Raw genomic sequence first — 144,179 nt, forward strand, 5'->3', positions numbered from 1 at the left:
CCTGGATCAGGGATTATAAAAGTGCAACCCCACGGGCCAAATCTGCCTTGTAAATGTGTTTTGTCTGATTCACATTGTTTTTGTTTTCGTTTTTCTTTGTTGTCAGTATTTTAAAATTGAAATCTTTTATATAAACTTTCTGGATTCCCAGCTTTTATTTAAAAATCAGATGATCTGGGGGCATGTGAGTGGCTCAGTCAGTTAAGCATAAACTTGATTTCAGCTCATGAGACTGAATCCCAAGTTTGGCTCTACACAGAGCATGGAGCCTGCTTAGGATTCTCTCTCCCTCTCTCTCTGCCCCTACCCATCCCCACTCCTGCTTTAAAGTGCTCTCTTAAAAAAACAAAAAAAAAAGATGATCTGGCTATACTGAGTCCCTGTTTCTATATGTGAATAATCCACTAGATCTGTGTGTCAGTGACTCTTTCACATAAGCTATTTGCCACATTCCCTAACACCCCCTCTTATGTTATAATTTATAACCTTAAATTGTTTCTTACCTGGCCCTGGCAGCAGTTGACGTTGTGATCGCCAACCAAACTGCTAATAAAAATGATGCTGCCAAGAAGCTGATTGACCTTCAGCAAGTTATTGAGTCTTTTTGGGATTCAGTGTGTGCACTTAACCCTGGGAAGGGGAGCTCAGGGCACATGATATCTTCATTCAGTGTGTGCACTTAACCCTGGGAAGGGGAGCTCAGGGCACATGATATCTTCATCTCTAAAGGTAATTATAACTCTTCTATAACTGACAGAAATGGGCTTCCTGCTATAACTTCTATCAGTGAAATAATGTCTTGACTATCATTAAACTAATTTTAACATAGTCTGTTTTATTAGTGCATTTAATCACAAGAAAACAGTTCACTGTTAAGAGCACTGAAAAGAAATACACTTCAACAGTAAAGCCCTTCAAAGGGCTTATCCCAAGAAGGGCTTGATTTGGAAAACTGTGACTGAATGAGCAGCCTCTCTGAACACCTGGGACTGCTGACTTCAATTAGATTACAGCTGGTATTGTTCATTGTCTAGTTAAAGCCTAACAAACAAAAGAGAAAGGGATATAGTCATTCTCTACAATTAAATCATCTACACAACTGATTTCAAAAGTGATTTTACCCAGGATTTACCCAAAATTTCTTTGCCATAATTACTCTACATTATCTAATTTGGATTTGTTTTCAATCTATTATTTCAAAAAATTAAGTCACTTAAAAAGCACTGAGTAATTTTCTTGCTAGTATCTGCCACTTTAGATCACATTCTCAAAAGTGCATTTGCTGGATCAGACTACACCAAGTGTATACAAAACCATTATCTTCTGGGATCATCAAAAAATCAATGTCAGATTTTCTAGGAAATAAAATAATAAGCAAACTGATAGACTGATAACTTGTCATTACAAAAGATTATTTTTATGTCACCAAGTGAGAAGAGTTTAAGACCTTGCCACTCAAGGTGTAGTTGGTAAATAAGCAGCAGCATCTCTTACAGGGAGCCTGTAAGAGAAGCACAATCTCAGGCTCCGCCCCAGACCTGCTGCATTAGAACCCACAGGTTAGCCAGATCCTCAGATGACTGATGTGCAGATTAGTTTGGAAAGTACTGGTCTGGACACAAAGGAAGAGTACTCTTGTTAGAATGGATAGGCTGAGTTCTAATCCTGATACTTCCTCTTATTAGCCACACTTAATTTCTACAGTTTCTTCACCTGTAAAATAAGACTACTGTATCAACTACCTCAATCGATTCTCCCTGATTATATCTACCTATTACATCTGATGACCATGACACAGAATATGTCTAGAGTAAACACTTGCCAAATCTAGCTACCAAAAAAAAGTTAGAATCATATTGTAACCCCTATAAAAATTTGACTCTACTTTGAAGCTAAAACTCAAATGTATTTTTACAAATCAAATTTTTTACCAGGAGCTGAATCTGTTCATTTTGATTAAAATATAGAATTATTTTCTTTGATGTTTTTTCTTAAAGCTTTAAATGGAGATTAAAAGAGAACTGGTTTCCTTCCTCTTCTCTCTTGCTTCTCTCCCAACTCATCCTTCCTCCAAATACAAATGAAGGGAGATGCCTAAAGAGAAAAAACTGATTGAGCACTGCAGTGATTTTTCAGGACGCCCAAATAAATCTAAATTAAACTCCTTCAAAGCCCCATATCCAGCCCCAAAGAATCATGCTGTTAAATAGATAAAAGATAAGATAGCAACACAAAGCAAACTTATCCACAGCACAGATGCAATGTTTGTTTAAAAGCCTTGGTCTGTTCAGAGAGAAGGCAGCAAGATAACAATAACAAAGGTTTGCTAAACTAAATGAGGAAAATCAAAACAGACAACGGGACTAAATATAACAAAGACACCATAACAGATACCTCTGAGTTACATGGATAACATATTGGATGTGGGGGATGAACAATCCCAGGCAGCACCTTATAAGAATCCTTTGACTAACTTGGGACCCCAGCTTTTGAACTATGGGCCAAACCTATAAACTATAAGATACTCTACCGTATTTGTAATACAAAAGAAATTGCTCTTCCAATTTTGGTTAATAATGGGTTTTCTATATAAATTATTATCTTAACTTAGATTTTAAATTTTTATTTTATAAAATCCATTTTAAGTCATATAACTCTCTAGTTACCATTTGCTTATGGAGCTTACACATGAGCACTTTAATGTTTTTCCCAGTGCTACTAGAATAATAGTCCCCACTTGTCAAACAGCAGCCTTTCCATCATCCCTGGTGTCTCTCGGATATCCCAAAGCTAGGGAATATCTCACATTGAATTTACACAGCTTCCTATCTACTGCCCACATACTCTGGCTCCTAACATTCCTCTTGGCTAATACAATTTCTCCTGTTATGCTTGGCAAGAAGCTGCATGGTGGTTATAACCTTTGACATTCCTCCACGGTGCCTATTCTCTCAACTTCTGGGGCCTGGAACACCGTCCTGCCTGCCTCCACGTTCCTGGCATAAACACCATCTACAGCCCAATTTTGGTCACCAATACACTGATGTTAACCCAGTCCTGACATTCAGTCCTCACCTGGAACAAAAGGTTTTCACGTTTTCAACTCCACATACAAAAAAGTAGAAGGAATCAACAGCAGAAATGCTTGGGCTCGTAGTGATAAAGTGCTTTCAACTTTACCACCTGACCATCTCTTTTCCAGAGTCATAAGCACCCACAAGATTCTAAGCAGGAAGAAATTTTAGCCTCACATCTGTATCCTATACTAATTCTCCCTTCCCATTGTGATAGACACCTTCATTTGTTGTGATGATTCCTTTCTCTCAGGAGCCCTTTAATCACTTACTTCATTCTGACCTCAAGGACTCTTATGGACCCACTGTCTATCCTTCAAAAATGTCATAAATGCTTGGATCTCAGGCAAATCAAGAGATGAAGTTAGAAATAAGGGTAGGGCTGAGAGGAAAGTGTTTCTCATACCTCCACATACTCAGTACTGATCTCGCTAGCCCACATCAGCACCAGAGTTTCAATTGCTCCATAAATTTGCCAACATTTGATATGGTCAGAGATTTTTTTTTGTTATTGTTTTTGTTTAATTGTAACTGCTCTAAGGATATGCAATCCCAGTTGTTATTATATTATTTTCATTCCTTGGATTTCCTTGACATAGCTTATACTATTCTACCAATTGAGGGGGAAAAAAATGACACATATAATTATGTGATATGTAACAAAAGGATAGGGTATATTTTTTTCTTAAGTTATTTTTTCCACAATGGCAAATATCTTAATATCTGTACTTATCAATAATTTAAAAATGCCTTAAGATGTATATTATCTAAGTATAATGTATATTATCTTTAAGTATATTTTTTTCTTTAAGTATATTTTTAAGTTTAGTTTATTCTAGCCTTTTTAACTTCTTTTCCTAGAAAGAATACAGAAAATAATCAAATTATTGAAAACACAAGTGCCCAAATTACAAAATCATAAAGTCACTCAAGAAATCAAAGAACTATTTATCACATACCAAATTGGTAAAGGTTTTTGAAATGATATCTCTAGGGTTGAAAAGGGTGGGTAAGGTAAAATACACATTCTCATATGTTACTCATGGAACAGACTTTTTAGAAAGCAATTTGGCAGGCAGCCTCGGTAGCTCAGCGGTTTAGCGCCACCTTCAGTCCAGGGCGTGATCCTGGAGACCTGGGATTGAGTCCCACGTCGGGCTCCCTGCATGAAGCCGGCTTATCCATCTGCCTGTGTCTCTGCCTCTCTCTCTCTCTCTCTCTCATGAATAAATAAAAAAAATCTTTTTTAAAAAAAAGAAAGCAATTTGGCTGTTTATGGTGAGAGCCTTAATTAACACTGCTCATATCATTTGACTCAATAATATCACTCCAAGAAATGTATTAACTCTAAATAAATAGTCAAAGATATCGACAAGTATTTTACTTCAAGGATTTCAGCATTATTTATAAAGCTAGAAAAATGGAAATAACCTAATTATCCAAAAGTAAAGGAATGGCTAAATCAATTATGGCTTACACATATGATATTATGCTGCCAATAAAAATCAAAGAATATTTGTCACATAAATAAGTGCTACTCAAATAACATTTTAAAGAATGAGACATAAAGATTACCAAAATTTTATACAGGAAAACAATGTACCTTAAAATGCAAAAAGGAAAAATACTAAAAGTTTAACAGTGGAATATGTCCCTGAAGAGTTTACACTTGAGTTGGTTGTTACATTGAGTTGATAGATGTGTTCCTTATACCTATTTAGCAATATACAAATAGTATATCAAAGCACAGAGGTTTGACCAACTAATTATTATCTGTGTACAAGGAATATCCTTTGAACTGAATCTGGAAGAATGAGTTGCTTTCCAGATGGAGAACTAGTAGAAAGGCATTCTTGGAGGAAGAAATAATGTATGCAAAGCCAGCGAGTTGTGTATCCCTGGTATCTAGGTTAAGGGCCAAATACTCAATGTTTGTTGAATACACTAATGAATGAGTTGTAAAGAAACATAATTTCATTCTCTCTGACTCTTCCTTGTCTCCTGTTTCAGCCACTAAAAGCTTACAATTATAACATAAGGATATATTACAAATATCTAAATTAATCTTATATCAGTTATATCTTAGAATGTTGCTCCTTAAAATCATCTTGCAATTTCTTTATTTCATCAGTAGTTGATGAGTAATTTATTGAATAGTTAATGTAAGAGGAAGACCCCCTGAGAAATTATTTGAGGGTTTTAACTCTTTACCTTATATCTTAAGGAACAGCTGACATTTAGACCAAGAGCCCTTTGTCTACCTACCGACTATAAATCAAAAGAAAGAATGCAATTGAGTTTGGGCACTTTTATTTTTTTTAAAAAATAGACCTACTACAAGGGGATCTCTGATACAATTTAGGCTTCTTTTAAAAAAGATTTGTTTGCTGTTGTTTATTCTTCCTAAAATAACAAAGTGATATCTTGGCAATGTTGATTGCAATGTTGATATTAAAATCCCTGAACATTAATACTTAATTCCTGAGTCATTATTTATTTTCACATCTATAAAGACTTAAGTCCATCTTCTTTGTCAGCAATTAGGAGATGGAAGCCTTGGATGGAAACTTGGTAATGTTTTTCTAATCTAATGATAGATGACAGAAAAAATGTCTACTGAAAGGAAAAGCAGAGGGATATAATCTCACCCAGGACAAGATTTAATTCATAGATAGGAACTTAAATTCAATGAGATATTTATTATTAAAATAATAGCAACTGAAAACTCTTTTCTTATCATTTTAAATACTAACTACTCTATATTAAGACTAGCAAAATGTTATAGATAAGATAGCGTTCCCCACAGGTGTGAAATCTACCAGAAGATCCCTACATATGGGTGCCTGGGTGGCTCAGTCAGATAAGTATCTGACTCTTGATTTGAACTCAGGTCATGATCTCAGGATTATGAGATCAAACCCTACACTGGGCTCCATGTTCAGCATGGCATCTGCTTGGGATTTTCTCCCTCTGCTCCTCCCCAACTCTCTCTCCATAATAAATAAATAAATTACTTAATTAATTAATTAAATCTTTAAAAAAAAGAAGAGCTCCACATGTCACCAAAGAGCCTCAATAAGGGTGAATAGAAACAAAGAGCTCTAGCACCAAAGAGTACCTTTTAATTGTGAAATGTACTTTTAATTGTGAAATGCCAAACTTCTACCCAAAAGAGCAGAGTTGGTCATATCTACAGCAAGAGAACCAAATGGATCACACTTTGTTGTACAAATGAAGGTTTTGCAGTAGAAATAAATACTGAGAAAACTGAGTGATCACATGCGTATGGATAGTTACTCATGCAGATGCATAAGACTCTTCACTGTTGAAATCTGCACCATTGCAATAATGCAAATCATGATTTAGGGGGTGAAAAACACGGTCATTAAATCAGTGTGGTTCATTTAAATTGGCTTTGTACTTGTTGGTATTTGATTTGCAATGTTTTTTTCATTGTTATATAAGCCTTAGTTTCATGTTTGTACGTATTTTAAGGTTATTTTTTAACAATCTTTTTTTCCTTCAAAAGAGATATACACATTCTTTGGTGGAATATAAGGTATAACTTGGCTAAGAACTGACTTATCATTTGACTCCCCGCACAAATCCACCTATAGGGTAGAACTGTTACTCTGGCCAGAGTGTGCCAGTAGCTGTTTCCTGTGGCAGTTTTACAAGTTGTGAAAGTAGTACTTTACCCTATATATCAATCAATCTCTATGAACCTGGTTGAAATAGTTCGGGGCAGGAATCCAATTCAGGTGATTAGGTTGAACTATGTGAAACTGCCAGTTTGGTAAGTCTTAAAATGAGTTAAATTATTACCATTTTCTTATCATGCAACATAATACATACTCAAGCCTCTTTTTCTTCAAGGAGAGCCTGACCTAAAACAGTATGAGACCTCTTAAAAAATACAGACCTCTTAACAGGCAACTAACCTCTGATACCATCCTGATATTCACGAATGCCATTCATTCAAAGTAGCATTAAAAAATAAAGGCCTTTTTTGTCTCTTCCTAGTGCTGCCTGAGAGGTGGCAGCCATCTTCTATTCATCATCCTGGCCACCCTTAGACCTCTTGTGAAGCCCAAGATCATTAAAAAGAGGACCAAGAAGTTCATCCGGCATCAATCAGACTGATATGTCAAAATTAAGTGCAACTGTTGGAAACGCAGAGACATTGACAATAGGGTGCACAGAAGATTCAAGGGCCAGATCTTGATGCCCAGCATTGGTTACAGGAGCACCAAGAAAACAAAGCACATACTGCTCAGTGGCTTCCGGAAGTTGTTGTCTACAACATCAAGGAGCTTGAAGTGCTGCTAATATGCAACAAATCTTACTGTGCAGAGATGGCTCACAGTGTCTTCTCCAAAAACCAAAAACCAGTGTGGAAAGAGCAGCTCAGCTGGCCATCGGAGTCACCAATCCCAATGCCAAGCTGCACAGTGAAGAAAATGAATAAACAGATGGCTTATGTACACATTGTATTTGTGTTAACAGAACCATAAAATTACCAAAAAAGGGCTTTTTTATATATAAAAACAATATAATGGAAAAAGCAACTATGTAATACACTTAAATTCAAAAAATAAATTCAATATGAAAAAGATAGAAATCATGAAATATATAATTAGACAATAAAAGTGGGACATTGGAGTTTTGAGAAGATGGTGGAATAGGAGGATCCTGAGCTCACCTCAACCTACAGACACACCAAGATAACAGCTAAGTCTATGCAACTAACTGAAAACAACCTGATGACTGGCAGAACAGACTTTCCACAGTTAACCACAGTAGGAGGGGCAGAAACACAGTTGGGAACAAAATCCCCACCACCATCATGCAACCTACCACAAATGGAAGGGACATCACAAGCATGGAGAAGTGAGAAGATCAGGTACTCCTGACACTGGGGACCCCTACTGGGAAGACAATCCCCATAACACCTGGTTTGAAAACCAGTGGGACTTAAACTCATGGACAGCCAGATGGCAATAGAAAACTGAGTCTCCATCCTTAAAGAGCCAGCATACTAATAACTTGGCCCAGAGATAGCACAGAAGCAGTAGTTTGAAAAGCGCTTGGGGTATATGTGAAGAAGATTTCTGAATAATCATAGAACATATGCAGAAGGGGAAGGGATCTGCAGGAGATTTCTCTGGGAACAAAAGTGCTCAGAGGCACCATTTCTCTTCTCCTTTCCACCTCACTTCCCAATCTAAATGGCTGGAAACTTGGGGGAATAGTGCTAACACTCTTCGTCTTCCTTGCTAGCACTTCATGCCCCATCGTGGCATTCCTCTGAAAACTCACCCTGTCAAACTTACCTGCTTTGGCAGGCATCTTTCCAAAGTGGCTCCTGCACTGCCACACCAAGCAGGCAGCCCCACCAGAACCAGTGCCACCCAATGGTGAAAAACTGAGTTTTTTCATCAAAGATCAGGAAAAAGAAAAGGATGTCCACTCTCACCACTCTTATTCAATATAGTACTGGAAGTCCTAGCTTCAATGATCATAGAAGAGAAAAAAATACAAGCATCCAAACTGTTAAGAAAGAAATAAAATTCTATTTGCAGATGACATGATACTGTATACAGAAAACCCAAAAGAAACAACCAAAAAACTTTAAAACTGTTAAATGAATTCCATAAAGTTGCAGGATACAAAATTAATATGCAGAAATCTGTAGCATTTCTATACACTAATAATTAAGTAGTAGAAAGAAAAATTAAGAAAACAAACCTACTTACAATTGCACCAAAAAGAATAAAATATCTAGGAATAAATTTTATCAAGGAAGTGAAAGACCTATACTCTCTCTGAAAACTACAAGACATTGATGAAAGAAACTGAAGACAATAAAAACAAATGAAAAGACTACCATGCTCATGGATTGGAAGAACAAGTATCATTAAAATGTCCATACTACCTAAAGCAAGATTCAATGAAATACATATCAAAATACCAACAGCATTTTTCACAGAACTAGAACAAGCAATCCTAAAATTTGTTTGGAACAAAAGACCCTGAAGAGCCAAAGCAATCCTGAGAAGGAACAACAAAGCTGGAGGTATCACAATCCTAGATTTTAAGATGAACTACAAAGCTATACTAATCAAAACAGTATGGTACTGGCACAGAAAACAGACATATAGATCAACAGGACAGAAGAGAAAGCCCAGAAATAAACCCACACTTACATGTCAACTAATCTATCACAAAGGAGGCAAGAATATATAATGGGGAAAAAGTATCTTCAATAAACGGTGCTGGGAAAACTGGACAGCTACATGCAAAAGAATGAAACTGGACCACTTTTCTACATCATATGCAAAAATAAACTGAAAATGGATTAAAGACCTAAATGGGAGACCTAAAACCATAAAACTCCTGAAAGAATGTAGACAATAATCTCTTTGACCCTGGCCTTAGCAACATATTATAGATATGTCTCCTATAGCAAGAGAAACAAAAGCAAAAATAAACTGTTGAGAATACACCAAAATAAAAAGTTGTACAGTGAAGGAAATCATCAGCAAAACAAAGAAGCAACCTACTGAATGGGAGAAGATATTTGTAAATGAAATATACAAATTAAGGGGTTAATATCCAAAATATGTAAAAAAAAAAAAAAAACTTATACAACTCAGCACACATAATAATAACCTGATTAAAAAATGGGTAGAGGACCTGAATAGACATTTTTCTAAAAAATATATACAGATGGAAAACAGATGCATGAAAAGATGCTCAGCATTACTAATCATTAGGGAAGTGAAAGCCAAAACTACAATGAGATACTACCTCATTCCAGTCAGAATGGCTAGTATCAAAAAGATAAGAAATAACAAGGATTGGCAAAGATGTGGAGAAAAGGGAACACTTGTACACTTTTGGCAGGAATGTAAATTGGCAAAACAGCAAACTTTCAAAACATTATGGAGGTTCTTCAAAAAATTAAAAATAGAAATACCATATGATCAAGTAATTCTACTACTCCACTACTAGGTATATACCCAAAGAAAACAAAAATACTAATTTGAAAAGACATATGTACCCCTATGTTTACTACAGCATTATTCTCAATAGCCAAGATATGGAAGCAACACAAGTGTCCATCAATAAATGATGTGGTATATGCATATATTTATATATTTATATATATAACACATATGCACACACACATACATGCATACATATACACACACAACAGAATATTATTCAGCCATAAAAAAGAATGCGATCTTGCCACTTGTGACAACATGGTTTGACCTAGTATTATGCCAAGTGAAATAAGTCAAATGAAAAAGATAAACACCATATGACTTCATTTACATGTAAATTCTAAAAAAAAACAAAACAAAAAAAAACACTCTTTTTTTCCCAAAGATTTATTTATTTTGAAAGAGAGAGAGCACACACAAGCCGGGGGAGGGACAGAGGGAGAAGGAGAGAAAGAATCTTAAGTAGACTTCCCGCTGAATGCAGAGCCCAGTACAGGGCTTGATCTCATGACCTCAAGATCGTAACTCCCAGATTATGACCCGAGCTGAAACCAAGAGTCAGACATTCAACCAACTGAGCCACTCAGGTATCCCTAAACAAACTCTTAAATACAGGAAACAAACTGGTAGTTGCCAGAGGGGAGGATACCTGGTCGGGTATGTGAAATAGATAAGGCAATTAAGAGGTACAATGTTCCAGTTATAAAATAAATAAGTCACAGAGATGAAAAGTACAACATAAGAATACAGTCAATAATATTTTGTGTACGGTGACAGACTGTGACAGCCCCTATTGTGGTGAGCACTGAGTAATGCACAGAATTATCTAATCAATGCTATACATCTGAAAAAATATACCATTATATGCTAATTATACTTGAATAATTTTTAAAGTAATAAATAAATAAAAGTGGGACACTGTCTTGAGGAACTTCTTGACTACTGATTAGGGAGCCCTCCTCTTTAGGTCAGAAATTAGTCAATCATTTTTTGTATGAAGCAGTGCAGAAAAATTTCAAAACTCCCAGAAACAGATATGAGTCAGAATCGTTTTTCAATAAAATTCTTTTTATTTCCCAATCAAAATAAAATTAAAAAGCCATTAAATATTACCCACAGTGTTTGCTCAGCCTTTTTTGTGAGGCATCTTTCCTTTTATTGTTTCAAATCTCCTAACAGTGATGAATTCCTACCCACATCCAACCATAGGAGAGAGGACAAATAAAGGTTTGTCCAGTTATTGCTTCATTGGAACTGAGGTGATCTGCTTCCTGGTTTCACACCAAACATGATTGTTAGTGTCAATATCCAAGCACAACTTTTCTGGTCTCATTTGGGGCCCTGAAATGCATATTCCACTTTCTTCCAACAAATATTTCAAAATAGCCAAGCATGGCAAAACCCTCATGATACAGGGCAAGAGATGAAGAAATCTGAAGAACACGTCAAGTTCTTGTTACTTTTCATGTTTAATGTTCATAACTTACCCCTTAGGAAGGAAAAAACCCATATCTTGTATATAGTAGCTCCATATCCACTTGGTTCCCAGATAAAGAAAGGAGTACCCCCTTGACAAATGGCCAATAAACCCTGGCTTCAGAAACATGCATGATATTTTACTATTTCCCTGGCATGACACCAAAGAGCTGAGGTTAAGGTTCTGTGATGTATTCACAGAAGAAAAAAATGTGATTTGTTGGATCTATAAAAAGAACTGAGTAAAATTATAATAAATGACAAAATATTCCTGAAGTTCTGTGATAGTAAAGTTATTAGTCACTTGTTTAGTCATTCAACAAATGTTTACAAGAATCTATTATATGTAAGGTACTGTATTAATACAAATAATTAACATTTATTATTTAATTGTTCCAGACACTACACTAGATATTTTATGCATATTGTTTCAAAATTATTATGAATTAGGTATTATCCCAATTTTACAGAAGAAAAATTAAAAGTTAGAAAGGTTAAATAGCTTGCTCAAGTTCATAAGCGGCAGTGTTGGGATTTAAATTTATACCTGTTTTCTTTTTATCATCAGAACTACTTGAAAGGGGGCACCTGGGTGGCTCAGTGGTTGAATGTCTGCCTTTGGCTCAGGTCATAATCCCAGGGTCCTGGAATCAAGTTGGGCATCGGGCTCCCCACAGGGAGCCTGCTTCTGCCTCTTCCTATGTCTCTGCTTCTCTCTCTGTGACTCTCATGAATAAATAAATAAAATCTTAAAAAGAAACACTTGAAAGCACTTGAAGATTGAAGGAATATAAATATTCAGAGTGTCTAACAGTGCACAAATCAATACTATGTTTAAGTAAATAGGAATCATTTTGAAGTTAGCCATCTAAATTTCATTTGAGGCCAGAAGCATAAATATTGAAGTCCTTTTTCTGTTGACAGTAACGTTTCCCAATCTCATCTGTAGCACTTGCCAACAGCCAACATCGAGATGAATTTTACAGGTATAACTGAAAATTATCATTGTATTAGCCAGTGTGGAAATTTTCTGCTGGTTCCCCTGTGGCAGTGTAGTTGCCCTTTAAGTCTAAAAAGCCTGGAGGCTGTGGAATGCTCAAAACTGGGTTCTTCCCTATATATTTGCCAAACAATAACCAGGAGTGGCAGCTGTTCAGTTCTTCTATTTTGAGTTACATGGTAGGACTAGACCACGATTATTTCACAAAAACATGTGATTATTATTTTAAGTATATAATAAACTTACTGATGCATTACTTAATAATGCAATCTATATGACAGAGATTTGTATTCATTTCTCTTAGAATAGTCCCATATAACCAAGGAAAATGTAACAAAATAATAATTTGCATATGTACCTTGAGCAAATATAGCACATTTAGGACCATTTCTATTACTAAATTTGCATAATACTCTAAGGGAGACATGTTGAAAAGAATCTGTAACTACTTCCCAGTCCTCTAAATACCTCAGATCTTATCAGGAAGAATATGTGCCTTTTTCACTATTTTTATCCTAAGCCCCATGGATATGCCTTGCATGGCTATTTTATGTTAAAATAGTAAGTTTGTTAAATAAATGAGCTCTATATCCTTTCAAATTCTTTGGCAGCATTCCTTTAAAAAAAAAAGTAATAGTAGCCTGTGGGTCAGAGGCTCTGGATTTAGTCCTGAGAATACGCTGAACCCACCATTTGACTTTTTAAACAAGCCACAGTAACAGACTGCTTCCATGAGAGTCAGTGGAACTAAATGGGTGGATAGAGTGTTAAGGAATGATACCAGATGCTCCTTAGTATAGCGCTAATGGCTTTTAGCTCTTTCTGAAAGAATGAGCCATGTAGATGAGGCCTTCCATCAGAGAGCACATGATGAGTAAGCAGCCTTTTGGAGGTGACAGTGGTAAATACTTTTGAGTGGTCCAAACCCTGCAGACCTAGAAACCATGGGCAAGATGACAAACTTTGGACCCTGCTGTCAGAATGGGGTCAGGTGTTCTAGCAAAAATGGCATAGTTCAAGGACTAGATGGCCCTCCTAATGGGTCAACACTAGGAGACAAAACTGACTCTGGGCAGTAAAAGGAAATAAAATCATCAAGATGTACCAGGTATCCTGGAAAGCCAAATAGGTGAGCCTGGTGGCATCTTCCAGAAGAAGAGAGAGTCTGACACCAGTGTACCTCATGTAAGTCTGCAAACAAGTAAAGTGTGCAGGTGGGGTTTGAGAGAAGAATGCCAGACTGTAGAGGCAGTAACCACAAATGGCACACAAGGTCAGGGCAAGACACAGCAAGGTTGGACTAATGTTGTCTGACAATCACAAAATTTCCCAGGGAGAGCCTCTTAAGATCACCCTGCTACTCACTCTCATTAGATCAGTATTCAGAGTCTGTGAAACTGACAATTGCTTTATGTGGGAAAAATCTATTTATTTGACTCTTATTTGTAAATTTTCCCTCAACTCCTGAGCTATCTGCAGCCAATATTTTTCAAATGTTTCTATGGATGACGCCTTTGACTAAGACTTAATGAAGACAATTAAAAATGGTTACAAGATCACTTAGATCTTACATCACTAGCGTGATGTAGTAATAATCAATGACATCATAGAACTCTTCAAGTGGCTTTATTGATGGGATATTAAAGCTTATAGAATAGGAGAAACTAAGAAATTCAAATGAAGATAAAGGCAGAGACCTAAAAATGCAGTGAAAATTATCGAAATAAGCATCTCAGTTCTGTTAACCAATTAATTCTGTGATCTCAGTGAACTCACCTTCACCTCAGGTTAAAAATCAAGTAATTGAAGGGGAGGAGGGCGGGGGGTGGGAGTGAATGGGTGACGGGCACTGGGGGTTATTCTGTATGTTAGTAAATTGAACACCAATAAAAAATAAATTTAAAAAAAAATAATAAAATAAAATAAAATAAAATAAAATAAAATAAAATAAAATAAAATCAAGTAATTCTTGATTTTTTGCCTTTCACTCCAAAACCTCCTAGCATGTTTCTCACCACTCTACTGCTTATCACTTGGTGCATCTTCATCTACAACCTCACCTGAAATACTGTAATTATCTCCTCATTGGCCTCCCTTGCTTTTACATTTGCCCTTCTTCAGTCTAAACTCCACATAACATATGAGTAATCATTTTTAAAACATGAAACAGATCACATCAAGTCCCTACTCAAAACCTTCCTATGGCTTCCCAACATATTTAGAATGAAATCTAAACTCCTTACTAAGGCCTACGATCTGGCCCCAACTACCTCTCCCATCTCATCTTTGCCCACCCTCCCTAACTAACTTCATTAACTTTCTGGCTGGTTTCTCAAATATGCCAACTCATTCCCACCACAGACTCTTCAATGGTATTTCCCTTTGTCTGGAATGCTCTTCCCAAAGACATTTATATGGTTGGCACTTTCACATCATTCAAATCCCTAACTCTATCTTCCACAAAGAGCAATTCCTGATCATCCAATCTAAAACAACTCAGCCCTTCATTCACTATCCCTTTATCCTGCTCTTCATTTCTCCTCATAGCATTTGCTATTACCCAAAATCACACTTGTAATTTAGCTGATGATAAGCTTTTTAAGGACAGAGACCTAGGATGTCTTATTAACTGATGTATCTTCAGTGCTTAGACAGCACCAGCTAAAATAGTAAATTCTCAATAAATATTAAACCAAATTAATTATCCTTCAAGCTCTATCATTTTATGATACTACGATACTCACAGGATCAGTGGAGTGGACTGACATGCTGACTGTCAGATTCTAAATAGACTGGTAACTTCCCAACCCATCTATCTTAGGGCAGATTCCTTGGACTGGCTGCCCATATGGCATTTTTTCTTTTCATATGCAGGTAGATGCTCCTATATGTCCTCCATTGGTGCTGCCCTTGTCCTATATCCTCTTTTTCCCAGTGATGGTCAGAGAAGGTTTTCACTGCTTTCTTTTTCCTTTGAGATGGGCATACTCCTTCAAGGACTTAAACATTTTGCAATCTCAATAAAACTTCCTCAAGTCTTTGAACTTCTATTATGATGTTCTGTATTTTTTTCCTACCAAAATATAACTGCTATATATTTGCTGGATGAGAGCTAATTAATTAGCATCAAATGCTAAAATATTTACTGCATTAAAATTCCATGCCATGTGAAGATGTAGAAATAAAAACTTCCTGCTTTTCCTGCTCTTGACAGTCTCTGGAAATTTCCTAGACTGCCCTGAGAATTCTTTTTTTTTTTCTTTATGTGACAAAGGCTACTTGCTCAACAGTCTTTTATTCTTCAAATATCATCTATTCATCATTACAAATGATATGTTGCTGGCTAAGACTGATGTTTGTCAGTCCAGATGGAAACATTGGATTAATACTATCACTTATTTTTAAAACCTGTGTTAGGTGGCATGCATACACAATGTATTAAAAGGAAAAGCTGCTGCTTCCTGGAACTGATTTCCTTATCATATGAGATCAAATAGGTCAAAGATAGCTAACACACAAAAGCTGAAAAAGAAGCCCTTATTTCCAGGGACAGTTCAAGAAAGTGCCCTAGAAGATCCCATTCACATGTTCCAAAAGCTTTAATTCCTCACTTAAACATCTATAGAAGTATTCAGTGATTTAAAAGATCATAAAATAGATATAGCCCATTTTCTTTTCATTAAATACTCTACTGAAAATTCTACGATTTCACTTCCATATGTTCAGGAAACCATAAAACTAAAAATTTCTAAACTGGCTGATTTCTTAGCTCAACCATAGAAGTTGAAACAAGTTAGTTCTCAATACCCAAAATAGTATTAAGAGCAACAGTTTTTTTCTATGTGCTAACTAGAACTGTGCATTTAATTCTCTAGAAAGAGATCTGAAGTTGTGCCCTCTGCAAACCTTCTACTGAGACTAGATCTATACATTTTAAATTCTATTTGGACAATAGATTACAGTTTCTGTGACTCTGTCATTGAAATCAACAAACCCAAAGTAAAATGTAATCACAATGAACTAAGGAATTAAGGTAAGATATTAAGTTAGTAAATTCATATAAAGGACAAGTTAGACTCCCTGCTGTCAACCTCAAAGGTTATAAGTAATAAACTAAAAACTATAAGCAAATTGAGACAAAGGAAGAGAACATAACTAACTCTTAAGACTTAAAGATATAACTCTTAAATGATAAAATAGAGACTAAAATGTTGCTATCCTAACCAGATATAACACTTAAAATATTTTACAACCAATATGATACCAGTACTGGCCCTAGTAAAATAGACTGGAACTTGCCAAAGAAGTAGGAATCTTTTGATCTTTGAGGACCTTTTTGTGGCAGGCATCAACCATTTAGTGGCTGATTTAGGGGAAGTCTCATTGGGTTCTGGGGGAGGATCTAGGGCCAAAGCAGTGGAGATGAGGGTAAGGCCACTCAAAATGTTTGAAGTAGAAGCTCTTTACCAATCAATAAAAAAGTATTTCAGTACTTTTAACACCTGGAAGAGCCATACAATGCATTCCAAATGAACATTACCCTTCACACTGTCATGAGTTTTAAGTGACTGAGAAAAGGAGAAAGGGAGGGGAGGGAAGAGCAAGGAATATATCTGTCACTCTATAATATTTTTTACTTTGCTATTTCACCTCCCTTAATGAGATCCTATTCATCTATCAGAATTCAAATGTCACTTATAAAGTCAAATTCCTCACTCCCAATACAAGTTCCACTCCTTCCTGTTCTTATTCTCCCCTCACTGTAATTTGATGTGTAATTTTATGCGTATGATTTTTTCAATGGGAATTTGTTCAATGTCTCTTCCTTCTTTAGACTCTAGGTCCCAAAAGGTTTTAGGCCTTGTATTTTGGCTCACCATTTTCTTTCTAACAACCAGAAAAAAATACTTGATGCACATTAAATATTTTTTGAAAGAAACAGACTAATGGCAATATTAAAAATGCTACATACCAAATAAGGCAAAATGAAACAGCAATTATTGTCTCCTCATAGTAATGGAGTAAATCATACATATAAGAGAAAAAGATAATGATAACAATATCTAACATTTACTGAGTTCTTAATACAAAATATTCAGTGTGCTAAGTGTTTCAAATACTACCTTATTTAATTTTTCCAAAACCCTATGAGGTAAGCACTCTTCACTATCCCTATTTTGTAGATGAGGAAACCAAGGCTTAGAAGAATAAGTTGCTAAAATTCCAGAGATAGTAAGTGGTAGAACAAAAGTCTGAAGCTAGGCCTGTTGAACACCAGAAGCTGAATTCAATATCTACATTCTGCTTCTTCATGTTTAATCCATTTCACATATGCCCCCTTCCTTTAGGGTGGATGAGCTGGCAGATATTTTGTGCTTCTATACAGGATTGGATTAAGTATGCATAAGAACCAAAGCAATACATTATAAGAGGAAAGATAACAAGAAAAAACTGCTGCAGACATATTCTGGTATCTATTCTCTGAGCAGATGGTGTACTTCTGAGAAATATCAGGATATATGAAAGAAAACAGTTAGGCAACTGATGTTTATGTGGGTGTAGATTTCTGGTTACAGCAGATGCCTGTTGCTTCCTGACATCTGCCATATTGCACTCTAAGTACCAAAAAACATACAGCTGACAAAGTTGCATAGATGATAGATTTGCATATTGTATTTATTGGTCCCAAAGGTATCATCCAACCAAGAAGTCAGAAGCTGAAATTATCTCTCAGATGCCATGACACAATAGAAAAAAATAGACTTTAGAATCAAACAAGCCTGATTTTAACTCAACACCAAAACAAATAAACAAACACAGAAACAAAACAACCAAAAACAAAAACAAAAACAAAAAAAAAACCAAATAATCCAATTAAAAATGGGCAGAAGACCTGAATAGATATTTTTCCAAAGGAGACATACAGATGGCTAACAGATACATGAAAAAGATACTCAACATCACTAATCATCAGGGAAATACAAATCAAATCCACAACAAGATGTCACTATATGCCTGTCAGAATGGCTAGAATCAAAAAGATAAGAAATAACAAGTGTCGGTGAGGATGTGGAGAAAAAGGGACTTCTTGCACTGTTGGTGGAAATGTACATTGGTGCAGCCACTGTGGAAAACAGTATGGAGGTTCCTCAAAAAATTAAAAATAGAAATATTGTATGATCTAGCAATCCCCACTATTGGGCATTTACCCAAAGAAAATTACAACACCGATTTGAAAGGATATATGCACCCGTATGTTTATTAGAGCATTAATTACAATAGTCAAGATATGGAAGCAACCTAAATATCCATTGACAGATAAATGGATAAAGAAGAGGTAGTAAGATATACAATGGAATATTACTCAACCATAAAAAAGAATGAGATCTTGCCATTTGCAGCAAGATGGATGGATCTAGAAGATATTATGCTAAGTGAAATAAGTCAGAGAAAGACAGATACCATATAATTATATGTGGAATCTACAAAACAAAACAAATGAACTTATATGTGGAATCTACAAAACAAAATAAATGAACAAACAAAAGCAGAAACAGATCCATAAACACAAAGAACAAACTGGTGGTTGCCAGAGGGGAGGGGATGGAGGAATGGGCAAAACTGGTAAAGTGAAGTAAGGGCCCAGGCTTCCAGTTACAAATAAGGTATGGGAATAAAAGGCACAGCATAAGGACTATGGTCAATGATACTGGAATAGTGTTGTAGGATGACAGATAGTAGCTATGCTTGTTTTGAGCATAGCATAACTTAGAGAGTTGTCCAATCACTCTATTATACACCTAAAATTAATGTAACATCATGTGTCAACTATATTTCAATTAAAATTTTTTTAATTAAAAAAAGCCTGAGTTTATAATCTTGAGCCTGCCATTTACATTCTGTGTAATCTTGAACAATGTTTCTAACCTCACAGAGCTTAAGTTTCTTTTTCAGTAAAATGATGCAGTATTGCCTAACCTGCTGGTTGTTATAAGATTCAAATAGAAATAAAGTGCCTTACAAACAGTAGGTACTTAATAAATGCTGGCTAAATATCCCAACCAAACCAAAGTTTGGCATAGTGGATATGATGGTTAATTTAATGTGCCAAATTAGAAGGTGGTTTTGGATGAGATTAACATTTAAATGGGTCAGTTTTGAGTAAACAGATTACTCATGAGGGTGGCTCTCATACAATCAGTTGAAGGGCTGAACCGAATAAAAAGAGCAATCGCCCTGAGCAACAGAGAATTCTCTAGCAGACTGCCTTCAGATTTCATCTGCACCACAGGCTCTCCTGGGTTTCCAGCCTGCTAGCCCAAACTGCAAAAGTCAATTCCTTGTTCTTTTTCTCTCTCTCTGTATATGTATACACACATATACATACATATTTATGTATGTATACACATATCCTATTACATATACATCCCATCCCTCCCATTTATACATATATGTGTATATAAACATACACACATATCATATTGGTTCTATTTCTCTGGAGAATCCTGACTAAATGTTCTTCAATCATCTGATAAAACAGAACAATAAATTTTAAATCTAAATAAATTTTAGATCTGGAGAGATGGAAGATAGGATTGTCCCTTGGATAAAGCAGGTCTTAAAACTAAAGGAGAAAGACCAAGTCAGGCCTAAAATATCCATCGGCCTAAAGACAACCTCCATTTGGGGCAATCACTCAGGAAAAGGCACAGAGAAATTGGATAAAAGTGTGGGGATTGGGGCTGCCAACAGAGAAGCTGAAAAGCAAATTTCAGAAACAGGTAATAGGATACATCTAATGATTATTCCTTTTGTAGTATAAGAGTTCCATATATCAATTTGCATTTAATTAAGGCTCAGAAAAGAAAGAGGATGCCTGAAACAATGGCCTCATTGAGTGGTAAAACCAAAGGGTTAATCTAGGGCAGGGTTCTCTAATTAACAAAATTTGGAGGTTTCCTTATAGGTAAACTCTCAGAGAAAGTCTAGAAACTCAGAGACACCCCACCATGCAGGCTCACCTAGCCAGGGATTATAGGCCTGAGTATGTTTATGATAAAGCAACAGGTCCCAAGTCTCCTAAATAAACAAAATCTGAGAGGAGGCTTCCCGATGTCTTGAGTAAAGTCCCAGAGAAAATCTAGTAAAATTCAGATCACTGAGATGATGCCTCTGCCAAAATCTTTGCTTACTTCAGAACTATACATTTTGCTGCAATTGACTGATGAACACAGTCAAATTTGTTCCATTCACAAATCAGCATATTAAAATTTTTTAAGTCACTCTTACTTTGGCCCAACACTAATTGATTAGTATTGGCCTTACTGCGTACACCAACTTGTAAACAAGAATATATAGTCAAGGTTTCCAGAGAAACAGAATCAACTGTGTGTGTGTGTGTGTGTGTGTGTGTGTGTGTGTGTGTCTGCACGCAGAGAGGTGGTGGGAAGAAGGGAAGGAGGGACATGCTCATGTGATTATGGAAGCTGAGAAGTCCCATTATCTACCATAGTCCCATTATCTACCATCTGCAAGCTGGAGATCTGGGACAGCTAGAGATGTAGTTCAGTCCAAAACCAAAGGCCTAAGAAGCAAGGGAGCCAATGGGATAAGTCTCAGTCCAAGGGCATGAAAGATCAGTGTCTCAACTCAAGTAGTCAGCAGAAAGGACAAATTCTCCCTTTCTCTGCCTTTTTGTTGATTCAGACCCTCAACAGATTGAGGCACATGGGTGGCTCAGTCGGTTAAGCATCTGACTCTTGATTTTGGCTCAGGTCCTAATCTCAGGGTCATGTGATCAAGCCCGTTGTCAGACTCCATGCTGGGTGCAGAACCTGCTTAAGATTTTCTCTCTCCATCTCCCTCTGCCTCTCTCCCTCCACCAGCCCATGTGCTCACTTCCTCTCTCTCTGTCTAAAAAAATAATAATAGATGGATGATGCCATCTACATTGGGGAGGGCAAACTGATTCACTCAGTGAGCAATTCAAATGCTAATCTCATCCAGAAACATCCCCACAGACACATCCAGAAATAATGCTTAGTCAAATGCCCAGACACTTCATGATCCAATTAAGCTGGCACATAAAATGAACTATCATGAAAAGTTTGGGTCATTATTCTGGGGATCTTATTTCTAAGACCTTTTGAGAAAAGTTGTAAAATTGAGGACTGGTGATGCTGCTAAGAGGGGGTTATTCAAATTGTTACAGTCTGGGCCAGGGGCTGGCAAACTTCTTCTATAAAGGGCCAGATTGGTAACATTTTAGGCTTTGCACATCATAAGGTCTCAACTACTAAACTCTTGCCTTTGTAGCACAAAAGCAGCCATGGATAATACATATAAATGAAAGAGTGTGGTTGTGTTCCACTAACTTTTATTATGAACTCTGAAAATTGAATATAACTGTCACATATCACAAAAGATTATTTTTCTGTATATTTATTTTTCAACCTTTTAAAAATACTAAACAGGTTACAATTTTCTAACTCTTGGTCTAGGCTGATAGTTCTTAAAATGTGGTCTTTGGTATCTTGGGAGATTCCTTCCTCCTAATGGTATCTAATGAGTCAAAATTGTGAGTTCCTTCCTTAGTTGTTACGGACTGGATAAACAACATGAAATGCCCTAAACATTTTGCTATATACATGTAAGGCTACTTACTAGTAACCTACTACAGGATTTGTTAAGCATTATTTAAATTCAGTTATTAAAAAACCAAAACTGAATCAGGGACACCTGGTTGGCTCAGTACATTAAGCCTCTGCCTTTGGCTTGTGGAGGCCGAGAAAATTAAGGCCATTCCACTTTAAGTTCAGCATTAGCACAAGTACAGCCATCCCAGGCCCCTGTGAATAAGAGCTGAAATTTACATTACTTCAGTTACAGGGAAAAAAAAAACAGTTTACAGCTTAACGTCCTAGAAAGCCCCATATTAGAATGAGAACAGAGCCCAAGCCAGTGGCAGGAAGCCCCATATTAGAATGAGAACAGAGCTCAATGCCTTTGAAAGCCCCATATCAGAATGTAAACAGAACTTGAGAAATTCCTACCCCCCTTCTGGAGGTCCCCTAGACCAGCCCTTTAAAACTAAGCTGAAACCCACCTTGGGGTCCAAGTCCCTGCTCGGCTGTGTCGGATATACTTGGACCCAAGCTCGAGCTTGTAAATAAACCCTCGTGTGTTTGCATCGGTGTCGGCTCCTTGGTGGTTTCTCCGATTCGCGATCTTGGGCACAACAGGCTCAGGTCATGATCCTAGAGTTCTGGGATCAAGTCCTGATGTCTGCTCAGAGGGGAATCTGCTTCTCCCTTTCCTTCTCCCTCTGCCTCTACTTCTCACCACCACTTGTGGGCATTCTCCTCTCTCTCTCAAATAAATAAAACTTTAAAAAATATTATCAATCCAGTTTGTTGATGGTTGGTTGTTTACTATTTATAATGATTTCATATATCTTAGACAATAATTTTGCACTGACAGGCCTTTAAGATTAGCATGAAATGTAGTTCCACTATGAGTCATTCTATTCTATTATTAAAAATTATACGAAATTCACTCCTGGGGTGAAAGTTGGAGGATAGAGGGGGAAGGTTAATGCTTTATTTTTACCTCCAAATTCTTATTTCACTGGAAAGTGATCAAGAGGTTTGAGAGCCATTGTATTTGCAAGAGATATGCTTTGTGAAGCCTACAGACATGTATCTTTTAATGGATACCCTTTGGTCTGGGGGTCATGGACATTTAATTCATGCTTCTTCTCTACTTTAAGATGAGCCTTTAAGAACATTTCTGCTAAGCCTCACCTCAGCTCCACTTGGGGTGATTAACTTGTACTACCTATTTCTAAGACAAGATATGAGAAAGAATCCTCCCAACTCAAAATAATGATTCCAAGCCATTAGTTCTCTGCGTATTTTGTTTTTACAGACATGCAGGGACAAACTGAGCTCCAGGGATGATTGTGCAAACCTCCATGTCTTAAATGCAGGCTAATGTGAGACATAAGCAAGACTTCTTTAAAAATGTCAGGACCACTGATCTGTACTCAACAGCTTCAGATACAGTTTTGGTCTAATTAACCTCAGTATTTCTAGCCCTTAATCAAGAAAGATCCAATTCCAATGACTCTTATTTTAAACTATTTCACTAAGGGCAACATTAAGGTAATTTAGGTAAAAACAAAATTTAAACAAAGCAAGGAAAAGGAATGTTAATTACTTTAGGGAAATGTGTAAACTCCCTCTTCATTGAATGCTCAATGGTTATTTGTTCTAATTGCTCTTTAGTGAGTATTTATTGTGCACATTCACAAGCTGCTCATTAGAATTGCTGATTTGATGATAAGAGGAAAACTGCAAAACTACGAATAAGTTCACCAAATATAGAGAATCTTGTAATCCTTTATGTCCTTAGCTGCTTTGGCAACCCCTGCACAAAGTTTTCAAAGAACCTAAGGACATAGTTCTGTCAGACCCCACCCTGATACTCTGATATGTATTCAGAATTTAACCTGCAAGTTTTACACAGATTGACCCAATTTGCAAAACAGAAAGAGGTGGCTAAATTGTTCCTGACACTATAACAAGTCTTTGAAAAGAGATAATCTTGTCAAGCTGTGATGTCTAGTTATCTCAAAAAAAACTTCAGGAAAGGAAGCTGTTTTTATAAGTGTGGAAGTGTCTGTAGAGGAAGAGAGCTGCTTGGATTTAAACTGTCGCTTGTTCTTTCTTTTGAGAAAGAATATTATAGTACTGACAAAGGCAAAAGTCTGTTTTGCCTTCCATCTTTGACCTAATTGATACAAGTTAACATCAAGTCACCATCTATCCAGATCCTACCTGTTCTTTGATTCAAGCTGAAGCCCTTCCCCAGCCCACTTCTGCCTAAGTCAGCTTCCAAATGCATCAGCTCTTACATATTCCCTTTTCCTCTAAAGCAGCGGTGTCTCTGATACTCATTATATCTCTTATTTCTTGGTTCTTTCGCTTTTATTGAACCGTTCTCTTCTCCATAATCAAGAGGGCTAGAAGAGTGCTTTATTTCCTTTCAAACCAGGAGAAAGGTGCTATGAAGAGCTACTCATAGGGTACTGTGAGAACACCAAAACAAATGGGGGGAAGGCCGCCCAGAGAAGGTACCCCAAAGCAACATTCTCTCATTCCTAGGCTACTGCTTAACCCAGTGATTCAGCAAAGGCTCCGGCCCTCTTCATTTTCTTTCCTCCTATCCTTACACCTTTTTTTTGGAAGTATATCCATTTTATACTCAATCCTTTTGGTTCTTCTTCACTGATAAGACTTTCTTTTTGTAGGGGCAGAAAGTTAAGCTAGAAACAAGTCTACTACAGGTTTAAAGGGTACTCTGATATATTTTTATTTTTCTCTTACACCTCTGTATTATGTAGGCTGTGGTTGGGTTCCAGGTCACTGGTTGGCAAACCTGTACTCCAGTTCTGGAGTGATATTTTACTGTCTGTTGAGCAAGTATGTTATTTGTGTCAGAACAGATGATAAATAAATAATAATACAGCAGAAGTTCTACCCAGGGATTTTTGTGTTTTGTAACCTAGTGTAATAGTATACCCACTTTATGAGTAGGTGTCTGAGGATGGAGAGACTTTACATATCAAAAAAAGAACAGAAATGAACTTTCAGAAATGAACAAATTTTATCTTCCAAGGGAAACTCGGATTTTAAAAAGGCGCTGTTCTTATATAGTCAGTCAGAGGCGCAGCATTCTTTATTTGGTGGTAAAGTATTAAACATAGACATACAGGCAGAAAAGACAGAATGAAAGCACAGTATAGACACGAAGAGTTGAAAAGAAGAGACATGAGCCTTATCACTCAAACCACATTGACTATGAAGTATATTGCTGTCAGAATGTTCTGAAATCCTCTTTATAGGATACATACTGGGGCTGTGAAAAAGGCTGTGTGAACACTAAGGCTTTTGCATCAGTGAAAGTATTTTTAACTATTTAATATTTTGTTACTTTGGGGGCGCCTGCCTGGCTCAGTTGGTTATGTGTCTACCTTCAGCTCAGGCCATGGTCTCGGAGTTCTGAGATCAAGACCCAGTTTCTCTCTGCTGAGCAGGGAGTCTGCTTCTCCCTCTCCCACTTCCCCTTGCCCCACTGCTTGTGTGCATACTCTATCTCATAAATAAATAATAAATAAATAATTCTTTTTAAAAAGTGTTTTTACTATTTGTTACTTTGGATTTTAAGTCCTTCTCCTCTCTTTTTTTCTTTTGTATAGAAAAGTAGTTCCTAGAGAGACAAAAACTACTTTATGCATTCTTTTAATTGTTTGGAACCTCCTATGGTTTTGCCCAAGATTGCGAATCCGAGAAACCACCAATTGCCGACACCGATGCAAACACACGAGGGTTTATTTACAAGCCCAAGCTTGGGTCCAAGTATATCCGACACAGCCGAGCAGGGACTTGGACCCCCAAGGTGAGTTTCAGCTTAGTTTTAAGGGCTGGTCTAGGGGACCTCCAGAAGGGGGGTTGGAATTTCTCAAGTTCTGTTTACATTTTGATATGGGGCTTTCAAGGGCATTGAGCTCTGTTCTCATTCTGATATGGGCTTCCTGCCACTGGCTTGGGCTCTGTTCTCATTCTAATATGGGGCTTTCTAGGACGTTAAGCTGTAAGCTGTTTTTTTTTTTTCCTGTAACTGAAGTAATGTAAATTTCAGCTCTTATTCACAGGGGCCTGGGATGGCTGTACTTGTGTTAATGCTGAACTTAAAGTGGAATGGCCTTAATTTTCTCAGCCTCCACACTATAAGATATTTTTTGGCCACAAAAAGATAATTACACAATTCTCAAAGATGTAAGATGGAAAACTGCAGGGAAGTAAAGCATAAAGATCTCTGAGTGGCTCTAGATACACGTTACTTAGACAATTCAAATAGAATTTGAATATATACAGACACAGAGACAGAGAAGGGGAGGGAGAATGTAATACAAAGTCATTTTGAGTTTGGGAAGGCTGGTCAAAGATAAAATGCCTTGTTCCTGTTCCTGCCACTGACACATGACACACTATGCTTTCCCTTCAATTCCTACAAAACACCTTATAAAGACAGGCTGTTCCCTTTGATGTCCCCCCCACCCCCCTGAATGTTTTTGCTATTTAGTTTTCTTATTTAAATTGTTTAGTTTTGTTATTTAAATTGTTTAGTTTTGTTATTTAAACATAATTCTGATGTTGTCTGCCTTAAAGGATCAGTAACTACAGGGCTAGGCTTGGTAAAGACATGTTATAATTTAGATTTCCATATATCTAGTCTCCTGTTTCTTTCCTGTGATTATATTCCCATCTGATCATCTTTTCTCATCTTTCTGAGAGATACTCCTCATACTGGAATCATTTATATCTACTGGTTCTCAAACTTCAGTGTCCATAAATACAATTTGGAGAAGCTAATTTGAAATGCAGGTTACAAGTCAATCCCAAAGATGCTGATTCAGTAGGTCTGGCATAAGAATTTTAGTAGGATCTCTAGTTATTGTGATGAAGAAGGTTTGTAAGATCATACTGTGAGCAAAACTGGCTCAGTGAATTTAAGAAAATATGTTCTTTTTCCTAAATTTTGTGTGCATATTAATTCCTATTTTCTGTTGTGGAATAGAATTTTGATGTCCCTATACATGGAATTTCAGATATCAAAGGTATGGGAAATATTTAGGAGCAAAGTAAAAAATTACCTGGTATATGAAGGTTAAAGTGATTTAATCTATAGTTTTAAAGTTTTTAAATGATGTTAAAATATGTATTTCTTCTAGAAAGCATTTTTTAACACCTTAAATAGAAAATAATCAGGGGTCAGTCTTTAATGCTGCCTCTGACTGTGACTATATAAGAACAGTGCCTTTTTATTTTTATTTTATTTTTTATTTTTATTTTTTTTAATTTTTTTAAATTTATTTATGATAGTCACAGAGAGAGAGAGAGAGAGGCAGAGACACAGGCAGAGGGAGAAGCAGGCTCCATGCGCCGGGAGCCCGACGTGGGATTCGATCCCGGGTCTGCAGGATCGCGCCCCGGGCCAAAGGCAGGCGCCAAACCGCTGCGCCACCCAGGGATCCCATGCCTTTTTAAATCTTAGTTTCCTTTGTGAGATAAAATGATATCTGTTAGTAACTAAAAAGAAATACTGTGAATAAAATCACTTTGGAACAATTATCTAGGAAATGGCCATTACCACTCCCCACCCCATCCCTTTTGTGTCACAGTCATGCCCTATACCCACCCAGGTACTCTGGGTTCAGAAAGCACAGCTGTGTGAGCAACATCCATCTGTGAGGCACCAGAGAGAAAAAACGGATATGAGGGACATTACAAAGGAAGAATTGATTTTCAAGGAAGAACCTTCAGTTCTTCCTGATTGCAAGGATTAGGAGAGGTTTAGGAGAGTTTTAAGAGTCCTACTTAAATCAGAGGTTTCAAACTGGGTAATAAAGAGAATCATGACACCATCAACAGAAATAGAAAAGAGAACTGATTTTGAAAGCAAAATGATGTGTTTCAAAGGATAATGAAATTTTCAATTTGATGACAGGATGAGATGCCCAAACAGAAATGTCTAGCAGACAACCACAGATATAATATTGCAGCTAAAAAGAGGCCACAGCCCTAGAGATTTGATTATTTTCATTTATGCAATGATTATGGTAATATATTGGATGAAACAACTGAAGAGAAAGAGTGAAGAAAGACAATTAGAACATATGGCTCTGGACCTTTAAGATATAAAGAAAAGAAGGCAAAGAAAGGAACAGGAGAACAGTAATGGGAGAAACTGGATAAGAACAGTAGTATCTCTGAGTAGAGGTCACGGGATGAAGAGAATAAAAAAAAAAAAATAGAATCTCAATTGCATAAAGCACAAGAAAAAAGACCAATGAAAATGGAAATGAAGAAAAAAATTAGGCTTATAAATTTGGAAGCTCTTAATATTCTTCAGTAGAGCCAGATTTCAAGATAATGAGGAACTCAGAAAGAATAGGGATACCAGCATTAGCCGATAGAAATATTATGTGCACCACATATGTAATTTAAAATTTTCTAGTAGCTACATTAAAAACTAAAAATAATGAACTTGGGATCCCTGGGTGGCACAGCGGTTTGGCACCTGCCTTTGGCCCGGGGCGCGATCCTGGAGACCCGGGATCGAATCCCACGTCAGGCTCCCTGCATGGAGCCTGCTTCTCCCTCTACCTGTGTCTCTGCCTCTCTGTCTCTCTCTGTGTGACTATCATGAATAAATAAATAAATAAAAAATCTTAAAAAAAAAAAAATGAACTTAATTTTAACAATATTTTGTTTAACCCAAACTTTCAACTTGCAATTAATAGAAAAAAAAATTTTTTTAATGTCAATTTTATTTATTTATTTTTTAATAATAAATTTATTTTTTATTGGTGTTCAATTTGCCAACATACAGAATAACACCCAGTGCTCATCCTGTCAAGTGCCCTCCTCAGTGCCTGTCACCCATTCACCCCCACCTCCTGCCCTCCTCCCCTTCCACCACCCCTAGTTCGTTTCCCAGAGTTAGGAGTCTTTATGTTCTGTCTCCCTTTCTGATATTTCCTACCCATTTCTTCTCCCTTCCCTTCTATTCCCTTTCACTATTATTTATATTCCGCAAAGGAATGAGAACATTGAGAATTTTACATTTTTATTTTTATTTTTTTTAAAGATTTATTTATTTATTTATGATAAACATAGAGAGAGAGAGAGAGAAAGGCAGAGACACAGGCAGAGGGAGAAGCAGGCTCCATGCCGGGAGCCTGACGTGGGACTCGATCCTGGGACTCCAGGATCGCACCCTGGGCCAAAGGCAGGTGCTAAACCGCTGAGCCACCCAGGGATCCCAGAATTTTACATTTTTAAAAATCTTTTGTCATCTACAATATTTAATGTATATTTTACATTTGCAGCATATCTCAGTTTGGTGTTACATTTCAAGTGTTTAAGAGCCACACACAAATAGTGGCTTTGTCATTAGACAACTCAGAGAAGAGAAAGTAAACATGTCCCATGCAACATAGTGAAGACAAGAATGGGCCATGGAAGCCAGTAACCAACGTTAAGAGGTGGGGATAAAGTAGCCTAAATGGATTTCTGAACTTTGGATGAGAAATGAGAGGACAGTGGCAGATACAGGCCTTAGGACTGACATTAGGGATCAATGAGCAGACCTCTGTTGGCAGTTCAATGCACTAGGAAGAGAATGAGAAATGAGGATAAGGCCACTGTAAATGGGTTAAGGGGAAGGCAGTCCTATCAGAGAGAGTCATATCTGAGTTATATTGAAGGAAATATTTCATTATGAGTAACAGCAGTGTGAAAATAAATGAAGACCAACTAAATGTAACCAGCAAAGGCTATTTATTTAGAGCTTGCTATAGCAAAGAAGTTAGCGACTACTGCATTTTGGCAGATACTCAAAGACAGGCAGAGGAATGGGAAAGTTTTATAGTGGAAACAAGGAAAGGTTTCACATATGCCTTGAATGGAGATTGTTGGCAGGGGGAAGCCATATGCTACCTAATTGCAAGTGGGACATTCTATGTGATTGGTTAGGAGTATATATTTAGCTTTCTCTGGTTAGTCCTAAATTGGAAATAGGGAAAAAATTAGGAAATTCGTTATTAGTCATTAATCAAATCCTGGCCATTTGGGGCAGATTGTGAGAGGGGTTATTTCTAGTTTCCTTGATTGTTACCAGAGACAGCAACCTTGACTTTCTATAGTCTGATTTATAGCAAGCTGGCTTCCTGGGGTGCTTATTGTAGATAATGGGTTAGTTTCCTGACCAGGTTGCAACAGAGTATGGATCAGAATTCTATTCATATATATGGTTTGGCCATTGTCCATTTGTATATTCAGTTTTCTCAATAGCTTTGCTTCTATTATTCATTAGAACACTGTCCTTTTGAATTTAGTATAGCTCAGGAAGATCGTATGTTGGAAGTCAAAAGACCTGGATAATAATCTCTATTCTTTCATTAATTAGTAATGTTCCCAAACTCATCATAAAACTTACCTGTACCTCAAATATACTCATCCAAAAATTAAAAGAAATCAAAGTTTTAGAAATTACAAAAGGCAGAGACAGATAGAAAAAAGATGTCAAACACAAGACAGAGAAAATTAATAATACTTTACCATAAATTAAATGTAATTAAACAAGAAATTATAGATATAAAAAATTTTTTAACTCAGTCTAAAAGTGAATGAGCAACAGAAAGATACAAAGTAGTTAACTAAAGAATGGGAGAAATATTTTTAAAAGAAAGACAAAGGAGCACCTGGATGGTGCCATCAGGTAAGTGTCTGACTCTTGATTTCAGCTCAGGTCATGACCTCATGACCTTGTGAGATCAAGAGCTCCATGTCAGGCTCTATGCTCAGTGTGGAATCTGCTTGAGATTCTCTCTTCCTCTCCTTACTCCTCCCACTTGTGCTCACTCTCTCATATGAATAAATCTTTAAAAAAAGAAAAGAAAGACTAAATTACATCAAAAATTAAGACAAAATTATAAAATGTCTATGTATCAACACAGGCAAAAGATGAGAGTTAAAGAATATCATCTGAAACTCATGAGCTAAACAGAAGCCTAAGTAAGGAATAGTGGTAATAGGGCATTATATTAAAAAGAATTATAATTAATAAAGGTAACCACATGAACAAAGAACATAAGCCTTCTTAAATACCAAGAGCAATATTTAAAAAAGATGAAGGAAACATGATAAATGTGGATGAGAGAATCCAAAATTACCAATGATATTCACAAATTCAAATGGTTACTTAACTAATAAAATAAGTGAAAAAGTTACTTCAGCTTATAGAACAAAATCCAACTCTATGCTGTATGTAAGAGAAAATCTTCAAATGAAATAATCCAAAACTTTAAATATAAACAAGTGGGCAAAGGTATGCCAAAAAAATGCAAGCAAACAAACAAAAAAGGAAGGAGTTGTGATTGTAATATCTCACAAGCTAAAGCTCAATACCTAAAGCATTAAAGAAGACAAAAAATGGTAAGTCATTATGCAAAAAGCCATGGATATATAACAGCTTTGAATATTCATATACCACATTCCATAGCAATTACTTTATAAAGCAAATACTATAAGGGCTGCAAGTAGAAATAACCAGAAACACAATAATACACAAAGTTAATATACCACTCTCAGTCCAAGACAGGTCAAGTGGACAAAAAAACAGAGGCCCTGAACAATATACCCAATAAAATAAATATATGAATATATATCAAATTTTGCACCCCTCAAATAAAAAATATATCTTCTTTTCAAGAGTAGATAAGCTTTCATGAAGATAGACCATATATTATTGTCCAAAGAAAATCTCAAAGAGCTGGATAAAGTAGAGATGATAGAAAGATAATTCTCTCATATTAAAAGTATAAATAGTAATAACAAAAACAAAACATAAATAGGTCTTTCTACTTCAAGTTAACTATTAACTTGAACCGAAGGAAAACTGAAATTTCAGAAATAATGGTAATGAAGACATTACACATTAGAATCAAAGTTAAAGCAAAGACCAGAGAAAAGAACCATAGCCTTATATGATTATACACACCAAAAAATGAAAGAATTAAAGTAAATATCTATTTGAATTAATAAACATTCTTTGTTCTTGAATAGTATTTATTTAATATCACAACAATGTCAATTCCTCAAAAGTAATATAAAATTTAACTCTAGAGCAGCTAATAAGAAACAGAACACAGAAAGAAGGAAATATATAAAATAATGGCAAAAAATTGGTTATAAACAAAGAAAGTAGAATAAATACATAAAAATGCTGGCTTTTTTGAAAAGAACAAAATACAGCATCCACTAGCTAATTAATCAAGCAAAATGTAAGCACAAACATAGAAAGTAAAAAAAAAAAAAAAAGTAAATAACTAAAAAAAGAAAATCTTAAAAAAAAAAGAAAATCTTTATAAATCAAAAGACATTGTATGGCACAACTCTGCACATAAACTGTAACACCTAGATGAAATATACACACCAACAATTGGCCCTAGTAGATATAAAATGTCAAACTAATTTTATTGAACAAATAGAGATAGTTTATCAATACACTAACCCACAAAAAGTACAAGGCCAAAACAGTGCCACAAGGGAATCCTAGCAAACTTCCAAAGATCAGATTATTCCAAAATTCCTATGTTTCAAAACACGGAGGGTTGGGGGCGGGGGATCCGCTTATTCTCCTAAATGCCTCTTTTTTACCTGGTCCTGTGCTCTATTACCACTACCACAGCCTAAACTCAGATTCTCATAATCTCTTACCTGACCTCTCTTCTAATTTTTTCTACAAGCTGATGCTGGGGTGCTGCTTTTTTGAAAAAGAAAATATGACCATCTATCTTTTAACTTTCCCAATCTAAATGTACTGCTAAGTAGGGATGCCTGGGTGGCTCAGTGGTTGAGCATCGGCCTTTGGTTCAGGGTGTGATCCCTGAGTCCTAGGGTCAAGTTCCATATTGGGCTCCCCACAAGAAGACTGCTTCTCCCTGTCTCTGCCTCTCTCTCTCTGTGTCTCTCATAGATAAATAAATAAAATCTTTTAAAAATGAAAATAAAAATGTACTGCTAAGTAAGTTATAGGTGTGAAAATTACAATTGGGAAAACTCTGTATCATCTTAAACATACTCGGTCTAATAAGTATGATTATCAATTCAGACTTTGGACGTGTGGGGCTTTAGGGGACCTTTGGTACATCCAGGAAGCTTCTTTGGGAGACATTATAGAATTGAAAAGATGGCTAAGGATGGAATCCTAGAAAAAATATCAGAGGAAACTGAAGGGAAAAAAGAGACTTAAATGGGGAAAAGTTGAGGATATGAGACAGATCTTCCTAACGATTTTGTGGGGCAGTCATATAAATATCTATCTTTATTTTGAGACCCTTCTCTCAGAACTCTTAGCCAACGTCACACACCTAACATGTGATATAGGCAGGACTAAAGCCCAGATGATAGATAACCATGGCTGACATTCTACACATACTGCCTCTTTCTTCATCTAACAGTCCTCAGTACTCCTGTCCTCCGAAATGCCATGGCTTCTAATGCTGCCTCATGTTGATAGCCCATTCCTCTTAGATTACATTGTGTTCTCCTTAAGAGCAGGAACCATACTTTACTATACTTTTTAGTCAACAAAGTTACCTAGTATAGTGAAAAACTAATTTCTATTACAGAACACTTACATTAACAGTATTATTGTAATAATATATATTTTCTTAAATCTATTAGATTTTTCTGAAGACTGGCACATTATTTTTTATGCTATTTTGCTGTTGAAAGAGATTGAGAGGAAGTGTGCTACACACGTAACATGCTACACATACAATCTTATAGCTTAGATTTTTTTTTTCTTAGGTCAAGGACAATTTCAAATATTTTGTTGCATGATAACCATCAATAGACGATATGGTTTGAAAAATGGCAAATATATTCTTATTATTAGTTTGAATCATTGTCCAAATGTGAAAGTCATGCTTTAGTGAAGAGCCAAGAAAATCAGAGGAGGTAAGAAAGTACCTTGATTAATTTAGTAAAGTATTCTCAACTTGAAATCATTGTGCTTCATCTTGACTACTTAATATAGTCTATGCCTTTAGGCTAATATTGAATAACCACGTATTGTTAATCTCATATGTTCAATATAGTTAATTTAAATATTGTATCACTAAAAAAGTTCATCAGTGTTCATCATTCAGATTAATTAGAGAAAGGGTAACCACAGTAAAAAATTTGAATGATAAGTAACGTTAAAGTAATCTTACTAAATATACAAACTATTTACATAATAACTGGTTGAGTTCTTCAGAAACTGCTTCAATGAATAAATTTGAAATTAGCTTATTGTAGTTGTGTCCTTCCAATTATATAAAGACCCAGGGAAAGTTTTTAACATATTTGCAATTTTGTTAATACTGTCAATTTTTTCTGTAGATGGTACAAGAGAAATTTCTGACCAAGTAATCACAGGATGTAAACTCACTGAGTGTAAATGAATGCTTTACTTGCATATAAATTGCTGCCATTTAATTTGGTGTGCATTTCTAGATTATTTCTTTATTCACTTATTCACAGAAATGCAACTGGTCCTCCATCTAGGACCTTGAGAGATGAACATGTACATTTGTGAGAGCACTGTGATGCTTACATACAGTTACCATGGATATAAGGAAGAAGGATTCCACCATGGTTGCATTAAAGGGTTGTTTCTGGAAGTAACAGGCTGGAAAAGAATCCAAAATCTAAAAATAAGTCCCAGCTAATACAAATACCAACAACCATAACTTCTCTTCACCAAAGACTTACTAGAATTCCATGTACTGAAAAAATTTGAACTCTTATCTTGATATTCAATTGAGCAGTCACTATGAAGAAATAAATATTAAAATGGCAAAGATAATTATGTCTTTTAAAACTACTACATTTTCCATTATTTTAAGTATCAAGATAAATAGGGTACATAGTATCACTCAGGTCCTACTAGGAAGAGATGGCTCACTCAAACTGGATAATTGAGAAAATTTTAATAGACTACAAAAGGATGGGAAGTGTTGTAGGAAAATCAATTAGGAACAATGCATTACCACAAGGCTAGCAATTATGAGGAAGTATTACTATCCTACATCTGATGGTGTGAAGGGAGAGACTGGCTACTCAAATCTGGAAAGAGAAGAGCACTAGAAAGGATCTACAGCCATTGTAAGAGGGACCAGACTACCCAACTAATTATGATCTAACAGAGCCCCCAGGGAAGAAATGCCCTGGATTTATTCTGCAGGGATATTTCCATTGGCTGAACATAACCAGAAGCCAGAGGGCAAAAGAACTCTTTGATGTAGTTCAGCTAGGTCAGTACCTAGGGGCACAGAGAGCAGAGTACATAGTGAATCTGAAGGGCAAATGGACAATACCCTAAGTAGTACTCTTTTGCTTCAGGAAACAGAAAATCTAATTCAAGCCTGTGTCAGCAAACAAGGTAATTTGTTGATTTATTTATGTATCTGAAAACTATAGGTGTAGCCCTATCTTTAGGCCCAGCTTCGCCCAACATCTCAAAGGATGCCACTGGGGCTCAGTATCTTCCCATCTCTCAGCTCTGCTCTCTTCCATGTAGATCTTATTCAAAGTTTCCATGGGGTAGGAAAATATATCTGATAGCATTTTAAGATTCAAGTCAAGAAAAAAATAGTGAAAGAATAATAATAAAGTAAAAACTATGAGGTTCTTTCAACAATTTAATCAGAGTTCCTTGGCTTCACTCTCATGGGCCAAGTCACTGCCCATTCCTAAGACAATCACATTTACAGAATGAAACATGATGACTGGCCTATAGTAAGTCATATGACTATCCTTAGACACAAGAGAATAAAACAGCCAAAACTCAAGGACAGAAAGTGGGAGAAAGGTGGGTACTGTTATCAAAATTAGGAAAAATGGATGCTATGGCAGCTAAAAGATAACAAATGAACACAAAGGCCTATGTAGTAACCCAATTTTCTTTTCAGCTCTCAATTATGATGTTCAGGAATATACGAACAGTTTGCGCTGATAAAGTAGCATCAGAAAAATGTGGTAACAACTTCCACCTTTTTTCTAATTTCCACATTATGCCAATGATGCCATGACACATTTATTTATATGCATATGCTTTATATATATTAATACCTATATAAGTATGCATATAAAACTCCCCATCATGCAATAATTTAATTTGTTGTGCAACTGAACTGTTATATTAACTTTCTATATCTATAAGTATATTCTCCTTAGGTTGCTAATTCCTGAAAAGGAGGAGCCATTTCTGTTTCAGTTGGGTTTTTTTTAATTTCTTAAATTTATTTATGATAGTCACACAGAGAGAGAGAAAGAGAGAGAGGCAGAGACATAGGCAGAGGGAGAAGCAGGCTCCATGCACCGGGAGCCCAGCGTGGGATTCGATCCCAGGTCTCCAGGATCGCGCCCTGGGCCAAAGGCAGGCACTAAACCGCTGCACCACCCAGGGATCCCTGTTTCAGTTGTTAATTCAATTTTCTTCCCAAACAACTGGCATAGAGGATGAATTAATAAGTCAATTTGATGTTAATAATGATAACATTACACTTTGGGGTATCTTTCTCTGAAGAAGTATCAAGTTTTTTTTCCAACTTAAATTTTTCTTTTTTTAAGATTTTATTTGTTTATTAATGAGAGACACAGAGAGAGAGGGGGGCAGAGACACAGCCAGAGGGAGAAGCAGGCTCCATGCAGGGAGCCTGATGTGGGATTCCGGGATCACACCCTGGGCTGAAGGTGGCACTAAACCACTGAGCCACCAGGGCTGCCCCTTAAATGGTTTTAAAACCCAAATTATCACACTGTCACAGAAATTTTAAGATGCAAAGACCTAGATTATTTAGGAACTGAGAATCAACAAAGTTCAAGGGATCTAAATCTAGACAGCAGTTTTTTTCTTTCTTAAAGATTTATTTATTTATTTATGAGGCAGAGACATAGGCAGAGAGAGAAGCAGGGTCCACTCAGGGAGGATGTGGGACTCGATCCCCGGACCCAGGATCACGCCCTGAGCCAAAGGCAGATGCACAACCGCTAAGCCATCCAGGCATACCAACTAGACAACATTTTAAAATCAGTCTTGAAGAAATGAAAGTCTATGTCCCAGAGAAATAAGGTAATGAGTAGAGCTGTTATATTTTAACCAGAGACACTAAACAAACTTGCAGACCATAGTGAATTTTATTATGTAAGTGACAAGGGACTATCAAGGCTAAGCCTAGGGGATTCCCTGGGTGGCTCAGCGGTTTAGCACCTGCCTTCAGCCCAGGGTGTGATCCTGGAGTCCCGGGATCGAGTCCCACATCAGGCTCCCTGCATTGAGCCTGCTTCTCCCTCTGCCTGTGTCTCTACCTCTCTCTGTCTCTCTCATTAATAAATAAATAAAATCTTTGGAAAAAAAAAAAGGCTGTGCCTAGATATGTATCTGCTTTACATCATCCTGTTTAGGGAAGAAAAGCATGAGCCAGGTATATACAGGAGTCAGTGCTCTCAAATCACTCTGACAGAGTAAGTAGAGTTTTTTTTTTTTTTTTTTTTTTTATGATAGTCACAGAGAGAGAGAGACGGGCAGAGACACAGGCAGAGGGAGAAGCAGGCTCCATGCAGGGAGCCCGACATGGGATTCGATCCTGGGTCTCCAGGATCGCGCCCTGGGCCAAAGGCAGGCGCCAAACCGCTGCGCCACCCAGGGATCCCAGTAAGTAGAGTTTTTTATTACAGCTGTGTATTTGCTGATAAGACAAAGTGAAGAAAGCAAGTACTTAATCACCACATCTCTAAAATGATACAGAAGACTATTTTTAGATGTCTACTGTGTTTTTTACCTTTCCTCTCAATAATGTACCTATGTATTAGTTTTTAACTTGCTTATCTACACAAGGTTCATTAGCTTCTCATAGGCTTGTAGGCTGGCTTCATGTTTATTCCTCTACAGAATGCGCACATCTCTAAAATTATCCCCAAATGAATCTAAAGCTAGATGCTTAGGAAAGCAACTGGGGAGCAGGAAATCATTTTCTTTTAGTCTGTTTAACAAGAAACAAACTGAGACCAAAATGAAAACCTCAATACAGTAGTCCCCTCTTATCTGCAGGGACATGTTCAAGACCCCTAGTGGATGCCTAAAACTGTAGAGAATACTGAACACTATATGTACTATGTTTCTTCCTATATATACATAACTATGATTAAGTTTAATGTATAAATTAGGCACAGTAAGAGGTTAACAATAACTAATAATAAAAATAGAACAATTATAATAATATATTGTAATTAAAGCTATGTCAATATGATCTGTCCCTCTCAAAATATCTTATCGTACTATACTTGTCCTTCTTGAGATGTTAGGAGATTTAAAATGCCTACATGATAAGATGAATGATATAGATATTGTAACTAGCATTAAGCTACTATTAACCTTCTGGTCATACATCAGGAGAAGGATCATCTGATTCCTGACTGCAGTTGACCATGAGTAACTGAAACTAAAGAAAGTGAAACCATAGATAAGGCAGGGAACTAATGTACTTACTATTTAAGATCACTTTCTTTTTGTCCCTTCTCCTCCCTGGTTGGTATTGGGCAGGGGACTTAAATAATGCCACTATCCAGGTAGAAGGGCTGTCCACTTTGGATTTTAACGGGTCTCATTTTTGAAGCTGGTAAATTTGGATATCATGTTTCCCCAATATATTGTTAATCTACTGAGATGTCCCAGTATCCTCTTTTGCTCTCTCTCTATTCTTCCCCACGGGTCTTTTCACTCTGGCTGAGAGATTGGCAAACCCTTGAAAGTCTCCTGAGTCCTTTCTCACCTTTCTCTTTTGTCGACACAGAGAACTGCTCACTGCTTTTCATATACCTTTTAGACCTAGGATTGTCAGCAGGCATTCTCTATACTATTGCTTTCCAGTTGCTATGGTATACTGAACCTCAGCAAGTCTACCAGAGTCCCAGAGAGAAAGAGTGATTCACAGAGAATAAACCCAACAGACAAAGACAGGAAGAAGAGATTTACCACCACTCTCTCTTCGTCCAATGCTTGCTCCAAAATTCATTCCAAGGCAGAAATGTACATAAAAGATGCTGAAGCTTGTTCCTTGCCTCTCCCTCCAATTCCCACTCTAAATCTTTGTACATATTTAGAATAGCGACTTTAAAAGTCCTTGTCTGTTAATTATATCATTGCTGTCATTTCTGTTTCTATTGATAGATTTTTTAATCTTGCTATGGGTCACATTTTCATGCTTCTTTGCATGTCTAGTAATTTTTGATGGATGTTGGACACTGTGAATTTTATTGTTGAGTGATTTCTATGTGTTTCATTAGAGGGAGTTGAGTTTTACTCTGGCAGGCAATTAATTTACTTGGAAATTAATATGATCATGTTGAACCATCTTTTTCAACTTTGTTAAGGTGAGTTTAAAACAGACTTTTATTACTGATTTTAGGCCCTTAGGACTAGAACTAAAAGTAGAGCCTTTTTAGGATCTCTATTTAATTCTGAGTGTCAACAGGCCTGTCCACTCTAGTTGGTCATAATTCAAACATCTCTCAACCCTGAGAAATTCTGATAGTTGCCCCACTTACAGCTTCCCTGTAGTTGTTTCTCTGGCCCTGTGGAGTTTCACCCAATATACATACAGTTTAGCATTCAAATACTCAAAGGGACATTGAAGCAAATCTCCAGAGTTCTTTCTTTGCTTAGCTCCCTCCTCTTTGGGCCTCTGCCCCATAAATTCCAACTGCTTAAGACTCTATGAACTCGGAAACCCTGGGTGGCGCAGCGGTTTAGCGCCTGCCTTTGACCCAGGGCGTGATCCTGGAGACCCGGGATTGAATCCCACGTCGGGCTCCCGGTGCATGGAGCCTGCTTCTCCCTCTGCCTATGTCTCTGCCTCTCTCTCTCTCTCTCTCTCTCTCTGTGACTATCATAAATAAAAATTAAAAAAAAAAAAAAAAAAAGAGACTCTATGAACTCTGATATCTGTCTCCTCCACTGTGGACTCTCTGTACCACTGTTCAGTAAATGCCTCCAGCCAGAAAACTGGGCAATTGTAGGACTTACCCAGCTTGACACCCTCTCTCAGACACTGCAGTCTTGCATTGTCATTTGTATAGTCTAAAAATAGTTATTTCATATATTATGTCCAGGGTTTTTTTCAGTTGTTTATAATAAATAGGCTAGTCTGGCACCAACCAGTCATAACTGAAAGTAAAAAATTAAGGCTTTTGATGTTCTCCATTTGTAATATTATTGACAATCCCTAAATAATGGTTATCCTATGTAGGTGCTCAGCAGAGGACAGGATCACCATTTAATCATTTGGGCTACAAAAAAATCAACTAATAATTCATAAATCATACTGTCATGCTTTATATCCAATTTCCATAAATTTAAATATTACTATTGTAATGACTATAATCCAGATTTGTGATGCAGAAAATAGGACCAGAAGACTCATTCACAAAACAAAAGACAACTTACTGAAAGAGAGAAAGAAGGTAAGAACTAAAACTGACTTCCTAGAGAATAAAAGAAAAGCAACTTCCTGAAGAACAAAGGAGGGATTAGGTTCTCCACTTTTTAATAGAACTAAAGTCTCAGATCTTTTTTTTTTTTTAATTTTTATTTATTTATGGTAGTCACACACAGAGAAAGAGAGAGAGAGAGAGGCAGAGACACAGGCAGAGGGAGAAGCAGGCTCCATGCACCGGGAGCCCGACGTGTGATTCAATCCCGGGTCTCCTGGATCGCGCCCTGGGCCAAAGGCAGGCGCCAAACTGCTGCGCCACCCAGGGATCCCAGTCTCAGATCTTAATAACATAGGAGCCTGTAGGTCAATGACAGATTAGGGATCTGGCATTTCCTTACTGCATGACTTGGGGAAAATAAAATATAATGCACTTGAAGACAGCAAATAGAGGCTCAAGTGAGGAAGATCTAAGAAGATTTTCATGGTTCCTTCTAAGACTTGAGACATAATGTGGTAAGGCTAGCCCTAGAGAAGAAGCATGTCACATGCCCTAGGTGAACATGCATCTAGCATGAATCTTAGGAGAAACTGAAATGAATACTTATTGTAGCTTTAGGAAAACTGAGAGACGGTATTCAACCTAAATACATAAGCATGCCAAAAAGTCTCACATATGAGGTCTGAGAAGAATTAAGGTGTCAGTGTTTGAAAAGACAAATAGGTAAATAGGTTTAAAAATACTGAGACTGCCCAGAGAATTTTAGCAGCAAAATGGTATCAATCCATTCAGTATTTCTTATATAAAGTATATTTTTAAAATCATTTTTAATGCAATCTATCATAAGAATTCTTGTGCACAATTCTACTCTCTCTCCATGAATACTGGGAAAGGGAATTATGTTAATTCAGAATATTCCATAAAATAAATTTGCAGTAAGTGGTAAAAAAAATTTCACTAACTCAGTTCTTATGCCACTAATTCTAAGGGTCTTACAGAGACTCTTTTGTAATATAGTTCAGGAAATGAGTTATCCTTAATTTGGCCAGAAGTAACAGACAATGGCAAAGGCTTGGAAATATTTTAATTATACAGAGATAATCAATGCAATGGTATTTGTTACTATGAAATTATACTATACTATGGTAAATCTTATTCTCCTCTAAATCTTCACATTATAACAAAGATATTAGTTCTTTTATACTGTAAAACTGATAAAAGCTATAAAAATAATCTGCTTTTCTTCCACTTCTAAGTCCACAGATGCAGAATTGGGATTATCAGCAATGGGATCCCTGGGTGGCGCAGAGGTTTGGCCCAGGGTGCGATCCTGGAGACCCGGGATCGAATCCCACGTCGGGCTCCCGGTGCATGGAGCCTGCTTCTCCCTCTGCCTGTGTCTCTGCCTCTCTCTCTCTCTCTCACTCTCTCTGTGACTATCATAAATAAAAAAAATTAAAATTAAAATTAAAATTAAAAAAAGGATTATCAGCAATAACCATTCATGCTATGAATTCATTCACTTATTCATTCATTCATTCAATTAACTTGCCTTTGGAAATCAGACCTTTTATATCTACCAATAATCAAATATCATACCCAGACATGCTGGATCTCTCAATGGATTCCATTAAGGAGGGGGCAATATACTAAACCAATAATATACTTCCATTCTCTGAAATTCTCCTTGGTGCTGCTATCAATAAAATAAAAGAAGTTACTATTTAATAATTAAAAGGCAATCAATTACTCTTTTTTTTAATTACTCTTTTTCAAAGAAATGTCCAAATTGCATTAAAAATGAGTATCAAACCAACTCAAAATGTATTGACAAAGAATACTGTTTATTTAGCATCAACTATCAATTTTTCTTGGTTATAATCCTGACATGTTCCCTGATGGCATAGTATTCTGAGAAACTGCCATAAAATGAGAATCTAAGAAATGTGTGTGTTTGTATCTTTATAAGCAGTCCTGACAAGGTACCTGAGGATAAGCACACTGATCTGTATATCGCACTCATCTTTTTAAATTTTTTTTTATTTTATTCTTTTAAAAGATTTTATTTATTTATTCATAGAGACACAGAGAGAGAGGCTGAGACACAGGCAGAGGGAGAAGCAGGCTCCATGCAGAGAGCCCAACGCGGGACTCATCCACGGTCTCCAGGATCACGCCCTGGGCTGCAGGTGGCGCCAAACCACTGCGCCACCAGGCTGCCCCGCACTCATCTTTTTAACTGTTTTTCCCCCAACAATCATGATGGATTTGTTCTGAAATATCCTCATCCTATTTCAAGTCTTTTTTGTAAACAAAGACAAACATGGGAAAAAATGGCTGGCTGAGAATAGCACTGCAGATGGCCACTGTGTATGGTCCAGCATTACACATCTCCAGGAGTACTACATACATCATACATGGATTATGATGTAAATGCAACAACCCCAGAACCCCCAACCCGACCTGGAGTTGTGCAATCTTCACCACACCACTGGGTCTGTTCAGAACTAAATTGTAACTAAAATTAGTGATCTTTCCTCTCAGAAAAATGCAAAATTACTGAGCTAACTGATCCTAGAGAATTAAATCAATCCTAGACAATTGAAATATAAACTAATGTACATTAAAATAATATCCTCATCAAAATATTTACCAATACTAAAATATGGAGAGGGTGTTAGAAACACAACTATCTTAAAATAACTCTACGCAGTAGGTCACAATTTCCCACCTCTGAATCCTTGTTTAATTGGCAGTAGGTTTTCTGGTAAAGGATTGAAAGCAATACCCACAATGATCTTACAGCACCCTCATGTGGATAAATATTTGACAATGTTTTTCTTAAAGAGATGTGTTAATCTGTGATATGAAAAATAAAAAGAGAAGGTGAATTCATAGCAAAGACTACTGGATGAGTGAACCCTTATCAGAGTAGGTCTGAATTATTTCTCTAATAATAAGAATGAATTTTTGGCTGTCTAGCCATACTTGCCATTTAGTATTCCTCCTTCTTCCCTGAGTTAACCCAGGGTGACTCCAAATATAACTCTGAATAGAACAAAGCTATTACCTTCTATGGAAGCAAAGCTGCCTCTTGTACCATATGCCTATGAATGAAACCAAGTGTCCCCATTATAGAAAAGAAAGTTCAGGGCTATCTTTAAAAGTTAACATAACCATAGATATTTTTAAAATAAAATAAGTCCATACATGTATATTTACAAACTATATCCTTAAAGAGCATGGTTTCAGCTGACCTTCTAGATGCGTGGCATGGTAGAAAGAGTACTAGATATATAGTTAAGATAATGTGGATTCTAAAGTTAGTTTTTGAACAAATCTTAATCTTTCCATGTATCTGTTTAATTTTTTAAATGGCAGAGTAGAAACAGCAGAAGATACTTGTGGGTAGGTAGCTTCCCAGTACAGTCAAGATTCCTTTCGTTCCAAATCATAAATTTACTCAAGTTGGCTTTAGCAACAACAAAAAAAGGATCTTTTAAGAAAAAAAATTAGGAAAAAAATTGCTGAAAAATTAATGGGAGGAGTATTTATATACTCTTATGATCTTATCTGGTTCTACCCACTCTTTCCTGATACAAACATCTCATCCTTAACTCCAGATGAGGATAAAGCTTTCTGAAATCATTTACATCAGAATCAAGAACTAGAAAAAAACCTGTCTACAGGTTTTGTATATAGTCACACATATTTTGTGTAAGTCCTTCCCACACGGCAATATATGATTCTGAGATCCAGATAGACTTCATCTCTTACATATTGTGTCACTAGCAGCTGCATGTTATTTTGAGAAAATGGGGGGATCCAAGAAAAGCGACCTTGAAATATACTGCTTTGCCCTTGCTTTTTGTGGCTACTTTGCTCTGGCTAAGTGTTTATGTTCTTTGCTAAATAAATCAGAATTTATCTGTGTGCATGTGCGTGTGTGTGTGTATTTTCACACAGAGGATACAGGGGCACCAATATATATCCTACCTGAAATGATACACATAATTAAAGTGTCCATAACTAAAATATCTCTACCTACTTCAATTTCACACTTGCTGTCTCCAGAACATGTTTTGCTTTTGCACATCTCTACTTCTTTAATTATATTGCTTCCTCCTCCTGGAAGGCACATACTTGCCTCCCCCTCTCCTCTCTTATCCCCATCAACTCCCACTACTTCATCCCCCAGGAAAAATAAGGGACCTAAGCAGACACTTAATAGGTATCCATAACAATAGTACTTACTATGTGCCACATTTCATCTTATGTCTAATCCTCTATTGGACTATGCACTGCTGAAGAATCAGAAGTTTTTTTCATCTTTGTATCTCCAGGGCCTAGAGAGTATTTATTAAAAGACATACATATGTGTTTACTTAATCATGGAATTGGATATCACAATAAAAATAGGCCCAGAATCCAGACACCAAAGATCTGTCTTGAATTCTTTATCCTCTCTTCCTTCCCATATAGTCACTTGATTATTCATACTGCTTAATCGGGAAAACTTATCAAAAAAGATTTTTAAGAGATTCTTTTAAAGGTCAAACCAGTCAACAAAAAATTAAAACAAAAAGTGAAAGAAAAGTGTTTTCTGTCTACAACCACCTCGAGAAATCCTGTATGTGAGACTATTTTCTCCAAAATGAAATGCAAAACTAATCCCCTCACTTCCTCTCCTCACTCCCTCCAGTCCCATGTCAACCATCCTGTGCTCAGTCCCCTCCAAAGTCAAAGGATATCTATCCCAGCAGAAAACTAAGTCAAAACCATCTGTGACTATAAAAGGCTAATCCCATGCTGTGGGAGTACTTGGAAATTGAAGAATAAGGTTGCCTTTGGCATTTAACTACTATGACTGCCCAGCACCAATCAAAGATAGGACCCCGCCTGAGTTTTGATTACACCCGCTTAAAGTTTTGTGGAGTTTTGTCCTCCCCACCACTACCATGTATATAGCAAGCATTCGATAAATTTCTCTCTTGATGAACACTGCTTACCCTCTAAAAGCAGCTACTTTCTCCTGTTTTCATGGCCATACTATAGCAATTTTGGATACTGAAGACACAGGGTGGTTGGAGTTTACTCTCGTGTTAAAATTAGGAAAAACCACAGACACATCCCATAGTGACGAAGGCTGTGCTACTCAAGAATGGCTTCACAAGTTGGCCTTCTTAGACTAAAGACCACTGTCTGGCATCTGGGTCTCAGACACGAGGCTTCTCAGTCCGTCCAGAGATAATTAGACCCTTAATAACAGATCAACTCTACCTAAAAATCATGTAATTTACCAGAATGTCTATAGTTTGTTTTGGGGGGTTGGCTTTCAGTGACAGCACCCTCTTTCCTAATAACAGCCATTCTCTAGAGCTGTTATTAGCTTGACACAAATCAGTCTGTAACACTGAGTACACTTTCCTGATGTGCTCACAGAAGCTGGAAATGTATTATCTTTTAAACTTGCATTCTTCTTTGTTGCATCTTCTCAGGTCTCAGTAAACTATTTGACGGGACTTTTTTCACAAAATAGAGCTGAGGGATACACTATATCCTGGACTGGGCCTTCTATGCAGGTGGCCAGACAGTGAAAACACATAGCTGGAGAGGAGGAATAACTGCTACCACTTATTTTTGCTCTAGAGGGCTATACTAACCTATACATATTTAAGTATAGTGAAATAAAACTAAGCCATATTATCTTAAAATCAGAGGAAGTTAGGGCTGTATGTTAAATATACTTTTTCCAGCAATTGTGTCTGCAAAGATCTATTAAGACTGAGGTTGGAATCCTAACTTTAACCTTTTACCTGGTGGGTGACAGTGAGCAATTTATTGAGACCCTTGGGCCTGTTTCCTCAATCTCTAAAGTAAGAGTTTTACGAGTTAAAACAGTTAGGTTCTCAAATCAATAACTAAGGGCAGCCTGGGTGGCCCAGAGGTTTAGCGCCACCTTGGGCCTGGGGTTGTGACCTCGGGGACCTGGGATGGAGTCCCAGGTCGCGCTCCCTGCAGGGAGCCTGCTTCTCCCTCTGCCTGTGTCTCTGCCTCTCTCTCTCTCTGTATCTGTCATGAATAAATAAATTAAATCTTTTTTAAAAAAATAACTAAGGGAGGAGAAAAGCCCAAATCACAATTACCTTTGCAATTCAGGTGAATTATCCATAACTACATTATATAGACTTTAATGTACACAACACTACACAGTCAATCTTATGGGCACTAAGTTTTTAGAAGCCACTTTAAATAAAGAAATTAAAAAAAAACAATGCATACAGGCATATGTCCAGACATTAAAGCCATCCTGATTTTAAGCTAACCCTAAAAATCATTACAGTGAATGGAGTATGGATGGAGAACACAACTCCAGTGTTTAATGAGTGTCAGTCCCCTTTCTTTCTGGTTCTCACCCTGGCTCTGGTGCTTAGAAGCTCCTCACTAAATAGACGGATGAATTATTATTATTTAGCCTACATTAGAGCCCGGGTCATTTCAACGTAATAATAACGCCAGAGAAATTTTTAAAAAACACTTCTCGTACATCACTACCTCAGAGCCGGTAGGCAGCCCTCCAGCTCAGGAAATGCTTTAGCCCAGTGCTTCCGGTTTCCGTAGTCGCGCCCCATCTCGCGAGATCGCGGCACAGCTCCCCCCGCGCAGCTCCCGCGCTCCGCCGCCTAAGGCGAGCCTGGAGCACTTCCGGGAGCCGGTTGTGTTAAGGGTCTGCGATGTGTGCTTCCGGTGGCTTCCGGGCGGCTTCCTCAGCCCCCGGGACCGCCGAGCTGAAGTAGTGGGTGCGCGGGGAGGCGGGGCGGTGGGCCCGGCAGCCCACGCGTCGCGGGGTCCGGCAATCTCTAGCCATGGACCGGGACCTTCTGCGGCAGTCCCTGAACTACCACGGGCCGTCACTGCTCTCCCTGCTGCGGAGCGAGCAGCAGGACAACCCACACTTCCGGAGCCTCCTGGGGTCGGCGGCCGAGCCGGGCCGGGGTCCGCCGCCTCAGCAGCAGTTACAGGGCAGGTAGGGGGACGGCGGCGCCGCTGCGAGACGGGGGAGGGGACGCAGGTTGGGGGCCCCGCTGGCGCCGCCGGGTGGCGAGTGGAGAAGGCGCAGGGCCGCGGCCGCGAGCCGCGGAGGGTCTTCGCCCGGTGCGAGGGCAGGGGGAGGATGAGGGCCGAACCTTTTCTGTGGTACTGCCTGAGGCGCTGAGTCGTTAGCCAACAGCCCTTGGGCTTCGTCATCGGGAGCTGCGGGACTGTCCTTTTTAACTTTCCTTGCCCTCCACCTCCATGATGGCGAATGACGGATTCCCTGATTAAAACTTTTTCTCAGAGGATGTACGGCCCGGAGCTTAGGATGGACGCGATTGGGCCCCGAGAGCCGTGAGCTTAAGCTTAGACCTACCTGGAAAGGTTTTGCCCATAAACCAGTTTTCATAAATTTTGTTTCCTTTTAAGAAAAGAGAAGAGAGTTGACAACATCGAAATACAGAAATTCATTTCCAAAAAAGCAGATTTGCTTTTTGCACTTTCCTGGAAATCGGATGCGCCTGTAACTTCTGAAGTCAATGAAGACAACGAAGGTGAGTTTTATTAAAATATTTTGATTGCGCTTTGGGTTATTTCACTGCACCTGAGATGAAGCAAGGCGCAATTTTGTTTTGTTTTTGTTTCAGATGGTTATGCAGTCATGCCGCCGTTAGAGCAGTTCATGGAAATACCTAGTATGGACCGGAGAGAGCTGTTTTTCCGAGATATTGAGCGTGGTGATATAGTGATTGGAAGGATTAGTTCCATCCGGGAGTTTGGGTTTTTCATGGTGTTGATCTGTTTAGGCAGTGGCATCATAAGAGATATATCCCACTTAGAAATCACAGTAAGTTACTTTTCAGTTGTTTGTTTGCTTCTGTTTTTGGTAGGAGTCCTCTCAATGCAAGAATTAGGTCTTTGCATCCACTTGGGCTTAGGTGTACCCTGCTGACATAGTTTTGAGAAATAAATATTAACTGCAGAAAAATAAAGAACTTTTTAAAAAATTACTAGTGGTGATAAACTTACATAGTTTCCTCCTTTATTTCTGGTTTTGTGAGGTTTGCTTGGTCCCTTTGGTTGGCAGGGATAGAGTCATATTTTAAATGCTCAGAGATACCAGTGGATATGGTGAGATTGGTATTGCAGGCTTATTTCTTCTAGCTGCACGTGTTCTTATTTAGTGTTTGGAGTTAGATACCTGCATGTGGATAATTTAGAAACAAATTCCTTATTTTTATATTTACAACAGTTAAATATAAATGATTTCTTCATGTACATTATATAAAAAGATACTTTGCCCAAGATGAATTGTCTTGAATTTGAAATAGTGTGTTAATTTAAAAGGTTTGGTATTTGAGTTGCTTATAATTAAAATCCTTGTTTAAATTTAGATTTTAAAGGGCTCGTTTTTAACATTCATGTCAACTGTTAGCAGATTATACTGAACAAGTAAGGTAAAAAAATGTTACTTCTCACGAAAGAATGGAATGTGTGGTGTCTTAAAATACTTCTCATTGCAGGCTCTTTGTCCGTTAAGAGATGTACCTTCTCACAGTAACCACGGGGATCCTTTATCATATTACCAAACTGGTGACATTATTCGAGGTGATCAGTTTCATCATACTGATAAAAAAAAAGTAACAGTTGTCAGATTTTTGTTTATATTAATTTTGGAAATTAGCTAATGAGAATAGTGTTTGGATTTATGTATTTTCATGTTAGTTTGCATTTTCTTTTTAATCAGCTTAGTTTCCTTATTTTTTTAAGCTGGAATCAAAGATATTGACAGATACCATGAAAAGCTTGCAGTGTCTCTATATAGCTCATCTCTTCCACCACATCTATCTGGTATTAAATTGGGTGTAATTAGTTCTGAAGAGCTTCCTTTATACTACAGGTAATCCATCTACATTATTTAAAGAAGTTAATTGTAAACAGTTTCTTGATTTAAAAAATAGCAAATTGTGTCCAAATTATGATGAGGTAGAAAATTAATTTCTCTTATTTCAAAATATGCTCGTTTTATTTTTATAGCCCTTAAGTAAAAGAAACCAAAATAATATTACCACACCTTCATGTATAAAAATGATGAGTATTTCTTTAATAGAAATGGGATATGCTAATTACATTAAGTCATTTTTATACTTTTTTTTTTTTTTTTTTTTTTTTTTTAAGGAGAAGTGTTGAACTAAATAGCAATTCTTTGGAATCCTATGAAAATATCATGCAGAGTTCCTTGGGATTTGTTAATCCCGGAGTAGTTGAACTCCTTCTAGGAAAACTAGGAATAGATGAATCTAATCCACCATCTTTAATGAGAGGCCTACAAAGGTATAGTAAATTTACTGTTATTAAGTGGTGAGGTAAATGGTGCTGAGCTTAAAAGCTATGTAACCGAGGGACATATTTGACTGTTCTAAGCCTGGTGGCAGCAGTATGCCAAAGTGAATGAACTAGGTGATCCCCATTTCCTTCTGTAATGGAGTCTCTTGTGATTATATGTATAGAGAAAGACACAGAAAGCTTCTAAGAATTTTATGTTAGAAATACTGTTTAACAATAATTCTTGGCATTTTAAGAATTTTTTTTTTTGTAAGAGAGGGATATAAACATTAACAGAAAAAAACTGTGGGTTGATGGAGGGAAGGTTGGTGGAGGATGGGCTAAATGGGTGATAGGTATTAAAGAGGGCACTTGTGTTAGGACACTTGTGTTGAGTACTGCCTATTATACGTCAGTGATGAATCACTAAATTCTACTCCTGAAACTGATATTCCACTATATGTTACCTAACTATATCTTAAATAAAAACTTGAAAAAAAATATTCTTTTGTAGATGGAATATAAATTTCTTACCTGGGATTTACTTTTTCAGTGTTGAATTTTTATCTGTCAGAGTGAAGTATTATTACCCCCCCCAAAAAAACTATATAGTTTGACTTTTATTTTCTTTGAATAGCAAAAACTTCTCTGAAGATGATTTTGCTTCTGCATTAAGAAAGAAACAGTCTGCATCTTGGGCTTTAAAATGGTATGAAAATTTGTCTTTCAACAATTGCATTATCTAGTCTAAAGGTTAGGATAAGGCAAGCGTTAAGTCATTCTTTGGTCTTTCGTCATTCTTAAGACCAAATTGTTTATAAAGAAATTAAAATGATGCGTTTTGTAGCATTTTTATAGGAGTAAATGATGTTATGTTGTAAACTTAACAGACTTGTTTTAACCAACATTTTCCATGCTTTTCAAAAGGAATTAGTATATTGATATATGGATTTCATAAATATTTGTTACAGAATTATCCAAAGGCAGTATTACTTCCTAGGTATATTGAGATTATTGAAGACTAAATATTAGTCACATTAGATATGTTTTAAAAATGTATCCATGCTAGGGGAGCCTGGGTGGTTCAGTGGTTGAGCATTTGCCTTTGGCTCAGGTCATGATCCTGGGTTCCTAGGATCGAGTTCCGCATCAGACTCCCCACAGGGAGCCTGCTTCTACTGCCTGTGTCTCTGCCTATGTCTCTGCCCCTCTCTCTCTCTGTCTCTCATGAATGAATAAATAAAATCTGTAACAATAACAAAAAATTTGTCCATGCTGACATTCTATCTGGATATTCTGAGAAGTGCATGATGCTTTCTAAATGTCTTTTTAGTGTGAAGATTGGAGTTGATTATTTTAAGGTTGGACGCCATGTAGATGCTATGAATGAATACAATAAGGCTCTGGAAATAGACAAACAAAATGTGGAAGCTTTGGTAGCTCGTGGAGCATTGTAAGTGAATCTTGCTTTTAAGGAATATTGATAAGGTAAATGTGTACAAGATTTATGAATTGCTCACAAGATAAATTCTTCTAATTTATTTCATATCTCTAGATATGCAACAAAAGGAAGTCTGAACAAAGCAATAGAAGATTTTGAGCTTGCATTGGAAAACTGTCCAACTCATAGGAATGCAAGAAAATACCTCTGCCAGACACTTGTAGAAAGAGGAGGGCAGTAAGTATCAGATTTTGTTTAAAATTAGAGATCTAATATTCAACCACCTACTATAAATAAAATCTTGAACTTAAGAAAATAGCATCTTTAACTCAATTCAAAACACTCTTAGTTTCAATTTTGGTTGAAATTGTTCTTTAAATATAGTCCTCTTTAAGCTTTTAGGGTTTTTTGGGTTTTTTTTTTCCCCCTTAGTACTGAGGTTCTTTATGATTGGAAGTTGAAGATATTTTAGTGTCTTGAGTTCATTGTTCTGAACATCTATTCTCGTTACATAGAAATATAAATGTAAGGGTCCAAGAAATTAAGTATTTTTTTCCTGGATGTACACAAGAAGTTTTTGTTTTGATAAAGAGGAATTTGATGTCTAATTCTTCATTCTAGTAGCTTAATGCCAGAAATATGAATTGGGAGTTCTATAGTTGTGAATATTTTGCTGTTACATATTAAGCTTATTACTCTGCTCTGTGCAGTAAAATCCACAAATGCAGATTAAATGGAAGAGTAAATCATTAAGAACAAACCCTGCAACTTATGTTACTATCCTGAGATGCGGGCATAATACCTGTCATAGTAGTTGTATCATAAATACTTAATGATTAACAGGCTAGTCTAATGTATAAAGTATTGTGAAAAAACAGTATTCCTATATAAATGATTTTTAGTAATGGCTTGCTCTAATAATTAAAACCAATTTATAACAATAGCATCTTTATGCAACTAATTCTTTAAATAGAATTATCATTTTTTTTCATAAATCTGCGTAATTATTCCAGTTTGTATGATCATTCCGGAATTCCAAATTAAGGAGTTTTGCAAAATTTGTTTTTAACTCAAGAACTTCTGTTTAGACCCAAGTAACTGGTGCAACTTTTTACTTTCTCACTAAGTAGATAGTTACTAAGATATGGCTGTCTTACTACCCACATACTGGTGTCTTCTGGCTGAGTGGATGGCAACATCATCTATATGTTATCCAAGCTAGAAATGTTTTTTGGTTTTTTTGTTTGTTTTTAAGATTTATTTATTTGACAGCGCACGTGTGCACAAGCAGGGGAAGTGGAAGAGGGAGAAGCAGGCTCCCCACTGAGCAGGGAGCCGGATGTGGGGTTCTGTCCCAGGACTCTGGGATCACAACCTGAGCAGAACGCAGACTGTCAACCAACCCGCCACCCAGGCCCCCCCAAGCTAGAAATGTTGATAGCCTTCAGTGGATCCCTTACTGCCTATATCCAGTCTGACAGAAAAGTGATCCCATTGAAGCCATTGGGTTTTTGTGGGGTTGTGTCTTTTTTTCATGTTTGACCTTTTTTTTTTTTCTACTTTCAAAAAACAAAATATTTTACAAATCTTTTTCTGCTCTGTATCCAGACTTCCTCATTCTGATTTTTCATAGCATAGACATTAATGAGTTTCATCTAATAATTCCAGCCAGTTGTGATATACACGTATCTGTTGGTATTTCCAACCTTGTCCATAAATTTTCTGGGAAAATTTTCTGTAGAAAGGATAATTATTCATAAACTATAGGAGAAACTTGGGATGCCTGGATGGCTCAGCAGTTGAGCATCTGCCTTTTCTGCTCAGGGCGTGATCCCGGGATCTAGGATCAAGTCCTGCATCAGGCTCCTTGCAAGGAACCTGCTTCTCCCTCTGCCTGTGTCTCTGCCTCTCTCTCTGTGTCTCTCATGAATAAATAAAATCTTAAAAAAAATACATATATATAGGAGAAGCCAATCTGTAATTCTGTGCTCAAGCTCAAGATTATACTAAATTTAGAGAAGATATTGGCTAGCCATGTTTTCATGTATCATACTAAAATCCCAATACTGGACATACAATATGGCTATAGTTGCCAAAAATGAATTCATACTTTTTTGTTGTTTTTGTATTTAATTGAGACATAATTGACATAAAACAGATGGAGATGTACAACATAATGATTTGGTGTATGTTTATATTGCAAAATGATTTCCACAACATTTGGTTAACGTCCATCATCAGTTACAGTTTTTCTTGTGCAAAATTTTAAGATCTATTCTCTTAGCCATATTCAGATATGCAGTACAGTATTACTATAATCACCATGCTGTACATTACATGTTTAGGACTTAGACCTTTTAACTGGAAGATTGTACATTTTGACCACTGTCACCCATTTTGCCAGCACCCTCCCAACCCCACACGACTACCAATCTGTTCTCTGTACATGTGAGTTTATAGTTTTTGTTTTGTGTTGTCTTTTTACCAGAGAAATAGCATTAATAAGCACATGATTTAGGTACTGCTCAATTTGGAAAATGTTGCCAAACATGGTTTTTCTCTAATAAGTTCTCATAAGCATCTGAACCATATGCATATTTGAGGATTTTTTTTTTGTTTTTATGAAAACAAAAAATGTTTCAAATTTAGGTTGGAAGAAGAAGAAAAGTTTTTAAATGCTGAAAGTTACTACAAGAAAGCTTTGGCTTTGGATGAGACTTTTAAAGAGGCAGAGGATGCTTTGCAGAAGCTTCATAAATATATGCAGGTGATTCTTTATTTCCTCTTAGAAATTTAGTGATGTTTGAAACTGATGCTAAAACTTAACTTTCTTATAGGGAATACTATTCTAGATTACTTAGTCAAGGCATTATGAAAACTGTCTTTAGACAGTTTTTAGATACAGCTTTTCCTAATTGGGTTTGACATCACGTCATAGTGCCTTTTCTTTTTTGTTGGTACTCAGAAGTAAAAATAGTTCTATGAGAAAATTCCTACTGCCTACATGTGGTATGTGATTTTGAGAAATGTCCTTATAGTGAGCTTTCCTGGTGGTTACAAATTCAGTGTTGGTATAATTGAGCTAATTATAAAAACCTCTGAGAAATATTTTAAACTGCCTTTTCCTGTAATACTGATGATGATGTTTTCTCATGCATTTTCTTCTGAATTGGACCATTGCTGCTGTGTCTGTGACATCTGGTGCTGCTCATCCCCATCCTCAAACTGGAAAATGATTTCTTACGTAATCATGCATCCAACTGGGCTGTGCTATTTTTTAAATGGTTTGTATTTGAACATGGTGATTCCTCCCTCAACTCACCTTAATGGAATTTATTTGAATTTTATTTATAAAATTTGTGTCCTGTCTAAATTTTTCAATTTTTTAAAAAATAATTTTTCATGTATTTTGTTATGTATTTTATTTTTTCCCCTCTCCTGCACTCTGGGTCATGGGTACCAATGCAATGGCTTCCCCTTTTTTCATGGAATACCAACTGCAATATGGTCCTCAATGCTCTTCTGGCTATTCCAATGATTAATGCCAAACACTTGTATGATTAATTTTTACATGTTAAAAATACTTAATGCTGGATATGTGGTGATTTGGGTATACCCTGTTTGGTTTCTGGTTGGGGGGGTGGTCTTTTGAAAACTGGGTTTTATATATTCTGCTGTTTTTAACGTGTGGTTTTTTCCGATATCTGGGTTCTAAAAGAAATCTTTGGAATTAAGAGAAAAACAAGCTGAAAAGGAAGAAAAGCAGAAAACAAAGAAAATAGAAACAAGTGCAGAAAAGTTGCGTAAGCTCTTAAAAGAGGAGAAAAGGTAAACTATAATATTCAGTATATTTTAACTTAAAGCAACTACTGAGTTGAACCAAAGTGCCATGTGGAGGTAAAGTAAGTAAAAAAAAAAAAAAAAAAAAATATATATATATATATATATATATATATTTATATAATCATAATCAGTGGTACTTTGTAAGTATGTGTACTACAAATTTTTCTTTAAAAGAAATTAAGTGGAATCTAAAGATAGAATTCAAAAACAAAGATCTTAGAATTAAAATATATAATTGTTTTAATTATCTATATTTTAGAGAGAAGTGTTTTAGAATTGGAGCAGTGGTTCTCAACTGGGGGGTGGCTTTGTTCCCCCAAGGACATTTTTGGTCATCATAACTGATGGAGTAGTACTAACATCTAGTGGGTAGAGGTCAGAGATGCTGCAGAATATCCTACAGTGATATTGTAGGATACTCCCCTATTGTCATACTCCCCTATTGTAAAGAATTATTCAGGTGAAAATGTCAGTAGTGCTGATGAGGAGAAACTATATATTAGAAGTAGCCAGATATAAAACTTCATTTTTCTCCTTTATGTGTTTAGATGGGCTTAAGTTTTTTAGTGTTGGAAATGTGACTGTGTCTCCAGAAATGATGGACTTGCTTTCAATGACAACTGTCTACACAGTATTTTTTCCCAAAAGTCATGCCTGGTGGTAGAATTGAATATTGTAGCTAACTAAGATTATTATAGCAATTGCTTATCTAAAAACAGGTTTTATGAAACCTTTCAAGAGAACAAAATAGAACTAAGAACTTTATAGATAATCAAGAAATGTTTTTGTACTTAACATATTTGATGGAATAACTATTTTTTAGGCTAAAGAAGAAAAGAAGAAAATCAACTTCTTCCTCTTCAAGTGTTTCTTCTGCTGATGAATCTGATTCTTCTTCATCAACTTCTTCCTCTTCTGGTCACAAAAAGCATAAGAAACATAAGAAGAACCGTTCAGAGTCTTCTCGAAGTTCCAAAAGGCATTTAACTAAGGCCTCCTCAAGTCAGATAGATCAGAGTAGGAAAGATGAGTCCTTCCTAGTTCCATCCAATACTTTAGCATCTTTTCTTAACCAAAAACAAGAAGTGGAAAAACTATTGGAAAAGCAGGACAGGTTCCCATATCAAAAAAAACAGGTAAAAGAGAAAGATAGATGCTCTCTCTCTTCATCTTCAGTTGAAATTCCGGATGATTTTGGAGGTAGGTCTGAAGATCCAAGAGATTTTTACGCTCAGGCAAGTAGTAGCAAAACAGAAAAACCATATAAATCAGAAAAACATTTCTCCAGTAGAAGAGATTCCTCGGATTCCTTTTATAGGAATTCAGAGGACAAAGTAAAAATTTATGGTTATAGAAGATTTGAAAAAAATACAGAGGGAAAAAAAGAGCACCATAGGAGGTGGGAGCCAGGTTCTGCGAGGCGTTCCACTTCACCAGCAAGCTCAGACTACTCTTGTAAGTCAGTTGAAAAATCTAAAAAATACACTTATTCTGGATCACGTGATTTCAGTAGACATGAGCAAAGATATCAGTTAAATAAAAATCAAGGAGAATATGAAACAGAGGTTAATTATGAAGAGGACATTAAAACAGAGGTTCCAGAAACAGATGGACTAAATAGCAAAGAGCAGTCAGCAAGTGGAGTTAAAAAAAATTTACCTCAAAATTTACTCAATATATTTAATCAGATAGCTGCATTTGAGAAAGAAAAAGGAAATAAGCCAAAAAATTAATACGTTGGAGAATCCGCACCATTACAAAAAAGGCCATTAACTGAAAGTTTGGGTCTTCTAGTCCAGTGCAGAATCTCTGCTCCTAAAGCTATATTATTTGTAGAGATTGCAGAAAGCAGATGCTTTTTAGCTATTCTCAAAGTATATTTGTTTCAATCATGGGTCTCCTAACAGCTTGATTTTTTTTTTTTTTTTTAGGCTTTTCATGTGTATGTTTCTGTATAGTATTTCTTACTGTGATGATCTAAACTTCACCTAAAAATAATTCTCAAAGTATTGCTTCCTCACTGTATTATAGTGTATGAGAATCCCTTGGGTCCACTTTATCGTGCTGCTTGAGAGAAAATTAAATTTGTTCATTGAACACTTGGATTGTTTTCTTTAAAAATTATTTCATTGTCTTTTCTGTTAAATTGTCTTTCCCCTCAGCTTTTGAAAGGGATATACAGTAGTTGATTGTTCCTTGCATACTGTTTTATATTGATTATTCATTTAAATACCAAATTTTTTTGTTACTTATAAGATTTATATAGTTACCGGTCTTTCCTAATTGACCTCTAAAACCTGATTTAATTAAAAATGGTTCGTGCTCCAGCTTAACAAGTACCTTAGGAATAAAGCCATGAAAGTTGAATAGGGGCCCATTTTGCTTATTTCTCTCTCTCCCCTTTTTTTAGACCTATTGTTAGCAGTATAGCCCTAAGAAATTTCTTAACTTTAAATATTGGCAAGACCCTTAGAGACTATATATTCCAGGCAAGAAAAGATCAGAATAAAAAAGAATCCTCTTAGCAAAAACACCAGTGGCAGGAGGATCACTGTAAATATGGTTTTCCCCTAAAGGGAAAAAAATTGGGTAACTGTCCTAGTATTACATATGTCCAGTTGGGAGGTGCTTGCATGTTTTTAACTACCTAGAGCTGGCCTGCATTTCTTTTCTTAATATTCTCTCCTGATGCTTCCCTTGATGCCTCCTTTCTTAGGGCCTGAATAAATGACAAGGCCAACAAAGCCTGGTTTTACTCAATAAATTCCAGCAACTAGAGCTGAAGCAGTGACTTAGATCATAAAAATCCTCCCAAATTTAAAAACAGAAGGTGTTGATTTATAATGGTCTTTAGTTTAGAATCTTTCCATTTCCATTTACTGTAAATGACAACAGGCTTTTAATGCTGCCTCTAAATCCTTCTATCTGGGTATGTCCTGTTTGTGCTTAAGGCCTTCAGGCTTCAGTGTTGGGAGCCTAGTGAAAAAACTAAAGATTGTTTTGCAATGGAACAGAAAGAAACTGGTCAAAAACCATGGGTAATAGCAGTAGAAAGGTCACTTAGTCGTTCATCTTTGTACCAAGAAACTCCTCTTAAAAGAGTCCTTGGTTCTTTCTGTGTATTAGTAGTTCCTGTATCATCCATACATAGTCCTAGAGCATGGTTTTTGTAAACAGTGAAAAGTACCCTTGACATAGTCTTTGACCTTTAGGAATTGCTGGTATATCTTCAGTATTTTACATATACCAATTTATGTACTAAAATCTCTGAGCACAAAAAAAATATATATATATATCTCTGAGCATCATTATCAACCAGCACTATCATTTTCCAAGGTGTCTTTGTGGGGTTTTTTTTTTTTTTTCCTCTCTTTGTGGCTTAATGTTACATTCAGGTACCAAAAAGTTAGGATAGTACCTTATACAGCTCGGCCTGAATTTAGGAATTCCGTCTTCCCTAAGTTTCTTGCCTGGGACATATATTAAGCAGAGTATACAAACCAGTTTCTAAGGAGGTATTCAGGAAACCCATCACAGCCAAAAAATATTGGGGATTTACTTACCAAGAATTGTTAGTAATTATCTTTAGCAGGCTTTTTTCCTTATTATGTCTATAGTTTTTACACACCCAGACTGTGTCTTGACTTTCGTAAGTTTCTAAGATAATACGTGGATGTTAAGATAACTCTCCACATTTGGAGATAATGGGGTTGAGCCCTGTGTCTCCATTTAGCATTATTATACATCTGAGATTGGAACAGTTTATTTATTTAATAGAGTTAAATACAGACTTGTATGCTGGCCTAGAACCTAACCATTCCACAAATATTGTGCTAGCCTTTGAGTAGTGACTCAATAATAGGTAGACGTTATTGTGCAGCTCCTATGTCAGGCTCTGTATACCTTGTATATATTTGGTTATTGGTATAGGTACTGTCTCAGTATAAAATTAGGAGAAAAGCATAGAGAAGCAACTTTCCCAAGGTCATAGAGCTAGTCAGACAATCCCTGACTCCATAGAACACCGTGTGTAATATTGAATTGCAAGTTCCAAGTAATTTACAAATAAAGGGCAGAGAATAAGAACCTTAGTGAACATACAAAGTGACCATAAAATTAATCATTTTTTTAGATTTTCTATCATGCATTTAAAGCTATGCTTTACAAAAAAAGTATCTTACTGAACTTGGCTATAACATTTGCTGGCTATTTTAAAAAACAATAAATATTTATGATCAGGAAAAACAAGTTTACTCCACTACTACATTTCAGAAGGAACTGTAAATGACACTTCTACACAATGACAACTGTTGATACAATTACTTTCAAGGTTTGAAGGAGATATACAGTTAAGTACATAGATTGTGATACATTTATTTAAAAGTTTTATAACATAATCATATTCCACACTGTATTCCAAGAGTTGAAAATGTTGGGCATATGTTCTATAATAACGTATTTAAGATAGTAACTTTTTAAATCTGGTGGTCTTCCTCCACTATAAATTTATGGAATTCCTATTGCAAATCAAATCACACCTAGCTGTTTACTAAATCAGAAAATCTTGGGCGGGAGAAGTCTTAAAAATACATTCTTTATACTTGGTTGTATCTTGAAAACAAAATATTTAGTGTGTTTGACTTCTTTCAAGATCAGAATTGAGTAATTCCTAGAAATTTAAGCTGCAATTTTATTGATTGCAGTGCTCTTTCCTATTTTCTTGGGTGGGGGAGAATAAATGCTATTTTTTGGTTAAATATTTTTTGGGTTAGTTTTAGAATCCTACCAAAAGAATAATAGACTTCTCCCCCAGAAGTCCAAGAGACATGTTTCTTTGACTAAAGCAAACCTAATTTTAGGATTTTCTAGGGTAAATGAGAATTTTAGTGTTGTAAACTATTCACAGGACAATGAATCTTTAGAAATTTCCTGAAAGATTGTGTTACCTTAGAACTGAGTGAGGTTTCATGGCTAGCATGAGATGCTGTAGCAAACTATTTTCTAATCTAACAAACATCAAAATAACAGTGAAAAACATTTTCTCTATGCTTGTAGAACATAGAATCTGAAGAATCTATTACTGCTTTTCTTCTCTGAAGAAAACAGTATGGCAAAAGCTAAGAAAATTAAACATTTCTTTGGCTTATTTGGACCTAAATTGCTTGACTTTTTTAAACTCCGTTTTCACATTTTCCACTAGGTTAAAACTTTTGTCTAGTTATTGCGTATTTCTGACACAATTTCAAGGGGCGTCTCTTTGATGTCACTACACAGCACCCACAAGCATAGGGTGGAATTCACTATTTTAAAAGTAAGATTTTTGTTCTTGTATTTACAACTTCTACAAAAGGGATTAAAATGTTTATTTGCTGCCCTTCTTGTTTTTACCATTACTGGGGATAGTGGTAGCACTTGCTGGCCTGGAAATGTTACCAGTCACTGAAGAGGAGGCTGGAAAGTTCAGCTCTAATACTTTAATTGAAGTCTGAGAGGCAACACTTGTGGTACTCCTGGATGACCTGCAGGAAAAGGAAAAACACTATTTTAAATTTAACTCAAAATTTGTATTAGTAGAGACCCCCTCGCTAATGGCAAAAACAAACAAAAAACAAACAAAACCCACAGGGAATTAAAGAGATCAAAAAGTATATTCTATTAATAGTACTAAATTTGTAAATCATAACCATTAAGTCAAAAAATTAGTTCAGAGAAAAAAGGTAATACAGTTTCAAACTAGTTCAAATATATTTATGAGAAAAATATTTTCAACTATAATTTAGAAGTGGAATCCTTAAGCATGTAAAAGGTTTTGCAAAAAATTAAGCATAAAAGATTTTTTAAAAGGGGACCATGGGAATCTGGTGCTGGCAAGAATGACTACAATAACAGGTTATGTAATCTAAGCTCAGGAAAAGAAAATGAGGCCTATTGACAGGATAAAGTGATGAGGTTATTTGAAAAGCATATAACTAGCTATACAATTCTGAAATACTAAGGTTTTAAAAATATGAAAGTACAGCAAGCAGGTGACTGACTGCTTACCATGTTTATGTAGAAACAGTTTTGTTTTAAACATTTTAGGATGTCCCTTTATTTCTGAATGCTCTGGATGAGTGAATGGAATGGATGGCTACTGGATGTAGGAGATTGGGAATTTTAAAATTAGGATCATCATCAATAATTTTTGTCAGCAAAGCACAAGAGTGATTAAACATCTACCTGATAGAATTCTGCATATAAAACTAAACTGCAGGAGTAAATGATTGTCTTGTTAGCAAAATAAAGCAGCAAAAATGAAATAAAATTGTGACTACTTAAAACTTCATAATGTGGTTTTAATCATAAAAACCATACTCCATATGTCTGTACACTTAAGTTGCCTTTTTATGGTTTAAATTTACCCCCGTACTGAGGGTTAATCATGCAGGATGTAACTTCCAAAACTTCACCCCACTTTATCCCACTGAAATAGCTGGAAGTCACAAAATACTCCATGCGCTAATAGAAACTGACCTCAGACAAATCAGAAAGAGTCTTGCTCTGCTGGCTGTTTGCTGTATACATGACACTAACATAGAAAGGTGGGTAAAGGTAAGGAGAGCACTGTGGAGGTATTTGCATAGGATAGTGAGTTAACGAGATGATTTTTAACCTTCCACTAACCTTGCTGATAACAGTGAAGTCTGTGAAGGAGACCTAGAACTCTGGCGACTGCCTTTAGTACCAGCTGTAGGTAGTTCTAAGCCATTCTGGAGGAATATTCAATAGCAATTATTAGTACCACTGCATTTTAGAATATTTTTAACTAGACTTCACTCTATGATAAATGCCATAAACTTTATTAAGTTTTTAAAATATTTTAGCTAGAAGGTACCTGTTGAAAGTATGTTTGAAGGATAATATGGATCTCAGCATTTTCTTCTGTGACCTCAGCTAGCATCTCATCAATGATCTTGTGGAAATGTTTCACTTCACGAAGTTTGATGTCTTGTTCTTCTAGTGTTTCATCTTTTGTGTCTTTCAAAAGTCGGATCTCCTTGGTGAGTTTTGCACACTGTTGTTGGTCAACAGTAGTTAATCATTATTTATACCTATTTACCAGAACTTAGTATTTTTTAATGAATGAAGGAGGATTTGGAGTTACCATCTGGAACTCCAAAATACATAAATATAAATATGACAGGTCAGTTTTTAAAAAGACAGCAATACCTGTTTAGTTACTCTCTCTAACTTTGGCCTTTGCTCTTCCGTTTCTCTATTTAGTTGAGATGAATAAGCCTGCTTCTCTGATAATTTTTCTTTGACGTTATTTGTTAAATGTTCTATAACTTCTAAAGTATTTTCCATGCTCTGCAGAAAAAGTGTTAAAATACTTATTGGTTAGAATCAGAAACTTAACAAGCTTGCCATTTTTTTAAGTGTTCATTTAATTTTAATTCATTTATTTTTGTATATGTTGGTAGATAATAAGTACAATGGTTTTAATTTTTTTTAAAGATTGTATTCATTCATGAGAGACAGAGAGAGGCAGAGACATAGGCAGAGGGAGAAGCAGCTCCCTGCAGGGAGCATGTGGAACTCAATCCTGGGACCCCAGGATCACGCCCTGGGCCAAAGGCAGGCATTCAACCACTGAGCCATCCAAGTGATTAAGTTTTGTATATAATTCCACTGGAAAGTATTTTTATGGGGCAGGGGGATATAAATCAAACAATAGCTGTTAAAAGCATGTAATTTTCAAAGATTCAAATTTTATACCATTGGTTCCTTCAAACAGCCAAAAAAAAAAAAAAAAAAAAAGATCTAAATGTTTACATAGAGCTTCCTAACCAAGTACATGGTTTTCTCTTTCAATGATGTGGTTTAGTAACTACTTTCTACTAAGTTATTTTTATCTTTCAAATTTTATTTAAGGAGCAATCTTTAAGGAATTAAATAAAAGTTCATTAAAAGTTACTGGATAGACCACAATTAGCTATGATTCATCAACTAATTAATAAGTCATTATCAGTAGTCCATTCTGTGCTTAGTACTGTGATTTTAATTTATTTAATATTTTGGTCATTTTTTCCCTTAATTGAGACTTTTACTACTTTAAAAAATTATCTTCTCTGTACAAGAGAACAAGACAGTAGACATGATGATGACGACAGTTAACTTTTACTAAGGGCTTATTACTAAAGCATGTAGAATATACCTGGATATCTTCCTGTAGTTCCCTGATTTGTCTTTGTTTGTATCTGTATTTTTCATCAATAGCTCTTTTTTGTTCTTCTAGTTGGATTTTTAGTTCATACTCATCACCTAGAATTAGAGAATTCTTAGTTTAAATTTTTAACATGTTATGTAGAAAGCAAGCTTAAAGCCTTACAAATATTAAACTTCTAACATATTGTGTTATAGAAGAAGGTTAAATTCCTTATATCTATTTGTTGAGAAACAGTATGAGCATGTAGTAGCCATTCTTGTTTTGTCAACATAGAGCAGCCAATGTGCTGCAATTTTCTTTACATTTGAAATTAATTCCCAGAGAAGTGATATGCAATATTGCTAGAACTAATAATGGAAACAACTTAGCCCTTATTTTAAAGGGAGGGAGGTTAGGGGGCCCCTGGCTGGCTCAGTCAGTAGAACCCTGATCTCTTGATCTTGGGGTTGTGAGTTTGAGCCCCACGTGGGGCACAGAGATACTTAAAAAATAAAAACGATAAAAAAAGGGAGGGAGGTGATTTTCTGACTTAAACATGGTATATTTTTGTTTTCATGTCTCACAATGTTCCTCCTTAAAAATAAGTACAACTTTAATTGCATATATTCATTAAAAAATTTTAACTCCTACATACTAGATGGAGTGATTTTTTGAAAAGATTGTTTGTAATTGTTGTTGCAGCTTCTCAACACTTGCAATGTATTTTCTAGAGCATAGATTTCTTTTTCAGCTTTGTTGATCTTAGCATCCAAACTGTCACCTTCCCTTTGAAGTTCTTCTTTTTCTTGAGCAGCCTATGAAACAGAATATAACTGATTGCACAGAAATATCATGGGAGAAAATAAAATGTCTGTTTCTAGGGCAGGAAATAGTTTATTCACAATACCAATTTACCTTGGGGCCCACATGCAGCATTAGGCATTTATTTCTCGCACTTGATTTAGAGTAGAAGACTTACTCCCCGAGACCTTCAAAATCTAGTATGTAGGATACAAACTGATGGAAGTATAATAACTAACCAAAGCTTATTTTAACTTTCCAACAAAAATTACCAGAAAGCTAAGCAGGTCTAAACCTTGATGGGAAAAGTTAGGATTAACTAGGAGGTGGTTTCAAATTAGATCTGTTCAATACGGAGAATGCAGGTTTCTGGCCTGAAAGAAGCTTAGGAACACTTTCCCATTTTAAGTCTTTAAGGAAAAAAGAGGTGAGCAAGGTACACCTAGGAAAGTAAATGCATATTATTTCCGAGCCACTTATATTATTAGAACGAGGATTTCAATATCTTTGAACAGTTAAGTAATATTAAAACTAGGGTACTCACTTCAATAGCACATACTAAAATTGGAACAAATAGAAAAAATTAGTGTGGCACCTGCACAAGAATAACATGCCAATTTGTGAAACACTCCATATTTTTAAAAGGAGAAACACTACATGATTTCACTTGCTGGAGATGCCTATAACAATGAAATTCTCAGACGGAAAGTAGCATGATGGTTGCCCAGGGTTGAGGAGAGGGAAAAATGAAGATTCAGTGTTTTATGCATAGACAGTTTCAGTTTGGGAAGATGAAAAAGTTGTGGAGATGGATGTTGGTGTTGGTTGCACAACAGTGGGAATGTACTTAATATCACAGAACTGCACAATTAAAAATTGTTATAATGAAAAAAAATTGTTATAATGGCCAATTTTATGTATATTGTGCCACATTTAAAAATATTTTTTATTTCTTATTTTTATTTTATTTTTTTTTATGATAGTCACAGAGAGAGAGAGAGAGAGGCAGAGACACAGGCAGAGGGAGAAGCAGGCTCCATGCACCGGGAGCCCGACGTGGGATTCGATCCCGAGTCTCCAGGATCGCGCCCTGGGCCAAAGGCGCCAAACCACTGCGCCACCCAGGGATCCCTAAAAATATTTTTTAATTAGAATTGTTAAATGTGGCTGGAAAAATGCAATCTATAAACTTCTGAAACCCAAAAATTCTCAGTAGTGTGTATATTTTGATTTTTTACAGTTTAACTCCATCCCTGGGAGTACAAAAAATTCGAAAGAACTCCAATTAAATGTTGACAGGGATAGTATGGATATATATTTAAAAGTGTCAAAATCCATTTTTTATCAAAATCAACTAATAATTTCATTTGGTAATTTATTCAACCCCTAGGTATGTGTATTTAAACCAGAAATGTGGCCATTTGAAATGTTTTATTGGTAACTGTTAATCTCAACATTTTCACTGGTATTTATTATGCTTCAAAATATGGTACACATTTTTTGTAATAAATTGTATGTAATAAAAAATAGCAAAAAAAAAGTTCTTAAATTATAACGTAATTCCTGTAAGTTGAGGTTAGAATTGGCAACATTTTCATTTGAAAAATATTGTAGTGGAGGGATCCCTGGGTGGCGCAGCGGTTTAGCTGGATCTAAGCTCCAGGGCGCGATCCTGGGGACCCGGGATTGAATCCCACGTCGGCCTCCCAGTGCATGGAGCCTGCTTCTCCGTCTGCCTGTGTCTCTGCCTCTCTCTCTCTCTCTCTCTCTCTCTTTGTGTGTGACTATCATAAATAAAGAAAAATTTAAAAAAAATATTGTAGTGGAAGAGAGCTATAATGAATCAAAACAGCTGTGTTTTAGTTGTGGATTTCCTACAAGTGAGTAACATTAATTCACTTTCCTTCTCCAGGTTCAATTTCATTGTTAAACAAAGGGGTTGACTTTGTACATTTATATATTTCCTGATCTAATTCTATGTATATGTTAAACTTCTAAAAATGCTATGATCCTATTTGGTTCCAAATCAGATATCATAGAATGTATACCTTCTCTCCTAGATTAGAAAGGAACAAATTTTCATTTATACCTTTCTGTCAGCATTTTAAAGCATTTTCTAGTAATCTCATTTTCTAATACTTCCATTAAATTGTGGTCAGAACTGGACTGTGTCCTTATAAAGACCACATAAGACACACTAAGTCTAGTTACAAAGTTTAATTTTTACACATCTGGCACATGTGAATGGAGTATTGAGAGTAAAACATTTAAATATGCCATATAATGAAAAATGGAATAACGTGGCAAGCTGAGGACCCTGAAGAGGATAGAAAATGAAGAGTAGCATTAGGAAATTGGGAAGGTAACTGATCGCCTCTATTCCTCTTACATCCCCCTTATGCTGACATTTATCCAGCAACTTCGCTATTAACAGAAGGCATACTCTTACTTATAAAATTTGCCTGTACTCCTGAGAAGTGGATGCATCATCTTCATCACAGCATTAACAGTAACAACAAACATTTACTGAGGGCTCATTTTGTTCTAGACAGTGTTTGAGGATTTTACATATATTTCTTCACTTCTCACAACAAAAGTAATAATATCTTCATTTTGCAAGTAAAACTAAGTCCTCCAAAGGATTAAATAACATTCATGGTCACCTACTTGGTCAGGGATAGAACCAAGATATGGACAAAGAGAAACTGGAATTGCAACATCTACCTTCCCAACACTGATCAGCCTAGAGCCTATCACCTCTCAGGGACCTTCAAAACCTGAGAGGAGAAAAGTCTCATCAGTAATAGGCAGAAGCCTGAGGTAGTACAGACTGATGAGTTACAAGAGCAGTCTGAGAGCTGGGACTCCTTTCTCCTGTAGGTTAGTATGGTCTAGGGTGTAGCCATATGGGAGGATGGCTATAGTGAAGTAAAGACTTGAGCTTTACATGTTGAACGGGCTGTCAACATGACACTAAAGGCACACATTGTGACAGCAGGTCTTAGGGTAAAATCTATTCTGAACCTTGAATAAAGAGGGAAAGTGATATGATACAAATGATAGCAAAAAAAAAAAGTATCAAAGAGCAATCCAGACTTCTCTTTGACCTCACAGACTTGAGATGTATAAAAATAATAGTTTCAGGGGGCGCCTGGGTACTTCAGCCGGTGGGTAATTCCACCGGTTAGGTGCCTAAATTTCAGCTCAGGTCATGACCTCAGAGTTGTGAGATTGAGCCCAGATTCAGCTCCATGATCAGCCTGGAGTCACCCTGAGATTTTCTCCCTTACCCTTTTCCCCTCGCCTCACTCATGTCCTGTTGCACCCACTCATTCTCTAATAAATAAATCTTCTAGAAATAGTAATAATAGCTTCAGTACCTCCACCTGACAACTAATATTTTATGGACCTAATCTAGTATGGTAGCTACAAGAGTGCTGTGAAATTTAAGGTTGCATGGGGAAAAAAAAAAGCCATTTGGTTGTTAAAGAGCAGACCAAAAAGATACTTTATCACAACTATGAATCAATTAAGATTACCTTTATCACATAATAGGCCTGTGTTTTCTCCTCTTCTCCTTCAGGAGGCAGCATAACAACAGTAAGAATTTCATATCTATTCTTCAGCTTATCAATTTTACTTAGCCTCTCATGGAACTCAGCACTAATATAGAGAAAAAAAAATACTGAAAAACAACATGCTTTTTTTAAACTATACTTGTCTTATATAAGACATTTTGATGACTACTGAATTCAAACAGGTTAAATATGTTCACTTTTAAATTTCACAATTAGTGGGAAGGGTCTCAGGTTTCTCCCTATTTGAAAACTAAGAAGTTAGGCTGCCATAGTTTCATGGATATTGGCAGAAGACATGATTCCTACGTCAGAGAAAAAGGACTTTGCCATTCATGGCACACCAAGTAGCATAAGCCTCCTGCTTGCAGAACTCTCAAAGTCCCATGCAAGTGAAGAAGGGCTCAAATGGATGTTACACACACCCTAGGTTTACATCACAGCTGAGGAGCCTCAAGTTTAGGTAATTCAAATATTTCTAGAATATTTGGGAACTAAGCAAATATATTCAATACTTAGAGGATACCACCTCTAGCTTCTGAGGCTATATACTATCCGAACATCTTTTAAAAGATAGTTTAATGGAAATTAAAACCACAATATATTACCTCACAGCCTTAGGGTAACTACTAAAAAAGAAAAACAAAGCAGTGGCAGGGTGCCTGGGTGGCTCGGTTAAGCTGCTGGTCTTTTTTTTCATTGTACATTTCTTTTTTTATGGTATATTTTTTTATTGGAGTTTGATTTGCCACCATATAGTATAACACCCAGTGCTCATCCTGTCAAGTGCCCCCCTCAGTGCCCATCACACAGTCACCCCAACCCCCCACCCACCTCCCCTTCCACTACCCCTTGTTCGTTTCCCAGAGTTAGGAGTCTCTCATTTTCTGGCTCCCTCTCTGATATTTCCCACTCATTTTCTCTCCTTTCCCCTATAATCCCTTTACTATTTTTTATATTCCCAGTATGACTGAAACCATATAATAATTGTCCTTCTCTGATTGACTTACTTCACTCAGCATAATACCCTCCAGTTCCATCCACGTTGAAGCAAATGGTGGGTATTTGTCATTTCTAATGGCTGAGTAATATTCCATTGTATATATAGATCACATCTTTATCCATTCATCTGTTGATGGACATTGAGGATACTTCCACAGTTTGGCTATTGTGGACCTTGCTGCTATAAACAATGGGATGCAAGGCTGCTGGTTCTTGATTCAAGTCATGATCTGCTCCATGTTCAGCAAGGGAGTCTGCTCGAGATTCTTTTTCCCTCTGTCCCTCCCCCCACCAGTTCACTCTTTCTCTCTAAAATAAGTCTTGGGCAGCCCCAGTGGCCCAGCAGTTTAGCGCTGCCTTTGGCCCAAGGTGTGATCCTGGAGACCCAGGATCAAGTCCCGTGTTGGGCTCCCTGCATGGATCCTGCTTCTCCCTCTGCTGTGTCTCTGCCTCTCTCTCTCTCTCTCTGTGTGTCTGTCATGAATAAATAAAATCTTTTTTAAAAATGAAAAAAATAAAAATAAAAAATGTGGAGAAACTGGAACACTTGTGCACTATTTGTGGAAATGTAACATGATGCAACCGCTAAGGAAAACAGTATGGTAGTTCCTCAAAAAATTACAAATAAAAGTACCATATGATCAAGCAATCCCAGTTAGCCAAAAAAAACTGAAAGCAGGTACTTCAAGAAATCTCTGCACCCCAATGTTCATAGCACCATTATTCATAATAGCCAAGAGATAAAGCAATCCCAACATCCATGGATAGATGAATGGATACACTACATGTGGTATATACATGCAATGGAAAATTATTCAGCTTTAAAAGGAAATTGAATCACATGCTACATAGGTGAACCGGAGGACACTGTGCTAAGTGGAATAAGCCAGTCACAAAAGACAAATACTACACGATTCCACCTACATCAAGTATCTAAAGCAGTCAAATTCATACAGACAGAAAGAATGGTGTTACCAAGGGCTGGAGGAAGGAAAAAATGGAAGGTTAGTGTTTAGAGGGTATAGAGTTTCAATTTCAGAAAATGAAAAAGTTTTGGATATCTATTGCACAACAATGTGAATACACTTAACATTATTGAACTGTACACTTAAAATGATTAATATGGTAAATTTTATATTATGTGTTTTTTTACCAAAAAATTTAAAAGGACTCCAGGATGGGATAGTTAGTGCCTTTCCTTGCAAGACATACAGAAATATGAGAAATACATGAAGAACTGTGTCCCACAATTTCGAATCTGCTGATTATTTTTTCCTTTTATTTTGGTAAATTCATATTTTATGAACCCTTTAAAATTTATTTTATAATAATGCTAATTATGCTAATATATGTATGGCAACATGAAGAGTGACTCATTTGCCTACTACCACCTTATGAAAGCATACTGTCCAACCATGGTGAAAAGAAATCTTTAACCTACCAGCATTCCCACTCCTAAAAAAAATTGGTGGTAAAATATATTAACAGAAGTTATGGTTTTCTTTATTTTTAAGTATTATGTTGTATAATCAAAAAATATTTAGTCAACCTTTATATGACTGTAAAAGACAAGGCCTGTTGGTCTTCCAGCTTAATGTGGATTGACTACAAGTATATCTCTCCTCCTTCCTAAAATTGAAAAGAATAAAAAGAAAAAAAAAGCACAGCTCTGGGAAAAAGACAGTCACAATTTTGTCATGAATTCATGAAAAAATGGGAAACAAATGGGATATGATTGATGGGGGGGTGGAGGGAGATACAGACAAAGATTATTAATGCAGAAATAAGAGCCATGTTTCACAAAAAAAAAAAGTCTAGAGAAAATTCAAATCCAGAAATAAGAAATAAAAAGACCAAAAGTGATATCTGAGGTGAGTAATGAATGGACTGTCTAAATATCTGGGCCACTCTCCTCAATCCCTCAAATTTTAGGGAAATGTTGGCAGGAATTATTTGTGCTTCAGTGATACCCGCCCCCCCGCCCCCCATTATCAGAATTCCTAGTATTGTTATGTTGGAGCTAGAGAGAAAAGTAAAAAAGAGCATGGTGATTCCAGGCCCCCCCCAAAAGTGGGGTTAATAAAAAAGTTCCATCCATGAAGAAAATAAAGTCTTTATCATCCAAAATAAACTCCTTATGCTCATTAAGGGACAAATTAACCCAGTGCCCACAGGCAGCCCTCCCAATTAGGAGAGACCAGCTGGAAAAAACGATCTACCTAATTGCAGAAGAAACCATACCAGCTGCTATATCAATCACCATGATTATTATTTAAACATTTGTTATTAAATAACAGAAAGCCGAGGACTATCAAACATACTGGAAAGTTAACAGCATGAATGAAAAGAACAAAGTGAGCAACCACACGACATACTAAGACAAATAATGCAAGGGACAGAAGAGAACTTCCAAAGTATTTTAGTATCTCTAAAAGATGAGAGGATATTGATCCCAAACTATCCATAAACAAGAATGGGCTGCTATGAAAAGACCAATGAAGGAACAAGAGTCATTACAGTTTCCCCCTTTTTAATTTAATAGTAGTAAATAAGAAAGAATCAGTGATCTAGAGAAAGAGAGAAAGGGGGGCAGAGAATGGAAAGGAGGCAGAAAGGAAGAGAACAGGGAAAGAATGAGAATATCTTAAAAAGTGAAATAGAACAGAAACTTTAAAATGAGAGTGAAGTGAAGAAATCCAGAAGACAAACCAACATCCACTAAAATGAGCAACAAATGCAGAAAATAGAGGGCGGTGAGAGAAAAAAATTAAAGAACTAATAGGAAAAAAATTTCCCTAACCTAAAGAAAAACTTGACTGAAATAATTAACAGAGCTCACCAAGAGCTCTTGTTTCTTTCAAACAAGAAAAATGAAAACCAAAAACCAAAAATCCAAAAAAACCACCCAGAACAAAGAGAAATTCTGAAACCCTAAGGATAAAGAGTGTCCCAAAGCTTTTCAAACAATAAACAAAAACCAGGTTCCCTACAAAATAAAATGAATTAGTCTGAATCAGACCTTTCATAAATAACTCTGTCATGTATAAGAATATGAAACAAGGAGCAACGCCTGGGTGGCTCAGCAGTTGAGAGTCTGCCTTTTTCTCCAGTTGTGATCCTGAGGTCTCAGGATCGAGGCCCGCGTGGGGCTCCCTCTGCCTCTCTGTGTCTCTCATGAATAAATAAATAAAATCTTAAAAAAAAAAAAAACAACACGAAACAATGCTTTCAAAGTTCAACTCTAATTCAAATATGAACAGAGTAAGTATGTGTTAAACATGTAAAAACTCAGGGTACCTGGTTAGCTCAGTCAGTGAGCATCAGCCTTCGGCTCAGGTTGTGATCCTAGCTCCTGGGATGGAGCCTGAGTTAGGTTCCCTGTTCAGTGGAGAGCCTGCTTCTCCCTCTCCCAGTGCCGCTCCCCACCACTCATGCACATACTCTCTCAAATAAATAAAATCTTTTTTTAAAAAATAAAAATAATAAAATAAGGGCAGCCCCGGTGGTGCAGTGGTTTGGCACCACCTGCAGCCCAGGGCGTGATCCTGGAGACCCTGGATCGAGTCCCACGTCGGGCTCTCTGCATGGAGCCTGCTTCTCCCTCTGCCTGTGTCTCTGCCTCTCTCTCTCTCTCTCTCTCTGTCTCTATGAATAAATAAATAAAATATTTTAAAAATAATAATAATAAACATGCAAGGACTCAGAAATTTCAGAAACCATCAATTCTGGAAAAAAAAAAAATTCAGATCCTACTCCAGAGAAATGAAATGGGAATCCAAGAAAAAAAGATGACACCGTATACATGAAACAATATTAAACCAAAAACAAAGGAAACATACAGCTAAGTTGAATTATTGTTGGCAATTGACTATATAGTTTAATGTAAGCTATGAGAAAGGAGTTCTTTAAAAACAGAGACTTAATAGGGCAGCCCTGGTGGCGCAGCCGTTCAGCACCACCTGCGCTAGGTGGGATCCAGTCCCGAGTCCCTCGGGCTCGCTGCATGGGGCCTGCTTCTCCCTCTGCCTGTGTCTCTGCCTCTATGAATAAATACATTTTTAAAAAATCTTAAAAAAAAATAGAGACCTAATATTAAAAACAGTAAATAACAACCTGAAACTATAATTAGTGGTTTCAATAATACTTGAAAGATGGAGAAAGAAAATGTAGCAGTAAAAGATGCTAAAAGTCTTATCTTTTAATAAGATAAGGAAAAAAATCATAGGAGCTAATTAATCCTCAGTATTCTCAGAAAAATAGGAAAATTAAAATTTCTTTTGAATTTAAGAATAACCAACAAAAAAATAATTAAAATTAGAAGTTTATATTCCAAATAATAAAAGAGGAAAGAAGGGAAAAGCAAATTCAATAAAACCAATGAAAGCCAGGAAAGACAGAAAGAATATGATTCATTTCTAGGTATTTATCCAAGAGAAAAGAAAGCATATGTTCATACCAAGAACACATATGTTCATAACAGCTTTATCTGCATAGCCAAAAACCAAAAACAATTAAAATGTTCATCAACAGGTAAATATATGCATAAATTGGGATAGATATATGCAATGGAATATTATTACTCAGTGATGAAAACCTGGGGTCAACAAACCATCCTGCCTGCTACCTGTTTTCGTACGTCCCATGAGCAAAGAATGCCGCTTACCTTATTTTAAAGATTTTAATTATTTATTTGAGAGATAGAGAGCATGAGAAAGAGAGAGAGCAAAAGCAGGGGGTAGAGGTAGAGAGAACCAGACTCCCTGCCAAGCAGGGGGCCCGATGTGGGACTCAATCCTAGGACCCTGGGATCATGACCTGAGCTGAAGGCAGACACTTAACCAACTGAGCCACCCACGTGTCCACCATTTACATTTTTTTTCACCATTTACATTTTTAAATGTAAAATCAATTTTTAAAAAGTCAAGAGGAACATTACATTTCATGAAAAATGAAAATGCTATGAAATTCGGGGCACCTGGCTGGCTCAGGTGGCTCCATTAGGAGCCTGCTTCTCCCTCTACCTGTGTGTGTGTGTGTCTCTCTCTCTCTCTGTGTCTCTCATGAATAAATAAATAAAATCTAAAAAAAAAAAAAAAAAAAAAAGAAGAAGCTAACATCTAAATAAACTCACAAAAATAGAAGGAAAAAATAGTAAATGTGAGAGCAGGAATTAATAAAGTAGAAAATTGAGGCACCTGAGTGGCTCAGTCAGTTAGGCATCAGACTCTTGGTTTCAACTCAGGTCATGATCTCAGGGTTGTGAGTGAAGCCCCGCATCAGGCTCTGGGCTTGGCAGGGAATCTGCTTGAGATTCTTCCCCCTTCCTCTCCCTCTGCTTCTCCCCTAGCTCATGCGTTCTCTCTCAAATAAATAAATAAAATATTTAAAAATAATAAAAAATAAATAAATAATAATAATAATAATAAATAATAAAATAGAAAAGTGGATTCACAATAGGAAAAAAATCAACAAGCATTGCTTCTTTTCAAAGAGGAATAAAATTCATTAACTACTGGTGAGATTTAACCCACCTAAAAAAAGAGAAGTCACAAATAACCAATATCAGGAATGAAAAGCTACAAATACTACAGCTATTAAACAAATAACCAAATGATACTGTGAAGAACTTTATGGCAATAACTTTGAAAATTTAGAAATGGAAATTTTTTCCTAGGAAAAATATAATTTACTAAAACTGATTAAAGAAGAAATACAATTGTATTTCTGTATTGTCCTATCACTAATAAGTAAATTGAACCAACAGTTGAAAATCTTCAAAAAAAGTCCAGGCCTTCAAGGGCTTTATGAGTGAAATCTTTGAAAATTCAAGAAAGATGTAATTCTAGGGATGTCTGGATGGCTCAGCAGTTGAGCATCTGCCTTCAGCTAGAGTGTGATCCTGGAGTCCCTGACCGAGTCCCACATCGGGCTCCTGCAGGGAGCCTGCTTCTCCTGTCTCTACCTCTCTCTCTGTCTCTCTCTGTGTGTCTCTCATGACTAAATAAATAAAAATCTTTAAAAAAAAAAATCCAGTTCTACTCTTTTGCAAACTTATCCAGACTATAGAAAAATTAAAAAACACACAAAATCATTCTATGAAAGCTGACATAACCTTAGTAAACTATAATTTGACAAGGGTAACACAGAAAGGAAGTTTATAACCATAGATGGGACAATTGTATACAAATATCATCAAACAAAATGTAGATATATACAAAATGTAATATGTGACAGACAAGTTTTGATTATTCTAGGAATGTAATGTTATTTTAACTTTGAAAAATCAATCTATATATTTAACTATATTAACAGACTAGAAGGATCTACATCATATCAACGAACACAGAAAAAGCATCCAACAAAAGGCCATTCCTGATGAGACAAATTAAAATGACCTCTTAGAAAGAATGAAAATAGATGGGCACTCCTTTGATATTATAAAGGGTATTTCAAAGAAATCTGCAACTCATATTTAACGATAAAATGAATCCCTTCAATATCAGGCACAGGACAAGGGGACCTGCAATCATCACTGCTAGTCAGCACTGACCTGGAGGTCAGATAACAAGGACAGTGAAGCAATAGAAAGAAAAGTTATAAAGGCTGAAAAAAAAGGAGGCACAAAACTGTTATTTGTAAATGATGTGAATGAAATACCTAGAAATTAGAATCTATAGATAACTGTCAGAATTAGTAAGAGTTGAAGCAAAGTTGTTGGATTCTTAATATATAGAAATCAACTGTATTTCTATAATGCCAGCAACAAACCAAAGATGGAATTATTTATGTTTTTTTAAAGATGTTATTTATTTATTCATGAGAGACACACACACCCAGAGAGAGAGAGAGAGAGAGAGAGAGAGAGAGAGAGGCAGAGACAAAAGCAGAGGGAGAAGCAGGCTCCATGCAGGGAGCCCGACATGGGACTCAATCCCAGGTCTCCAGGATCACGTCCAGGGCCAAAGGCAGGCGCTAAACCACTGAGCCACCTGGGCATCCCCAAGATGGAATGATTTAAAAGGAGATAACAGGGATCCCTGGGTAGCTCAGCGGTTTAGCGCCTGCCTTTGGCCCAGGGCGTGATCCTGGAGACCCGGGATCGAGTCCCACATCAGCTCCCGGCATGGATCCTGCTTCTCTCTTCTCCTGTGTCTCTGCCTCTCTCTCTGTACGTCTATCATAAATAAATTAAATAAATAAATAAATAATAAATAAATAAGAAAGGACATAACATTGACAAAAACATTTAAAAAGTAGCATGTAGGGGCGCCTGTGTAGCTTAATCAGTTGAGCACCTGACTCTTGATTTCAGCTCAAGTCACAATCTCAGGGTCCTGGGATCAAGCCCAGCATCAGGCTCTGCACTGAGCTTGGAGCCTGCTTGAGATTCTCCCTCTCCCTCTCTCTCTCCCTCCCCGCCGTCACACTTTCTCTCTCTCTCAAATAATTAATTAATTTAATTAAATAAAAAGTAGCATGTACCTAGGAATAAATCTTTTTTATAAAAGATATGCAAAACTTCTAGGGAAAAATTGTGTTAATAAATGCAGCTATTAAGTATCCATGTTATTGAACTCTTACCACAAAACATACACAAAAATCAGTTCCAAGGGAATTACTGATCTCATTATTAAAGGGATAATCTAAAGGATTAAGAGTTAGCCAAAGGAAAGAGGGAGGGAAAAGCATAGGTTCATGACTAAAATGTATATTATATATTAGAAGCCTTTTCAAACAACTAAGAAAAAGATGAACCTCCAGTCAATTCTTCTGACATCACCCTTATATTTTCAAAAATTTTTAGCAGTATATTAAAACTCGAATTATTACCTTAAGTTCTGTCGTTCTTGATCAATATATCTTATTTGTGATGCAAGCATTGTTTTATGAACCTTAATTTCTTCCATTCGTTCTTCCATAGCTGTGTGTAATTGCTGTTTTCTTTTTTCCAGAGAAAGTACTTCTTCTGCCTTACTGTGAAGCATTTCTCGAGTACGTTTAACTTCAAGTTTTAAAAGATTGTCTTCTATCATCAAATCCTATCAAGGTAACAAAATTGTCAGATGCTAAAATAATTACTGTTACACCCATTTTATTACCACAAAAGTCAAACTTGAAAATATAACTATCCTTAATTTGACCACTGACCAAGATAAGTAGGATTAAATTTAGATTGCTCTGAATGAGGACTTTCGGTTCCTTTACTTTTTAAGAAAAGATTTTTTTTTTTTTAAGAAAAGATTTTATTCCAAGTTTTATTATAATTCAATTTGAAATTTAAGGTTTACTAAAAAGAAGGAAAGAAAGAAGAATTTATTCCCCAAATTGAAACTTAAAAGTCAGGAAATGTATAAAGTTCTATGGATGAATATTTTTTATATTCTAAACTAAATCTCACAAAATAACATATAAATAATTTTTTTCTAAGTCATGGATAGAGTACTGATACAAGAGTACACAAATAGATCAATTTTCAGAATAGAAAGCCCAGAAACAAATACTCCAGAACATAAGACTTTATTATTTCAAAATGTAGCTTTTCAATTGGAGAAAAGATTAGATCCCTACATCTCAAATGTACTAAAAACAAATTCCAGATGAATGAAAAACTTAACGTAAGATAAAACCAATGCAGTAACCGAAATAGTAAACATTTGTTTGATTTTTACTATGACACAGGAGTTTCTAAGCATAAAAATTACGCAGGGAAAAAATATTTGATGTTAAAATTTTTTTTTCATGTCAAAAAAATGAACAAAAATTTTAAATGTAAATGGAAAAATATTGACAATATTTATGACACTTGTTATTTTTATGTATGAAGGTCTTTTGCAATTAAAAAACATAAACCTCCTGATGGAAATATGGGCTAAGATAATAAACCAGAAATCCAAAAGAGAAAGATTACAGAATATAACGTAATAGAAAAAAATGTTTTAAACACTGGTTTGAGGGAGAGCGCATGCATGAGTGGCAGTAGGGAGGGGAGAGCAGAGGGAGAGGGAGAGAGAGAATCTCATGTGGGGCTTGATCCCACAACCCTAAGCCAAAACCAAACGCTGGACGCTTAACCCACAGAGCCACCCAGGCACCCCTAAACATTTTTATTTAAACATAAATATTTGACATTTTATGTTCAACTGTAAAATGTTTTCACGTGTCACCAACTTAAAAACTATTCCATCAAATTGACAACAATTTTATAAATTATAATATCCAACCTTCCAGGTGGTAAAATAGAATGCTCACACATTGCTGGTGGGAGTATCAAATGAACCCTCCAGCAGACAATTTGGCTTAAAAATAGTATAGGGTCACCTGGGTGGGTCAGTCAACTTAGCCCTGGACTCCTGATTTTGGCTCAGGTCATGATTTCAGGGTCATGAGATCAAGCCCGATATGGGGCTCCCTGCTTAGCACAGAGCTGCTTTCCCCTCAAGCAGCTCCTCTCTCTCTCTCAAATAAGTAAAATTAAAAAAAAAAAGGGGGGGGGGATAGTTCAAGACCTGAAAATATTCATTCTTTTTGGGCCATAATTATACAGTTAGAAATTTTTCCTAACTCATTAAATAACTATACAATGATATAAGAAAATTGGCCATATGCATGGTATATGGTGGTACTATTTTTTTTAAGTGGTCTCCACACCCAATGTGGGGCTCAAATTCATAACCTTGAGAACAAGAGTCACAAGCTCCACCGACTGAGCCAGCCAGGTGTCCCTGATAGTACTATTTAGAATAATCAAACATTGAAAATAAATACATATCCAAAAAACAGGAGATGGTTAAACAAATTATGGTAACTTCATGTAATAAATTATAAGAAGCCTTTAAAAATAATTTATAAAGAGTATTTAATGTTTAGAGATATACATGGAGATGGATATAGATTTTAAATTTTTGAAAATAATATATATAAAGCCAATTTTCTTCAAAAGACTAGAAGGCAATAATATAACTTTAACACATTATCTTCTATATGGTGATTCTAGTAACTTTATTTTCTTCTTTATAATTAGTATGTTTTTATAATTTTCTATAATTAGCATTAAATTATGTGATTTTTAATATCATATGCACATATGATTTTACGGTACCTGTTTCAAAGCTTTGGTTTTATTAAGTTCTTTCTCTGATCTGTCATTGAAAAGGTTTAGTTCATTTACTTTGGTCATGAGGAACTGTTTTTCATCACAATTTTTACTATTTGACTTCTTAATAAAATAAAGATCATTCTATAAAAGGGGAAGAGAGGTACATAAATACACATTTTAAAAGAACATTAAATAAATCTTACATTAAATTATATGCTCCATTGAATATTTATAATAATTGGTTTTTAAATCTCACTCTTCATGCACTAATGTTTCTAATATAATACATGTGGATAATCACATAGAAACATTTTCATTTTTATCACCTACTGATTTTTTGGATTTGGTTTGGGTTCAATAATTCCAGGAAATATTATGTATGGCTTGATCTGAATTATTGGGTGATTGGCATTTATGGGGAGAAATATGAGGAAGAAGCCAAGCATTGGTTCAGTGCACAGCTCACCTTCTGAAGTTCATGATTTGATTCAACCCAAGCCACAGAAAGAAAAAACCCTCACATTCTAAAAAAGTGTAGGGACTTGGTTAACAGTGCAAACTCTAGAATCAGATGGCCTTCATTACACATCAGTCATCTGACCCTGCTGGGCAGCCTACCATTCCTCAGTTTCCTCTTTTCTAAAATGGAGATAACATACCTACCTCCCTGGACTGCTGTGAGGATTAAAGATGTTACTGTCAAAGAGTATGTACAACAGTGTTTGACACATAGAAGTGTCATGTATTCTTACTATTAATTACATGTATAATCACATATTGCTAGAGAGAAAAATGCTAGAAAAGATCTAATTCCATCAAATGCTTTTGTGTTACACATACCCAGATATCAGTCTCCTGCTCACCCAAGACAAGGTTTATGCTTATAGTCCCCTCTGGGTACCAAAAGCAAAAACTTTCTAGTTCCAAGACCTAGTTCTGTCCCTTTCTCGCTTTTACCCTCTTTTTCTCTCTCCCTCCCTCCTATCTCTGTCTCATTGCCTGTATTTCTCTAAGGTATCAAGACCTAAGATAGTAGCAAGACAGTAAGAAGAGGAATTTTTTTTGTATGAAGATGTGATTTCACAAAATTAACTTTTAGAATGAAAAAATTTTAATTTCAGGTGATTTTCAACCAGAAGGAATTAGCTTCTATTATGCAAAACAGAAGATGAAATGGTATGAGAGAAGTAATTCAGAATGACTTCACAATCTCATGCTACTATTGAGAAAAGAAAACCTTCATTAGAAGATTAAGTAGCTTTTATATCTTTAAAACTTCACATGCATTTCTTTTAATTCATTTATCTCTCTGTTAAATCCAGAGTTGGGATAGGCATTAGTACTAATCAACTGTACAATGGACAGAGCGCCAGAGTAGTTAGAAGGCAGAACACTAGAACCATTCCCACACAGCAAAACAGACACACAATTCATGCCAGGGTCAAGAAACACACTTGGATACAAACATCATCCTCGGATCATTCTGTAGCATTAATATTCTCCTCATAGTCAATGTAATTAAAATAATACTATTTATTGAATACCTCCTAAAAGCACTGCACTAAAATATACATTGCTTCTAATTCTTTCAAACATCCTGAAATAACATCAAATCTTTTCTTTCCTTTACCAGACGAGTTAACTTGGGCTCAGAAAAGTTAAAGTAATAGTACTGATACAACCTTGATATTTAAAACCAGTTGTTTCTGATTCCAAAACATGTGTTCTTTTCCACAAAGCTAAGGAAATAGTTTTTAAAAATTTCATCAGGCTACAGACTACTCCAAACCCAAATTTTATCATCTTTAAATTTAAAAAAAAATTAATTTTAAAAAGTAAGAGCTCCCTTTAACCTTTATAGTCCTAAAGGAATTCAGGGCAATTATCCTTATAACCACTAGAGGACACTCATCACAAGCCTTTCAAACTGTAAATGACACTTAAATCCTTTGGGATTCTCATCCCTTTCAGGTCCAAGATCTCAGTTCCTCACTCTTACTCTCCAGCTAAACTTTAACACAGGTTTTATACTACATAGGTACCCCTAACATAGGTTTTATATGACTATAAGCATTAAAACACTGAAAGATGAGAACATTTTCACCGTATTAACAAAATTAAGCTATTCAAAACACTGTAACCAAGTAAATATATGAATAACAGTAATAAAAAAAAAAAAACAGTAATAGATGGCCCATAAAGGTCATTTCAAAGATAAAGGGCAATCAAGTTATTCTGGCAAAAACATAATAAAAAATGGAATTTATCAATGTGTTAAATCATGTAGTATTTAAGAGTATTTTGAAGTCGTATGGACCAGGGATCAAAACCTAGCTCTCTGTACTAGCTGTGTAACCATGGACAAGTTACTTGATCTGTGACACAAGTCATAATATCTCCCTCACAAGACACTGATAAAGATTAAATGAAATAAAATACTAAAGACATTTAATATACTTAGTATATAGTAAGTGCATAATCAATAGTAATGTTATATTCTCATAGTCAGTATAGAAACATGAACATTATAGTTCATACATTTGTTATATATGCAGGTAGCTTGGCAATCATCCTATCCAAAGTAAAGTCTTAGGAACATGTTGACTTAAAACAGAATGACTAATGACTAGGATATTTGAAGCATCAAAAGTATTTTGGCTAAGTTACATGAAGCTTCTTGATCTGTGATTCCAAAAGGTCAAACGTAGATTTTTTCTCCTCCAGTATCTTTTTAAGTTCAACAATTTTTGTTTCAAGGGCTTGTTTTTCTTCTGAATTAATTTCTCCTTTTAACCGTGACATTCGGCGTTCCACTTGCTGAATGTAAAAATCCTGTTACATTTTTTTAAATAGATAGTAAGGAGAAACAAATAGTTAAAACCATTTCTATAAATATAAAAACACAATAAACACTTTCTTATAAATTTAGTCTTAAGTGTCATCATTTACTAAAGTCACTTTAATTCTTCAGTAATTTATAGTATAAAATCCTTCTTAACTCTGAGAAACAGCAAACCATTCTTTAACAATCAAGGCACATGACAGTGATATGAAAATAAGTAATCTACTGGAAATATAAGAAGTCAGCTAGGAGGGTATTTATCATACTACTAGGATGGAACCTCAGTAAACACACTGGATTTACATGGACATGGACTTTTGAAGGTACATTTTTTCTTACCCTACTACTGACCAAACATGATATCCCATTTCAGCATCTGTCTATCCCTCCAAGAGGACTTTAAAAAAATCTTTGTTTTTTTCAGGAGATTGTGGTATCTTAACCATCACAACTATAACAAATCAATACGGAAGACATTCATAAGATTAATATCTACCTGACTGTACATAATTTCTTGCTGCTTCAAGGTTTCAAAATCCAGTTTATGTAACTGATGGTTGAGGTGCTTTAGAGAGGAACGGGTTCCTTCAATTTCTGATACAACAGCTTTTTCTTTCATTGCCTCAGTCTGTAATTCCTGAACTTTCTTAAATAGCACATCTTTCACTATGTTTAATTGAACTTCCACTTCCTGATGATAAGAATAATAGTGATCAATGACATTTTAATACCTTGCAGTATTTTGTTACATGAACACTATAATTTTGGGGGTTATAAATTAAACCTCCAACATTTTAACCCTTGAGAATATAAGAATGCCCTTCCCACAATTTCAACAAATCTCCAACATTTCTTATAGTCTACTCTATTCCAGTACCTTGATCTGTCATCTTAATTCTACACCACGTCACCCTAACCTTAGAATTTGGCCATTCCCCTGGTTTCCCTAGGAAATAAAATATATCAGAGACACACAACTTATAGGTTCGCAGAATTTTCTGAAGTCTTGAAGGTGTTACAGGGAAGAAGTCACATTGCTCAATCTCCCACCTTCTTGTGGGCACTATCCAGTTGTGAGCAGGTAAATGTTTAACTACCAGCTTTCCAGTGGATGGGAGGTTAGAAGGAAAAAGCTGATTTTAATTGTATAAATATTCCCATTATGGCCAATCTCAAGCTACTATCATGCTTCCAATAAAGGCAGAGTTGGGAAGAGATATGGAGTAGCAGACCATTACACAGCATTTCCACTATATAGATATAATAAATGTAAGTAATCTTAAGTAATCTTAAGGGCATAAATAGATAATAGTAAAATATAGTAAAATAATTTGGAAGTGATGAATGCTGAGTACTTATTTACTTTGTTTTTAATATTATGTATTTAACTGTAAGTCAATATAATTTAATTTTTAATAGTATCTATGTTTAGCAGCTGACTTGCAAAATTCCAGAAAATTTAACTATCAACTCTAATGGGCTGATAGGGCTGACCCCAACACACTACTAGCACTACCCTTTATTCACACCTTGCCTCCAGATGGCTTTCCTACCTGTGCAGCCTTCTTGTAAAGAGAAACCAGGCCCCCATTCCCACTGCTCATTTCTTAAGGGGCAGATCTCTCTTGACCTGAATGCTTTATGACCAAGTGTTCTAGGCTTCAAATAGATCTCCCATGCCAAACAAGATCGGTTGAAAGTTATCATTTTAAATGTTGAAATAATTTCCCTCTGTGCTCTTAAACCCAGATTTCCTTTTGCCAACCAATGAAGCTCAATATGGAAAAAAAAATCCGTGACTGGCACATTTAAATTTTGACAAATTAAGAAATATAATCTAATATAATCTTAAAAATTCAGGATCCCTGGGTGGATCAGCGGTTTAGCGCCTGCCAGGGCGTGATCCTGGAGTCCCGGGATCGAGTCCCACATCAGGCTCCCGGCATGGAGCCTGCTTGTCTCTGCCTCTCTCTCTCTCTCTCTCTCTCTCTATGTCTATCATAAATAAATGAATAAATCTTAAAAAAAATTCTTTGTTATATAATAGCCAATTTTTATTAGTTCTAAGACCTTCTCAAAGATTACCTGGCAGTTTTAAAGTCAGTGCTTGGTGGTGAATAACGGTACAGCTCCAAAACATATAGGGTTAGGATTTTTCCAAACAAAAAACCAACAGCTACAAAAACCAAGATTATGAATAAAACACTGCTACAGCACAAGTAGCACACATGCTGCCAATCCTATTTTTTCTAATTAAGCTAATTTCTTCAAAAATGTCACCAGTTTTTGATGTCATCATCAAAAGTTCTACTTCATACGGATTTCAGTCTCTATAGATCTCTACTAAGTTCCAATACTGTCCCATTTTACGTGCTAGAGGAAATAATGCTCTTAGGAGAAAAAAAAACACAACTTTTTTTTAATAATGTGTGATTTAGACTCAAATACCACTCAAGTCAAGATTGCTGCATGACTTCATTATTCAGGATTTTTGAACACACAACAGCATACTGAAGAAGCTGGATTCTATCCAAAAATAAGTGAAACCATCCATATTTGATATTTAGCAAATAGGGGATTTTGTCATGATCTTCAGCTGCCCCTCAGAAAAAAGAGTAAAAGCAAATAGTAGTGCAAATAGTGTCAGGTCACAGAAGTCACTTAGAAGTTTTCAAAGAGGAGATGGTGAATCAACCTTTTTCAGTTCCTCAAAAATTGGCCTAAATGCTACCAAGATTCCAAAGACATTCCAATAGAATTGTAAAGTAGAACACCTAAAAGTCCATTTACTTATAAATGGTACCAGACTGTCAGAGATAATAAATGATAAAGAAATACAGGAAGGAATGTAGACCACTGAGGGGGGGGGGGGATTTGATCACAAACTATCCCCCCCCCAAAAAATAATCAATTATAAGGGTGGAAATCAATTGTAAAACATAAAACATGGGCATTTTTCAAGATGTGTCTATCATAAAACAGCATATATATGAATGACAAGCAGAGACATGCCAGGCATTGGGAAGGCATGAGATCCTAGGTAGAGAGCTACCTGTGAAAGAAGACATTAAAGTCAAATGCTGAAAGCAAAGCAAAGGGGGAAGTAGAAGTTTTAAGAGAGAAGACCACACACAAACAGGGAGTCTAACAACTCAAAATTCTGATCACAAATATGATCATACCAGAAAGCAGAGCCTCTCAACAGACCTTTTGGAGGTCTGTTGAGTCAGTCTCCCTGACTGCAAGAGTCTAATTCACTATTGCTAAATTTGCTGTGACTGTTTACAAGCTAAAACAAAACTTTACCTTTACACTTTTTTCTTCCTCCCTCAGCATATCTTCCAAATTAGTAGCTTTCTCTTCTACAGACATCGTTTTCTCAGTTATCTGCTTTAATTTCTTTTTTACACTCTGATTATGATTTTTAATTTTCTGTAACCTAGAGAGAATTTATGAGGAAAAAATAGAAAACATGTCTAAAAAGTAATACAAACAAACAAGGAATAGTTTATCCTAAGATTTCTTCATATAACCTGAAAGTTTCTTTGGCCATCAACTTTTTTATTACCTTTTTGTTACCTTTCTGTAAACCTTATATACGTATTAAATATATATTTAATAAGCCATAAAAATATTGTTCTTAAGCCTTTACAATGAAAAACTGAGGAAAAACTTTTTTCAAGTGTAATAATTTAGTAGCTATACATTTACAGTTATCTAGCAAAAACTTAAATATCTAATAATTTTTCTACAAGTAGTCAATTACTGGGGTGCCTGGGTGCATCAGTCAGTTAAGTTCCAACTCTTGATTTTAGCTCAGAGCATGATCTCAGGGTCATGAGATCAAGCCCCACATCTTGTTCTCTCTCTCTCTAATAAATAAATAATAAAATCTTTTTTAAAAATAGAAGTGGTCAAAAACAATAAACATCTTTAAATATCTTTTTTCTTACCTTGCGGTTTCTTCCTGAATGTCCTTCTTTATTTTGGAAATATTTTTCCTTAGAGCTTCTAAATCACTGGAACTTCTATTCACAGTGGCTTTTAAAGAATCCAGCTATTCATTAGTTAACAGACAGAAATTATATATTTACTCTACATCTTATAAATTAATTTCACTTTTGAAAAGTTCTATTCTGCACATGTAATACATATTAACCAGTTTTCCTTTTTTTTTTTTTTAAAGATTTTATTTATTTATTCATGATAGTCACAGAGAGAGAGAGAGAGGCAGAGACACAGGCAGAGGGAGAAGCAGGCTCCATGCACCGGGAGCCCGACTTGGGACTCGATCCCGGGTCTCCAGGATCGCGCCCTGGGCCAAAGGCAGGCGCCAAACCTCTGCGCCACCCAGGGATCCCAACCAGTTTTCCTTTTTGATCTGATATTACATTTTAAATGACCTATTGCATGATATTGGCAAATTATAGAGTTCTACATATATGCGTTAAAGGTGTATACAGCAAAAGCTTCACAGTATTGGATGTGGCAATGGTTTCTTGGATATGACAGGCAACAAAAGAAAAAACAGATAAACTGGACTTCATCAAAATTAAAAACTTGTGCATCAAAAGACAGTATCAACAGAGTTAAAGAGCAGTCCACAAGATGGAGAAAATATCTGCAAATCATATACCTGATAAGGGATTAATAACCAGAATACATAGAGAACTTCCAAAATTCACCACCACCAAAGAAAAAGCCAGGCTGATCCAAAAATGAGCAAAGGACTTGAACAGACATTCCTCCAAAGAAGATATACTAATGGTCAGTAAACTCATAAAAAAATGTTCACAGCATCAATCATTAGGGAATGCAAATCAGAGCGACAATGAAATACCACCTCATACCATTCCATGAGGATAGCTACTATTAAAACAAGAAAAAAGGGGAAAAAAGAAAAGAACAAGTGTGGATGAGAATGTGGAGAAACTAAAGCTGGAACCTATTAGTGGGAATATAAAATGGTCCAGCCACTACAGAAAACAGTATGGTGGTCCCTCAAAAAATTAAAAACATAATTACCACCCAGCAATTCTGAGGTAACTGTACACCCATGCTCACAGCAGCATTATTCACAACAGCTAACCCATGACAGCAACCCAAGTGTCCATGGACAGATAATAGATAAGCAAAATGTTATATGTACAGACAATGGAATAGTATTCAGCCTTAAAAAGTAATGAAATTTTGACATATGCTACAACACAGATGAACCGCGAGGACATTATGCTTAGTGAAACAGATGAAATAAGTCAGTCACAAAAAGCTAAATACTTTCATGCATATGAAGTACTTTTAGTGGTCTCATAGAGACAGGAAGTAGAGTGGTAGTTGCTAGAAGCTAGGAGGAGGGGCAAATGAGGAGTTATTGTTTTGTTAGCATGTGGTTTCAGTTTTATAAGAAAAGAGTTATGGAGATGGATGGTGGTGATGGTTGCATAACATTAGGAATGTGTTTAATATCGCTGAACTGTATACTTAAAAATGAGTAAGATGGCAAACCATGTTATGTGTACTTTGCCTCAATTTTAAAATTTGGAGGAAGAAAATGAATGAAGGAGTGATGCATGCTACAACATGGATGAACCTTGAAAACATTATGTAAGTAAAAGAATCCAGACATAAAGTACTCCATATTATATGATTTCATTGATATGAAATGTACCAAATAGCAAATCGATAGAAACAGAAAGTAGATTAGCAGTTGCCAGGGCTAGATAGGAGGGAAGCAGAGTGATTGCTACTGAGTAAGGGGTTTCTTTTTGAAAGACAAAGATAATCTAAAATTAGATAGCAGTGATGGTTGCATATTCTGTGATATATTTAAAAACTACTGATATATACTTTAAAAGGCTGAGTTACTATGTGAATTATATCTCAATAAACAAATTATAAATGAATGTATGAATCCGTCTTCTTTTCTGCAATTGATTTTAACTTTAAGATTTTTTTTAAGATTTTATTTATTTATTCATGAGAGACACAGAAAGGGAAGGAGAGAGAGAGAGAGGGAGAGAGGCAGAGACACAGGCAAAGGGAGAAGCAGGTTCCACACAGAGAACCTGACGTAGGACTTGATCCCGGGTCTCCAGGATCAGGACCTGGGCCAAAGGCAGCGCTAAACCGCTGAGCCTCCTGGGCTGCCCTAAACTTTAAGATTTTTAAGAATGAACTATTATCAATGACATTTAACTTAGACAGGAAATCTGCTTATTTTTACTTTTTTAGGGTCATAAGTAATTTTTTGGACAGAAAAAAAACTTTCCTTCTTTATCAGAAATAAAAAGTGTAACAACTAATAGAATGAAATGCTCTACAGTATTCCAATTTCCTGCATGAACAGCTAACTTCAGATGATGCGGCCTCAAGGCACAAATTACATAAAGATCCCTTTATTGCTAACTAAAGGGATCACTAACACTCCCTATTGAACAATCTAGTTGGGCATGTGTGCCTGCAAAAGAAGAAAAGAGCAAAGCAGTAGACTTTTTATTCTCTGTTTCAAGGTATTTTACCACTACAACACTGTCCCTTTACTAGACTGAAAGATTATCCCTTCCTGAAGTGCAAAACTGAACTAAGTAAACAGCTCCAGCTAGAATTTGAGTCAAAACCACCATATACCTGTGCACTGGAAAGACACTTCAGGTTATCACTAATGTCAATATTCACCTTCACATCTGCCCATTTGCCAGTTATAATCATGATTTTCAGTCTAGACGCTTTCAGGAGGCTTTTGCCTCAAGTCACTTGCAAAACATTGTACACGACAGGCAAGGTGTGTGCTGCACGACTCCAGGGGGAGCCCTTTACACTACCTGTGATATGACTGGCACCCCTGTTGCTTTCACCAAGCAGGGCTCAAGTGCAGTACCTTAAAAGTTCCACAACTGGAGGGGCATAAGAAAAAGAACTAGAAGTAGTTCCTTAATCAAAGGAGAGCTCTTATGCTTATTTTTATAGTAATTTATCATAAATGCACAAACTAGTCTTTTGAGTTGACATACCTCATCCTTCAGCTGATTCCTATTTGTTTCATGATGCTGATATTCCGTTCTACATTTTAAAAGTTTACGATCAGCAACAGAAATTCTTTTCTCATATTCTGTGTTATTCCCAATCTCACTCTCCAAAAACTTGATCTTTTCTTTAACCAAATTTTCTTTTTCTCTTAATTCCTGCTTTATCCTTGCTAATGCCTGAAATTAAAAAATATGTTAAGTATGTTTAATACGATGAACAAAACAAACAAAAAGAAATTTAGCTTTTATTTTTCTATTATTATATTCAGTATTTTATCAAAACTTCTTACAATTTTTTTAAAGAGAGTCTACTTTGGGGGCACATGGGTGGCTCAGTCATTTCAGCTTCTGACTCTTGATCTCAGCTCAGATCTTGATCTCAGGGTAATGAGTTCAAAGCCCTGCACTGTGTTCTACACTGGGCATAGAGCCTACTTTAAAAAAAAAAGGTCTACTTTTATATGAATAAAAACAAAATATTAATATGCTATACATCAGTATCTATAAGCTCACATTTTTAAAGATCTCATTTTCTTTCTTATGTACTTTGCTAAAGAAATGAGGAAAATGTCAAGCTTTATATATAAAAGGTGATATCTTAAAAAATATAATTGTTGAATATTTTTACATAGAAAGTTGGATTTTTTTGATATTTATGTATCAGCCTTAAAGTTTTTTATTTTTTATTTAGTTTTATTAGCCTTAAAGTTTTTTAATGTGCTATATATGCTTTATTTTGAACATACTATATTAGTTATAATAAAATATGTATGTAATTAACCGAGAAAGGTGTACACCGGTGGATAAGTGCTCAAAATTTTTTATCAATGGACTGCATGATTAAAAAGGTTTGAAGATACTGTTCTAATGATCATATTATCTTTTGTAGGTCACAGACATGCAGGAGTGAATTAAAAGATATAAGCAAAATTGGCACCCTTTTAAGTAGTAAAAAAAAAAAAAAAAAGATGTTTTGCAACCCAGAGAAGATCTTGCCATAAAGATGACTTCACTACTCCACAAATCTAGTGTCTCTAAGAGGCAGAAAATGCCTGCTTCACCAGGGGCACAAATATTTTGGGATCAGTTTAATTACTGGTCTGTCTTTGATCTATTCCTTTCAGTTTACAGTTGCTTATTAACTTTAACGGGGAGCCGCATGCTAAAGAGATTGAAAATCAATGATTGATTTTTTTCCAAATATTTCACAGTACCAGGTTTTTTTCATCTTGTAGAATAACATTTTAGTTATCGGTTGCAATAGGAATGCCTTCACTCACACCTTTTTCCAGTCTTGGGGACAAAAAATAAATAGAATATATAAAGTAGCAACTGAGATATGGACAAAGCACCATTGGAACAAAGAGATGATGAAGTCTACCCAAAAGGAATTATTAAAAGGCATTACTTAAGAGGCTTTTAAAATTAGGCCTAAAAAGATAAATGGAGATGTATAAATATTCCAGTGTGGTTAAAGTATAGGGTAGGAGGGTAGGGATGGAATGACGACATATTAAGAAAGGGTGGGTACAAATGAAAGGAATGAGGGTGGAAAGGTAGAAATTAGGGCCCAATTGTAAAGAAATTCAATTTTTCAACTGCCATGTTAAAGAGGTTCAATTTTTAAGCAATGGGGAACAAAGAAGATTTTAGAGATGAGGAATAAAAGGTCAATGTGGTTTTTACAAGTGATGTTGATGGCAACATGTTAGAGGAATTCGAGGGAAAAGGAAAATTTACTCTTAAAATGTATTTCCAAAATGGGGTCTGCCAAACAACTAATCCTAGAAAATAGGGTTAGGGGAAGGTATGTGTTCTGAAATGAGTAAGTTTTGGAAATGCTGCATGTACTTTTATACATACTAGCATATTAAATGGATATATATCTGAAACGTACTACATTTATTTTTTTAAGATTTTATTTATTTATTTGAAAGAGAAAAAGCATGAGCAGAATGGGGGTGCTAAGGGTAGAGAGGCAGAGGGAGAAGGCCAAGCAGCCTACCCACTGAGCAGGGAGCCCAACATGGGGCTCAAGCCTAGGACCCTGGGATCATGATCCAGGTTGAAGGCAGACACTTAACTGACTGAGCCACCCAGGTGTCCCTGAAATGCACTACATTTAAAAAAGCATTTTAAATTTACTTAATCTAGTATTCCCATATGTTCTCTATAACATTAACATTTTATAATGTAGTATTCTATATATCTACTATGTTAATTCAATCAAAGACAAGTCAAAACATATATGCAAATGATCATTCTAGAATTTTCTGCCTTATATCAATTTTTCTACCACTTACTTCAAATACCTGAATACCTACTTCAAGATTCATATTTTTTAACAGTGTTATCTATTCACAGTTAGGTTTTGTAGGTGATGCTGATAAGTACAGTAACATCCCCAAAATTTCTACACTGGAAAAAAAGCATAATAGAAAAAGATTTTTTCCTTTTTTATATAATGTAAAAGTGTCTTTTAGGAAGACAATTTCAGGTTCATATGCTCAGACTCCTGCCAAGAAGACATTAAGAAGGCAGGAACTGTTTTAGAGGAAAAGGAACAAAAGATTAAATCCTCTAGTGGCATGAACTGGATCTCACTGGCTCACCAGAACTGCCTGAAACGTCTCTCAACTCTGTGTTGAGAGTAGTCATGTTGGTATAGAAGTAGTTTCATCACAGAAATCAGAATGCTACAAATTGGGAGCTAGTTGCTAAACACGTAGAAGCATACCACTACCTCTGGAGCCAGTTCTTAGCACCCTCCCTATTCTCTTGCAATAAAAACAACCAGGAGATGTCAATAAGGAACCATCGTGAATATGATCAGAGAGCTACAAGTTGTACTTTCTTCTAAGTCAGCAGGCTGAGTCCATTTAGCTGTGGAGTTGTATGAGAATACACTTGTGGATCCACAGTCTTGGATCTGTCACATTTGACTGACAGAGGAAGCAGCCAGGACTTGATGTCTGAAACCGAGATCAGCATCAAGAATTAAGAGGAACTCATACTTAAGACTGGTTCTCCCTTGTCCCTCCAAGGAAGGCACAAGCAGTTTTGTTGATAAAATGTTGGTTGCTTACAGAAATTTACAATAAAAGAATAATATACTTACATATAAGTCACATATAGCAAGCAAACCTCATACAGATATGAGAATTCCAAACTCCCAATGACCTACACTGCTTGCCTTTCCAGGGAGTAGTCCCAGAATGGAAGTGAACACATCTTCTCACCTGCCTTCTTTCCTTCTCAATTCCTTTTCCTTCTCAACTTTCCCTAAACTTCCCATTTTTGCTCGCCACCATTTTGCCCCTTAATGATTTTCAAAAAAACTTCTCCTAAATTACCTCTGAAAGTAGCAAAAGATAACACAAGGTCCATGTTTAATCAGTGTGGTATCCTTCCCTTCCAAGCTTCTACCCTATTATGGGTGCCTTGGTTACAAAAGTGAAACTTTATCATAGTCTAGGTTTCTTTCCTGACTCTCCCTTTTTGTGTTTTGGCTATCCATGAGGTTCATTTCCCTACACCAGTAATTACTATTGAATAGCACATCTGTTAAATCCAAAGCACCTTGGACAACCAGGTGTAAGTCAGAGCATTGGTTTTACCACACTGATATTATCTACTGACTTTCTCTTATTCTACCATTTGGAGATGGCAGGATCTAGTCTTCAGCATTATAATACCACAAGCAAATAATATTCAGAAAATCACATATCTAAATGGAAAGAGTCAGCTTTGAAAAACATTTATCAAAACTATACAAAAATGATTTTCAAATAACAATGTGAGTTACACTTGAAATGAATGAATTAAAAACAAAAGAGAATAACACAGTTGAACACTGCAAGGACCAAACAACTACTTTACCAAGGCACCGTTATCGATGTCTCGATCTCTCTTCCGCATCTGCTCTATTGTGTTCTCCCACTGTTTAATGAGTTCTTGTCTTTCATTATGAATCTTACGAAAATCCTGTGCTGCCTTATCCAATTCTAACTGTCAGATAGAGAACAAATAATGTTTTTGTGAATTTAAGTGCTTTTGCATACATCCCTTTGACAATTAAGAAATAAAAATCTTCACTAAACTAACCTGTGCACTTAGAGTCTCTGTAAGTTCATTGTCAAGTACCTTTCTTCTCTGATTACATTCCAAAGTCAGCCTTTCTAATTGCAGGGTCAGTGCCTATGATGAAGTTGCATGTAAAAATATGCATCGTTATCATTTAACTTAAAAACTAATAGCATATCTCACACTAAGTATTATATTATAGATACATACTTATTTGCTATCTAAAACAACTACCAAATAATATGTACATTATTTTTTAACCCCAAAGGGCTGCAATGAAAACTCAATTGCTTCTAAAAAGAATTTTTACTTACTTACATTTTAAAGTAAGTTCAAAAAAATTATATAATACTTCACCATTTATAATTATTTAAAATAATTCATTTGGTATTAAATCTATTAGAAAATAGCATGTTTCATAATACTAAAGTATTAACACATTTATTTTCAAGTAGATTTTAAGTAATGGTTATAACAATATGTTAAAATAACAGCACTATAGTCTCAAATCAACAAACACTGTATGTTGCATTCAAACTATCATTTAGACAAAAGAAGTTAAAATACTTATATTCTGTATAAAACTTTCTTCTCTGAAATGCTTCTGAAAACTCTTTTCATTCAGGATTTTTAACCTGGAGTCTGCGAATCCCTAAATGGTCAGAGGGTTTCAGAGGATCTATAAAACTTTCAGCAAAATTTTGTATTTGAGTATAGTCATTTTTCTAAAGAAAGAATCCTTAGCTTTATTAGATTGTCAAAGGAGTCTTTGATCCAAAAGACTGTAAGAACTATGGCTTTCAAATTACAAACCTAATAATTTAAGTAAAAAGGTTCACATACTACACATTCAAAGAGAACCTAAGATTACAATTTATAATTTCTCACCCTAATTTTATTATCATCTTGCTGTGCATACTTCTGAAGAGTGAGGGCATCACTATCTTTATGAGCTGATTCTTCTAGCCAGGCTTCCAGTGCTTGCTGGTCCCAGTTTATTTGACATTTCAAACCATCCAATTTTTGAGTAGTTTTAAATATGTTATTCTAATTTACAAAGAAAGGGGGCAGGGAGAGATTATAAAATATTATTTATTACACAAACTAAAATAAAAAATAAACATACTATAGGACATATTAAAAACGAAAGAAGAAATCCTGTCCCTGTCCCAACTTCCAGATATCTATAATATACCATATTTAATTATTTAACTAACATTCTTATATTCTTATATTTATACTATAATTATAATATTCTTATATTCTTTAATTGTAAAATAGAGTGGAGACAATTATATAAAGTTGAGAATAGTAGTTGAGTCAAAGGTTGCTTAAAAAGGTTTTAGGGAAAGTCATTCAGAGCAATATTTAATACACTCCACCAAATTCATCCCAAGTGGATATACAACCTTAGTGAAAATAATGTGCTTGATATGCTAACCCAAGCCCAAGCCATGTCTCCTTCAGCTCCGTTTCCAATCCGATTCTTGCCTCTAGCAGACCTCTTAGACGGAAATTTTGGAAGTATTTCTAATCGAAATAAATATAGTTGTTAAGGAGATAAAAATATTTCTGTAAATGAATAAGCCACTCGGAGAAAGACAAATACCATATGATTTCCCTCATATGTGGAATTTAAGAAAATAAAACAGATGAACATAGGGGAAGGGAAGGAAAAATAAAATAAGATGAAAATTCAGATGGAGGCAAACCACAAGAGACACTAAGCTCTAGGAAACAGAGTTGCTGGAAGGGAGGTGGGTGGTGGGGAGGGATAATTGGGTGATGGGCATTAAGGAGGGCATAATGAGCATAATCCTTAATGCTGTAATGAGCACTGGGTGTTACATGCCACTGATGAATCATTAAATTCTACTTCTGAAACTAATAAAAAAATTCTGTAAATATATTCATTTAACAAATCTAGAGTCCTATAAGAAAACAGATCAATATGCAAATACAAATTAATACAATACGTATGTGTGTATACATATACATATATGCATTTCTACATGTATATGCATATGTAAAGAGATGAATCAAATTTGGAAAGAGCTCCCAAATCAGGCAACTAAGGAAAGGAGAAAAAGAGATTACAGGAGCTTAATATTAGAGTCACAGTCTGATATATTAATATGAAAGGTAAAAATTTTGAATGAAAAATGAAACTCAATATTAAAAGTAATTTTTTAAATGTGGCCTTTTAAAAAGATATGAATAAATTATACCTACTATCTTATGATACTAATGAATAAATTATGCTTCATATCACATAATAGACAGCCAGTATGGTACTCTGCACATGGTATGGCTCAATTACTATTTGGTAAATGAATAATGGGGAAAAAATGTAATATTCTATTACATCATTCAAACAACAATTCTGTGTGCACTTCATTGTCCAAAAAACAATGTAAGTATATGTCAGGAAACTAATGAATGCCTTTCTCATATAGAAAAAAAAATTAGTGGGTGTTGGGGGTGAGGGAAAAAAGAACGATAGCACAAAATTTTAAGTAACATTTCAATACATACTTCCTTATCACTTTTCTTTTCCCGTATTGAAGTCATTTCATTTTCCAGTCGTTGGATTTCATCCTTTATTCGTCCCAGTTCTCTCTCAGCAATGATCTTAAAATGCTCTTCACTTTCAATCTCATGCTCCCTGGCTTTACAAAGAGACTACAGAATAATTTACAAGATAGACTTTTTAATTTTTAATATTATAAAAGATTTATAATAATCCATTAGCCCCCCAAAATTCCCACAAAATACTTAGATTAATTCCATTTCTCTGAAACCTAAGCCATGTTAGACTTTGTGATTCAGTGTAGTTCGTTTTGCTCAATAGTTTTAAGAAAGTCAGTTTATGGAATGACCTAGGAGAAAATATTGTTGTTAGCAGTTTTCAGATATCATGTTGGTCCAGGGAAACTGCAGAAAACTAAAGTTTAAAATAGTAAGACTTAAAAAGATATAACTCATTACATATCTAAAAAATAAGAAATAAAATTTATTTAAAAATACTTGGGGAGGGGCAGCCTGGGTGGCTCAGCGGTTTAGCACTGCCTTTAGCCCAGGGTGTGATCCTGGAGACCGGGATCAAGTCCCCCATTGGGCTCCCTGCATGGAGCCTTCCTCTCTGTGTCTCTGCCTCTCTCTCTGTGTCTCTCATGAATAAATAAAAAATCTAATAAATTAATAAATAAATTAATTAATTAAAATAAAAATATTTGGGGAAATGGGATGTTTCTATAAACTGATTACATATTCTAATTAAGAGATAATTTATAAATGATTATGTAAACAGTGATGGTTATAAATATTTCCCAGAATATATTAATAAACCATCATGCCTGGGTGGCTCAGCGGTTGAGCATCTCCCTTTGGCTGGGGGCGTGGTCCCAGGGTCCTGAGATTGAGTCCTACATTAGGCTCCCTGTATGGAGCCTGCTTCTCCCTCTGCCTATGTCTCTGCTTCCTCTCTCTGTGTTTCTCATGAAAAAATAAATAAATTATTTTTAAAAATAAAAATAAAAAAATAAACCATCATGCCTTTGTGTTAAGTTTTACTTAATAAAATAGTATTTGTTGACTGTTGAGTTTGTAGTGATTCAAAGTTATCATCATCAGTATTATTTCTAACTATTAGAGCTCTTAGTGCTACAGGAAGTTTATTGTCTTTTGTATCTATTATCTGATTTATTTTTTTAAGACTTTATTTATTTATTATTAGAGACACAGATAGAGAGGCAGAGGGAGAAGCAGGCTCCACGCAGGGAGCCCAACGTGGGACTCTATCCCAGGTCTCCAGGATCACACCCTGGGCTGAAGGCGGCGCTAAACCACTGGGCCACTGGGCTGCCCTTTCCCCGGTTATCTTAAATAATATCCTAAGTATACTCTAACTTTTCCATTATCTCAGGATCCTAAAATAACATGGAGCCCATAGGGCTTCTGAAGTGTATAAACTATTTGCCTCCACTCCAACCAGTGGGTTGCAATGAAAAAGTAAAAAAGAGGCAGAAATTCTATCATATGTTATATTAGGTCTATTTTGGCTTAAAATCATTTCTCACTGCCATCACTAAACCCTTCTCATATAATCTGATGCTTAATATTACTAGACTGTTTGAATGATTTCTTCTTTCAAATGAATTAGTTTTTCCTGAACTTGGTGGCAGTAGTGAGTTCCTCAAAGCCTTTTTTTTTTTTTACCTACTTTTAGGTTCAAGGTTATGTTAATAATAGTTTAGCTATGCTAAGTTTTCCTGTTGTATCTCTAAAATAAAATCACAAAAAATAAATAAAATAAAATAAAATCAGTATGAAATGTTCCATGACGACACATAATCAACATGAATATCAATATTACTGTACCTGTGTAAATGAAAATTCTTGCTTAACATTTTTAAAGTGAGAAGTCATAGCATTAATTCGATCTTCATAGTCACGAAGCTGATCTTGCAAACTTGCTCTTTCCTCCTGCAGCTTTGACAACTGTAATTAATATATATGACAATTTAGAGATTACTGTGGGAAAATTAGCACTATATTAAGACAATAGAAATCTCTCAGATTTCTCAGAAATCGCTCAGGGACCACTGCTAAAATGCAATTTTCATACAGTAGTACTTAAAGGGAAAAAATGAGATTTTATTGCATGATTAAACCACAAGATCTCTAGAGCAAACAAAACCATAGTAACAGATATAACAAAAACACAGAAAATAAACCATAAATCTGAAAAGTAGTGGCACACCAGCTATAATAGCTCCTCCCTGAACTCCTATGCAAAACCAACAGATTTAGGGCAAGCTGAACAGTACAACTAACTCTCACATGCTTAGACCCTATTTCTTAATGTATTTCGTGTGTTACTGAATTAGAACCCTGAGTAGAAACAAAACAATGCAATTAAAAAACAAACAAACAAAAAAAACTTTAGGAAATTACAAGATGGAGTCTCAGGACAATTAAGATATGTCACCCCTCAAAGTAATATGAAAGCTCAAAAAAACAAAAATATCTTTTCTTACGCTCTTGATCTGTGGTTCTCAAAGTTGAGGCTACAACCCAGGAGGTATACAACAAAATCCAATGAAGTACAAAAGACAACATTTGAATTTTTAAATAAGGAAGAAAGAAAATAAATAAGTTATGTCCTATATTTTATTAAACAAAGTAATATTAAATATGTATTTTTGCTTTTTATTTCATTAATTTCAGTTTTACTTTTAATATTCTTTTGTTTATTTTGCTGTTCTTTTAAAATTTATTAAGAGCAGTTCTTAATTTCTTTACTTTTGTCACATTGATTGCTATGGGCTAAATGTCTGTGTCACCCTCAAATTCATATGTTGAGGCCTTTACTCACAGTGTGAGGGTATCTGGAAGGTAAGTCTTTGGGAGGTAAGTAGGTTTAAATTAGGACCTGAAGGTAGGACCCTCATGATGGAATTAGTGTCCTTATAAGAAGAGAGACCAGAGCTTCTTTTCTCTCTGCCACATGAAAACAAAGTGAGAAGGCAGCCATGGGCAGGCCAGGAAGAAGGCTCTCACTAGAACCCAACCATGCTGTCACCCTGATCTCAACTTCTAGCCTTTAGAACCTTGAAAAATAAATGTCTGTTTTTTAATTCACTCAGTCTATGGCTTTTGTTACAGCAACCCAAGCCAACTAAGACACTGATCTAAAAATGAAGGCATTTAAGGCTATAAGTTTTGTCTAAGTAAGATTTTTTATATTTCCAATTAATGTAGGTGTGAAGCACTCTTCTTTTATTGTTTTCTAGAAGCTGACTTTTTTCCCTTTCAATTTCTCCATGATAGAAGAGCTATCAGGAATATATATCTGAGAAATTGGCCTAAGTATTTAAAATGGATGTCTTAGCTCAGTTTGCCATAACAAAATATCATAGACTGGGGGACTTAAAGACCAGGAATTTATTTCTCAGAGTTCTGGGAGTTGGGAAGTCCAGGACTGAGGTGCTAGCCAATTTGGTTCTGGTGAAATCTCTCCTCCTGACTTACAGATAGTGCCTTCTAGCTGCATATTCAAATGGTGGAGAGACAGTTCTGATCGCTCTTCCACTTCATATAAAGATACTTTGTTCTGGTATAATAAATGATCCACTTTTGTAATGTTTTATGGACATATTCTTTAAAGTGTTTATTTAAGGGATATATATGCTCTTTGTGTTTATTTTTATTGCATTATTCATAGCTCAATATCCTTACTTTTGTCTATTAGGATTGTCCAATTCTCAGGAGGTCAATATGGTAGTATCCTATTACAACTGTATTTTTTTGTTAAAGTCTACTTGTATTTATAGTAGTTTTTACTTTTATGTATTTAGTTATTGTGTTGTTTGGAGCATACAGTTTTATAACTTTTATTTTCCTCATCAGTTATAACTTTTATGATTGCATAATGAACCCAGAACAAAAGCATCTGCTTTTTTTAATGAAAGCATAATGATTAACCCTCCACAAGTTGATGATTCCTTCACTACAGAATTCCCAGACAATACTGTTTGCCTCTTTTAAATATAAAAGGTCATGCAAGGACCACTAGAATATTTATTGAAAACTTACATCATGTGAAGGATATCAAGATAAACAAAAAGATCCCAAAGGGAACATAATTCAAGACACAAAGAAGACCTAATACACACACACACACACACACACACACACACACGCAGGCATATACACTCAGCAAGACTGTAAACAATACTGTACTCCTAAAACAAGACCATGTGCTACAAAAAAAACAAGCAAATAATCTGAAAATTTTAAAATATGATTGATAGAGTTGCCCAAATAAAAACCACAATATAAAAATTACACAAAATCCTAAAAGCTTCCAGAGATTAAAATTATAACCTACAAAGAAATGGAAAACATTCTAATATCAGATTACTCACCAACATCACTACTAGAAGATAGTACTTTCCAAATTCTGTAGGGAAAAAACATTTTTAACCCAGAATATTCTACCCATTCAAAACCATCAAATGTGAAATTAAACAAAGTACATTTTCAGATTTGGAGTTTACTTCCTATCACACTCCTCTTAGGGACACACAAAAAAGTATTCCATCAAAATAAGGAAATAACCCAAGAAAGAAGATATGTGATCTAGGAAACAGAGCATCAATTTGGTAAAGGAATAAAAGGAATTCTCAAGTTAACAGTTGGAAAATGAGCCTGTTGAAAAAATAGTCCCTATTAATAAACACAGGACTATAAAAGGAAGGAGTAGAGGAAGAAAGAAAGGATCTTGAGTATCTGATACTATGATTTGAAGAATATAAACTTAAAGCAGGCAATACAAGAAATCAATTGGCAACCAAGGATGCAAGGAATTAAAATCACAGCACTATAGATCTTTCCTGAAACAATATTTAAGGATAGAACCCATTAAAGTGAAAACTCCAAGAAAAGGCAAACTGAGTAAAAGTGGCTGCATTAAGGACCATTAAATCAATTTATTTTTTTTAAGAATAAATCACTTTTTTTTTTTAATTCGAGAGGCCGAATTTAAGAGAGAGACGCAGAGAGAGAGAGGCAAAGATACAGGCAGAGGGAGAAGCAGGTTCCATGCAGGGAGCCTGACGTGGGACTTGATCCCTGAACCCCGAGATCATTCCCTGAGCCAAAGGCAGATGCTCAACCGCTGCACCACCCAGGCATCCCCATTAAATCAATTTAAATATAAAACTAAGATTAAACATTTGTAGTAAATTAAGGACATTGAATAGAATGAAAACAAAATAAACCTTGATAATATAAAAATAATAAAACCACTATTTTTAATGGGGTAAAAGATGGTGGAAAGCAGTGTGACAACTAATTTGTTTGTCTTAAAAATGAAAAACGAAAGAGTAAGGAGTCAATCCATACCGTCAACAAATGAAACAAGGCATTTTTTTACACAATAATTTAACCATTTCATTTTTTCTTAGTTTTTCCTAATGTTAAGATAATTTTAGCAATCACTATCTGTTGTAATTGAGTAATATGTACCTGAAATTCAACAATCCCTTTCTTTTTAAGTAAAATTATTTTTATTAATTAAAAATTTTTATGTTAAAAACAGCACGGATAGTAGGATTGCATTCTTTTAATACTTGTTTGTCTTTTCTATCTCTGTATCTGTTGACCATGATGTCTGGAATATTTATTTAATGCCATGATAGTCACACTCGTATAGTCAAGAGTAGGTATTTTGAAGAGGGAACACTCTATTTTTTATTTTATCCTTCTGTTCTGTTTGAATAGCTTAAACGTACCAGAATTGCTTTTTTAACGCCATTTTTTCTTCAAGTGAAGTAATTATGACCCTCACTCCTATTTTTATTGCTCCGTAATTTTTTAAATAGCTAATATAATTTATATGCATAGAAAAGTATACAAATGTTATGGCAAGAATACCAAAAACTAACATCTTAATGGAAGTTTATCCTGCATTAATGTCCTTAGAGCTATATAACAATCCCGTGAAATAGTTATTTTATTTATTTCCAGTTTATAAGAAGAAGAAACATGATCACTGCTGGTAATTAGGCTCTGAACCCAGAGCTGGGTACTTCTTAATATTATTATTCCTCAGTACTCAGTGCTAAATCTCTTACATTCCCTAATGTTGCCCTTCATTAAAACAAACAAAAAACTGCAGCCCTCTAATTTAGACATGAGTAAATACATCCGAGTATTTTGGGGAAAAAAAATCTTCAAAAAACAGTGAAGGATTTTCATTTTCATTTTTCAGAGAAAAAACCTTCTCTTCCATTCCGTAAAGTAATGTAAACATCGGTCCCCCTTGCACCCGCTTCTAACACAACGCATTGCCACGTGATGGAACTTTACACTGACTCTTCAAGGTTTTTAAGAGTTTTTGAAGCCGGTTGCAATTTTATTTTTAACAACCATTATGCACTGGTTGCAAGCTGATGTGAAGTATGCCTTACTCCGAAAAATATTTTCTATCACCCTGTGACAACATTCTCACTTTGAGAAGCTGCACGCTGCACATTTTACATTCTTACTAGAACGTTCCTCTTGAACATATATATTTCTTCGGGTCACTTTCAACTTTAAATGTCCCAGGCAGAAACTCAAAAAAGAAATGTCAACCAGAACGTGTTGGTTTATGAACAACCGCAAACAACTGTTGCTACGAGAAAGAATAAACTGAGATTAAATAAAGCACATTTTCAGATGTACTTTGCAAGCCGCGCGGAATTCTGAAGAAGGAAAAAACCAGACGCGGGAAGCAGCCCCTCCTCTCCTGCCCAGGAGGCTGGAAATAGGCAACCCGGAGCCGGAGAGGCGGAGAGAGCAACGCCTCGGGCTTTCTAGTCCTGAATATTAATTATCGGTTCAATTTATATTTTGTGATGCTTAGCAGGTACCGAAAAGGGCAGGCGGGTGAGGGCGAAGGGATGAAGCTGGGGAAGGAGAGGGGAGGGATAAACGCGTCAGGGTATTCCCGCCAAGCAGAAAGCTTCCCCCTCTCTGCCTCGCCTTCTTCACCTGACCCTTACCTGATCTTCCAGCATCTTGTTCTCCTCATTTGCCACCGGGATAGCAAACCCATCGTCCCAGTGCAGCTCCTCCAGGAGCTCGCTACTCATGTCGGCAAACGGATCGGGGACCTCTGACAGGCTGCGGAGGAAAGATCCGCGCGTCCGGGGAGCCCGGGAGCTGCACGCGAGGGGACCCTCCGCGCCGGCAAAGCTCCGCAGGACCGACCACCGCAGCCCTAGCAACCGCCCCGCGCCCTTAGTTACCAAACAGGAAGTGCTCCGGCCGGGAGGCAAAACTTCCGGTTGAGAACTTCGAGGCGCGACCCGGAGCTCCCAGGGGAGCGGAGCGCTCGACTGCAGAGGCGCGCTGGGGTCGCCGGGCGCCCGCAGGAAATCCCCCTTAACTTCCGGCCCGGGCGGGTCCCCGCGGGCGCTGCGGAGGGTGTAGAGTCGCTGGCGCCTGCCGCCTCCGGGACCGCGGGGCGCGGGGACCGCGGGGCGAGGCAGCCGCCGCCTCGCACGCAGACGCGGGCGCGAACCAACACGGCGACCCCGACTTTGTTGTCCAGTGGTGTTGGCTGAGTTTCATCCGTGGATGGAATCTCAGAGGCCGACGGAGACCGGCATTTGGAAGCGGAGTCCATCCCTTAGAATCCCTGTGTGTTTTGATCTTCGTCTTCCCCTCCCGGCCTTCCTCCCACTGCTCACCTGCCCGCCGCAGCGCAGCCCGACCGCCCGCCGGGACCGCGCGGGGCCCGCCTTGCTGCGCCCGCCCGCGCCGCGCCTGCACCTTTATCTCTCGGTACCTTCCCATCTGTTGGCGTTCACAAATCTTTTCTCACATTAAAATCTGTATTTCTTCCTAATCTCGGAAGAAGGAAAAGCCGAGCCCACATTATCACCAAGGCAGAGCTGGGCTGAAGAGGCGCCCCCTTTAGTCCGGCAAGCACTTCACCGAGTCAGTAATGCGACTCACCCGCTTGGCAGGTGATAGGCACTGGAGTTCACAGCCCCTGTTCTGTAGCATCTGAGAACTGGAAAGAATAAAACAATCTAATACTTTCATTTTCCAGATTAAAAAAATAAAATAAAACAATCTAATACTTTCATAGTCCAGGTTAAAAAAAATAAAACAATCCAATACTTTCATAGTCCAGATTAAAAAAAATAAAACAATCTAAGACTTTCATATTCCAGATTAAAAAAATAAAATAAGACAATCTAAGACTTTCATATTCCAGATTTAAAAAAAAAAACTTGAGGCTTCCTGGGGTGAAGCGATGAAAGTCAACAGGACCTAGGGAGCCTGGGTGGTTCAGGGGGTTAAGCACCTGCCTTCAGCTCAGGTCACGTTCCTGGGCTCCCTGCGGAGCGAGGAGTGGGCTTCACCCTCTCCCTTTGCCCCTCCCCCTGCCTCTGAGCTCTCTCTCTCTGTCTCTCTGAAATAAATAATCTCTAAAAATAAATTAAAAAAATAAAGTCACCAGGACCTATACCAGGATGCAGATCTCCACTACAAACTCTGCTGTCTGCAATGAGAGGTGTTCTTGGCTGAAATACCCTCTATTACAGCAACATGAGTATAAATTTTGCTTATCCAATAAGCCTGTAGCCTTGTTTGCTTTCGAATTTTACTTTACCATTATTCGAATTTTACTTTACCATTTCGAATTTTACTTTACCATTATTTTGTTACATTTTTTATTATAAAAAAATTGTAAGAATAGAGGGGGGCAAGAGGTGGGAAAAAAGAATACAGAACAGGATATGATGAGCACCCACGTACTCATTATCCTGATTTAACATTTATATTTTGCCACCTTCACTTCATCTATATTTTTTGCTTAAGCATTTTATTAGTAAATCGCAGACATCATGACATTTCACCTCAACTAACCTGAGCATCCATCACTAATGTTTAACGTTCAATATTCTATAACATAAATACAATATAATTATCACATCTATCAAAATTCTTTTTTTTTGAATTTTTATTTATTTATGATAGTCACAGAGAGAGAGAGAGAGAGAGAGAGGCAGAGACACAGGCAGAGGGAGAAGCAGGCTCCATGCACCGGGAGCCCGACGTGGGATTCGATCCTGGGTCTCCAGGATCGTGTCCTGGGCCAAAGGCAGGCGCCAAACCACTGCGCCACCCAGGGATCCCTCAAAATTCTTGAATATCGTTTAATAACCATTTTGTATTTATATTTCTTCAATTGTCCTGAAAATGTCTTTTTATCATTGTTTTGTTACTTTTGAAATCTTGCAATTTCAAGCTTTGTCTCTTTGTGCTTATGTGATTTTCCATATAGTTAATCTTATGGACTATTTCTCTAGTCTCAAAGACTAGCTTTTTGCATTTTTTTTTCTTTAAAGAACTTATTTATTTATTCATGAGAGACACAGGGAGAGAGGCAGAGACACAGGCAGAGGGAAAAGCAGGCTCCATGCAGGAAGCCCGACATGGGACTCGATCCTGCGACTCCAGGATCAGGCCCTGGGCTGAAGTCAGACTCCCAAACACTGAGCCACCCAGGGAACCCCAGCTTTTTTGTATTCTTAAAAACATTTTATCTTTTATCTTCTATCACTATAGAAACATATACATGGTATATTTTACAGATGTGTTAAAGGCAACATGTGGCATATATTAGTGTGCTGAATGACATTACTCAGAGGCAATAAAATTTTATTCTCAGGAATAACTTTTATACGTTTGACTATATATAGTGTATTCCATGCATCAAAGTATAATAAACACATTCCTTCACTGAAATACTGAATTTCACTATATATATAACTACCATTTTTAGAAAGAATTTTTATGTGTGTGCCTTTATGGAATACATTAAATGCAGCACAGTGCAGTGAAACATCATTCACTGTAAATAACATTGTACTTACTCACATATACAGCATTCTTAGAACTATCTTCTATCTTGGTAGAATTAGCATAGCATTTTACTCCTCACTTCTGTGAGCCTAAATTCCCAAGGTGGTGGAGGAGAAAGAAAGCTTGTAGAGAGAATTTCAACTAATATAGAATAATGGAAATTCAAATAACCTTATAAAAGACTATCTTTTATAATAGTTTAGTCATCCTACTAATGAAAATGTTAGTATCCAGTATGTATTAAGATGGCATGTAGTTATTTATACTGGAGATCTGTTATGGCAATGCTGCTTCCTAAAATTATGAGTGTTGTTCTGTCCATGTGTTTTAAACATTCCTTTCTAATTTGTCATCCCCATTACTAATGTGAAAACTGAGGCAGCTGCCTCAGCCTGTGCCAATCTGTTGATCCGGCAGCTGCCTCAGCCTGTGCCAATCTGTTGATCCAGCTGTGTCAGTGTTAGCAGGTGCTACCAAATGTATGACTGCAGCTGTATTTGCTCTGTACTCCTGTAGGCCCCAAGCACATGAGAGGTCTGGCAGCCAAATCCGTGCAGAGTCCCATTCCTCATATCTCACGGACTCTATATCCTGAATTTCAGGATGACAATTATTCAATGTTGAATTTTGTCCAAAATGTCTGTGCATTCTCCTAATTCTACATGTCCGCCTTGAATAAATATTCCTGCTTCTCCACCTCATCACCACAGCCTTCTGTATCATCCAGTTCCCATTTTTATAATTCCACAACTTCTAGATTATAACTGTACTTGGATTTATTCAGATCTATACTTGGAAACAGAACCCAAAGTTCTACAAGCTTTGTTGCTGACCATGAAACACTAAATTTAATCCTAAAATGCTAAGGTAGATGCTACCCTTTTACTACCTCATTCCCAAGTAGATAACTTCATCCAAATCAGGTTGTTCAGGCTAAAATATGCAGAGATTTATGGTTTTGCAAAAATAATGTGACCTTTATTTAAATAAAAAAAGAAAAAATACATATATGTATAAAGGAAAAGAAAAAGATATCCTTTGCCTCCATACCAGCCTCATTCCCAAGAGGTTGTCACTGCTTGGCATGTGCCCTACCAGCATTTTTTTAACTAAAGCTAGCTAGAGAGATAGATTAATTTTTCTGAGAGAAATAGAATCACATTATAAATATTCTTTTGCAGATTTATTTTTATCACTTAACAACAGTGGCCATGTTTCCATATCAGTACATTAGATCTTTAGTCTTTTAATGGCTGCTGAGAAGTCAGTATTATACATCAATTTTAACTTTTTAAATAATGCTACAATGAACATCTTTATAATGCAATATTTCATCAAGTCTGGGATATACTTATTTTCACATCTGAATATCTCTAAACTCGGGATATGTACTTCTTCAATCAGTGGTGTTTTCATTTTGGTGAATAAAATGTAACCCTGTCCACATATGTTTCTGCATGACCTATTCTTAGAAGTAAAATTAGTGGAAAACATATTTAAGCAATTTTATTTTGATAGATGCTACTAAATTCTTTCAAAACTAACAGAATATGGAAGTATCCTTGCATACTCTGTATATTATAAAGTAATATTTTACAACCTAAAGAGAAATATATGGTATCTTGCTTTATTGACAATTTTATAATTATGAGCATCACATTTCTTCTGCTAACAATTTATCATATCCTAAGACAAATACCATATGATTTCATTCATATGTGGAATTTAAGAAATAAATGAACAAAGAAAAAAAGAGACAAATAAAAAAAGACTCTTAACTATAGAGAACTAACAGATGGTAACCAGAGAAGTGGGTGGGAGAATGGATGAATCAGGTCAAGAGAATGAAGAATGTGCTTACCATGACGAACACAGAGTAATGTTCAGAATTGGTGAATTACTATATTGTACACCTGAAACTGATATAACACTGCACGTTAATTATACCAGAATTTTTAAAATAAAAATAAATAAATAAAATGTATCATATCCTTTGCCCATCCATCCTATTAGGTTGTCTCTTCTTTTTTAATTATAGCAATGCTTTCTATTTTATGGACAGTGTTTTTTGTGCATGTTTGTGTGTGACATGTATGTATGAACAGTATTTTTCTCCCAATCTGTTTTTTGGGGGTTTTAAAACTTTGTTTTTGGTATGTTTTGCCATACATACCTGAGAAACTGCTCTTGTTGTCATTAGTATGCTTCATAGTCCAACAGGTACATTTAGCATCAACTCACCAGATCTATAGGCTGCATTCAGTTAAGCTCTTCCTTCCCTATTTCTTCTCATGGCTTTTATGACTGTCACTTTCCCATTAACCTTCTCAATCTCATTTGTTGCTTTATCTTGTCCTGTCTGGCTTAATGCTAGTATTCCTCAAGACCCAAAGCTTGCCTCTCTTCTCTTCTTACACTTGCTTCCCAGGTGATCATATCCATTTTCATGGCTTTAAATACCAAGGATCTCTTTAAGGATCCCCATCAGTATTTCTCTATCCCAGATCTCTCTTCTACACTCCAAACATATACCCTACTGCCTACCTGGCAGTCCCACTGAGATGTCTCTTAAATGAGATGCCTCAAATCTAATACAAGGTACAGGGCAGAGTTCTCAATTTCATCCCACCCATATTCCAAACCTCTTTCTCAGTCTTCTCTAGCACAGTAGAACCAAACCATATATCCAGCTGTACGAAATCAAATTCCACTTCTATTGATTCCTTCCTCTTCCTTACCTTCCACCTCCAGTATATCACTACGGTCTCTCACTTCTATCCCCAAGTCTATATTGATTCTACTTCTCTCCATCCCCACTGCCACCACTCCAATTATCATCATTTCTCACTGCACTAACACAGCTGTTTCCTCAACAATCTCCCCACTTCCACTCTTGTTCTCCCAAAATCCATTGTCTCTCAATGGTTAAGGTAATCTTTTATTTCCAACAACTCATCTTGAAATGTTTCCCACATGCAGAAAAGCTAAAATAATTTTACAGTGAGCACCAATATCCCCTTCATCTAGATGTTTCCTAGACCGTACCATTAAGTTTCTACTGTTCTTATGTTATCACTTGTCTATTCATTCTATTCATTCATCAATCTATGTCAATGCATTTCAAAGTAAATTGAAAGAATCAATACACTCTCCCCCTAAATACTTCACCACACATATGTTTACTTTACATTATTTCCTACATAGCTAAAATCTATATACAAGGAAATAAATAAAACTTGTGTTTTTATATACACACACATCTGGTTAACTTAAACTCTCAAGATGTAGAACATTCACTCAGCATAATATTTTTGATCCATGTTGTAGTATCAATGGCGTATTTCTTTACACTGCTAAGAAGTAACACACTTTGTTTAGCCATTCTCCTAATGATGAACACCTAGATTTTTTTCAGTTGGGGGTAATTATGAGTAAAGCTATTATAAATATACTTGCACAAACCTTTTATGAATACTATTTTTATTTTGGAATAATTTTTGATTTACAGAAAAGTTGCCAAGTTCCTGTATATTCCTCATCCAGTTTGTTTTCTCCAATGTTACTACACATTACTATAGTACATTTCACAAAACAAAGAAGCCAATATAGATATATTACTATGAACTAAAGTCCAGGTTTTCCAGTTCTTTTTTTTATAGTTTATAGTTTTTATTTAAATTTTAGGTAGTTAACATATCCAGTCCTTTCTTTAACGTTCTTTCGCCATTCCAGCATCCAGTCCAGCATACCACATTGCATTTTGTTATCATGTTTCCTTAGGCTCCCCCCGTCCATGACAAGATCTCAGTTTTTTCTTGTTTTTCATGACCTGGACAGAACTAGAAGTACTGGTCAAGTGTTTTGCAGAATGATATTGATTTGATTTATTTGATGGTTTTCTCATGATTTGGCCAGAGTTATGTGTTTTAGGAAAGAAACTCACAGAGGTGCAGTGCACTTCTCATCACATCATATCAGGGAGCACATGGATTTCTCACAACACCACTGGTGATTTTAATCTTGGATCATTTTGTTAAAGGAGCATTTGCCAGGTTTCTCCATTCTTTTCTTTTCTTTTTAATTGAAGTATAATTAGCATACAGTGTTATATTAGTTTCAGGTATATAATGATTCAACAATTCTATATACTACTCAGTGCTCATCAAGGTAAGTGTACTCTTGATCCCCTTTATCTATTTCACCCCCATTTTAAAGCTACTATTTTCCTTTCCAAACTTTGATTCAATATTCAGCCTGCCCTCAAGGAGGAAGATTACACCTTACCTCCTAAAAGGAGAGAACCTGCATAAATTATTTGAAATTTTTCCATAGGTAAGATTATCTCTTCTCCACTTATTTATTCAATTATTAATTCATAGCACTATGGATTTTGGATTCCAAACTACACCATTCTGTTGCTCACTTTGTTCAAGCTTTAGTCATTGGCACCTGTATCTCTTTGACATGCCTTCATCCTTTTGAGCACCTCCTTACTTTCTGGCACTGCAAAATGCCCCAGGACCATCCTGTATTTTTCCTTACACAGCCTAAGAATTAGCCATTTCTCCAGGGATCCCTCATTCTTTTTTATTTTTTATTTAAATTCAAGTAATTAACATGTAGTTGTATTATCAGTTTCAGAAGGAGAGGTCATTGTTTATCAGTCTACTAATCAGTCATTGATTTATACTCAGTGCTCATGATGTAATGTGCCCTCTTTAATGTCCATCACCCAGTTACCCTGTCCCCCCCAACCCTCTTCCCTCCAGCAACCCTCAGTTTGTTTCCTATGACTAAGAGCCTCTTATGGTTTGTGAATCCCTCTCTGATTTTGTCTTATTTTTATTCTCCCCCTTCCCCTATGCTCCTCTGTTTGTTTCTTAAATTCCACATATGAGTGAAATCATATGATAATCGTCTTTCTCTTATTGACTTATTTTGCTTAGCATAATACCCCCTAGTTCTATCCACATCATTGCAAATGGCAAGATTTCATTCCTTTTGATAGCTGAGTAATATTCCATTATATATGTATATATATAAAATATATATTGTGGACATTGCTGCTATAAATATTGGGGTGAAGATTCCCCTTCAAATCACTACATTTGAATCTTTGGGGTAAATACCCAGTAGTGCAATTGCTGGGTCATAGGGTAGCTCTATTTTCAACTTTTTGAGAAACCTCTATACTGTTTTCCAGAGTGGCTGCACCCACTTGCACTCCCACCAACAGTGTAAAAGGGTTCCCTTTCTTCTGCATCCTAACATCTGTCATTTCCCGACTTGTTAATTTTAGCCATTCTGACTGGTGTATATCATTGTGGTTTTGATTTGTATTTCCCTGATGCCAAATGATATTGAACATTTTTTCATATGTCTGTTGGCCATTTTTATGTCTTCTTTGGAGAAATGTCTGTTCATGAAGAAGCCCTGGTTCCTTTTAGTGGAAACTGGTATTTAGAAACAAGAGCTAGGCTCTGGGTAGGTTTACAGCTACAGGATTGTCATTGCATCTGGTCCTCTCAGTAGACAGAATTAGATAATATACATAGGTATATTAGCCCAAAAATTCATACATATCTATAATTGTCTTTGTATCTATCTACTTGTATAAGCTAAACATTAGTACCTACTGATGTCTCTGACTCCGATCTAGTGCCACAGAGTTCATTCTAACCTGCCCTTTTTATTTGATACTTCCCTTCTGACAGGGAGAAACCTTGCTCCCACTAGTTTAACATTTAAACTAGTTCCATAATTATTAACATATGCTCCCATTACAAGGCTTTTTAAGGAGATATGTTTTATGTCTCCTAGAAAAATGCCAAGGGATATAATTGCTGACTATGGAATAAGGTGTATATGTTTAGTTTTGTAAAAACATGCCCAACCTTCTCAGTTTAATTAGAATTAAATCCAAACTCCTTAACCTGTCTACAAAGTTCTATGTGATCTGATCCCCTATTTTTTCCAACCTCATCTCTTACCATCTTTCCTCTCATTCACTATGTTTCAGCTACCCTGGTTTTTTTTTTTTTTTTCACCCTGGCTTTTAAAATTGTTTTATTAGAGCTCAAAAAACTAAAGCGTCTTCCAGACTTAGGGTCTTCATTTATGTTGATCCTTCTGAACATTTTGAACATTTTCCTCCCATGACTAGGTTCTATAGTATTCTTCAGGGCTTCATAGTCTTCAGTTTATATATAACCTCTCAGCTTATATATAACCTCTTTATAGAGATCTTTCTTGCCCATTTAATCCAATGTAGCTTTTTCCTGTTAATCTTTCTTTCTTTTTTTTTTTTAAGGGTGATTTTATTAAAGCTCAGGGACAGGATCTGTGGGCAGAAAAAGCTGCCTTTGTTATTCTTTCTTAAAGCAAATTTTTCTCATTTAGTAACTTCATTCAGAAAACTCACCACAAGTTTTTATTTGCTTGTTTACTTATATATTTTTATCTTTGCCATTAGACTATAATATGCATGACAATAGGAACCATATGCATTTTGTTCATCCTATATTCAGAAATTATATCTGTACATGGTAGTGCTCAATAAAAATCTGCTGAAAGAATAAATGCATGAATTAAAAGAGGAGTTTTAAATTTTTATGTAATTAAATCTGTCAGTCTTCCTCGATAACTTTTTTTACACCACCCTAAGGAAATCCTTTTCCAGAAGACTATAAAAATGAGCCTCCAAAAGTTTCTCTAGTACTTTTAGAATTATACATTAAGGGGCATGTGGATAGCTTAGTCAGGTGAGTGTCAGACTCTTGATTTCAGCTCAGGTCATGATCTCACCGTCCTGGGATTGAGCCCTGCATCTGGCTCCACACTCAGCTTGGAGTTTGTCTGGGATTCTTTCTCTCTCTCTCTCCCTCTGCCCTTCCCCAATGCTCACACTCTTTAACTAACCGAATGAATGAACAAATAAATAAATAAAATATTTTTAAAAAAGAATTATATATTAAAATTTATGATTGTGTATGAGAGGAATTAAAGTCATAGTTCTTTTTCAGAACAAGCAGTAATTTTCCCAGCACTGTTTATTAAATAGTCCATCTTGCTTTTGGGTTTGAAATATGTCCTTCTTACATACTAAATTTTCTTATATACAAAGATATGTTTCTGGATATGTAGTATTTTACTGATGTATTTATCTACTTCTATAAAAGTACCATAGTTTTGGTAGCACAGCTTCTTAATGTGGTTAGGCCAAACAGACCATCTATCACCACCATCACAACTATTCTTGTCTAAACTCAAACACTTCCCCATCTCCCTCCAAAAAAAGAGAAGGACTCAGAAGCCTAGGAATTTCATTGAAATTTCTTTGAATATATGTAATAATTTCAGGAAAGGTACAACTTTTACTTCCTTGTCTTCCTACCCAGAAAAATGGTAAATGTCTCCATTTTCTCAGATTTTCTTCTATGCAATTCATCTTTAAATCATTGCATGTGATTCAGATTCAGAGCACTTATATAAACCCAGAACAGACTTCCATGATTGCCCATGGCTACTACACGCACTTCAGCAACATGCGATGCTTTTATGCTACTACTGCTTAGGTACTCACACCCTCCTAGGAAATGCATTTATTATGAAATAGATAATGACTTGTATAATGACATAACAGTCTTACTGGGAAATTGTCAGAGGAGTCTCATAAGTGTCCTGTTCCTCAATTTCCTTACCTATACAAAATATGTCTTTGGTGGTGAATATACTGACCAGTGTCTATAACATCTGGCAAACTTGTGCATTTCCCAAAGTTGTATCAGATATTTGGCTGCTCTTTTGGACCCTGTTAGTGAAAAAGATGGATGTAAGTCTTCATGAAGGAACATTTACATCACAGCCCAATGTTATGCAAAATTTTTGAAATTACTGTTCCTCTTTCCAATACTTTTATCATTGTTTCTGAAACATAGTAATCACCTAATACTTACTAATTAACAAATACATGATTCCTAAGGACTTATTTCTCCTGGTAACAGGGGGCGATAACTACAAAATAAAACGTTTTCTACTACAGAGAAACAGTAGAGGAAAAACCTCTCTAATTACAGATTTTCTGATATCTTTTTCTAGGAAATACATGTTCACAAAATTTATTTTGCCCATGGAAACCACTGCCTTGCAAAAAAATATTACATAATTGAGTTGGGCACAGAAGATGTCTGTGTGTCTGTGTGTTTGTGTGTCTGTGTTTGTGTGTGTACAGGTGTAAAATCAATTGCTATAGATGGGTAACTTTAAATAACAGCTAACAATTGTCTGTTGACTGTTTCTTAACTGCAAGGACAAAGTGAAAAAGAAGGTCCTTTATATCAAAGTATTCTCATCCATCAGAAAAATAAACCTCAAAACCAAAGAACTGACTAAACCAATATTATAAGAAGCTCTGATATTCATGGGTTCATACTTTGCTAGTGGAAATACATTATTTTACAGATTTTATTCATTTACTCTAATCCAGTAGATGGTGCTACATGTCTGTATATGTAAAGTACCACAAATGCCTTTTTTTCTTTTCTTTTCTTTTTTAATCTTTTCTTTCTTTTTCAGCCAGAACTCTCATCAAGATTTACTCTTATAATGAAGCTCATTATTCCTGACATCTGAGCCAAATCTCTGGGTGTAGCATTAAAGATGTACTAAAGGAGAACCCCCACCCCCAAAATAATTGTGGACCAAATACCAACCTAACAATCTATTAACAGATTTTTTCCCTCAGCTTGTTCTCACTCTAAAATGACAAAAATCTTCAGTATCACACAGAACTCTATGTCAGTCCATTAAAAACATCCAGATGTAAAATCAGAATCCCTCTTATTCTTCTAAATATTGCTAGTTGTTATTATTATGAAGCAACCATAACAGTGATAATAATTAATAATGAAAGTTTCAATTTAGGACTGTAATGGGTAGATCAACATGTAAATCTACCATTTAAGAAGATAACATATGGCAAAAAACTTAGGTATCTAAATTTTTGTAAAGATGAAGTTTGTTGTAAATCAGCAATTAAGCTTAATGATACAAATTGTTTCTTTGTGCATCATCAAAAACTGAAAGCTTTATAAAAGTATACTGTAGGGACACCTGGGTGGCTCAGTCCGTTAAGTGTCTGACTTCAGCTCAGGTCATGATCCCAGGGACCTGAGATGGAGCCCAGCCTGGGAGCAAGGGGTGGGGGAGGGATGGAGGGATTGTCCTTGCCCAGCGGGGAGTCTGCTCCTCCCTCTCCCTCTGCTTCTTCCCCCAGCTTGTGCAGCTCTCTCTCACTCACTAGCTCACTCTCTCTCTCTCAAATAATAAAACCTTTTTTAAAAATAGAGACTATTTAGGTGTCAGTACAAATAATCCATATTACCCAGCAACCTACGAACAGTTAACTTATGTGACCTATGTATTATAAACACAAGAACTAAACTTGACATATAATCTGAATCAGAAGGTATATGTATTTTTTGTCTCCTTTTATCACGCAGATTGTAATGCCATTAGGTCACAAATTCAAAATGCTTTGAAATCATTGTATTATAAATCAAGGATAAGGGACATCAGCTCCTAATATAAAAATTAGAACATTTTCAGTACTGTATTAGTTTATTGTATTAAATTGTGATTTAGTTAACTGTGATGTGATTTCATAATGTCCTTTTACATTCTTTAAATTTTTTTACTCTTTTCATTGTATCAAAAGAAAAATGAGAGCTGTAGTCACTAATTTTAGAGGAGTTCTATACATAATATAAGTATTAATAATCTGCTGACCAAAGACTTAATAAAATGGTTTTATTCAGTGAATTATATCACTTTAAGGACTAGATTTTAACACAAATGCAGGGAAATCAGAAGTAACCTTTTAGATAACTATTTTGTCATTTATGCTTTTCTTCATGTTTTCATTAACTCTTTGACCAATTCTTGAAAAAAATTCATGGAGGGAAAATTGATTTGGTTATTCCTAGGTAGGCTACACAACATGAAAAAGCCATGGTCTTTGTCCATAAATGACATCTTAATGAAAAAGATGGGGGGAAAAAACAATTCAAATGGTCAGTTATAATAGAGATAAGGTAAGGTAATATAAGTCAACTTATATACCTACTGAGAACAAGGTCAATGGGGTGCCACTAAATCTCCTTCATAACTAGCTTACCTGGAGGCAGTAACATTGAACCAATTACTATATGAACCACAGGGGATACAACTTCTTAAAGGAAGTGGCTTGCTTTTGTCTTTCTGAGATATGATAACGAACATAGAGTTCTTCACTCATAAAAGACACATCACAATAACCAACTGAAAAAGTAGTTATCTTCCTCTCAAAGAGTTTACCATAAAGTAGAGAAACCAACCATTAAGTAGAGAAGCTGCCTTCTAACTGGTGACTGCCTTCATAATTGATCTAAAAATCATCTTCACACCTCAGCCAAAATGATTTTTCTAAACATCAAATCTCAGTAAATCATCTCTCCCAATAAAAACCTCTCCTTGACTCTCAGTGGTCTCCCTAGCATGGTTTCTAAGGTCCTCGTGAACTGGTCCTGCTTCCTGTCCAGTCTCATCTCTCCCTCTCCCTTACCTTACACAAGGAATTCCAGCTCAAATGAATATGTTTACTTTTCCTTAAGGTCTCTCCCACTTTAAGCCTTGGCACATTCATTTCTTCTGCCCAGGCACTCTTCCCAAATTTATCCAGCTAATGTCAACCTTCCCTGACCTATCTGTGCTTCCCTGGCATCATGTTTTCACTATCATGACACTTAAACGTTTCTCCATGTCCCCTATTATACCGTAAGCAAAATAAGTCAGAGAGTGTCTAGCTTATTTAACCCTGGCTTCCAAGCATTAGGTACACAGTAGACACCCATTGACTCACTCACTCATTCATTCATTAACTCATTGTATAGTCTTTGAGCACCTAATGTGTGACATGCTCCCTTTAGTAAGTGATAGGAACATGTATCAGTGAACAGAACAGAGTAGGATGCTGCCTTCCAGAAGATTTATTAAATTAACTAAAGCAGACCAAGTATACACAGTTTGGCAAAGCTATCAGGACTCTTCAGGGAAAGCATATCCATCTCCATGCAGGAGGGGATTGGGGACAGATGAGTCACCCCACTGGAATAGAGTCTTACCTGTAACTTCAAACATAGGGATACAAAGGTTCCTGGTGAAAAGTTGAGGGAAAAAAGTGGAAAATCTTGAACCTGGGAAGTGAAAGGAGGTGAAGAGTTACAAGTAGTTCAACACTGCTGAATGGGGAATGGAGTGACTTTTGTAGCATAGCATTTGCCTAGGACAGTAACATGAGATGAGGGAGGGAAAGTTGAAAGGAGCAAGGCCACAAAAATATTTTCTTGTGAATAGGGATATATCAAATAATTTTGATTGGGAGAGATAAATGGAAAAGAGATCAGTAATGAGGATCTGAAATAGGAGAAGAGAAAAGAAGCAGACAGTAAGGCTTTGTGACTATTTGGAGGTAGACTAAGCATGAAAATGTTCTTCTCATCCAATGGGAAGTATCAGGGACCAGCGGACTTGGGATGAGAAAAGCTAGCTCCAACATCTGCCAGCAGCACTGTGCCACAAATAGCAAAGTTTTCAAAACCTCCTTAAAATTATCCTGTCAAAGTGTAAATGTGTTTTCGCCTAGCTTTCCAAGCCTTATATATTCTCCCAAGTGTTTGACAATCCCACTCTTTTAAGTCATCAGAGAGTACAGTAACAGCTACAGGTACTTGCATGTTTGTGTACATCATTGGGGGTGTTCTTATTCTCGAAAACATGATGGACACAGAAAGACAGAGAGAGGACATATATACCCCATGTCTTATGCTGTCCTAGCAGTTAGTAAAAGAAATACTGGTAATGTGTTTCTTTGCATTCTATATTGCTCTTCAAAATAATACAAAGATTCTTTTACTTCTTCGTTCTTTACTAAACTTTTTAATATCTTTACAATGAGCAGGAAAAATAATTTTGAACAATGGTGCCCCACCGCCGCAAGATCCTTGGAGGTACAGGGGAGTAGTAGAAACAGTAAACAAAAAAATATACCCACTATATAGCTACTATATAAAAAATGTAGAGTAAGATACAAAGAAATGTGTGTTTGTCATGATGTCATACACACCATCTGTGTGAGCACAGCATAAAAATAAGGCTGGTATGGGGCTGCAGCTTGCACCTTCCATGCTGCTACTTGGAAAAAGTACTACCCTACTAGGCTAAGAAACTTGGCTTTATTATAGTTAAGGCTTTAAGAGACACTGCTGAGAGGTGGCCTTCTTTTATTCAATGAGCTATAGCTCTCCACATAATATATAAGTTTACTCAAAGCACTTTTTATCAGCTGTCAATTTGTTTCTCAGCCTGCATTTGGCTATGTTCCAGGCAGCAAAGGAGAAAGCAGGGATTATTCCATGGTTTTTGCCCTGGGAGAACTAATTGTTGCCTATTACTTTGGTGGATTGTGCATGAAAGTAATTACTATTCTTCTACTATGTTCTATATTATTATTCACATGCAACCTACTCAGTTTAGTCCAAAGTTGATGATGTCTGTGTATACATGTACTTAGAATGTTGGATGTGGTTGTTTGAAACTGTCTGACAGATGTCATCAGTGTTGAGACATCTGTGAAGATACAGTGAGTCTTTCCTCTTGGAAGTTCCGAGTGTCCACCTGTAGTCTACTGTGGGTTCAGAATTTTATGCTATCCATTGTTTTTCTTCTCTGCATATTGGATGCTGATTTCTTGTTATTCCCATGTCATTGTCTTGCTCCAAACTCCTTGAGTGAGTTTCTCAAGTTTCAGTGAGTATTTCTGAAAACACAAACTATTTTACCCTTTTTCTTTTAACTCTACCTCTCACTGAGGTTCATATAAGGGTGGCTAGTAATGGTAGGAGTAAGAGAGAGAGAGAGAGATGCACACATTAACCAACAGTTTTCTTTTATGAACAAGAAAATTGGCCGTTTTCCTATTAGCATATGAGGAACCTAAGAATGTCCCTTGTTGTCAAGGCAACAGCTGTTCCTTGGGTAGCTGCAATAGAAAAGAAGCCAGAGCAATCTTTATAGGATCAAGTCTTTTTTATCATCAAATCATAGAAAGGAACCTTGAGAGTCTGTCTACCCAGCCTATTCTCCTGCCTTTAGTTAATACCCACTAAAATAATTTAAAACCAATACAAAAAAAGTCCTCTTTTGAATAATTCTGAAGAGATTACACAGCTTTCGTTGGTAATCACTTGCAATGTTTTATAATTCACACTTCTAATAAATTTATTTCAATCATTCTAACTTAAATCATTCGTGCTGCAGTTTGAAATTTACTTCCTATAGTTCTATTCTTAGTGGCAATAAACAACTAACTACACTTTCCTCGCTAAGAGAGTCTTGCCTGTGCTTGAAAGAATAACAAAATTGTCTGATTTAAATTCCTCAGGGTGAATAATGTTAGGTGCTTTTATTTTTCCAGCCATTTGTACTATAGGTCTCCTCTGATAACACTCTATACTAAGTCGATCTCTATTTAGGGAACCTAGTCCACCTTGTTACTTATAGAAAGCTGACCAGTGGTGCCCAAAAAGAGCAGGCACCAGTCTGTTCTCAGTTTATCTACTCAAGTCTCCCAGGTTAATTTAAGCTGTAGAATTATATTCATCGTAAGTCTTTTTGCACAGACTGGCTAATACAACTTCTGCAGCCTGGTTTGAGCATAATCACTCATTCCTCGTTTGGTACTTGGGCAACTGATTTTGCTTTTCAAACAGCCATCTATCACTTTTCCTTATAGAATCGTGTCTTCTTGGTTTTCCTTGGTTCTTACTTTTACAGGATAAAGTTCACTCACTCACTTCCTCACACTGGCAGGCTTTATGAGCATTATTTCTGCTCTCACTGTCCATGTCATTAATATATGCTGAGCACTAGCCACAGGAAGGCATCTTGAAAATATGTCTTAGAAGATGTCTATATTGGTCAGCCTTACACAAAAAAAATGTATCACCTAGAACCAGGTATTTCCTTTCTCACTGGATTTCCTGTGTCATTTTGACCTATTAACTTAGTGCCTCAGGAATGGATGATATACTTTCTGGTCCTAATTTTTCTCATCTTTAAAAATGGAGAAACTGCAAACATGGATTACTAGTTCACAGTTATGGATGCCTTTCTCTATGCTAGACACTACACTAAGCACTTCATTTATATCATCTCATGTAGCCTCACAACACTGCAGTGACGTAGATATTTATTGTCATTCCTATTTTACAGAAAAGGAAAATGAAGCTTAGCACGGTCAAGATATCCCAAGATATCATGGCTACTGGGTGATAAACCAGAAATTGAAATAAGGTGGCCTGACTTACCATACTTTTAACCACTTTGCCATGGTGGCAGGAAAAGGGGAACACCACTTATATCCTGATGTAAGGACTATACATTGGTAGACTATTTCTAGGAGGTGATTTGGTAATATGTATCAGAATCCTTGAAGAAAAATGCGTATCCTTTGCTCCAGTATTTATTTTTTCATTTATCAAACATTTATGTGGTACCTACTCTGTGCCAGTCACTATTCTAAGCATCTTTCATATATTGAAAATGAACCTCTATCCCAACACTATAAAGTACTAATATCTATTTTACAGAAAAGCAAATTGGAGCACTTAGAAATTAAGCAATTTTCCCACAGTTTCACAATTTATAAGATATAAAGCTGGACTGTGGCTGCAGAATCATATATTAATATATTGATAAGAGAAGACAGTAAATAAGATCATATTATGGTAGATCTATTTTTATTTTAAAAAATAAAAATTTATACATCACCAAAAATAGAAGAATATAATAACAAAAAAATGAAAGCAGTGGTCTCTGTTATGAATGGGTGTTTTTTTTCTCTTGAATATTTGTATTTTTCTTTCTTTTTTTCTTTTTTTACAATGAAAGTATGTTTCTTTTCTAAATAGCAATTCTTAATTTAAAAGCAACCTGGGGGCACCTGGGTAGTTCGGTGGATTAAGCATTCAATTCTTGATTTCAGGTCATGATCTCAGGGTCATGCGATCAAGCCTTGCACTAAGCTCCAAGCCCCGCTGGACATGGGGCCTGCTTAAGATTCCCTCTCCTTCTCCCTCTGTCCTTCCTCCACCCCCAACCCTGCTTTCATTTGCATGCTTGCTGTTTCTCATTCTCTCAATAAACAAACAAACAAACAAACGAATGAATGCAACCTAACAAGAATCTAAAAGAATATTTCTGGAGTCTTGTTGACAGCAGGATGGTGCTTACATTGTATAAGTTTACGTGAACAACCATCCTTGGAGCAAATTTTAACTGTAAATCCAGTCTCCCTAGTCCATCCTTTATTGGTATCAGGCTAGTAAGCAAGAAGCATTACTTGATTTGCTTTAATGAAGCTTTTATGTGTTTTAGTGAACAACTCCTAATTTATTAATTTGGAAAAGCCTGTTCAACATGACAGCCATTTAACTCCTCTTGCTTCATTTCCCAATTATGCTGAAGGCGTTTGTGATTCTAGGACTGATTAATGGTTAAGAGGTTCCAGGGAACAGGCCTCTACAGGTTCCACCCCTAAATCCACCCCTTATTTTAACTATGTGACTTTGCACTCTCCAGGCTTTATTTTCCTCAGCAGCAAAATGGGTATACTATAGTATTGAGAATACAGGGCTTTTGGGAAAATTAATTGAGATAATATGTGTCAAACACCACTCTATCAGGTACATAGTAGTTATACAATAAATTGTAACAGTTTTTATCATTATTGTTTAGTATTATTTAATGTTCATTTTAAAAGTACATTTAAGGTTCTCTACTAAAATTTATCAAGTACTTTCTAAGTGTTATTCCCACCTGAAGAATTTAAATTTTTCTTTAGTAGGGAGATGAAACAGCAGGACATCATGTATGATCAAACATATTTAAACTTATTAAACTGTCATATTTTAAATGACTCTGTGTGGTTTTCTAAGACCAGTTTTAATAATCAATGTGATTACTATACCTATATTGGTTAGTAACAAACCATTTTTATTAACTATTCAGAATCCACAGTCAGCCTATACTGATTGTTTGGACTATGCCACAGACTGTTTGCTTTTGCGTATAGATACAGGCTTGAATCAAAATGTGGACCCTCATGTGCCCTAATCCTCATCTGACACCAATTCTGTATTGTTTGACTACTGCCGGTTTCCATGGAAAAGGAATATTAGGTTAAATTCTGTGTCTTATGGAAAAGAAAAATATCAGTGAAATACCTTTATCCCATAGCACACTGGGGCCATTTCCGAAAAAGACTTCTTCCACGTATCCAAGTAAAGAGTAATGAATGAGTGCACACACATGTGCATATACATAGCACAGACACACACACATACACACACACTTAAACCTCTTTTCAATAAAACAAAATAAGGGGGTGGCATTTCCATTCTTCTAACATTGTTTTATCTGCATTCAAAAGAAACAGCTTTGGGAAAATTCTTGCTGTCTTTTGCCAATAGAGTTGTTACACCAAAATCTGAACTGGCTTTTCAACCGGATTTGGTCGTGTGAGTCAAAGCAGAGCTTGTGTTGTCTGTCTCCCTGCTTCTCTCCACTCCCCACATTAGTTGAGCCTCACTGCTCTTCACCATAATCCTCCCAGCCCCACTCTCTCCACGTTGGTTGAGCCTCACTGCTCCAACAAGTAATGCACTTCTGACACAATGGGGGATGGCAGGGGCAGTGTGGGGAAAATCAGATAATGCAGACACAAGCCTGACAGACTTGCTTCTTTTCGAGTGCCACATTATGAACTGGCCAAGTGAAACATGAAGGTATTATCCTGTCTTATCTGGTGGTTGAAAGGGGTGCAGCCTCCTTAATGGTATGGTTTTTGGCTTGTTGCCAAAGGATTCTCACTTTAACTGCTTCACATATGCACCCAGAATGCTATCTCTTCACCTCCATTAGCTGTTTTGACTCAAACTGCTCTGGGATGAGAGAAGAGAACCTGTCAGAACAAAGTAATGTCTCTACCAAATGGGTATATGAAGTGCAGGTCAATTCTGAAGGCAAGTTAGAAATGTCTGAAAACTGAGGAATGAATTTAGGGACTCCAGGTTATATTAAAGAGAACCTAGATTTCATAGTGTTTCCCACTCTCGTGCATCTCCACAGGACTGGCTTTAGTCTTCTCAAAGGACACCTGTCGTTCTTGGATCACTATATTCCTATTTCAGAGAGGAGAGTATAAACACGCGCGCACATACTGTCTCTCTCTCTCTCTCTCTCTCTCTCTCTCTCTCTTCAGAGTCCACAGGAAAAGGATCCAGTGTTAGTTTTTTCAACATGTTCCACATGTGAATCTAATATCTAATCTAGAGTTTGAGAACAACTGCCCACAGCATTCCTATAGCTCCATCTAGAAACAAACTCAAGGGCTTTTTAAATTTATGAGTCACTCTGATAGAAGAAAAACACTCTAAAGTTCAAAGTTCTCTTTACTGGGGATCCCTGGGTGGCTCAGCGGTTTAGCACCTGCCATTGACTTAGGGGGTGATCCTGGAGTCCTGGGATCAAGTCCCGCATCAGGTTCCCTGCATGGAGCCTGCTTCTCCCTCTGCCTGTGTCTCTGCCTCTCCCTCTCTCTCTCTCTCTCTGTATGTGTGTCTCTCATGAATAAACAAATAAAATCTTTTTTTAAAAGTTCTCTTTATTGATGACAATTAGAAAAAAATGTATAATACTACTTTTGAAAAAATGCCTAAAATGTATAGTTTTTATTGTTTTATTCATAGTTTATTTATAGTTTTATTGTTTGTGTGACCCTAAAGAAAATTACTTAAGGTATTTGAGGTTCTATTTCATTATGGGTAAAATGTATTCTCTCCTTACCTCCTAAAAATTTTCTAAAGATTAAAGATAAGTAAAAAGCCTTCCCCATACCAGTTAGTATATAGTACTGTACAGTAGGCACTGAATCCAGGCTGACATTTTTCCCTTCTCTATTTCTGTGCCTCCTTTACCAGCAACTAGACTTTGCTTTCCATTGGACTAAAGGCCTTAATTTTCCTATTCATTCATCATGCTAACCAGGCATTCTATTCAAGTAATGCACACCATCCTAGGAATTCAAAGGTGTTTTTAGGTAATATTTCATTATACCACATAAAAGTCTGATGTTGAAGGAGCCAAAGATTCTCATCTTCATTTTACATGCACTCGAATTCTTTGAGGTTGTGTGCTTCCAAGAAAACAACCAATCTGTGACCAAGATGTAATTAAAACCCACGATTTCTAATTCCCAGGCTTTGACTCCAACCTCTGAAAATGTTTCAATTCAATGAAACTAATGGCACTTTGGTCTCTGGAATTAGATCCTGTTATCAATGACTTCCACATGGAAAGATCATTCCAAAATGTGTAATTAACCAAGAAAATGCAAATAAACCAATTTGTACCTGCTATTTGGAGGTAAGACATTGAAATGGCTTGAGTTCATTATTTGAAGACTTAACCTTTTTCTGCTTCTAATGTAGCTCATGTACTCCAGTTCACATATTTTTTCAAAATTACATTTTTAGTGAAATATTTTAGATTGTGATTCTATTACCCGTGCAGAGTTTGGAATGGAGACAGAACTACATGTTATCAGGAACAATGGGAAGTTTTCTCAACGACCTTTGGCAATTCAATTTAATAAACATTTTTTTAATTCTGCCACGTACCAGGCCCTGTGCTAAGTGGGGTAGGAGTTAAGCTCTCGATCTAGCACAGTCAGAAACATGGTAGCACTTGGCCAATGTTACTGAGTGACCATAGTGGAATAGGTAAATACTTAACTATACCTCCTAAAAATCAGACAGTAATTGTATAATAGAACATGGTATGGTCTAGACAGACTTCCTAGAGGAAGAAATTCTTAAACTGGACCTAGAAAACTACTTCTTTCAAGTAATGGACACTCAATTCAAAGTAGTTTAAAGGGGGGAATATAGCAATTATGGGTTGGCACTACTAAAGCAAGGACTGGAACACTGGGACTTTTAGTCTCTCCACCTCTTACCTGCTTTTCTTTACACATTGGCCTCACGGTCACCTTCTGCATGTGTGGTTTCTTTTTGTATTAGGGGACATAGTCACTGGCAGCTTTGGGCTAAACATTATTCCAAATTAATGACTCACAAGAAAAGTGTATCTGTCTTGCCAACCTTCATTCTAAAAAGGAATCCAAATGGCCCAACTTCAGTTACTTACTCATCATTGGATCAATCATGAGCATGATTTGTGTGGCCCGGGTCATGTAGCCAAAATTGGAGTGCTACTCTGTTTGGCATGGCTTTCAGAAACATCATTGCAATGGCAGAGAAGGAGATTCTTTTAGGAAGAGAAGTTCTGGGTATACCAAAAGAATGAATTCCATTGCAATCTTTTAACATAGACTGGCCACATCCAAGCTAACATGAAGAAAAGGGTCATTTTAAGCAGAACAGTTTGAGCAAAAGTCCAAAACGGAAAGAGGCAGAGAAGAGGGAAAATTCAGTGTGTGCTAAGGAAATGGATGGTACTGTTGGTACACAGTGGGAAAGAATGGAAGGTTGGTTGGAGTCAGATAGTCTGCATATTTGAAGCCCTATAAAGAAGTTGTTGCTATGTTCAACTAGTAAGGTACAAGTTTTTAAGGTTTTGAGAGTCACATAATACATTCTACATAATACAAAATGAAAAATAATTTGCTTATATCATGGAGGATATACTGGATAGAAATGCTGGAGACAAGGAGATTGGGTAGGAGAGGTATGGTGGACACGTTTTGCCTGAAAGCATTCATTTCCTGGTGACAACTTCCTCTCCACTTGCCTTTGTGGGACTGTTAATCACCATGTCTCACAGAGCCATAAGACTGGGTCAATGTCAATGCTATATTTGAGATATATTATTGGATTGTGGGTAAGCATGTGACTCAGAGCCAATCTGGGTTCTTGAGATTTTTTCTTTAAGATTTTTTATTTATTTATGACAGACACAGAGAGAGAAAGAGGCAGAGACACAGACAGAGGGAGAAGCAGGCTCCATGCAGGGAGCCCAATGTGAGACTCGATCCTGGTCTCCAGGACAACACCCCAGGCAGAAAGGGGTGCTAAATTGCTGGGCCCTTGGGGCTGCCCCAATCTGGGTTCTTTATTGAGGTTTACCCATGGATCCTTTCAGTCAATATAGTCTAAGAATATAGGCTTAGAGTTCTCAGCAGCCATCTAGCCATTACAATGAGTCTGTGTAAACTAGATATCAATACATTGGAAAAATACAGGTAAAAGACAAAAGAGAACTGTATTGATCTTGCATCAGCCCTGGAATGACAGTGTCTTGAAAATCCTATTTACGTGTGTCAATACTATTCTTCCTTTGTCTTTTAATTGCATTTATTTCATTCAACAGCAGAATACAAAAGATACCTGCCATTTATTAAACACCTATTACATACCAGGCACAGTACTGGGTACTTTATAGGCATTATCATATTAAATCTTCACAATAACCCTGAAAAGTAGACATTATGATTCCCCATTTTATAGAGGGAGAAAATCATGACTCAAATAAGTTAAGTAAATTCCATACCTTTATTAACAGTTGGAAATTATATTCTAAAGATTTGTTCAACTCCAAAGCCTGTATCCTTTGCACTTTACTATATCTATGCTACATTATTTCTGTTCCATTAGAAAGCTATATTCTCAATGAAATAATAAAAGTCTGAACTAAGGCTATAGCAGCCAGGATAGGAGGAAAAGACATAACCAAGAGACATTTAAGAAAGAGAAATAATAGTTCTTAGTGATCTTTTCTCAAAGAATTTTAAATGTTGAAGAAACATAAGAAATCTAAGAAGTTTATGAAATCAAGTTAATCTAAGTATATGTAGGAGGAAAACCTGGCTGGAAGGGAACAAATCATATTTCTTTTAAAGTGCTTATTGAACATCCAAATAGTGTCATCCAGTAAGTTAACAATATAGTTCTGGTGATCCATAAGAAGATCACAATAGATATATAGGCTTGAGACTAATATATCCATACCAGTGTTTACAGCCTCTGAAGTGGATGAAATTGTTCATAGACAGCCCATAAAGTGAGAAATAAAAGATGGCAGAAGGTGAACCTGCTAGATGTAAAAACATCAGCATTTAAAGAGTGGGCCTTTGTTCATGCTCCCTCCCTCTGGAGAGCTCTTTTCCCTTTGTCTACCTTATGAATGTATATTCATCTGTAATGACATGACACAATCATAATATTGCTTCAAGGTTTTGTTGGATCTTCCATTCTTCATCCTCTAATAGAACTGAATGCTTCAACCTTTGTGCCAAGCCCCTGGGACTTTGTACAATAATATTCTTACTATAATTCTTATAATACCTTTATTCTGTAGCACTAAAGGCAAGAACCCAGACTACAGATTTAGAAAGACCTGAGTTGAATTTCCACTCTATGATCCAATAGTTGTGTGGCCTTCAGCAAATTATCTAACTTCTTTTGAGTCATGATTTTCTCCTATTAAAATAAAAAGGGGCGAAGAGGAGGAAAATCCCTTCCTTAAAAGGTTATTTTGAGAATACAGGGTATGTGTATAAAGCTTTTTGGTACAGTGACTAGCACATAGGAAACACTAGACTAACAGTAGATATTAATTTTTTGTAAATTTATTTTCCCTTACCGGACCTCTCCTGTGTCTTACTCATCTCTGTATCTCTGTTTTCTGACAAAGTATCTGACATCTGACAGGCACTCAGGAAATGTGTGCTGAATTTATGCATCAGTAGATAAGAAGTCAAAGAAGTAAGAGAATAATCAGGAGAGAACAGGGACATCGAAAGAAGGGAGAAAAGTATTTCAGAAAATATGGAGTGGTGAACAGTCCCAAACGCTCTAGAAAACTATGGCATGAGATTGGGCAGATAAGACTTTGGATGATCTTTATAATAGCAATTTTAGTGAAATGTTGAGTTTCAAAGGAGATTACAGTGATTGTTGTGTAAATGAGATGGAGGGGATATGAAGGCAGAAATCTAGGCAACTTTTGCAAGAAGTTGACTGATAAAGGGAAATAAACATGGAGATAACTTGAAAGTGAGACAAGTAGAAGGATAGGGTTTTTTTAACAATAGGGAAAAAAATTTTAAATGTATATAATCAAAAGTGAGGTCATGATTGTGTTGAGAAAAATACCCAAGCCTTGGAAATGGGCATACGCAATTACTGAATGTCCTCTTAGGACCTTCCAGGATTTATCTGATTTTGTAGCAATGTATAGTACCTCCAATTGATTTTCTATTAACTAAACTATTTCAAAACTCTGTAGTGGTGGAAGTTAACTTGTTTAAAAAAATGAATAGTAATGCAAATTATTCTTGCTAATAGCAATACAAATAAATTTTGTCCAGTAGCGATATAATTGACTTTTGCCCTGTAGAAAAGATAACTTCAAACTTACCTATTTTTCCCCTAAAGAATATTAACCAATTTCCATCTACTGGTATATTCATTTCTGCATTCCTAACTACTTGTATATATCTCTGCTTTTCAAATACTTCAATACAATCATAATTATTTCAATGACAGTCCTTCCCTGATTAATGAGCTGAATAAAAAAATTTTTTAAAGATTTTATTTACTTATTTGACAGAGAGGAAGAGAGCACAAGCAAATAGCAGGAAGAAGGAGAAGCAGACTCCCCACTGATCAGGGAGCCCAATGCAAGACTGGATCCCTGGACTCTGAGTTTGTGACCTGAGCCGAAGGCAACGCAAACTAACAGAGCCACCAGGCTCCCCTGAGCTGAATAAAATTTTTGCCATGTGTTCACTTTATATTTGTTTGAGAGTCATTTGTAGGAGAGCATGAACCTCATATTTTTAACACTTTGAGAATTATAATTTAGCAGTGGAAGGGTGCTATTGAAGGAAGAGCAGAAAAGAGCCATCTGCACAAGATTTTGGAAAAGGAATCATTTAAGGAGTGGATCATCTCCTTAAATGATGATGAAACATCTCTGGGAAGGGAAAGAAAGACAGAGAACTTTCTTTTTTTCTTGGTGGAAGTTTGTAAGTTCAACATTTGATCATGTATTGTCCAATTTATTCTCCACTGATCATATAACAAAAAAGCTCATTTCATACCAGATCGCTTTATAAAAAAAAAATCAGGACACAACTACAAATACAATACAGAGTCAATTTTGTGAAATGTATACATAAAGAGATTAGAAGGAAATACAAATATTTCATGCTATCAAAACTCAGTTCCTGAATTCAGATAATAAGTATTCAGACAGAAATAACTGGTTGTTAAAATAGTAACAATTTGAGTGAGAGATAACAGATTATTTTCTTCTACTTTTGTAGATTATGTACACTTCCTAAATTAAAGTGCTTCCTTTATAGTTAAAAAGTTAGTAAGATATAAATATTTCTATTTTTATAATGAGAAAAATTCTTTACTTTTATATTTAGCTTTTAGGGAGGAAAAAAAACAAATATTTTTCTGCATCCCTGTGACTCTGTATCAGTTCAGATCTCAGGAAAGTAGTTTTTTATCCTTTGCTGTCAGATGGTTAGAAAAAAAACCCTAAACCAAATGCAAATAAATAAAGCAGCCTCAACCACATGAGTAGTTGCCTCAACCACATGAGTCATCTAGAGTCTTTGTCTTCTCAGTCCACACTAGTCATCCATCACTAAGAAGTGCATATGTTGCCTTCTGATATTTCTCCAACTGCCCACTTCTTGTCACCACCACTACTGTGTTCAGTTCTCCACCATCTTTCTACTGAATGGTTTCAGAACTCTTCTGTGTGCTTTCAACCTCGCCCCCTCCCTTTCAGTCTATACAACAGAGTGATCATCCTAAGATGTAAATCTGACAAAGTAAACAGAGGCTTTTTACACTTACTGTTTAGTGGATAAAGCCTCAATTCCTTAACACAGTTCATGACAGCTTCCTCTTTTGATGTCTACTCACTTCTCTAGCCCTTTATCTTTTAACCTCCTTGTCATGGAAACACTAGCACCAGAGCCCACAAAACATGCCATGTTTTCACTCACCTCTTGGTTTCTGTACACTCTAGTCTCCCATTCCCACCGTGCCTAGCCATAGCTGACCTCTGGTTTTGCTCCAGGTCTTAGCTAAGACAGCCTTTCTGCAGAAGGCTTTCCCTGACTTCTTGGGTCTGTATGATACACCCTTTCATTTGCTTCCATAGCATCTTATTATAAGCACTTCTTGTATATCAGAAATTATGCTATAAGATTTGATATGGAATAGAGTATAATGTACTTTATCATTACTACCTATTATTTTCTAGATATGTTTGTTTACTTGTTTAGATTTCTTTGTTTGCTTGGTTTTTTGGTTTCTCTAACCAGACTATAAGCTCCTTGAGTAGAAGTGCTCTTATTTACTTTTATAATCTCAAATCCCAGCATGGTGCCTGATATATTATGCGGACTCCATCATATCATGGAATCATTAAATGGACAAATGAATGAGAGCATTTCAGAGCCAAATAAAACTGGCCCTCAGGTTACCCGCTAGACCCTGGGTTAACACAGGTGGAGAGCAGCCATGATTCTACTATCAGCATGAATAGATGAGCACCCTGTTATACATAAAACATTGTGAATAACATGGAAATCAGAGGTTTAAGAAATGAAATAAGCGAACCTTAACTGATTTTTAAAAACCAGTGTCTAGCTATCTTTAAAAATATCGCTCATTGGGGCGCCTGGGTGGCTCAGTTGGTTAAGCTTCTGACTCTTGGTTTTGGTTCAGGTCATGATCTCATGGTCTCAGGATCAAGCCCCATGTCAGGCTCCTCACTCAGCTCAGAGTCTTCTTCAGATTCTCTCTTCCCTCCTGGTCTCTCTCACTCTCAAATAAATAAAATCTTTAAAAAGTATATCACTCATTGTTTTGAGCACCCAGCTGCCTCAGTCAGTCGGGCATGTGACTCCTGATCCCGGGGTTCTGAGTTCAAGCCCCATGTTTGACATAGAGCCTACTTTTAAAAATATGTATATCACTCATTATTTTTAATTCAACTGAATATCTTTATCTTTACCAGAATTTGAAGTCATCCGTTGTTTTTTCTGTGATTTCTTTAAATTAGTTCATTGTCTTTTCATTGTAGAGGAGACGTGGTTCTCCATTGCTGCAATCCCCAAAAGGACATTCTACATAAGTGACCCTTGGTACATACTATGAAAAAAATGGGTCCAAAATAATTTTAGGAAAGGCTGCTTTTATTATTTCCTACTCTTAGAAAGGTCCAACACACATGGCACACACTAACAGCTGAGAAAAATTTGTTAGTTTAACTTTCCAAAGCCTAAATTATCAAATCTGTTTGAGCTTAGAGCCCAAATAAACCATTACTTTAAATGCTGATACAGAGATGGAGGACTGGATTCAAGGTCAGGAGACCAGGTGCCAGTCCTGTTCGTACTACTCCCTATACATCACTTCAGTCCCAGAGCCTCAGTTTCCTGATTTGTAAAATGAGGACATTGCACAAAATAATGTCAAAGATCCCTTTCAGACCTAAAATTCTATTTTAATTCTATCATGTCAAATAATTTGTTGACCTACATTCCACAAAATACTTAACAAAAAATATGTCAAGGATTATTTAATGTAATCATAGAGAACTGAATTTATTACACTTACATTCTGATTTTTAATTTTACATCATCATCTAGACCTCTAGATGGACATTCAGATAACTAAAACCTATTTGATCCTTATTCATGAAAATAAAAAATAGTTAATCTGGCCATCTCTGCAATGGTCCTCTTAAATACATAGTGCCATTTTCTTCTTTTCCCTCCTGATAAGTAACTGAAATAAAACTAATGGATATACAAGTACAAAGATATCATAAGGTTGGGACCTTTGAGTCTAACAAACAAAAAGCCGATTCTGCGTCTGCAGCATGCTGTAGACACATCTGGCTTACTTTGGCTCACAATGGAGAAATATGGATTGTGCTAAAAAGCACTATTTGTGCAAATGCAAATAATATTCCATCTGCTCAGGATTTTTTTTTCTTATATATCTTTTGTTCCAGTGTGGTAAAAGCCTGTTTCTTTACCCTGAAGTGCTCCTGCTGATGAAGAGTGAAGTACATGACAATGAACTAAAATCCATTATCAAACAAATACAGTGAGCTTTTCAGCAAGTCATCACAGGGAATGTTGCCTTTTTCTCTGGCATTAAGTTGAAAGTGATTTGTGTTCATGCAAATAAGACAAAGTGGTAGGGTTTTTAAAAATTTATGTGTGTGTGTGTGTGTGTGTGTGTGTGTGCACTTCACACATTGCAGTTCGCTCTGTAAATCTTTCATTTTCATCTCACTCTTGATGGGGGAGGGCAGCAGAAAAGCATTTTGGCAGCCTTCTTTAGCTTTCCTAAAATCTAAAGGGTTTGAGTAGTGATAAATCTTGAGCTCTCCTATGCTGTCTTCAATAAACTTACTTGGGAATTGGTAAAAGTGCTCTCCCAGCTGCGAAGGGGAGCCCAGGGCAAGCTGGAAGGAAACCTCACCCTGTGCTACTGAAACCAAACACAGTGAGTTTCAAGAGATCCAACTTTGGGATTTGCTGGTGGTGAAAAAAAAGTAAATTATCCCAGTTCAATCTTAAAGTAAACACCTCTGAGTGTTCCTCCATTTCTTTCAGGGCGCTGGGCCTTAATCTGAGGGATGTGTGACAATTATACTCTTTCTAAAATTAACAGGCTATTTTTCTATTGCAGGAAGAATACAGATCTGAGTGACAGTTATACCACTACTACAACACAAGACGTTGATAAGCCAACTCCAGAGAGCAGTCGGATTCGGGGAAAATGAATTCAGCTTTCTTTTCAGTCCACTTGGCCCTTAGCTGTGACCTTTGTTGCGCCTCCTTGTCCCCTTCTCCTAAGATCTATGATTTCTATTTCGACAAAACTGAAAAAAAGCAAGAGAATTTGATCCTTTCTTCCTGAGATCAGAGAAGTAGGGCAGAAGAAGATTATAAGCTTGTATGAGCATGAAAACACACTTTTATTTTACACAAAAATTGAAGGCTTATTTTTATAGAATTACTGGCTGCTTTATTTATGCCTGATGATTTTATTCAATATTAGTTGAGTTTTAAATAATCTAACTAATATTTTGGTCTTTGTGAAATTTGAAGAATATTCTTTTATAGAACGGAACATTTTTAGAGATTCATCTTTTTTATAATTTTTATAGTTGATAGCCTTCAGATTATGTATCTCTCAAGTTTAAGTTTTCTAATACCATTTTCAATGAACATTGATTTGTGAGTTTGAATAATGATGTTAAGATTCAATGAAATAATAGATGTAAAAAGCATTTGAATTATTTGAGAAAAAGTTGCTATTGACATCTAAGGTGTGAATACTGTTAATGTATATATTTTGTCATTCTGGGAGAAAAAAATGATTGCCAGAAAATGAACAGTATTTCTTTTGTAGACTACACTATAAACATCAACAGATGATTATTTTCTTACAGTTTACCTTCTAGAACATATATTAAACTACCTTTTACAGCCCAAGTAAAACCTGAAATTAAGCACTTGAATGCACAATTGTGTTGTATCAACAGTTTTACAGTTAAGGTACCTGCCAATATTAACATTATTCCCCAAAGAGTTCAATTGAACAGCTAAAATGAATTAGTAATTTAGAACCAAGAGCTACTAAACTACAGTGGCTATCTTGCTATAGTGTCTATAATTATATTTACAATCTTATAGTGTATTTTAGAGCTACTGAGAATTGTAAAGAAATAAAATAATATTTGCCCTAATAAGGCCTCTTATATCAAAGGTGATTTCCTTTTATGTTAAGGCAAGATAACTTTTCACTCTTCTCAACTTCAAAGGAAAAACGCATTATTTCAAATATGTTTTAAAATTTTAACATAAAATCCTTACACATTAAACCATTAATATACGGTTGGTCAGAAAAACGTCTCATTCCACTTACAATAATGTCTCAGTTTAATTAGACCCTGAAAAGTAAAGGATTTAAATTCAAATCCTGGCCAACATTAATTATAGAATTCTTAATATTGTAGCATGTCCTTTACTAAGTTCCTAGGATATGTCCTATGCTAAATAAAAAGGAAAATTAACTTCTGGGGACAAAGGACTGATTATTGTAAAATATTGTGTGTATTGATATGTGCTACATCATCCTAAAGTCCTTTCCCAAGATTCAAAGAAGTAACAGAACTCTGAAGTTCTGGAACTTTGAAGGACTGGAACTTCCAGTCATCTTTTTCCACATGGGTAGGGTGCCAAATATCGCTGGTTCTAACTCTAAATGGTTATGACTCTAAACATTTTTTCAGCCTACTTATAAAGAGAGGACTCCTTCTGTCTCTCTTCTATGACCCCTCCTTAATCCTAGTTAAATGGAGAGATGGTCCACGTAGAGCAGCTACAGCCACTGCCAGGGAAGAAATACCCCAGCCATTTATTTCATGGACAATAGGAACAGGATCTAGCAGTCACTGAGAAGGAAAATGCACAGGCACATGCCAGTTCCTCTCCAAATCTATTCTGAGATCTTTCCCAGGCCCTTCTCACCTCAGTTAGAGATGATTTGCTTCTGTATCGATCAATCAGCAGGGGGTTTTTTTGGAAGATTTTATTTTTAAGTAATCTCTATACCCAACGTGTGGGTTCAAACCCACATCCCCAAGGTCAAGACTGTATGCTCCACCAACTGAGCCAGCGGAGTGCCCCTTATCAGTGGATTTTTATTAAGCATTCATTTTTATATCAGGAGTTCTGTGCACTGTCCTCTCAGCATGCTAAAGGGTAAAAAGCATTCTCAGCATTCTCATCCCAGTTCTACCAATTGTAAGTTGACTCTATGACCTTGATCAGTCCCTTAGTTGCAATTTTTTAAAAAGATTTACTTATTTATTCATGAGAGACACAGAGAGGCAGAGACACAGGCAGAGGAAATAGCAAGCTCCCTGCAGGGTGCCTGATGTAGGACTCAATCCCCAATCCCTGGATCCCAGGATCACAACCCTGAGCCAAAGGTAGACACCCAACCACTGAGCCACATAGGTGCCCCAGTTCCTCAGTTGCAGTTTTACTGTGGCTTGGTTTTCTCATCTGTAAAATAATTAATGCCTGCCCCAATTGCCTCTTGGTATTGTTCTGAGAACTAAAAAAATTAAGTTATGGAGATAATGCTTTGAAAATTGTAAAATAAAGAGTAGATAGAAAGTAGCAGTATTTTGGACTGTATTCTGTGTGATTAAAAAATTTCTGTGAATTCTCAAAGAATAGGTCTTAAATAATTTCATAATTGCAAAAAAATGTATTATGAAATACACTCCAAATATCAAATGAACACCGTCAACTCTTGCTAGTTTTGGTAAGTAATCAAATGATTTGAAAGTTATTGTAAGGCAAACAATAAATACATATTATTTTATTTCATTTACTATTTCAATCATTTACTATTTTTTATTTCATTTATTATTTCAATCATTTCGATCATTTTGGCTGAAACTTCTTTATTTCAGCCTAAAATTTAGACAATAACTGAATTTCCCAAAGTCAAAAAGAAACAACTTTGGTCAATTAATACTTTGTAATTTGGTCTTTGATTAAGGCAGTGACAAAAGTTAAATAGAATGTCACTAGTATTCACGGCAGGATTCTTTCCTGACATTCCTTAGGATGTTTATGTTTTTCCAAATTCCGTATTCTGAGAGAAAAATTTCTTAAGAAGTTGGATAACAGGAAATAGGTTATAATTAAAGCTTAATGATCAACAGATCTATCAAGTTTGAAGTAATCCACCACCACCCAGTCAAAAGCAGAAAACACTATGTGCTTAAATAACAGTTTACCCATTGTGAAACATGGGTGTGTAGCCTCACCAATCCCAAAGCTAAAAAAACAAAAAGGAATATTAAGTAACCAAAATATATGTTATAATACCCATGTAGTAAAATTTAGTTTGCTCATTGGAGAGAACTTTATGCCAGTAATCAAAACCAGTTTAGTCTTCAATGGACATTTTTAACTTGTCTTAAGGCCAAAAATGACTTAAAGCAGCAAGTCAGGAAAGAGAGAAGGGCTGCAGAAGCAGACTTTAGTATAATAACAAGAAGTGACAATATAAAAGGAAAAGAGAGAGACACCATAAAAAGCAAAGCAAGAATTCAAAAAGGATGGCTATATGGAGTTACTTAAGGATGTGGCAAATGGTCTCACACACATCAAATGGGCCCTCTATAGCAATCTAGAGAAGAGTCTTGGAATTGTTCGCTTAGTTAGTGCACAAATAATTGGAACTCATAATAGAAATATTAAAATATAATAAAAGGGTTGACTGTTGAGTGTTTAGCCCTTAGGAGGCAATATACTTTGGCAAGTGTAACTCACTTGCCAAGAGCTTAGAGTACCCAGATGTAAGTATGTTTTCACCTTATTTTAAAGTTGGCTAAATTTTACAAGTAAATGATATTATTGGCTCCCCATTACTGTGAAAGGCATTTAAGATAATATTCCATGTGGTTTTGTTACATGATGATACATCCCTAGTTCTGTCTCTTACCTAGTAGGAGTAATCTCATTGATTTAGTATTGCGTTTCCTCATTTCCATGTTAGCACCAACTGTTCTTATTTTGTGCTTATAACTGTGATTACAAGGTTTGTAATCAATACTATGGCCAGAATAACAAGAGCCACATGGCACCCATAACAGTGTGTCAACTAGAATAGTCTAATTGCTTCGGATCTGCTTTTCAACTGTTTTGACATGTTATCTCATGATTGATGCTTTTGGGAAAAAAAATAGATCTGTATAATGGGTTTGTTAATTTTTCTTTAATAGCAGCTCATACTTGATATCTAACCAATGGATCCCAATGCCGGGTGCTCATAGACCAAGAGGACATAAGATAACCTCTTGACCTTTGGGAAGAAATAATGAGTTTTTATTTATCTTTACCTTGAAAAGGAATAAAATAAACCCTAATAGTATTTAATATATACTTGACATTGACACCTAAAACTAACATAAAAGATGGGCAGCTCCGGGTGGCTCAGCGGTTTAGCGCCACCTTCAGCCAGGGTGTGATCCTGGAGACCCGGGAACGAGTCCTGCGTCGGGCTCCCTGCATGGAGCCTGCTTCTCCCTCTGCCTGTGTCTCTGCCTCTCTGTCACTCTGTGTCTGTCATGAATAAATAAATAAAATCTTAAAAAAAAAAGCCTTGTCAGTATGGTGGAGGGAAATAGCAATTTTAGCAATGCAGAGGGTCAACAGGAAAGCCCTAATTTATCTACAAACTGTCAAGATATTTTGGCATATTGCAGTTTCTGTGTGAGTCTAAATAAACATACAGATGTTACTTTAAAGAATAGAATCTTAACAATATCTGTAGTAGATTAGGAGTGAGCATGAAAAGCCTGGTGTATTATAGATATTTGCTGGTAGTTTCTTCAAAAAGTGCTTAAGAGAGGTGAATGTAAAGGAGAGTTGTGACATTTTTTAAAAAACAACTGCTCATGACTTGTTGACCCTTTCTAAAATGGTAAATATTTGGCAATGGGGTGTTTTCAGCAGATACTTTAATAAAATAAATTTAATAATGATGCTGTGAGGAAAACCAGTTTTCTGTAACATAAGTAAATAAAATAAATGATTTTAAATTAGTTATATTTATCTTTCTAGTTCCTTCCTATTTTGTGAATTTTTATAATACATATAATAAATGCAATGTTAGATGTATCTAATGTACATTCTTTATCACATATATGTGTACAGTAATGCATCTAATAAATAAATATATTAAAGCTGCATGCTCAAACATTTTGTGCTGGTAGAGATGTATAATCAACTAACTTGTGCATAATGACAGCAATATTTTCATATCTAATGACATCTTGGTGATGATAGCCACATATTACTTCTGGTGATAGTCTAAAGCACTATGGGATCATGCTTTTATTTGCTTATCACACCAAAGTTGGAAGAGGTAATACATATGAATCAGATGCTTGCAGGTGCAATTAACAGTGACCTGTCAGAACTAGTGTGGGCTTCAGACTAAGGGATATTAGGGCTTTGAGATCTATTTCACATTATTTACTCAGCTTTTCCCTTCTCTTTGGGTCAGCTTTAGTCCTCAGACTTGGCTTGCCCCATAATCTCAAGATGACTGCCAGTAGTAGACAAAAAAATGGAATTCCTTGTTAAGAGAAATGTATGTGTGTGTCAGAGAGACAGACAGAAACTATCCTGTCCATCTGTTAAAATGCAGGAAACTTCTTTCCAGATGCCCCAAGCAAGACTTTTCTCAAGTCTTATTGGCCCAAATTAGCTTAGACCCAATCTCTGTCAACCATGATAAGACCTCCATAATTGACCACTAAAGAGCTGGACTAAAATGCCTAGTGAGGAGTCAACCACAATGTTCACCAGGTAATATTCTCCTTGTTTTACAATCCTTCCCACTTTACTTAACCCAAATGGAGGTAGGTAGCTTAACCAAGTTCACCTAGCAAATTGACTTAACTGAACTGATAATTCTTGTCTTCTTCATTTTATCACTTATTGTAATATCACTTGATTATTGCCAAAACAGTAGTAAAATAACTAAGATCTGTATTGCATAAAAGAATACAATATTAGCAGGGAAATACCTGCAGTTAAATAGATCTAATTGATAATGGAGAAGCCAGTCAGAAAGCACCAGAAATCCATTACACTTATCCAATACAAGAAATGGAAAAAAGTGGCCTCCTCTATGAAAAATATAAAACTAACACCTTATCTCAATAAAATACAAAAAATTAATTTCAGATGGTTTGTATAAAATTAAAAAATAAAACTATAAAAAGAGAATTAATTTTAAGCAATAATTTTTCTCCTCTCTGAAGTAGAACATTTGAAAGCAATATTTATAAAAGTATTAAAATGTATAATATTATAAATAAAAGATTTTTCACTGTAAACATGTGAAACTATATACATTTTAAAACATCATATTGAAAGGCCAAAAATAAATGTAAAATGATAAAGTATTTACATTTTAATATGTAAATAGTTTTTTTAAGACAATAAGAAAAAGGTAAACACACCAATAGATAAATGATAAAAGCATAAGAAAAGATGATTCACCAAAGAAGGCAATTCAAATTCTAACAGACATTTAAAAAGTACAAATCCACTAGCAACAAAAAGTCTTATTTATGTTAAATAAATTTATACAAGACCCTTAAATTAAAAACAATCTAAGCATTCAAAAATAGCAAATGTTTTGATAAACTATTGTAAGATCATTCAATTGAATATTTTGCAGTCATTAAAAATTACGCTTATAAAAATATTTAAGTCATGAGGAACCACCAATGTTACTAAATGTGCATCAAATCTTAGCAAATACAATATGATCACAATTTTGTAAAAAGACATACAAATATATGTATAGAAACAAGCTGAAAAGACAATATATTCAACATCTTTGGAATATGGAAAGATTTTCATTTTTTAACTTGCATTGTTCTATGATTCCCAAATATTCTACAATGAGCATCTAAGTATTTTCTTGTTGAAGAATGTATTGAAATTCTTCATATTTTCAAAGTCCTTGTCCTCTTTTAAGATATAAGATCTCTGCTTCATTCATGGATGTATATGTTGAGGAGCTATATATGGAGGTCCATACCGGTACACTATAAAAACATATATAAGATCTAAAAGTACAATAACAAAAATATTTTACATACCTACAAATGATGAAAGGAAAATTATACATGGATATCATACCTGTGACACTACAAAAAGATGTATAAGATCTGAAACATATTCTAAAGAAGCCTCCCATGCCTACAGCTAAGTGAACTAAAGCAAGTCTAATGTTTATTGAGCACTTACATACTCGTAAATCACTCTTTTTTTTAAAGATTTTATTTATTTATTCATGAGAGACACACACACACACTGAGGCAGAGACACAGGCAGAGGGAGAAGCAGGCTCCCTGAGGTGAGCCCAGTGCAGGCCTGGATCCCAGGACCCCGGGGATCACCTCCTGAGCCGAAGGCATACGCTCCACCACTGAGCCACCCAGGCATCCCATAAATCATTTCCATATATAATCTTAATCTTTCCAATAAACTATGAGTAAGGTATTATCTCATTTTTATAAATGAAGGAACCGAGACTCAAGTAAGATTATATACCTAGCCAGAATAACATCACTAGGAAATGCTATAACCAAGCTTCAAATCTAGCTCCATCAAATTCAAACGTTCCTTGCTTTGTACAACCCCATTCATTCTGACTTTCAATCAATTTACATAGGAAAAACTGATTAATTAAATAGTGAATTAATTTAAAGCAAACAGTCTGACAGGAAAAGCAAGCTACAGTTTTTGAGGCATAACATGTGATTGGCTTATTTGCAAAATTTTATTTTGGTGTTTTGTCTGAATTATCATGATAATTTAATTTATATCTTCAATTTAGATTTATGTTTCTTCCTAGTCTACAACCTTAGAACAGATAGGAAGCTATGTTTACACAATGCCAACCATGCTGACAACTTAAACTAAAAGGAATAGAGGTTTCTCTTTTCACGCAGGTGCTAGACTTTATGCAGATGCCTGGGGGTTAATGACACTCTGATTGTCTTCCGTGGGATTTCTTGGCTCAAACCACCAGTGCCAAGGTAAAACAAGACAACTAAGAAGCTTCAGCTAGTTAAGTATTTTATAAACAGAGAATTAACATATCATGGTTCAAGTAGTTGACTGATCTTAAACTGTGTATTCCGTCTTTTTGAGACAATTGACAAAACTGTTAGTGAATTTATTTGAAAATTTCAGAATAGTTTTAAAGGCATGGTAAGACCATATAATTACACACTGAACTTTAGAATTAATGATGCTGGATTAGTGTTACTAAAAACATTATCTATGCCTTATTTCATGAATATCACCTAGGCAGAGGGTAGACATGTATTAAGAAAACAGCTTACACAATACTAAAATCAGAACTCTTCTAACAGAATATTATCCTAACTTACAGCAAAGGCTAATCTTCACGGCTCTGAGACCATATAATTACACACTGACCTTTAGAATTAATGATGCTGAACTTTAGAATTAATGATGCAAGTGTGAGTTGTGTGTTACTAAATAGTATTTTTCATCCAGTTCTCTTAGGGAACAAATACTTTATCACTAAACTTTATTAGGAAGAGAGATGACTCTATTTGAACACTGCTGTGTGGACAGACCTGAAAACGAAATTTTCCTCTGCTATCCTACAACAGCAGATTTTCAAAATCATTTGTATGTCTTTTAGTTGTGTTGCTAGGTTTGTTTGCTTGGTATTCTTTTTAAACAGCCATTTGGAACATTAAGTTTGTTGGGTACCTTTGTTTGAAAGGTTTCTCACAAAGGGGAAAAATAGGATTTGGGGAACAGATGACAAAAAAAGAGATAGTGTCTCCCTTCCCATTCCGCCATACTTTCCTAAAACTGCTCCACTTTTATCTCACACATATACCACAAATATATATTTTTAATTTTTATATGTATTAATAACTTATCAAGACTCTAAAACCTGCACTTAGGCATAAAACTTATATCAAAACACTATAAAAAAGATCTTAACAGTAGAAACTGATGAGCATATTTTTTTTTCCAGAAATAGGTTAAAACACTACTTGAGTAATGTAACCTCCTTCCCGATGCAAGATGCAATTGTCTTTAAAAATGATCTCTTTATATTGAGATTTTATGAAATGGCTCGAAAGTGTTCTTTATTTTTTCTTTTTCAATATGAACTGCAATTGAAGTTGCTTTTCAAACAGCATTTGATAGCTCTTTTAACACCACAGCATTGCAAAGGTAGAGCCTCATCAATGCTTACTCAGCCTCCAAAGACATAGTCACCTGATGCATTCTAAGAAATTTATGATCATAATTGGACAAAAAAAAACAATTAACAGAAATTAGTCTTAAGCTATTGGGAACTTTGGACTTCAAAATCCTCAAGAAATAGAAACTTTTCACCTGTCCTTAAAACCAAATGTCAAGTATTCATTGACCAAAAAAGACCCCCCATCGGCTAGAAAACACCCTTTGAAATCCAATTAAGTCTTTCACACAGTCTTTACTTTATGTTTTATTAGAAAGTTAAATTTGCCATTCTATACTCCAATAAAAGTTATTTTGATCTGATAATTGTAAGATGTACTGTATGTATCTTAATTTGTAAGTTTTTAATGCTAAAGCTCAAAGCTGTTCAGATATAACAGGAGCGCTGGAAATGAGGTACAAAATGCTGGAATTCAAATTAACCAATAAATATATTTTAATATATATCAGCAGGACTCTAGAGGATTCCATTAATGTTGAAAAATAGAAAGGATTTAGGTTAATTTGGTAAGAAGGCAGGTCAGAACGTTTACAACAGTGGTATAGAATTGTATAGAGATGCAAAATTTTTCGAGAGAGCAGAATTTTTTCAAAAACGCTGACTCTAGCTGTCACAGCCCTGCCTTGGCTAAATCCAGTAGAGAGATAGGAGGACTTTCTAATTTGCTTTCCCTCTATTTTAATAATAGCTGTGCATAAGTAATTTATGAAAGGCCAACCAGGCAGTGGGCAACAGAAAATTAAACTCATTTTATCTGAAAGCAGGTGGATTTCTATATATCATTAGCATGCATAGAATTCTCACAATGTTATTTCTCATACTGATGGAATGTAACCAAATAATATATGAGTTTTTTGCTTATGCACGAGTGAAATTTTTAGATAAAAGTGCCAGCCCCAATGGCAATTTTCTGCAAAACGAAAACTAATTCTGCGAAGCTTCTTATTACTGGAAAGACTCATTTGGCTTGCATTAGAGACTGACATAAGTGACTTTAGGATTTTACTAACAGATTAGATGAGATGTGCCACATACTGTAATATCATTAGAGAATGTAACAGCACTGGAACGCTTTGGGGCACTTATTAAGGGTACTGGCACAAGTAAATTGTTTTCCTTTATGACACAAGCTTTTGAATTTTTTCTCTGATTAGAATGCTTTATTTTTACAGATTTTTTGACATTTAAAACAACTTTTATTTTACACTCCCCAAAATTGCACACAAATTATGTTTTGCATGATTCAGCTCAGTGTTACTAAATGCATTATCTATGCCTTATTTCATGAATATCACCTAGGCAGAGGGTAGATATGTATTAAGAAAACAGCTTACACAATACTAAAATCAGAACTCTTCTAACAGAATATTATCCTAACTAACAGCAAAGACTAATCTTCACGGCTCTGAGAAATTTTTGCCATTAGTACTTTTCACTAACTCAATATTTGTGTGGGTTCTACTCTCAGCTGCTAACAAAATCTTAAAATTAGATCATTAAAAATGGTTATTATAATATGAATACTCCTATTGTTCTGTTTAACTTCCATCCTAAAATTCATTCGAGTATATGAAATATTATAGCTTTTTTATTCTGATGAATCTTCCCTTATCAAAAATTATGTATCAAGCAAAATATTTCTTGCTAAAGTAGGCAAAAATATAAGGTGAAGATGGAAATGCCTGTCACTTTATAAAAGAAGCTATGGGAAAAGCTAGGGGTATTTGGGGAATGATTTAATACTCAATATTTTTTCCTTTCTGAGTTATCTTTTCCTGATGTAAGTTTTTACCTCTTCTTGGGTATAGAGAGGTTTGTTTTTTTTTTTTTCTTTTTAAAAATCCTTTTACACTTCATCGACAGAGGAGGAAATTAATGAGAAAATGTACACACAAATTAACCTAGAGAACAGCGGCCACACAGATGTGTTTGGGAATGAGCTAATGGGTGTCCCAATCTACAGAGTGGTGAGGTTAAGTAGCTGTGGGGTCACACACACAGGAGATTTGAATCTCAGCTCTGCCATTTTACTATCCACCCGATTTTAGGCAAATAACTTTTCTTCTCTGAGGTTTTATTTCATTTCTTGCAATGAAATCATGATAGTAATGACCTTGAAGATTCTCTACTGACAAAGATCACATGCAACCAGATCACCCTGTGGTTCATATTCTATCTCCACAGTGGAAGGGGAAGCACCTGGAAACAGAGGATGGCCTGATGGGTTGAAAATTGTCAGACCAATGCTGGTAGGTGTTCCAGATTTCTACAAGAACTTAAGATTGTATTAGTTATGAAACAGAATGTGAAAATAATCAATAAGACAATCCTCCATGAAGTACCCAGAGCCAGGGACTTTTCATCTAGGGATAAAAGAAGCCAATCATTGTTATGCTCAAAAGTCACCTTTTCTAAGAACTGAGTTGGGCAGAGTTATTCAGAGTCATCTGTGTGTTTCTAATGCGATTTTTATTAGCACACTTATCACACTGCATAGGTACTATTTACTTAAATATCTTCCTCACACCTTGAACTCTTTGAGGGCAGGGATTTTGTCTTTTCAACTGTTTAACTCCAGCTGCCAGCACACAGCCTGATACATAGAAGTCACTAAAATTAGTGTCTATGAGCATTCTGTGAACTTGTAAAAATATTTGAAACCTGAAGAGTACAAAACGCAAAAAACTTCAAAAGTAAATTAACAAGTACTAATTAAATGTCCATAAACTGGCACCATAATGTATTCCTCACTGCCTATGAAATTTAATATTCATAAAACTTCATTAAATTTAAAAA

The 144,179-nt window shown here is 36.0% G+C and overlaps 2 protein-coding genes, 2 long non-coding RNA genes and 1 other non-coding gene across 6 annotated transcripts; 2 read left to right on the top strand and 3 right to left on the bottom strand.

Moving 5' to 3' along the window:
• Window positions 1-41,065: 41,065 nt before the first annotated feature.
• On the bottom strand, window positions 41,066-47,505 carry LOC111093961. Its single transcript, XR_005383754.1, has 3 exons — window positions 47,225-47,505; window positions 44,924-45,015; window positions 41,066-42,105 (listed from the first exon to the last, which is right to left on the bottom strand). It is a non-coding gene; the product is annotated as an uncharacterized LOC111093961 (long non-coding RNA).
• Window positions 47,325-57,680, top strand: TTC14 (tetratricopeptide repeat domain 14). Of its 2 annotated transcripts, XM_038583460.1 has the most exons (12): window positions 47,325-47,696; window positions 48,134-48,258; window positions 48,352-48,551; window positions 49,228-49,312; window positions 49,475-49,604; window positions 49,883-50,038; window positions 50,667-50,738; window positions 51,363-51,482; window positions 51,585-51,707; window positions 54,120-54,237; window positions 55,189-55,298; window positions 56,137-57,680. In XM_038583460.1, the coding sequence occupies exons 1-12, from the start codon at window positions 47,536-47,538 to the stop codon at window positions 57,044-57,046; spliced, it is 2,310 nt and encodes a 769-aa protein (XP_038439388.1). In that variant the 5' UTR covers window positions 47,325-47,535; the 3' UTR covers window positions 57,047-57,680. The 2 variants fall into 2 exon arrangements, 1 of the variants encoding a protein (XP_038439388.1); XR_005383753.1 differs by lacking the exon at window positions 56,137-57,680 and having other exon boundaries at window positions 54,120-54,754; window positions 55,189-55,227.
• On the bottom strand, window positions 47,994-49,454 carry LOC119867492. The gene is made up of 3 exons (XR_005383755.1): window positions 49,184-49,454; window positions 48,734-48,905; window positions 47,994-48,649 (listed from the first exon to the last, which is right to left on the bottom strand). It is a non-coding gene; the product is annotated as an uncharacterized LOC119867492 (long non-coding RNA).
• Window positions 57,681-58,654: 974 nt separating the features above from the next.
• Window positions 58,655-102,719, bottom strand: CCDC39 (coiled-coil domain containing 39). The gene is made up of 20 exons (XM_038583459.1): window positions 102,477-102,719; window positions 97,306-97,425; window positions 95,461-95,607; window positions 93,814-93,972; window positions 92,947-93,039; window positions 92,722-92,850; window positions 88,828-89,019; window positions 85,771-85,874; window positions 85,124-85,256; window positions 82,314-82,508; window positions 81,643-81,807; window positions 78,979-79,116; window positions 76,710-76,918; window positions 67,842-67,965; window positions 64,157-64,316; window positions 63,511-63,617; window positions 62,523-62,663; window positions 62,188-62,367; window positions 61,977-62,062; window positions 58,655-60,832 (listed from the first exon to the last, which is right to left on the bottom strand). The coding sequence occupies exons 1-20, from the start codon at window positions 102,564-102,566 to the stop codon at window positions 60,676-60,678; spliced, it is 2,829 nt and encodes a 942-aa protein (XP_038439387.1). The 5' UTR covers window positions 102,567-102,719; the 3' UTR covers window positions 58,655-60,675.
• On the top strand, window positions 64,841-64,942 carry LOC119867560. Its single transcript, XR_005384078.1, has one exon. It is a non-coding gene; the product is annotated as a U6 spliceosomal RNA (small nuclear RNA).
• Window positions 102,720-144,179: the final 41,460 nt, after the last annotated feature.

This window comes from Canis lupus, chromosome 34 (genome assembly GCF_011100685.1).
Source record: "Canis lupus familiaris isolate Mischka breed German Shepherd chromosome 34, alternate assembly UU_Cfam_GSD_1.0, whole genome shotgun sequence".
Lineage (NCBI taxonomy): Eukaryota > Metazoa > Chordata > Mammalia > Carnivora > Canidae > Canis > Canis lupus.

Bases quoted from the DNA above. Each gene is read 5' to 3' on its own strand.
- TTC14 (XM_038583460.1), top strand. From the start codon at position 47,536: ATGGACCGGGACCTTCTGCGGCAGTCCCTGAACTACCACGGGCCGTCA. The intron at 48,259-48,351 runs GTGAGTTTTATT...TTTTTGTTTCAG, and splicing joins AGTCAATGAAGACAACGAAG to ATGGTTATGCAGTCATGCCG. The intron at 48,552-49,227 runs GTAAGTTACTTT...TTCTCATTGCAG, and splicing joins TATCCCACTTAGAAATCACA to GCTCTTTGTCCGTTAAGAGA.
- CCDC39 (XM_038583459.1), bottom strand. From the start codon at position 102,566: ATGAGTAGCGAGCTCCTGGAGGAGCTGCACTGGGACGATGGGTTTGCT. The intron at 95,608-97,305 runs GTACAGTAATAT...ATTATTCTGTAG, and splicing joins AAGAATTTTCATTTACACAG to TCTCTTTGTAAAGCCAGGGA. The intron at 81,808-82,313 runs GTAGATATTAAT...AAAATGTAACAG, and splicing joins AAGAAATTATGTACAGTCAG to GATTTTTACATTCAGCAAGT.